Below are 122,234 nucleotides of genomic sequence, written 5' to 3'. Positions count from 1 at the left end.
ACGAAGAATGTCTTTCTGATATCAAATAATTTTCATTTTTTGAAATTCACGATATTATACGTATTTTATGACAAATTATTAAAATTTGATATTTTTCACATTTTTGATTTATAACAGTCCTCGAAGTAAATTTGATAAATCTAATGCTATATTATTCTTAAAGTGTATGTAGCTGGGAGGAAAAGCCGACGATCATATTGAAGATATGGATTTTTTCCCCAAAAGACCTAATTTTTTTTGTTTGGGTTTGGGGGAAAAAATCCATATCTTCAATTGATCGTCGGCTTTTCATCCCACCTACATACACTTTAAGTGTAAATCATCAGATTTATAAAGTTTACTTCGAGTACTGCTAAATATCAAAAATATTAATTTGCCATGTGTATTACATTAAATAAATTACAATAAATACTGTCCAAACGCTCATACCCCATCCCCTAAGGCTAGGCCTATGTTGATAAACAAGATAAATTTTCACCATGAATCACTTGCAAGTATTTTTGGAACTCTAAAAGAGTCTAATCCTTCATAATCTTAAATATAAAAAGGGCCTCATCATATTGTCACAAACCCCTCACAGAAATATCATGCGCCTCCTCAATCCACTTCCGGTCCTGCCGGGACTCGAACCCACGACCCTGTGATTAAGAGGCGAGCGCGCTAGCGTATAGACCAAAAGAGGACTTCCCCGTCAGGTCTACAACACTAACATTAACACTAACACGCTTATACCTCCGTGACATGCTCCCCCTCCTCGTAAGGCACGTCCTCTGTTTAAACTGGTCGTCCTTGATACACTCGGCCAGACTGGTCGTCCTTGATATAATACTCGGCCAGCCATTTTTTTGAACGCCTAACCCTTTCCGATGGATGGATCCCCCTGGTGTTAAGAAACACCAGGGACCACCACTGCCACCATTTATGCACAAACCCCTCACAGAAATATCCTGCGCCTCCTCGAGCCACTTCCGGTCCTGCCGGGACTTGAACCCACGACCCTGGAGTTAAGAGGCGAGCGCGCTAGCGTATAGACCAAAAGAGGACTTCCCCGTCAGGTCTATAACACTAACACACTTATAGTTATACCTCCGTGACAATATTCTTGTTAGATGCTGATCGAAAACTGCTAGCACTGTCAATATCACATGGAAACTGCAGTATTTTTTATTTAGCAAAAAAATAAATAAATGTTGGGACGTGAAACAAATTTTCGATTTATGTGGCCTTGCCAAACACCACACCACACCCTCCCCCCCCCTCATTTCTGATAATCTGTCATCAGGTGACCCTGTTTTCTCTGTAAAAAAAAAGTTTTTTCTTCAAATATTTCCTCCTAAACCTTTCCATGGCTTTTTGAAAAAAAAATCCAAACTTTGTCAACTTTTATATTTTTACCTCATTGTTGCCACTCTCTTTTTGATAAAATGTTTCCCATGACTCTCACACCCCCTCCTATTTGGGCTACATCACGCTAATGACTCCATCTTTGGGTGTCAAGTATCTCATCGAGACCGTCTAGTTTCAAACTGGTGTCTGTGCACATCGCCATATCTTCCAATATCTTCCAAACTCTTTTTATTAAAATAAACAACAACAACAACAACAAAAAACACACACACACAAAAAAAACAAAAAAAAACACGAAACCTGTCAAATCCGTCCATTTGTTCACCCTGTATCATAATGTGTTATTAAAGGCTTATTCATAAAAACTTGTTTCTTAAATTTCCTCTATGATTACATTCTTGCTAAACTCCTCCTCCTACCCCTCATACAGCCTTCCAACCAAACCACCACCCCTGTCAATGCATACATGTATGGGCTTATCCCCAAAGTATTCTTGGGCTCTGTCATCTTCCACAGCATGGGCACCCCTTATCATTTTTACTGTAGTGGGGTACTGGGGTGATTTATAGCTATTTATGTTTGTATGTCTGTGCAAGTGCCTGTTCATATAGCTTCATATGTTGGTGAGGATGATCAAATCCACAGCCTATATTCCCCACATCAAAATGTAGATTTTTGTTTGCATCAGTAGAAAACTCATTAGTATCATTGACCTTATGAATGCTATGTGAAAGTGAAGACCTGAGCGCATGAAGACAGTAAGTCCAAAAATGATAAATCGATCAATATGATTCTTGCCTATACCCATGTATGGCTTTTTTGGTTTCCAAATTAAAAAAAAAAAAAAAGTTTAAATTAAAGATCATATCTCTTATGGCAAATATGGACTTACTGTCTTCTTGCGCTTAGGTCTTCAAGTGTAGACATGAATTAAAGACAAGCCTGTTTGAATTTTCAAGACAATCCTCTGCAAGGTATTTTAGGGGCTCTGCATGATTATGTGTACAGGGAGTGATTCTGTTACAATTTGCTTGCTCCTCCCTTTCATTATGCCAAAAAGTCCTTGCTGCTCTTTTTGACATGCTGAAAGATCTCAGTTGCCACACCCCTTTTGACATGCCAAAACATCTTTGCCCTTTCTTTACACATGGTAGATTTGTGGGAACCCCAATTTAAAACCTGAAATTATCTTTAATCATGTGATGCGAGTGCATCAAACAGAACATTTTGCATATTTGAGCATTTCATAACATGTTTTACATCTTTGTAGGTTTAATGTCGAAATGGTGCCAAGTATATGTACCAAAAATCGCTTGCCTCCCCCTTTAGCCTGCCAAATAATCAAACAATCAATCTTTATTTTCATCAATCTCATACAAACATTGTAGCATTATTATATACAATTATTGTGTATTAACAAGATTTGATGAAGGTAGATACATCACAAAGCCGAGGCCTGATATCCTTTTAACTAACAAATAATTATAATTTAATCAAAACAACGAATATACACATAAACATTAAAAAAATAAAAACATTTGCAAAGAACCCATCTTAATTTACCATAATACAATTTTAAGCAAACACATATTTTAGCAGTAGTATAGTATTAAATAGTATAGCGAATAACACAAGAGTCAGCACAATATGAATTATAAGAACCCATCTTAAATTACCACAATACAATTTTAAGCAATAGGCCTACCCCCCCCCCTTCGGCCTGCCAAACAATCCCCCCCTCCTGTCCTCCTTAGTCACCAGGTGGGGGGAGCGGAGTCACCAAGGTGAAAACCGCACATCTGTGAAGAAATCGTACCATCGTGTCAATCAATTGTCAGGTCAATCAGGAGACATAATTTTTGGTCAAATCAATACTTTGATGTAAGCACATTACAGCAAACATGACAAAAGTAGCCCTAAAACTTTTTTTGTGGAAGACCTAATACCGTATTTCCAGCAAAATGACACGTTTGAACAACACGAATTAATCTGTGAAAATTTGACGAGTGCATGAGAAACTGTATGGTATTTTGAGGGCAATAAATGTGACACACGACCAACACAACACCAGCACACGACTGGGCTATATAAATACTATCAATATTTCCCAATGGGACGTTTACTCTAGGTCAAGATTAAACTGAACTCATTGACTGACTCATTGACTGGAAAGTAATATTGTTAGATTTGAAAATAGCTATGAAGTAAAGAAATGTACACTGTAAACATTGACTATATAGACAACATGCTCCTATTTACATAAATATATATTATTTACATTTATATAAATAGAAAAGCTACAAAAATATTTTACACCGAGTTGAAATTCAAAAAAGACATTTCAATTAAAATTTATGCAATTTTGGATTCACTATACAGCTATATTTGACACCAAGGAATACCAATAAGTTGTCAGAGAGATTGGAGATTAAAATAAGGATATGATGTCACAGAAGTCAAATGTATTTCACAGAAGTCAAAATGACATGCAAACGTTATCTATCTGTATCTGCGGTAGATAGCAAATACTTTCCATGTTGTTTCTGAATGTGCTACCAGGTAGAACCATTTTGTGAGTATAAACTATATAATGGTATTAGATAGGGCCTACCCATCACAGGGTGAGACTTTCATCATGTACCTATGTCAGTCGATCAATCAATGGAGAGTGCTATCTTGGGTAGACAGCAAATTAGCAAGTTCACTTCACTTGTACTATTATATATAGGAGTCTACAAATGTTACCAAAACTTGCAGGTTCACTACATTGCAGTTTATACTGTGCATGCAGGCCTAGTGGTAATGGCGATACAGCCATGTAGCAATATACTAATATTTCACAGTACAAATACAATAAAAACAATTGAACACAATTCAATAAATTGCTATTATAAGTTACCAAACAATGAAACTTAGCTAAACTTGGAACCTAAATAAAAATGCAAGACAATAACCATTTGAGACAATGATGATTGATGATGCTCAATGAGGACAAATTAACTGACTGAGTTAATATTCAATAACCATAACATGAGACAATGGAGCTCAATCAGGACAAATTAATTCTATAATCAATACATATATATGTGAATCATTCCCCTTGATCGTGTCAGATACTGTATGTCAAATAATGCGTCTGGCCCCTTGGATTCCAAAATATATTCTGTTTGTGCGTGCGCAACCTAGATAAGAAGTTAATTATGGAGGCAGAAATGATCTATTTGCTATAGTAATTTTATATTAGCCTGACACCTCTTGCATATTGAGATAGGTAAGATATACTTGTGATCAGATGGGACAAGGATCCTCTCAGCAATAAGTGCTATCCCTGCATGCATTGTAGTGGATCTGAAGAGTAAACGTACAAAACTGAAAATAACTAAGACCACTCAGATTTAAAGCATTGAGCTTCTTTTTGGCCCCCACACATATGTGGGGCTACTTATGTTATCATCCAGATGTTTGTTTGTTTGTTTGTTTGTTTGTTTCTTTGTTTGTTTGGCTGTCCGGGCGGACGCAAATTCCTTTAATCCATTGTGCATGCAGCTCCAACGCTATATCCGATCAATTTCATTATTATGTTTTCAGGGTTATTAGGAGTTAAGAAAACCTAATAATGATAATATTGGATGGCTTATTTCGCATGATACCATAACATATCGGATTCGTCATACAAATATCGAACTCGCCGCGGTTGGCTCGTCCGATATTTTTACGACTCATCCGATATGTTATGGTATCATGCTCAGCCATCAATATTATATCAAACTTGGATATGGTCATGATGGTGGCCTGGTGTGCTGTATAGTTTTGTGGCATATTATTTGCATATTTATGAATATTAATGAGCTTATTTGCATATATTGCATATAACAAATCTTTTATTATTTACATACCTTTGTGGGAGGGCCACCGTACTTACGAACCGCGTAATTCTAGTTTAAACAAAGCAATTAATTTAATTAAACTTAAACAAGTATTTTGTATGTATTTACTGCTGAACAAGCAATTTTGTTGTTTTACGGCAGGGAATGTTGGGATATATCCCATAGCTGTTATCATTTATGACACAACTGTATGAATGGATATAGGTTTTATGTGGTTCACAGGACTTGAACGAAGTTGGTTATGTGAACATACTATAAAGGAGTATTTCGTGATCCTAGCATGTCATTTTTCATTAGATATCCACGAAAAAAACACTATACCCAACATTTCAGTTGATTCCGATTTTGCGTTCGCGAGTTATACATGATTTATGTATTACGCTGCTCCATAGACAATGTGTTGTAATTTCGTTCTGGTGCACCAGAACGAAATTCAAATTTCACGATATCTTTGCTAAACGAATTAATCTGCAAGAAATATTTTGTACATAAACATTTAGCCAGAGGTTTCCAGTGATGTAAAAATCTCAACTTTTTTTGAGAAAAGTGGGGGGATGAGGCTGTGGATCACGAAAAAAAGGCCAACCACAAATTATGATGTGTTATGTGTTCTACTTTTACTGTATAATAATTTCATCATGACCAAAATTTAACTGTTTAAAGGGCATATATTGCTCGGACAACATCATATCATTGGCAAGCTAATATTATGAGGACAATGAAAATAACTCCTTTTTTGAAAAAATACGACGTTTAAAATTGATATTCCGCAAAAACCAACTTAGGCGAGATTTGACACCAAAAAAGGGAGTATTTGATGAAATCCCCCCCCGGGTCATTCTGTGAGACTGCATGGGGAATATTTTACCCCAAAAGAGGGTCTTATTAGACTGGGATCGTCTTTGGTCAAAATATAAAAGTTCACAAAGAAAAATAATGACATTTAGTGAATTTAGACAAAAAACTCATTTTGTGAGTTATCAAAAATGGGGGTGAGGGGTGTTGGTGACAGTAAAACAAAACAGGGATACATCATTACAATAGACTATGCCATAGTCGATTTTTGATAAATAAAATATGTTATTAATCATGATGAACGCATTCAGTTGAACTCAAAATTATACTGATATTTATTACATCAAAATACTAGTATGAAATTACAGAAAAATGTACAAGATTGCAGTTCCTTTTAAAACAAAATAATTGGATAAAGACATCCAAACTCAGAGCATACACATAAACTTATATAGGGCCTATATGAAACTTATGCACACACTATTACCTGTAGTACTGGATAATTTTGATATCAGGTCCAGGCTAGATAATATTTAAAATAGTAATTAATTTCTTTAGACTCAAAGTGCCCATGACATCTTTGATTTATCCTTAATAGTAAAACACCTACTTCCAATACCAGAAAAAAATCCCCCAGAAATATACAGCAAGATTTTTATATGCAAGTTGGAACTGACTATTATATTTTCTTTTCTCCCAATATTTTTTCCAACAACAACTACCTTCATTTATACAATCATGTTTACATTCTGCCAACACAACATAGATTCACATATCTATAATCACAAGTAGGAATTTACATTTCATTTATACCCCAGTATTTCCAAGTGTTACCATGGAAATACTGAAAATACCATTAGCCTCTGACCCCGTGCCAGGTTCAACCACAGGGCTTGGCACAGGCGCCGGGTAATTCAAACTCATACTGTACATATAAATAATATAGCACTATATTTTATAGATGCACACATTTACTGTAGACCGAGATACAAGTTATTACTTATTTATAGTACAAGATATTTTTAAAATCAACTTGGGCAAACAATGGCAGGTAACTACTAAAGTAAAATTTTGTAAAAGTCTATAATACCGGGCCATTTTAAATTTTACACTATAGCATTAGCACAAAATAAAGGTTAAATTTTGCATGTGTTTACCGGGCCCATTTTCCAATTTAAAATAGACGAGGCATAGTCACCTAAAATGGCAGAAAAACTGGACGGCTGCTATATCAGACTTTTCAAAACATGGGAAAAGAAAACCCAGGAAGGCGATATCCTAAAGGCAATTGACATGAGAGTTGAGTCTCCAATAACAGTGATGCAAGTCAGGGGCCATTTATACATTTCGAGGACACCATTTGACATATTTATATTGCATATGTAGGCAGGTACGGGGGGTGTTTTGGGTTGGTTTTAGGGGTTTAAAATCTTCTGGGGTGAGTCAGCAAAACCAGCAGCAACTTGACGTAATTTAATGAGAAGTTTACACAACTTTGGGCAACTTTGCATAACTATGGGCAGCTTTGCGCAACTTTACAAAATGTTTAGGAAACTTAATGCAACTTTCCGCAACTTTGTAAAATGTTTCGGCAACTTAATGCAACTTTGCAAAATGTTTAGGCAACATAATGCAATTTTGGACAACTTTGCAAAATATTTAGGCAACTTAAAGCAACTTTGCGCAAATTTGCAAAATATTTAGGCAACTTAATGCAACTTTGCAAAATATTTAAGCAACTTAAAGCGACTTTGCGCAACTTTGCAAAATATTTAGGCAACTAAATGCAACTTTGTGCAACTTTGGTCATTTTTGACAATTTTGGACGAAGTTGAGCAACTTCCCCTGTGACATGGGGCCTCATATAGCTAGCTGTAGAAAAACGTTTGGCCAATCAATAGAAACACATGTTGAAACTGAATTTTTGATGGTGTTGTCTATCGCATGCATTTTGAATTCAGTGCACGTAGCTTAGTAGGCTTAGGTCTTTACCCAATAACCATGATTAAACACAAATGCTTTAAACATTTAGCCTAAATGTTGGATTATAAACTTTTAAAAGTTGCCGTGTAGTGCGCCCGGGGTAGTGCGTTTCATTATGAAACGTTCTACAAACGTATAACCTTTAATATGCCTATATAGGGCTAGTGGTTAGCCAACATTTAGGCCAAAATATGATTATTAAAACGAATTAACCAATTTAACCAACACTCGTTTAGGCCTTAAGGGTTCATACCACTAAATCCGCATGTGAAGCGGTTTCCGGTAAAAGTTTATCACGACTATAGTCCCAACTTTGCATGAAAAATGTGCAAAATCGGTACAATATTAACAATTTTAGTATTGCAAATCGTGTTTTGCTAGAACTTGTGAATGTGATCTCTACTAATTTGAACAGAAAACGCGAAAATTTGAGTGATGTTTACGATGATGAGCGCATGAACACACGAGGTCAAAACGCGGTTAGCAGTCGGCCGTAAACACGGGAAAATCAGGTCTTTTTATATAGCGCTATTTTTCTCAAAAAGTAGACCTAAAATATGGTGTCATTTTCAGATATGTTATGTAGAATTTTGTTCTGATTAAGATGATATCAAATATATATTTCAAAGTAAGACCTAACTCGACTTATAGCCTAAAACGTGACCCCTATTTTGCACGTAAAGTCTATGGAGAGCTATTTGGTGGCATGTACCCTTAGGAGCAATTCCATGCGTTTTCCGCGCGTCTTTGTCTATTTAAAATGCACGCGAATAAAAGAGGAGGGACATCAACAAGCGCGTTCATGGACGCCGCCTGTTTTTTTCGCTGTATGTGCGTTTGCCGCGAATAGGCCTGCTTTTATTTCCAATTTAATAAAAGTTCCGATTTTGGTAGAAGTTTGAAACCTTTTGATATGAATAAAGAAGAGTTTCAAAATATTGAAAACATTTTTTATTGGTGTTTAAAGTACAAAGAAGTTTATCAATATCATTGTTATTTTTTAACCAATTTTTTTGTCATTTAAACTCAAGTTTTGGCCTTCAATTTTAATAAAATTACATAACATATTAAATTTAAGATATTTAAGTTTCTAGTTTGCTTTATTTATACCACTGTCCAGTATTTTAAATTGTTATAACATTCAAAGTTTAATTTATATTAATATTTAATTTCAAATAGCCATTCATCACATCGCTTTTTGGACAAAACGGGTTAAAAGTGACGCTGGAGGGGGGGGGTAGGCCTACTTGATTGACATTTCTTGTCTTTTTAAATATTCTGCAGGTACTGAGAATGTTTTAATTTTGAAGTTATGCACTTGTAAAAGATGTTCAAAGAACGTTTACTCTTAACATCAATTAATATCTTCATGAAAATAGCAAATCAGCAACCATTGTGCATTCATGTGCATCAAAATGACGAAAAATGGCAATTGTCGGCTATCATGCTTGTGCTTGAAATCGACATCCTGTCTAAAGTATGAAAGAAAATAACCCAACATTTCTTACAATTAATTAAAAATGTAGTGAAAAAGATAACGAAATCATTTTCAAGGCCTAAAAACGATGTTTTAGCCTCTTCAAGGGTTCATACCACTAAATCCGCATGTGAAGCGGTTTCCGGTAAAAGTTTATCACGACTATAGTCCCAACTTTGCATGAAAAATGTGCAAAATCGGTACAATATTAACAATTTTAGTATTGCAAATCGTGTTTTGCTAGAACTTGTGAATGTGATCTCTACTAATTTGAACAGAAAACGCGAAAATTTGAGTGATGTTTACGATGATGAGCGCATGAACACACGAGGTCAAAACGCGGTTAGCAGTCGGCCGTAAACACGGGAAAATCGGGTCTTTTTATATAGCGCTATTTTTCTCAAAAAGTAGACCTAAAATATGGTGTCATTTTCAGATATGTTATGTAGAATTTTGTTCTGATTAAGATGATATCAAATATATATTTCAAAGTAAGACCTAACTCGACTTATAGCCTAAAACGTGACCCCTATTTTGCACGTAAAGTCTATGGAGAGCTATTTTGTGGCATGTACCCTTAATGTTTTGTTTTTTTAAACCTGATTCTGTGTTTGTTGGGTAGGCCTATACTGTGATTGGACCCTACTGTCGTAAGCCTACTTTGGGGAGGACAGGTTCGTTATCAGTGGAAGCCCGCTGGCAAGATTTGGTTTGTACATATTGTATTTAATAAAACAGCAAACATTGTTTTCTTTATTTTGTGGCCCTAGTTATCGCCGGTGCGCAAAAAAAGCATTGACACGCACAACACGCATCGTTCTCTGCGATGTCTGCAACGCAACGCCGAGCACGACGCAGCTTACGCATATGGAAGCATAAGTGTATCATTTTGAGCAAAACCCAAGAATCGGTCGCTATACCCGGGTTTCGCCAGCCCATTCTTAGGTTTTGCTCCCCAAACCAAGGAATAGCCCAGCAAAACTCAAATCGGGTAGCAATTCTAGGGTTTTGCTGTCCATTCCTAAGAATGGGCAGCAATACCATGGTATAGCGTCCGAATCTTGGGTTTAGCCAAGCAAAACTCAAATCCGGGTAGCTATTCTAGGGTTTTGAAGCCCATTCCTGGGAATAGCCCGCAAAACCAGGGTATAGCCCCCGAATCGTAGGTTTAGCACGGTGAAACTCAAATCGGGGAGCAATTCTAGAGTTTTGAAGCCTATTCCTAGGAATAGCTAGCTATACCATGGTATAGCCTCCGAATTCTAGGTTTAGCTCGGTAAAACTCAAATCGGATACGATTCTATGGTTTTGGGCTATTCCTAGGAATAGCGAGCAAAACCAGGGTTTAGCCGCAAAACCCTAGTTTCGCTCCCCATTCCAGGGTTTAGCTATGGAAACCTTGAATCGGGCTTGGAAACCCTGAATCGGGTCTGAAAACATTGAATCAGTTGTGATTCCGCAATTTGATACGGTATTCGTATCCTTAAATATTTATCTTGTTTATACGGTGTTTCGAACAGCACGATATGCCCGGGACATACTGCAGTTACTGTCCGTTTTCCTATACACAATACACAGTGCTCTTTCCCATTGACGCGTGACCTTTACAAATAGCCCTACGTTAACAGTATGGGGATATGACTAGTTAACGTCGCTGTGTGAAAAATAACCGGCCAATATTAAAAGTACTCTTCTAAAGTTCTAGAAAATATAGTTTTTAACATGTCCTAAATTTTTAGCTAATTTAGATGTTTGGAAATATTCGTACTTTGGTGTTTTAGTTAATGTTATAGGTAATAGTACATTGCCTAGTTAACGTCGCTGTGTGAAAAATAACCGGCCAATATTAAAAGTACTCTTCTAAAATTCTAGACAATATAGTTTTGTAACATGTCCTAAATTTTTAGCAAATTTAGATGTTTGGAAATACTCGTACTTTGGTGTTTTAGGAAGGATATGTAAACGACAGATAACACCAAAAATATGAAGAAATTATTTCTAAACCGTGTTAAGTCAAAAATCATTATGTTGCTCATTTTCAAGAATGCTGGTTTACAAAAAGCACGACATTGTCTGATTTCGTGAACAAAGCCACACATAACATTGTTTCCTTTCGTTTCCTTTATAATCGGTTACCCAACTGAAGCTATGAATACCATCTTTATTGCGATATCGCACATGAAAACAGTCACTTGTGCACAACCAGAGAAGATCCGATTTAATCAGTTGAGCTGTTTCAATGAGTGTTATCTTGGTTTAATAGCTTTTAATGGGGTTAAGTCCTGCAAAGGTCGAGATGAATTCTACTGTAGACATGACTGCATCATGATATTCTGCAAGGATACAAGAGGCCATTTGACCTTTCTTATGTTCAAAATATTATGGCATGTTAGGCATGGGGGGGCGCTACATGCACGTTTGTTCCTCTTTGTCGTTAGTGTATTAATTATCATCATCATCACCATCATCCTCATCATCCTCATCATCCAACATCATCATCATCATCATCCTCAGAGAAAATTACTGAACTGAACTGAATTAAATTATTAATTTATATCATATTTAAAATTAGAGTCACGCGGTAGCCGTGACCAGCAAGTTTTTAAAAAAAGACTGATAAAGAAGACTAATAACAGATGCTCACGCGAGACTATATTTACACCTAACATTAAAACACTTGACTTCTATTGTTCGATGTTATTTTTCGCTGGGTACAAAATGTAGTCTAAAACCATGCTAAATGTTATTTACAGTCCCAGGTGTAATATCGTGACAACTCATTAATTCCAAAAGGGCCACCAATCCTACAGTCAATCATTGTTCGTAATAAACAAATATTTTTGCTTCCATTTCACGCGGTATTTCATAGCGAAAATTAGTTGCAAATCATACTGATCCAGAATTTTTGGACACTGCTACAGGTCTACCTGGTTATCACCTTCACACTACTTTTTCAGATTCACTTCCAAATATACCCTAGCAGTTTCCTGGATACCCTACATACAAATTCTGAGCCACATTCGCCAAAAAATCAAGTTTTTCACCATTCTTTTGTTCATATCGGACGACGCATCCATTTATATAATAAATTCTGTATTTCGACACAGTAATTTATAGCAGAGGCCCGTGGTCTAATGGTTAGGGCGCTTAACTCCAGATACGCTATCCCGAGTTCGAAACCCGGTGACCAACTGATTTTTTTCTTCAATGTTTTATTAAACAATTTATTGTCATTAATCAAGGATAACATAATTTTAAACATCCAGTGCTATTGTGATATTTTTTTTTTTATTAAAGCAAGTTGTTTGATTCTCATGGAAATTGTTTATTGTGTTAAGGGCCTATTTAAAAACACAGCATAATGAGATACAACACCATCAAGGATCAAAAGAAATCTGAATAACGAAGAAACTAGATCAGGTATTATAGGGTATGCAATACGACGTTACTCATTGTTATTCTAATTTAAATATATTTTGTCCTACCACGGGCAAATTCGCATGATAATAGGACAATAAAACATGATTGTGATATGTATGAATGGTTGTTGAATCGATTCAGAGACCTGACTCTCTGTCATCTTCAGCTATCGTAGAACATGACAATTGTCATACCGTCCCGGTAGGTTGATTACAAACACTCTGTAGGTGTGGAAAATTGTTCCGCTAGTATGGAAGGCCAGCAGGAAAAAAATATCCAAATAACATTTATCAAGCATATATAGTACGGAAGCGTCTATGTGACACAACTTGACCTGATAATTATCTTGCCATGTCGACTTATTATCAGCATTATGTCAACATGACGATATAAAATATCTCGCCAAGACAACTGAACAAACAAATCAACATGGCAAGATAAATTGTCATGCTAAGTCGACATACCAAAAATGGATATCGTCTTCGCAAAATAAATTATTATGCCAAGTCAATTTAGCAACAAATTAATGTCTACATAGCAGGATATTTTGTCACGTCCAGTTGACTTAACAAACAATATAAGTCAACATAAATTATCATACCAAGGAATAGTAATTTTTGACACCGTAGAATTTAAATTAATGAAAAGCATCCTCTGGATGTAGAGGAGGGGGCGGCCCGAAATTAAAGGGAAAATTAAATCTCAAAAGACCGCCGACAACCGCCGCTCAATAGGGATATCCAACTAGATTATTTGCAGGGCTACAAAGAACCACAAACCGCGAAATTTGGATATCCAGCTAGATTGCCCCGCAGGACTCAGGAACCACAAATCTTGAAATATGGATATCCTACAAATTAAAACCACAAACCGCGAAAAACCGCCAACAACTGCCGCTTAATAGAAATATTCAACTATATTGCCCCGCAGGGCTACAAAGAACCACAAAATTTGGATATCCAACTAGATTGCCCCGCAGGGCTATAAAGAACCATAAACCGCGAAATAGGGATGTCCAACAAGTTTTAACTATAAATTAGCCCTCGATAGAGGGCAAAGCTTGAAGGATTAGGGAAATTATAACCACGAACCGCGGAAGTTGCCTTAACAAACAATATAAGTCAACATAGTAAGATAAATTACCATACCAAGTAATAGTAATTTTTGACACCGCATAATTACAATTTTTGAAAAGCATCCTCGGGATGTAGAGGAGGGGCGGCCCGAAATTAAAGGGAAAATTAAATCTCAAAAGACCGCCGACAACCACCGCTCAATAGGGATATCCAACTAGATTGTCCCGCAGGGCTACAAAGAACCACAAACCGCGAAATTTGGATATCCAGCTAGATTGCCCCGCAGAATCAGGAACCACAAATCTTGAAATATGGATATCCTACCAATTAAAACCACAAACCGCGAAAACCGCCAACAACTGCCGCTCAATAGAAATATCCAACTAGATTGCCCCGCAGGGCTATAAAGAACCCCACACCGCGAAATATGGATGTCCAACAAGTTTTAACTATAAATTAGCCCTCGATAAAGGGCAAGGCTTGAAGGATAAGGAACATTATAACCACGAACCGCGAAAGACCTCCAACAACCACCTCAATAGAGATATTCAACTAGATTGCCTGCAGGGCTACAAAGAACCACAAACGGGGAAATTTGGAAATCCAACTAGATTGCCCCGCAGGGCTACAAAGAACCACACACCGCGAAATATGGATATCCAACAAGCTTAAACAATAAATCAGCCACGATAGAGGACAGGGTTTGAAGAATAAAGGAATACCACGAACCGCGAAAGACCGTCAACAACCGCCGCGCCGCTCAATAGAGATATCTAACTAGATTGCCTGCAGGGCTACAAAGAACCACAAACGGCGACATTTGGATATCCAACTAGATTGCCCCAGGGCTACAAAGAACCACTTACATTTTAGTTATATGTATAGCTACATATACTCGTATTTTTTATTATCATAAATCAAGATAATATTATTCAAACTTCTATTTTTCGCTTTATTCGTCTTATGGAGTACTTCGTAACAGGATGACTTTTCAAGCTTGGAGCTACTCGGCTTCATTCATAAAAAGAAAGCAAATCTACCAAAAAAACGTTGACAACGTAAAAAAGCAGCAAGTTTAAAAAGCCCCCACCTCGGCTCACTTTTTGAAACTTGGTCCCATTTGTAAAAGATACTGATTTAAACTTTGTCATAATTATCAACTTAAAACATTTGCAGAAGTGTTATGTATCTATACACTTCTAGTGCCCGTTTCTATTCATCGTTATGTATTCTTCTCCCGTGCATTATTTTCGCGAACTACCCTTCACAGCCCAAATTATATAAACCTGCACGCTAAACAATGCATTATCTAAAACCTGCACGCTAAACAATAGATTCTAGATAATACGTGCACGCTCAAATACTAAGAAATACTACTTTCACATAACCATAAAGTAGAGTTAGGTGGCGCTTTAGACACAGAGATCACATAACTATATAATTGTCTGTTCGATATATATACCAACAAAAAAGTACAAATATACATTCTGTGGTGTTAAAATGGTATAGTTACAAACGGTGTTCTATAATAGTGTACAATTACCGAATAAGGTGCAACTCGCTAGACTTGAGTCCAGTCCTCGTTTACGGAGTTTAGGATTAGGGTTTAGGGTTGGGATAGGGCAGTCTTGTAATAAGACTAGTAGAGTTGCACCCTTGCAAATATCATTGTCATAAATTATGATTAATGACCTCAAATCAAACATCAAATGAGAATAATCGAGCTTCTATTAATTAAAAAGGGCCAAAAACAGGTGGATCATAATTATACAAGATGACACCATTGCAAAATATTCAGCATTTTACAAATGAAATACATGTAGGCCTATATCTAAAATAACATAGCCGGGCCAGGAAACACACACTAGCGCATAATATCATGATCATGCTTTATAATACCATAGGCCTTCAAACACATGTGTTTGAAGGCCTATGATAATACTGAACAAATTGTTAAATCCCAATGTCGTGTGTTTTAATATAAGTAGTTCAAATTATAGAGCTATAAAGTCCAGTTGATATTCACCGTAGTACTAGTCTGACATCTAAATCGATCGTTTCCAACTGGTTCAGTGCTCTCTGTGTTCGAAACCACAATATTAAATGATCACAACATAAAGTCAAGTCAATTAAACCATGCGTGAATAAGTTACCTAAGTATGACGTATGGCGCAATCGATACCATTGATTACAGGGATTGATTTTCTTTACCAGTTAAATGCTACGTAGCTGGTCAATGTCCTGACGGTGTTTTAAAATGTAAGATATTTTCCCTAATATTAAAACTAATATAATGAATGCAGCAATTAATATTGCCTATTGTTTTAATAGGCCTACACTCAAAGTGTATGACGGATAATGTACTCGTGCAAATGCATTCGTCAAGATAATTGCACTTGCCATGGAGTTATTGCATTTAGCTTTCGAGCCTATCGGCTCTCAAGCTAAATGCAATAACTCCACGGCGCGTGCGATTATCTTGACGAATGCATTGCACTCAGTTCATTATCCTTATCTTAATTTGCCGATGCGATATTAAGTTGTCAGCATTCTGGAACGATCAGAAAGGTTGTTCTTGGCCAATATCCTATATATGTTTTGTTTTATAATAATTATTAAGTTCATGATCAATGATTGAATTAAACGAATAACAAGTAGGCATGTTAATGGCAATGATGCTATTGCTGTTGATATTCAAAATGGGACCAAGTTTCAAAAAGTGAGCCGAGGTGGGGGCTTTTTAAACTTGCTGCTCTTTACGTTGTCAACGTTTTTTGGTAGATCATGTTTTTATACGCACAGCGTATCTAATTACAATTACAAAATACAAGTGCTAAATTGAGCTGAAGTGAAAATAAAATAGTCTATTAGAAAGTATAGGGCCTATTTTGAAAATAAATATTGTTTACACTCGAAAATAGGCAAGGGTGTAATCCTTTATGACACAGATATTAATTGATAAAATAATTCAATTATTTATTTATTTATTTATTTATTTATTTATTTATTTATTTATTTATTTATAATTAAGATAGAAAGAAAGAAAGAAAGAAAGAAAGAAAGAAAGAAAGAAAAAGAAAGAAAGAAAGAAAGAAAGAAAGAAAGAAAGAAAGAAAGAAAGAAAGAAAGAAAGAAAGAAAAAGAAATGCAACAATTCACTTTATGTGTTTTAAAAATATTATTTTTATTTACTAAAGCATGGCTTTTTAATACACTTTTTAATTGGGCATGGCCGTCCACATGGTAACGTCATAACATTCATGTCACTGCAAGGTTAGTTAATTAACCCTCTCCACGCTTATGTTGAGTCGAATTCAGACGACAAGTTTAAAAACAAATTAAAAAATTTTAAAACTGTAAAATTTCATGACCATATTTTGGAATCAGCATGAAAAATGCATTGAAATGAGTACAAGCAATCCTAGTATTGGTTCAGTGGTTCTTGATAGATAAGATAGCTCTTGATATTTTGAGAAAATATCTCAAAAACTTTTTATGCGGAAGGCAAGGCCAGCACGCAGAGCATGAATGACATTTGCGGAATTTTACCGTATCTCGTATTAATATAATTAGAAGTCCTTCGGCTTTACGAGCAAAACTTCTTTTCAGCTGCGAATCCGGGGTTTAGCGGTACAAGTGTATCATTATCGAGCAAAACTGTGGTTTTGCTGCCCATTCTTGGGTTTAGCCACGAAACCCTAGATTCGCCACCAAAACCTGGGTTTAGCAGCACAAGTGTATCATTTAGCGAGCCAAACCGTGGTATTGCTACCCATTCCTTGGTTTGGGGGGCAAAACCCAAGAATTGGTCGCTATACCTGGGTTTCAACAGCCCATTCTTGGGTTTTGCTGGCTATTCCTAGGAATGGGCTTCAAAACTCTGAAATTGCTCCCCGATTTGAGTTAGACCGAGCTAAACCTACACTGAAAACAAAACTCGTATTATGTAAGCTGAACTAAGCTTTTGTTTAGTAGGACCACTAGTTTCCCCTGGTAAACTAGTTTTTAATGTCGGACTAAACGTCCATCTAGTATGCTTGGCTAGTACAGCATGCAGTGAGGGAAATTGTTAGTACGGACATGCCGAACTATGCCAAATTAGGGTACTTTACTAATAAGTGAAAATTAGTTGCACCGCAAAAGTCGGTCCAACTAACTTTTCTGGCTTTACGAATTGGTAGAACGAATCATGGTTGTGGACCGTACTAAGGGTTGTACTAAAGTTGAATTTACCGCCCTTTTGATCACATGACATGACTCTTATGACAAATAAAGCTAGTAGAGCTAGTCTCTACTAACTTCATGGACGACATTTCACACATGCAGCTGTGTATAGCACATTGAGATGGACATTTTAGTCCCGATTCTAGCCCATTAGAAATGGTCGAAGATAAGAAATGGAAAGGTATGTTTTATTGACATTTTTCCCAAGCTTGTTTTTGAATAATTTACAAACCGTTAGAATTTGAAATGAGGTTGTAAATCGGAACACAAATGTCATGATCATGGACCGCGGGTTTGTGCATGCATGGTTGAGGCTGTCATGGCTGCCGAATTCGTGGGAACCTTCATCATGCCGTGTGTAGTAGAAAACAGGGCTAAAAAAACGGGGCCAAATCTGTTTTTCAAATTCTAACCATGCTAAAACGGTTTGTAAGTTATTAAAAAATACAAGGTTGGGAAAAAAGGTCAATAAAACGTATACCTTTCCATATCTTCGACCACTTCTACCGGGCTAGAATTGGGCTAGTTCCACAGACTAGTTCAGTCAGCTGAACTAGTCGAACATTAGTACAGAATGCCCTATTTAAAAAAATAGTCGTACTTGACATCGTTTTTGATAGTAGAGCCCATTAGTAGAACACCCCAATATATTAGTAGAGTCCCTAGTAAGCTCTAGTAGGTCTAGTTGAACTAATTTATTATATTAGTAGGTCAAGGTTGAACTAGTATTTTGATAGTTAAGTCCCTAGTGTATCCTGACCTACTAACATATATTTTAGTCCAGTCCAACCGTATTAATTACAGGTTAGTCGTACTTGACATTGTTTTAACTAACTTTTCCTTAGTTAGTCACCCCAAGTTTCGTTTTCAGTGTAAGATTCGGGTGCCATACCCTGGTTTTGCGGGCCATTCCTAGGAATGGGCTTCAAAACCTTAGAATAGCTACCCGGATTTGAGTTTTGCCTGGCTAAACCCACGATTCAGCGGCTATACCATAGTATTGCTGCCCATTCTTAGGAATGGACAGCAAAACCCTAGAATTGCTACCCGATTTGAGTTTTGCTGGGCTATTCCTTAGTTTGGGGAGCAAAACCTAAGAATGGGCTGGCGAAACCCGGGTATAGCGACCGATTCTTGGGTTTTGCTCAAAATGATACACTTATGCTTCCATATACGCACGCGTTGAAAACAGGCGCAATAGTCAAGTCGAATCGGCTGACGACGGTAAAACCTTAAAGTTGTGAATACAGGCATACATGTAGTATATTAGTACTCGAGAATCCTTGATACAGGTGAAAATTTACCTGGCACCATTATATTCACTGAAGAGTTGCTTTTACAACGTGGCGTGACGCGTGGTCTTCATTGCACTTGCAGTTGCAAATACTTGCATCACTTGCATGCTTGCAGAACTTTCACTGAGACTCGGACTGATGGTGTATAGGGGCCTACATGTGTAGAAAGGATACGGAAAGTTTTATGACTTGTTACTGATCTTGGTATTGCTTAAAATACTTTTACATCTCTATATCTACGTAAATACCGGTACGTTTTAGGCTTAAATCTAAAATCATTGTTGTAGGTCTCGATACTACTTTACTTACGCAGCTCAGTAGGCCTATAGGGTGCTGTCATTTTCTTCGGAAGGGGGAGGGGGTCATATAATTTTGAGACCAAAAATAGGGGAGGCTTATAATTTTTTAACAACCAAAATAGGGACCCCCCTATAGAATTATTAAGGGCTGGTGACTCAAAATTTTAACTTTTTTAAATAGTGTGCGCACAATCTTTTTGCAAGAATTTTACGCGTACGATCACTTACATGTACGATCACAATTTTTAACGCGTTTCGTGCACTCCGCGCCTTACTTCCGACAATGAATAATTTGTCTTGAGTCTTTATGGGCGGAAGGGGGGTTATAAATTTTTTTGACCCGCGATGAGGGGGGGGGTCGTAAAAATTTAGCCTGCAATGGGGGAGGTGTCGTAAAAAAATTAACTCTGGTCACCGACATATTCATGACCCCCCTCCCCCGAAGAAAATGACATCCCCCTAATAAAAAAACGGGCAAAACAGACATTTTATTGGTATGACATTTTCGTATGGGTTCCCTGTAGGCCTACTAATTCTCGATACAAGCTCTCGGCAGTGGTGGCACCAGGAACGTTACAGCGTTCAGACCTGGCAACATCGCGCGAAGTTTCTTTTGTGCACGCTCGCGCTATTTGCGCTATTTTTGAGTTTGCTCACGCGGTACCTGACTTTGCGTCGCGTCGATCCCCATGGGCAACTAGACTGGCCCCCAGTCTCGGTTCGGTTCCATCTCTGGATAATGTAACAATAAATAATTACGTAATGCCCTATGAAAAAATGCCAACTCCCCCCCTTATTTTCTTCAATGCCAAAAACCCATTCCTCTTCATCCACAAATCGACGCCACTAATTACACCCACCACAGTCAACCATGCAGCAATATAGAAATATACTCGTATTATAAGTGAAAAGAGGGCGCACCACCAAATCACTCCACGATTTATGTACCAGTGAAATTCGGTTAAAATAGTCCACCGCTTATTTCAGCTTGTTGCGGCTTTATTTTCTACAGATATTGTCAAAATTCGCACGTTTTCAGCTCATTTGCTTCCGACAAGTGTCTACATGAAGGAATCCAAGAAAAAAGCCCAATATTTTATTTCAGAGGTGAAGTTTTGGCGCGAATTTGAACAACGTCCAGTTTCAAAAATTGAGTGATTTTTTAGGGTTAAATTTGCACCTTTTTTCTTTGCGGCCAAATAGCAAAAAAAAGTAGATGGTCACCAATATATTCTGTTAAAAGAATAATATTCTACATGTGATAAGCTTTAATTTGATACCAAACTTTTTATCTTTAGTACGTTTTTGCAGTGACAAAACGCCATCCAAACGTGCGTATTTTCCTGTGTTATCCAATGGCGCAATCATTGGTGGTGCGCTCTCTTATAAGCGGCTTTTAAAGTGTGTTGCTATGTACGCGCACTTTTACAAAAAAACATAGAATAAGGGCGGAAAATCTTAATAAATCATTTTATTTCATTCGCAAATGCTTGAAATAACATTTGTGATTAGTTTTAGCAATAAATTTTTTTTTATTTATCCAAAAATACAAGTCTCTGACGTTAAGAAAAGCATCAAAAATCTACTTATATGAGCGCTTTTGCTATAGATTTATACCAAATCAGAATAGCGTATAAAACTTGTATTTTTGCTTAAAATGCCAAAATCAGTAGGCCTACTTTGAAGATAGAGAAGGAGAGGGGGGGGGGGGGTAATTTGACTCAATTATGTAAATAGGCCTATATTTAAGGTACTCAAAATATTTGTACACACATAAAGTACTTTTCACAATTAAAAAAATTAAAATTAAAGAGTATCTTTTTGCATAAAACATTCAATTTTATGTCCAACCTCTGCAAACTTCTGCATGTTGATAAACACGTGAAATTTGGGTCTTTTGGTGACTCCGGGCTGAATTTTAGAACATCATTTCTTCCGAACGGAATGTCGCAGAGGGGTGAAATCTTGCAAAATAACTAGAAACTTTCTCTAGTTTACTTTAAAAAGTAAAAAATTGGATTTTGATAACTAGTGACATTTATAAGAGGGCGCACCACCAAATCACTCCACGATTTATGTACCAGTGAAATTCGGTTAAAATAGTCCACCGCTTATTTCAGCTTGTTGCGGCTTTATTTTCTACAGATATTGTCAAAATTCGCACGTTTTCAGCTCATTTGCTTCCGACAAGTGTCTACATGAAGGAATCCGAGACAAAATCCCAATATTTTATTTCAGAGGTGAAGTTTTGGCGCGAATTTGAACAACGTCCGGTTTCAAAAATTGAGTGATTTTTAGGGTTAAATTTGCACCTTTTTTCTTTGCGGCCAAATAGCAAAAAAAGTAGATGGTCACCAATATATTCTGTTAAAAGAATAATATTCTACATGTGATAAGCTTTAATTTGATACCAAACTTTTTATCTTTAGTACGTTTTTGCAGTGACAAAACGCCATCCAAACGTGCGTATTTTCCTGTGTTATCCAATGGCGCAATCATTGGTGGTGCGCTCTCTGAACGCGAAAGTCCATTGAGCGCTGATTCTTATTGGGTTGATTTTTAATGCTGTGTAATCTACATTACCAGTCGTTCTCCACGGACCCGAGGGAGGGTCTAATGGGCAACATGCCAAGTTTCCACGGTATGCTAAAAACTGTATTATGATATGGGCATGAAACTTGGTGGGTACAGTCAACATTTAGAGCCAAATTTTTGGAAGGTCATTTTGGGGTCATCCAAGGTCATCTGAGGTCAAATTACTAAAAACCTGTCGTATGAGCACGAAACTTGGTGTGTACAGTCAACATTTAGAGTAAAATTTTAGGAAGGTCATTTTGGGGTCATCCAAGGTCACCCAGGGGTCATCTAAGGTCAAATTATTAAAAACTGTTGTATGGGCATACAATCTTGGTGGGTACAATCAAGTTGAATCAACAGTTAGAGTCAAATTTTTGGAAGGTCATTTTGGGGTCATCCGAGGTCACCGAGAGGTCATCTGAGGTCAAATTACTAAAAACTCATATGGGCAATGGGCATGAAACTTGGTAGGTACAGTCAACATTTAGAGCCAACATTTTTAGAAGGTCATTTCAGGGTCATCTGAGGTCGCCCAGGGGTCATCTGATGTCAAATTACTGTAAACTGTTGTATGGGCATGAAACTTGGTGGGTACAGTCAACATTTAGAGCCAAATATTTGGACGGTCATTTCAAGGTCATCCAGGGTCATCCGAGGTCAAATTACTAAAAACTGTCGTATGAGCATGAAACTTGGTGGGTAGGGGAAGGTGGGGCATAACGGAACACTTAACTTTGAGGATGCTCTGTGACGTCACCATAAGTAATATGACTGTAAAAATTATATGTTCAGTTGAAGTTTGTATTTACCTTTAATATACCATTAACCAATATAACTTGAATCTTACAATTTTTTATAAAAATGAAGAAATATTTTCAAATAAAAAAAACCGTTTTGCCCCACTATCGGGGCAAAACGGAACCCCCCTATGGGGCAAAACGGCACCCTGGTGCAAACTTATATATCAGTTGTTCCATCGGTAGGCCCTAGGCCTAGTTATATGTAGGCCTATATTCAGTTACAATATTAAGTGGGCCTACCATCTCTGTGAACTTCTTATAGGCCTAGTAGGCCTATAATATGTATGACCAATATTTGATTAGAAAGAAATATTAAGTAGGCCTACCTTCTCTGTGGAGTAAGTGGTTAACTTTTAATCATTAATTCTATCTGTAGGTCTAGTTATATGTCTATGTTCAGCGAAGTGTTTACCATGCTCGAGTAGGCCCCTAGATAACGCCTACATTTCCTTGAGTGAAGACGTATTATGTCCAATTGGGGCAAAACGGAACCCATCTGTGGGACAAAACGCCCGGGGCAAAACGGAACCCTGTTCCGTTATGCCCCACACCTAGGGGTCCGTTTTGCCCCATACCCGATTTTTTAGAAATAGATTGCATGCATAATACATCGTAGCATATAGGCCATGCAGTACATACAGCTCAAAGCTAGTACCTTCGTGTTTACAATATACACAATTATTTGGGAATCCGATATTAATGAAGTAAAATTTCAGCACATTAAACATCTACATATCTTACGCAAGACGGGTAGTAATTTTTAACTCGATCTTGCTCGAATGTCAGTGGATTGTTTCAGATAAAATTTTTGTTGTAAATCCTCGTAACCATACTTGTGTTCCTCAATATAATTTGCATAGACGGCAGTATTGCCAAGGCCTATTTTCCATGTGGTTCCGTTTTGCCCCGAGGGTCCGTTATGCCCCACCTTCCCCTACAGTCAACATTTAGAGCCAAATGTTTGGAAGGTCATTTTGGGGTCATCCAAGGGTCAGATGAGGTCAAATTAGTAAAAACTATCATATGGCATGAAACTATGTGGGTACAGTCAACATTTAGAGCCACATTTGTGGAAGATCATTTCAGGGTCACCATGGGTCATGTGGGTTGTTCCAGGTTCATTTACTTAGAAGTACAGTCAGGGTTCGCAGGTTTTTGCCGCAGGTGGAAAAAAACGCGGTTTTAACCACGGTTTTAACCGCTTGGCAAAAACAATTTTTGCCAGTTTTTGCCGGCAAAAATGGCAAAGACTAAAAAAGTGATATATAATTCAGTTTTTTCATCTCAAAACAAATTATTAAGTTACAAAAATCATTTCCTGAGTGTATCAAGGCCAGATTTTGTATAATTATAAGTAACATATTAAGAAATTAACGGCATGCGTTTTCATTGCTCAAGTGCATAAAACCGAAATGTGGCATATATCAGATTCAAAACTTTTTCATTTAAAGGACTTGATGAGACAAAAATTAAGTTGAATGATTCATTAAAAGTTGTGTGCTGCTGTTTATGAGCTTTCTGTGTTATTTTATAATATTTGAGTGACTATATGTGAGTTTTTGCCAGTTTTTGCCATTTTTGCCGGTTTAAACCAGGCAAAAACTGGCAAAAACATGTTTTTGCCAGTTTTGCCACTGGCAATGGCAAAAACAGGTTTTTGCCGGCAAAAACCGAACCCTGAGTACAGTTGTAATCGCGTAAGCAGGCAGTCGCGAAAGCAGGCGAGACTCGTGGTTCGTGAACCGCCTTGTTTAAATAACCCTTTTTTTCTCGAAATTGGGAACGATCATGCGTACACATAGTCAATGTTAAGTGATAACACCGGGTCTTTGCCCTCTCCCTTACCCCTCCTCCCTTTCTGTTTCTCCCTTGCTCTCTTCCTTTCTCTTGTTCTTTCTCTTTTTTGTAAGGATTGCCAGGGTGACGGCCCTGAATGGTTAAACCATAAAAATTCATCAAATATCTTGTAAACATCCTCATCAACAAACTGAATCAAGGCCCCATGACAGTAATATCCCAAATACACCCCCTATGGAAGACAATGACCTTTCTCTAACACAGGGAGTGTGAATTTCAAATGAAGTTACCTGAATCTGTGATTCCATTTGGAATATGTCTTTCATAGGCAGTGGCGGCACCAGGAATTTTTTTTCCGGGGGGGGGGCAAAGTGAATTTCAGGGTGGCAAAATCAACAAATATATTAAAATTGCTGCAAAAAGCGGAAATTTACGTAGTTTTGGGTTTTTTTGCCTCAAAAGTGGGAGGGGGAAAACCTGAGACAAGAATACCAAGGGAAAACGGGGGGGGAATATTTGGGAGGGGGAAAATGCGCCCTCCCCCTTTCCACCCTTAGCGCCGCCACTGTCCATAGGGGGTATATGGATTTCAACTGAATAGCCCATTATCAAATTATCTATTGCTTTTTGAATTTATTATGTGTATTTTAGGAACAGATCTATACATTGTGAACTAGCATGGCTGAACCTGGACCAAGTGGTGATGATTATAAATATGATTCTGATGAATCCTACTACTCAGAAAATGAGTACTCTGATATTGAAGGGTAAGTCGGTGTCATTGACAGAGTGACAGATCTGCAATAATGAAACTGATTTAACAACTAGGGGGGCACTCATATAAATGGTCTGTACGCATGCATGACCAAAAAAAAAGTAAAAGGGGGTGTTTTTTAGGCATGGCAATTTATGCGTGTGAGTGGCGTGACGCATTTAGAGTATAAAAAACATTGATTTTCATGAAAAAGGGTAGTTTTCTGAAACTGAACAACTTGTTTAGGGTACCTTTTCAAATTTTTGGTAAATTAGAAGTCCAAAAAAGGTACATTTTTTTCATTTTGACCAGCCAAAAATTCATGGGGTAAATTCTATATGTGACCATCCAGTACAACTGAGCCCTGAAGTCACCAATCATCATTTTTGAGATATTCAACCAAAATATTCTGCTTGAAATTAGCTTTAAAATGATGTACCGTATATCATGTTTATAGTACTTGACATTTAAAAGTAGTGAAAAATCAATAAAACAGTCAATAAATCCTTTGTTTCCTATTGTTTATTGTTAAGTTCAGTGGAGCATATCTCAATAGTGGCACTGGCGACATACGGGCTCAGTTGTGGTGGATAGTCACAAATTACTCGGTAAAACTCGTTCAGAGGGTGTTTAAAAAAATTTGGTCATACTTGTGTACACTATCATACTTGAGTGGCTGGCCCGCCCCCCCCCGCACAGTGTCAACGCCCTGATATCTTCATGGCAGAAATCGCCATGGTACGTTGAATCCACAGCCACGCATGGCCATTTTGTTCCGACCTGTTTTAATACCTGCTACTGACAATAGCCTGGTAATTGACCTCTCTGTGTGTGAGTATGTATACCCCATGAGGTTGTCTGCTTTTACACTGCCTCCACGAGTGAGTGCAGCTAGCCTATGCTGCGCTATAGTTCGGCACATATAAAATCAGAATTTTTGTCAGTTTTTGAGTTCAAGACGCACAGTTCTTTCTCAAGACGTAAGCTAACGACTATCATATCCGTTCAACACATATATTCAAGTGCAAGGAACAAAACGTGGCTTCTTTAGAATAAATAAATTACGGGAGTTATTCATCATTTTCTACCTCGGTATCCAAAGATTTATTGTCTGAATATCAAATCGTGCATAGCACATTCACATACCGATCCCGGGTATTGATTTTAGTATCTCTGCTGTACCAAGTAATTATTAGCCAGGGTTAAGTGCACAAAGACCAAAAAAAGTGATTATATCTCATTTTAAAACCAATGATCCTACAGATACGCGACCGCTGACTTTTTTGTTCCTTAAGACTAGAGGAAAAGTTTGACATATTGCACGAATCTCTATGATGATTGGTTAAAAAGAAAGAGGGTAAAGTGCACAAAAGTACAAAAAGTGTCCATATCTCTTTAAACCAATGATATTAGGCCTTGACCACCAATGTCAAAAAGAACTATAGATTGACCCAGTATAACACCCCTAACCAACCATGAAACCCTTGACCCACCACTTACTCTCAATGACACCTCTTGACCAACCATGACACCCCATGACCCACCTCCACACACCTTCACCTTCTGAGCACCTTATCATGGCACTTGAGAACCAAAGATCCAAAATAACTAGAGCGATAACCGCACCATAGCTGAACCATGTGGCTTCGACAGTATATTGTGGTAGGCCTATACCACTGTCAACCGGAGTCTGTAATGGCCCTTAATGACCTTAAATGAATTTTAAAATATTTTCAACATGTTTAGAATGTCATAAGGATCATTGGCCGGTATTCACAAAAGGAGACTAACTTTAGTCCTGGATTATCCCTAGTCCTGGACTAGTTAGTCCTGGTCTAAGGATGGTCCACGGACCAGGACTAATTGGTATTCACAAAAGCTGGACTAACTAGTTCAGGCCTAACTCGCGATCTGAAAGTTAATCCGCGGACTATCTTTTCAGATTGCGAGTTAAGCCTGACTAACGCGAGATCTAACGGTCAATCCATGGACTAATTGAACTGCACATGCATGCGCAACAGCGTCATCAGAGGCCGCACATCATCGATCGCGGGTTTTCTATGGTAGTCCGATGAAAATGTGACAAGAGATCAATCTTGAAACACCCTATACACAAACTTATTTGTCATTTATACATTAATAGGCCCACATATTTATGTTTATTTATGTGTTTTCTTTCTTGATTATAATTTATGTTTAATTTAAAGTAAGAAGAATGACTGCTAAAGAAAGTATAGGCCCTACGTTTATTAACGCCAGTGTTTCGACTAGTCCAGTGTGGCTTTGCTTATTTAGTAGGCTTAGCTTATTATAAAAGTGAGGGACGGAGGGACAGTAACAGGGGAGTTATTGCCAGGAGGAGCGGTTGTTCAGGTTTGACCATTTTTTCCTACTCGTGCTTCGTTCACCCCAATTTTCACGGTAAATATGGAAATTCTGATATGAGCTCGAGTCGAGGAGGTATGATCGATCGGAGTTGTAAAATTTTTCAACATTTTTATCAAAATTGCCTAAGAAATGGTCCATACTCCGTGTATCCGTGGGTGCTCATGATTGTTGGCAAACTTTGAAAACAACCCCTTTTTGAATATCATTTTTCGAAAATTTCAGAGGAAATAGACCCATTTCTAATTTCAATCGATTTCTCGAAACCCTCACATGTTGTTTTGGACAGAAACACGTAGGGCCTACGACTAGTCCCAATACCGATTTACTATGTGCACTGATTTCTGTTTCCCAAAATAAGAATTTCGAGCATTGCGTGCATGATGAATAATTGGATATGCACCTTTTTTACTTGATTCATAGACGAACAGCTCTTTTTTTTTTGCACCCAATTAGCGAATGTTTTGAAAAATGACACTTTCTTGTGCGTTCCATAAATCATCCCATATTTTACAAAATGTCCGATATTTGAGCTAATAACGACGGATACAGGAGTACAGGGACCGTGGGAACTGGATCCGCTCCTGGTTTAAATTGCCAGTAATGTAAAGTCTACTGCAGGAAGAGAAGTGTTTTTTTGTGGTTTAGAGGAATAGGCCTACGAACAGGCCTACTTTGCTGTGGTTTAAAATTCCCAAAATTTTTGAAATTTTGAAGATTATTGCATTAGGCCTAGAGGTCAAGCGGCTCTTGGCCCTGATGCCATCTCCCTCCCCCCGTGGGTTCAGTTTGTATTTAAAGGTAGGACGTATGACCGTTCCAGGATTTGAAAATGACCCCTATTTCACGGGGAATCGAGGACATTTGCAGCAATTTTACCCCTATTTTGCGCGAAATCAAGGAAAATTTGCCCCAAATACCTCCCTATTTGTATCATTTTGAGGACGCATTTTCATTTCACCCCCTTATTACAAGGAATCAAGGACATTTTTCCGAAATAAATACCCCTATTTTTACCATTTCAAGGACGCTTTTGAATTTCCCCCCTATTTCACGGGGAAATGAGGACAATAACGAAAACTGTAGCGGTAAAACACGGACAAAAGTCCTAGAAATACACCCTATTTTCCATTTCAAGGACAATTTTGCTCCAAAACACCCCTAATTTGGACAATCGCAAACAATTTTGTTTGGACGCATTTTCATTTCACCCCCTTATTACAAGGAATCAAGGACATTTTTCCGAAATAAATACCCCTATTTTTACCATTTCAAGGACGCTTTTGAATTTCCCCCCTATTTCACGGGGAAATGAGGACAATATTAACGAAAACTGTAGCGGTAAAACGCGGACAAAAGTCCTAGAAATACACCCTATTTTCCATTTCAAGGACAATTTTGCTCCAAAACACCCCTAATTTGGACAATCGCAAACAATTTTGTCCTCGAAAATTCCGCAGACATTTCTTGAAAAGTACCCCTAATTGGAACCATCATGCGTACACATTGTCAGTGAAGACTGGCGGGCTCCCTCCATCTGCTCATAAATTTTACAATAGACATATACGTGCGGAATGTCTATATTTTAGCTCTGGGGGAGGGTAACATGGGGGAGGGTGCGGGGAATGATTGTTATGTCACAACAGCTGAAGGGGGGTGTGCAAGCAATACTTTTGGCACTCGGACATACGGAGATTTTTGCTACACATTCATGCGGCACCTTTTCAATAAAACGCTGTAAAAAGCTTAGAATTATTGCATGATACATGTCATCTTTGTTGTAATCTGCACAGGCTTCATTAAAACAAAGGATCTCCACTTAAAATCGCACCCTTATGTTTTGTAAATAACCCAAATGTCGCTTTCTATAATTTCAACATCTAGGCCTAATTGTTTTGGTTTGTGTCTCCTCACTTCAAAATATATTTGATGAAGATGCTTTGTCTTAAAGAAACCTTCCTTCATAACCCAAATCCCTAGCATGATATCTTCATACATGTCATCTTACAATCTGCAGCGGCATTAAAACAAAGAATTTCCATCTGAAATCTCACCCTGATGTTTTGTAACCCCACATTTCACTTGGTATCATTGAACTTTTCACATCTAATTGTTTTGGTTTGTACATGTATCTCTTCACGTTTTTATTTACAAAACAGTTCAATGTTTTCTTCTAATTGTGTTCCATGTTTGGACTACAGATCCTAAGGTATTACAATGTATGTTTTATTTCTACCTTCCTTATATTTACAAAACAGTGTGATGTTTCACAACAAAAGCAGCTTTGGCGGAAACATACATGATATCAGATATTCCCTCAACTTTCAGCACACACTTTGAGTGAATTTCCTCCGTTCATATCACAAAACACTGCATACCAATGTATAACATTGCATATAAACATGATAAACAACGGCTTAGAACCAGAACTGCGTATGTCCAAAATAGACGTTTTGTTTTGCAATGATGAGTTCATTAACTTTCTGATAAATAGAATTTCAGCAAAAAAATTGTGTTTTGAAATATAGGGACAGAACACTTCTGTCAATTTTGTCATACGTCAAATAACGACTTCTGGTTAGTCCCCTCGGTAATATTCATAAACGTGAAATATATTAAATTAATATTATGTTACCCAACTTACCAAAATTCAAATGACCATAAACACACACCCACACATAAGTTATTATGGTTTTAATTTTTTTCTCTTAATTTTTTATTATCATTTTTCTCTCTGTTTTTAACATGTTTACCAGGAACATCAATATCTTAAATTTTACAGGAATGTCTCTAAGTATCGATTTTGCTGATGATAATAAGGGAACAACCCAAAAGTTCGACGAAGCCCTATAAACGAAAGTCCTTTCGTTAGGGAGGGAGGGGGTAAAAACGTCAATTTACGTTTGTAAAAAAGTAGTTAAAACATCGGTCAAAGTTGATCTTTTTTTAAGAATTTACAATATAATTTTAAAAGTAGTATTTTTTGAAGTACAATATTGACATTTTACAGTGGTTGCTTCAAAATAATTTCAAATCGATATAGAGTGCAGTACTCGCAACCTGCAATTTGTAAGTTCATTTTTTAAATCAGCTGTACCGCACCTTGATTCTTTTTTATTTGAAAATCCAGCAAGTCATATTTTTTTTCGTGCCCAAAAAGGTATGAAGAAAAATATTTTAAAATAAAATAGAATATTGGTTTCTTCCATATACGTGATCAATATCATTGCACTGTCGCACTCCTCCACATCCCCATCCACCATAGCGACGGCCCTGTATCCTATGAATCCGGGGTTGGAATTTTCGAAAATATTTGAAAACTTACGTTAGAGGGGAGGGGAGGGGTTAGGCTTCTAACGAAAGGACTTTCGTTAGAACTTTGGGTTGTTCCTAATATATCAATATAAGGTCACTGTGGGGCCAAAACTTAAAAATAGCTCCATCATGTTGTTATGTATCTCAAATTGTTCCACTCATCACAGGGAATAAAAAAGTCAATGGTCATATTCTTCTTAGTTCAGGAGTTATAAGGTCAGATAGGTCAAATTACTCCCTCAGGGACCGTTCACAAACACTTGTAAGGGGGGGAACCTGATGCAAAAAGGGGGGCCCTGAAAATTGTTGACCCTCCTAAGGGGGGGCTGAAAAAATGACCACAAATTTTCCTGGAAAAATTGAGTTTGCTTTTCTATGGGGTTGACCCATAATTTTCATGTCAAAAAGGGTGGCCCTGAAATTTTCGAGGTCTGTAAAGGGGGGGCGAAAAATGTTCGCAATAATTTTTTTTTTGCATCAGGCCCCCCCCCTTAGGATTTCTTTAAGAATACCCTACCACTGTAGATTTTCAATGGGGGTCTTTTATGAACGACCCATACACATACACTGTGAATGTAAAAAATGGTAGGGTATTCTGAAAAATAGACCAAATTTTCATAGTCATGTCCCTGTTCAGAGTTTATGCAGTCAAAGTCAAATAGAATGTGCATGCATAACCTTTGACTTATCATGTGATTTCATCTATTCTGAGGTTATACATTTCTCAAACAAATTGTTTTCCTATACTATTTCGTCTGCCCAGAGGAGTATTTTGAGACAAGTTGTGATTAAATCGGTGCACTTTGAAAATTTGGTGACTGTGCATGTGATATTTGACCTTTGACCTATTTTACTCTATAACTCCTGAACTAACCATTAGTTCAGAATGACAGTTGACTTTTTTTATTCCAAGCAATGAGAGGAACAAACAATTTGAGAGATGGATTGCAACATGATATAACAAATTTGAAATTTTGGCCCCATGACCCTTCGACCCCTCATGGGAAGCACAGGGGGCATAAAAAATGGAGAACCAATTCTAGTCTTATCAGTTGAGGCATAAGGATGCAAAAAAACATTGGTTCCACTAATCATGATGTAGCAAAACTACATCCCAAATATTACCCAATAGCGCCCTGTACTACCATGGCGAAAACAGACAAAATGTTCACTGAGTAACTACACTGCATTTTGGGCAGCTAAAGAATAATACACAAATGTCAACAAGAAAAGAGGTTACGGTTATCTGTTATCTGCTTTGGCTTAATAAATAACAAGATCAATAATAACAACTTCAAACTTTAGGGTCGGTTCATAGTGAATATTCGAAGGCGAATATTCGGCTTCGAATACTTTTTGTGACGTCAAAATATATACGGTAACGAATAAAATACGAGTTGGATCGGATTAAATATCGCTCAACTGATAGCGAGATACTATTGATTTATATGAAAGGCTCGAGGTCACCTGAATATCGTTCGAGGAACGATGATTTCAAAATCCCCAATGATTTTGACATGCTCTGCCATTTTTTAATTCACGGACCTATTTTCTCAATAATTATAAAATGCGACTTTTTTTGGTAAAAATGCGACGAATTTATGTATAGGCTTTCCACTTTTATTTAAGCTAAAATTCGCCACTCTTTCTGATTAATAAGTCTAAAGACCAGCCCAAAATACCTCAAATAGTTTCTGTATTTTACCGGAACTCATTAGGGTTACACAAATGGTGCATTGATTTAGTGGTGTGCCCCCTTATAGTGCGGTACAAGCGTACCCATTTTTATATGATATGAAAGTAAGGGACTATTAAGACGTCCAGGAAAAGGGAAATGCCTGGCAGGCAATAGCATTCCAATGCTGTAGTGATGGTATAAAGTAATGTTTTATGCAAAATTATGATATTTAGGCTTACAAACATAACCTAAATGTACAAGTGAATGTTTCCATATTAACGTAACTCTATTTAAATCGACTGATGCAGGAAAAAAAGTCTAACTCCAAATTCAGATTTATGCCTCCACCCCGGTTCAGAGGATGATTTAAGCACTTCCCACCATGCCACTGTGTTGACTTGCGGTTAGCACAGCTGTGTGAGTGAACATGACACCACTGCTCGCACATTGCATTGACGGGCATGGTTAAATTTGAATTTGGACTGATATATTTACAATAAAAACGCATTCAAAATGCTAGCCGATTTCACATTTTATGTTACCTGCAGAAGGTGTGAATTATCCTTTATGCATACATCACTTTTGTTCTGAAATCGACCAAGTAATAATGACACACGCAGAATATTCTTAAACAACATCTTTTGCACAGAATTCAATGGGATTTGAAAAGTAAAGTGGCAGTTGAAACTCTAGTGATAACACGTTTGCAGTGCATGATGGGGCTTCCTTAAATCATCCTCTGACCCCGGTTTTACATAAATAATGCTTGGACCCAGTTCTAGGTCCCCATATGCATCTGCCCCTGGCAGAGGATGTGTGAGGGTCTGGGGGTGGTAAATCATTGGTTATTGATATAAAAATGCGTTTGCTACGGAGGTTCACCCATTTTTGTCATCTTTTCCGCACTAGCGGAATTCTTGACGTTTTTGAGCACCTATAAACGATGTTATTTTGGGCGGACTAAAGATGTTATGCGTTCAGTCAAATTCATAATTATAATTAATAATTAAGAGGGCAAAATAAGTAACATGTAGGAATGGATATATAGCGCTTTGCAATGAATATCTTCATAAACTATGCAGAACAACCAAAACCACGAGCGTTGGTACCCTATCATTGCGTGTTCTTTAAAAAAAAATTCTTGTTTATTTCTATAATTTGTGAATCAGGCATTAAATCAGGCCCTAGCAATGTAGGCCTACACAAGTTCGGAACGAGACTTTTTATCTTTTGACGCGTATTTCGGTCGAATGCCAAAATTGATTGCTCAATGAATCATGAAATGAGAGCAATACTACTTTGATGATACCGATCTCAAGTGGATATCAGCCAATGAAAAAGTATTCACCGGAAATATATTTGTGGGAGTTGAATTTTGTTGAACTCGACAGATATATATTTGGTGGGTCACCGTTGGTGGTCTCATATATAACACTTGTGAGGGCTGTCATATTTGTCGTCGCTTCAATCATATCTTATGATATTTATTTTTATTTTATTTTTATTTATTTATTTATTTATTTATTTATTTATTTATTTATTTATTTATTTATTTATTTATTTATTTATTTATTTATTTATTTATTTATTTATTTATTTATTTATTTATTTATTTATTTATTTATTTATATATTTATTTATTTAATTATTTATGTATTTATTGACTTGTTTATTTATTTTTTTATTTTTTTATTTATCTATTGCCTCATTCATTTCTTGATTTGCTTTGCAGTTGAAACCTGCAAGAAGGGGTCAACCTCCGGGCCGGTTACAGGCAGGTCGTAAATGGCCCGAAAAGCAAATCTTTTTTGACTCTCAGGGGCGTAACCAGACCTGACCTTCCGGGGGCAAGATTGAAAAATTTCCCAATTTCTGATCAAAAGTTTTAGTATTTATGTTCGAGAGAAAGCTCGCTTGTCGCTTAAGCGTTAAACGGGTGGAGTCGGTGGGGTCCAGGGGCAAAGCCCAGGCGGGGTCAGGGGGGCTGAGCGCCATGAAGCTCCTGGTTTTTGGCATATTAGAAAATATCAGTGTTTCAGAGTACAAATTTCACAATGAAAGTAGTAGGCCTATAGATCTTCTTCTCTCTTTCTTTCCTTTCTCTTCTCCCTTGAGTCCCTTCCCTTTTCTCTTCTCCTTCCCCTTTTCTTCCCTCTTTTTCTTTTCTTCTTTCCCTTTCTCTTCCTCTTTCTTTCCTTTTTCTCTTCTCCTTCCCTTTTTCTCTTCTTTCCCTTTCTCTTCCCTCTTTTTTCTTCCCTCTTTTTCTCTCTTTCCCCCTTTCCCCCTTCCCAATTTTTTACTTACTCTTCTTCCAGGTTTTTTGTGTCCCGGCCCCACTGGTTACGCCACTGCTCCTATTTAGACCCATTTATACAGACATTAAATCATGACAATAGTTAAATGGAGTTCACCTATTATGATTTTATTAACTTCGTTAAAGAAATTCTCTAAATTTTGCTTACCTTGGTCAACGGGCAATACTTGTTAACAGTCGGGCAACGCTGTGAATTGTAGAAATATATCTTTCTCCGGTTCATAGTTTTATATTTGAAGCCGCATATATTTTGACGCCCAAAACGTATTCGAAGCCGAATATTCGCCTTCGAATATTCACTTTGAACCAGCCTTTAATCTGCCACCATAGAATGTTGCATTAAATTCAAATTGTATTAATTTATGATTAAATAACAAACATTTTTCACACACTTGAAATGAAGAGGCATGATTATGCTGATTTACTGGAATGGTCCAGAAAAATGTTCACTGCAACTTTGCAATCTATGTCAAATTTAGTGGTTCTTTAACATTTTATGTATCATTTGTACATTGATTTCCTTTAAAAACATTCACAAAAGAGATCTTGCACAAACATCTTTAGTCATCCAACTGGTGGTGTCAAATGTTACTACTCATCATGCTTGAAGATACCTGTAACAAGAAAGAAAGAAATAGAGTGGTTAAAAACTCATAATATTGGGGCTCTTTCTAAACAGGTCAAATTTCAGGCCCAAAATTTCACTGACATTATGATAAATATATGAGTTTTCTTCTGGTACCAAATCTCTATTTTGATAGGATAAAGTGGGAAGGGAAATGATGCTGTCAATCTGGCTATGTACATCCCTTTATAAAGTGAGTCATCACTTGGGATTGTGAGAATAAACCTGAAGTTGGAGTCATTTGGGATTTAAAACTTGAGTCAAGTGACAAATCCCAAAATGATGAGTCGAGTCCGAGTTGAGTCGTTACAAGTCTCAGGGAATTAAAACATGTTACAATGTGATTGTAGGTTTCAATTCATGTAAATTTCCAGTTTTCTCAAAACTTACTATGAAATTGAAAGAATTTACATCTCATTAAAATATCAAAATTTTATGAATTTTATGGTTCTTCTTACAAGTAACATTGATATTAAACATGTTAAAAGAAACTCACCATTTATAGATTTAGGCTAAGGCTGTAATTTCATGCTTTCTGTTCAACCAATGTCTCACAGCACATCTGAAACAACTGAAAACAAAATAGCAACATTTTAGAAATAGGTATCATCTTCAAACATTTTGAACACAAAATTAACATTTTTCCTGTGATGAAAACCAAGTTTCAAACAGTTTGTCATGAAATTTAACTTGGAATTCAGACATGTTATTATAATTATTATTATTATTGTTACCAAGCCCAATTTTAAATATTGGGCTGTTTATTGGGCAAAGTCACACACCACCTGTTGAAGATTTAGAAATATCTTCCACAGGGGAGTATGAATTTCAAATGGAATTAGCACATTAACCAACACTATTTGACACTCACTCTCCTTCTATGGAAGATTCATACTGACTCAAATGGAATTCAAATGGAGCTGCCTAATGTGTTCATTCCATTTGAAAATCTTCCACAGGGGCAGTGTGGATTTAAATGGAATAGCACAATATTACTGTGGGTGGGGTGTACGTGTGTATGCTCACAGGTGATGTTGAAAAGGTGACTATGCTGGTATGCATGGAATGGGGTGGGCATTTGGAGTGGGGTGTGTCTTAGTGTACAGTGGACTGTGCATGAGTCTATGTTGGTTTCAAATCATGCAAATTTCCAGATTTCTCAAAATTTAAAGAATTGACATCCTTTTATCATGTTTCCATTGTTCTTACATTGTATTAAACATGTTAAAAAAGACTCGCCATAAATAGATTTAGGTTAATATGGCTCAGGCCGTAATTTCCAGTTTTCAGTGCAACCAAACCAATGTAGCTTTCAGTACAACCAATGTCTTGCACCTCTGAAACAAACAAAAAAATAAAATAGATACCATCAAATATTTGAATATTTGTCCTATCATGAAAACTTACTTGGTAGCACTAGCAAGTTTTATACTGTTTTTCCATGAAATTGAACTTGTAATTGAGACATTTTGTTACCGGTATTGTAAGTTGAAATAAACCAAATTACCAGTAATATTGGGCTAAGCCATTTAAAGTCCACACTCCCCCTGTAAAAGATTTTGAAAAATTGAAACTTCGTGACACTCCCTCAGATGCTGAATCTTTATCAGAGGGTGTATGGAATTCAATGGAGCTGCCTAATGCACTCATTCTATTTAAAATTCATACTCTCCTTGTCAGTGGCGGCGCTACGGGAGAGGGGTGGGGGAATTAGCCCCCAATATTTTTCTTGCCCCCACTTTTGAGGCAAAACCACCAAAATCACGTAAATTCCCACTTTTTTGCGGCAATTTTTTGCTCCCCTGAAAAAAAATTCCTGGCGCCGATGCTGCGATGTTTGAAAAGCATCGCATCGCGCTGCAAAGTGGAGTCAGGATCGGGCTTTAATGCCTCTGTCATACTTTCCTGCCGCTTGCCGCTGCGGCAAGCGGCATGGCGTATCAGCCAATGACAAGCCTTGATTGTGTTCTTTTGTCTGCAATGCACTTGCGCCACGCCGCTAGTAGTATGAAACCAGCATAAGCGTTGGATTGCGGCGATCAGAATGACATCCCTAAAGTCCGATTCAGACTCCACAACACATTGCAGCATGATGCTATGCAGATGCTTTTAAACCATTGCGGCATCACACAATGAAATAAAATGTTCATTTTAATTTCATCGCATGATGCTGCGATGTTTTCATGTAATGCATGTTGGGTCTGCATCTCCTTTTTATAGTCATTCTGCAGACCTCGATTTAGACAATAATAACTGCGCACCATCTATTTTGAGGTCATTGTGTGAAATCGGAGGTTTTGTTTTGGGCTGAGGTATTTATACCGAGGCCCAAAAACAAAACCCGACAATTTCACACAATGACCACAAAATAGATGGTGCAAAGTTATTATTGTCATTCATTACCATCGTATCTAATATTTTGAACAAATTAAAATGGCATTTTATGTTATTTTATGCCATAAAAACACTGTTAAATATAACCAGTTTTAATCATTGTAGTGACCTACCCTACAAAAAAATCAACCAGGCGAATATAACATTCGCGCCGACAACAAGAGCTACCATTTACAAAAGCGTGACGGCATAGCGTAGGTGTGTGCGTTGCCATAACGCGTAGCTTATACACGCACGCGTGCGCAAGTCACTGTTGCGCGTCCGGAGTCATTGTGAGTTATTAATGACCTGTGCGCGGTCAGGCAATCAATTTCTTTTGATTGGATTACAGGCTTCTTGATACTAATGAGGTTATGAATTTCTAGCAGCCAATCACAAGCATGCATGCATGCAGCATGGCCACGATATCGCAACGCAATGCAAAGAAAGTTCAACTTTCATCCCCGACAAAATTTCCACCACACGATGAGAATTTTTACCGTCCAGCATGCAAGCTTGTAAAAACCTGGCTGCTCAGATTTCATAGAAGTATCGCAGCGCCACCGATGTCATCGCATCAGCAGCGACATGTAGATATACCCTAGTCATGCTAACTTTTGTTTTTTTTTAACTTCCGTGGTCCGGGTATGCGCCGGTGAATAGTGATCGCGTAGGTCGCCTACGCGACCAATGGGTCAGCCGGCTTGTTGTCAAGTGCGTTGATCAGCCAATCAGCGTGATTTGTTATTGCTTTTGCATTTACGCTCGTGTACGCGATACGCACAGGCACGACCACGGAAGTTTAAAAAAAAAAAAACTTTAGTTAACCTAACCATGTTATGATGTCCTTCTGATCGCCGTGATCCAGTGTTTACCTTTACTTGTTTATACATAAGCTAGCATTTCATGATGTATGGCAAATACATCAGGACATATACCTACGTACCTGTATGCGTAAGCTTACGTGGCATGAAAATTTAAGGTTGAAAATAGCTCTGGTTACGGCATACCTGGCTACTAATTCACGTCTATGCTTCATTACTTTGCAGACCACAGTCTCCGTTAAATCTTACACGAACGAAAATATACAAAATGCATTTTTAGATGGAAAAATTGGGCATTTTTACCCGAGTAATGTGGCGGTAGGTATGGCTACATGTCAAAATTCCAATTAATTACGGGCATTAAGGTTATACACAATTTTGCCATTTTCAGAAGCAAAATGGGATGCACGTACGTAGCCCCCTTTAAACTTATCTATTTCTGGAAATAAATATCGGAGAGAGAAAACGCAAACTACGTCTAAAAGCTGAAAGTGTAAGGGTCATTATTATGCTTGAATTTTCCACTTGGCTCAAAATGAAATGTACTTTTCAAACATTTCAATTTTTTTTCAATATCCGGAGCATCAAGATTTTTGGGAACACGGCCATAATTTCTCATTGGAAGTGGCGATTTTGTTGGGAACTTCGACGCACATTACAAACAAGTCAATAAAAGAATGTGCATATTCATTCTTGATATTGGTTGTCTCAATTTTTTTATGTAAGCTTAAAATGTTGGCCGAATTTGAAGTAAAATGGCCTCCACTTGTATGTCGTTTTGTAACCAGTAATAATAATTCCGTGCAAGATTTCATAGACAAAATTCTGACCTACATTATTTCTATAAACCCTCTTCTGCATGCAGGTGCTATTTAAATTTTCATTTCGATAGCAGAAAATTGAGATATTTGCTATTTTTCCGACTCGCTGCTGCCAAATTGTCTAGTTTCGCGATAAAAAGATACAGCGAAATCAATTTTTTTTTCGAACCATTTCACCTCGTTTCGGCTTGTTGTGCTTTGAAGTACAAACTTCAAAATTGATATAGTGATTCTATATATTTCAAGCTGCGTCATACTGTGTTTTTCTTACCTCTGATTGAGACGGGAGGCAAGCGATTTTTAGCGAGTCGCTTGGAAATTTTGGCTTATAATTAGTAGGCTAATACCGGTACTGATTGCACAGCCTTTCGAGAAAGCAATTTTTTGGCAAGCCGGGGCCGGGGGAGGGAATAAAATTAAATTTTGGCAGGTCGAAAGGAAGAATGACTTTACCTAGCACACATTAAAGGTCCGTAACCCGATCGACAGCATCATCCCCCGATTTTTTTCATTGTTGATGAGGTTTTGGTATCACATAATAGATACTATTTTTCTCATTACTATCCTGAAATTTGACGCTCCAAGTCGATGTATTTCCGGAGAAATCATGAATCACAGCGGTTTTTACAGGTTACCAGTTTGTAAACAATAAAAATTTCTTCGGATCATGGGAAGAGAAAAAAGCGAACTACGCTAAGTGTAGTCTCGCGGCCAGACTGTATGTGGCTATCACGAGGATCGACGAGTGTCAGACAGACGCAAACTGGCTGTGTAGGAGACTACGCTAAGTGCTGAGGAGACGGTCCGCCGTATATAATTAAAACAATTCCTTGATTATTTCAGTTGGTGAAATAGCTCAATTGGCTAGCGCGCCGTTCTTTTACCCGAGAGGTAGGCCTACCCGGTTCAAAACCCGGTATCGGAAGGTTTTTTTCCTCTCCATTTTTAACCCAAACTTTTTATATTCATTTGAAATGTACATATTGCAAGGGGAAATATATTTTGTTTCCTTTTTTCTGAAACGGTACGAAAAACAAAAAAAACAAAAAACCAAATATTTTCCGTTCAATACGGGCCGGGCATTGCAGCATGTCAGCATTCGTCATACGAACGGGAATTGTTGTTGTTGCATGCCTACCCAGAATGCAATTCACGTATACAAGGTATTGGATTGCAAATTTGGCTATTTATTCACATTTACGCTGAAAATGCTCTCGTTTTTTCACAAAGCAGCATAAAGGGGGAGATATTTGATATTATTATGTAATTTTAAAGACAATCCATATCCAAAACCAATAGGGTTACCCCCCTTTAAAGGGGCATTTCGTGATCCACAGCCTCATACAACCCCGAAGTTTCTCACAAGTTAAGATTTTTATACCAGTCATCCCGCTCTGGCCACATGTTTAGGCATTTTCACGCAGATCAATTCATTAAGCAATGGAAAATATTGCCAAATTTGAATTTCGTTTTAAAAGCCTACTCCCCATTAAAAAACCCACTAATTTTGGGGGATTAAAAAAAAGTTCTGTAAATGAAACAAAAGGCTGCCTCAATCCTAATTATTCATTTAATAGGCCAGGCCTTCATTTCTGAAAATAGCGGGAGCTCAGTTAGTCTCTCTCCTATGTGTAGGCCTACTGAGGAGCTTGACAAGGAGCTCAATTATATAATATCAATATTAAACCATAGGATTTTCAAGAAGTGAGCAGCTCAATAAATGCCATTAGTAAAATTATTGGGCCTACGATTTTTATATTTTATTTGACTGTGATCCGTTTTTCTATAGGCTATATACATGCCTACACTGTATATAGGCCTACCTTCTAAAATTGGCGGAATTGAACAAGCTCTAAATTTCTCATACGTCCAGCATAACCAAGGGCAACGGGGGGGGGCCCTAGCTATGGCCATACCCGTAGTGGCGGAACCAGAATTGCCCGGGGGGAAGTGAATTTGAGACGGGGGCACTTATTGCACTTGAAATTGCCGCAAAAAGTGGAAAATTACATAATTGTGGGGATTTTGCCTAAAAACTGGATGAGAAAGAAAAAATATTGGGGAAATACTGCCCCCCTCTAGCGGCGCCACTGCATATAAATAAATAAATAAATGTAGATATTTATATAGCGCTTTATGCCGTAAACAGCCTCAAAGCGCTTTACATTTATTCCGCCGTCATTAGAATATGTCGGAACCACGTTTGCAGCCTACAAGTGGCGCAGGGTCCATCAGTACAACGACTGTGACTACCCCTAACAGCTTCCCATTGCACCTGGGTGGGGGTGAGGCAAGCGAGGCAAAGCGCCTTGCCCAAGGGCGCAACACGGTGGTGGGACGGGGAATCGAACCCACGCACGTCGAGCAAGCTCTCAGATTATGAGTCCAAGGCCGTAACCACTGAGCCACCGTGCCCTCGTGCATATCCATCCATGATGCTAGAATGACGGAAGTTCTGGCGCTGAAATTCAATTTCAATATCACGAGTTTTTATCAGGGATTTTACCAAGGGAAGGCGATAGTGTAGGATTTTTGCTGATATACCAGGCAACACGAGAAAGGTGTGGCTAAATAAGGGAGTGTGTATTATAAATATTTTCCATTATCATACTTTTGACGCCGAAAGCATAATTATTTGAAGCGTACATCGTGTCAGTCACGTCACATGGTCACATTATTTTCTGTTGAAAGAGAAACGCACATGTCTCTGATTAGCTCGGGGATTAGCTACTGCGCGCTGCGTGCTGGTCTGTTGTTGTCGAGTGGAAATGGGAAATTTATGAATGAACTTCCGCAACTTTGCAACATCATCACGCAGCGGCGTAGCTGGGATTTTTTGAGCAAGACTGTAGGCCCTGGGGCGGGGCCCAAATCCACCAAATTTCCCACTGGGGGCGGGGGCCCAAATAGACAATTTTTGCCAGGCTTATCATAATCGTATATGGTAGGCCTATTGAGCTGTATTGCATATCGTTTGGATTCCCCATCTCTCTGCCCCTCCTCTCACCCTCTCCTCTCTTTTTTCCTCTTTCTCCCCCCCTTTCCCTCTTTTTTTCCTTGCACTAGGGGGCGGGGGCCCAAATAGGCAATTTTTGCAATTGCCCCCCCCCCCCGGCAGCTATGCTACTGTCATCACGGTAGACATACGCGGTAGGCCTACAAGCAGGGCTGTCAACTCTCACGCATTGGGTCACTTTCTCACGGTCTCACGCCAAGGTAGTATAATCTCACGCCTAGGTAATAAATCTCACGCAAAAAGCTGGAAAATGAGTAAAATCTCACGCATCGTCCTGAATAATTTGTTGCTCCTACCCACACCCCCCCACCCCCACCCCCACCCCCCGCTTTTTACATTCCCGAGCGCCGTGGCTCAAATATTAATGGTTCAAAATGAACATTGGAGTCGGCAAATCCTGGTACGCCTAGCTCTTTATACAGACAAATATAGTAGGCCTATCAAAATGTTGTATTTTTATATTTTCTGGTGGACTCGCGGAGAATATCATGTCATGTAGGTCCCGGCGCTGGGTTGGGGGGGGTCGCAAGGCATTTTGGTAGGCCTACCCATGCTTGATTCCGGGAGGTTTTTTAGCAGGCCCGACCATTTTTTTAAATAAACACACCTCGGGCGAGTCTCTTCAAAACATTTGTACCGCGCCGCGGGGATCAAAGTCATCCAAATTTGGCCTAATTTGACGCTTTTTGGGCTTTTTTAAGGGCACTTTTGCCAAAATGCGCCCAAAAGTTGGTCTTCGCTGTAAACCCACCCATCATAGTCGTTGAAAAGGTAGGCCTACCCCAAAACTGTGGCACATCCACGAACCCGAGGGAGAGACCTCCGCGGGTAAAAACACACCTCTAGCGGGACCAGATTTATAATTTAAAATAGGCCTACATTTTGGAAACCAGTCATCACGACAAAACGGGCCATGGCAGTGTTAATGGTATTAACACTTTGATTTTAGGCTTAAATAACGAGTGTAGGCCTATAAATTACAAATTTGCACACACCCGGGGGAACCTTCTCAAGCTGGTTTGGGTAAGGATGTGAGGCTGTGACTCAGAAAAACTACGGTACGATTTTAAACCAAATTTGAAAAAACAGACCCAAAATTGTATCAACTTTTGGACTGAAAGTTTTCGCAAATTTTTACTTTTTCGAGAAAATTATTGAAAATACCCTTCTTGAACCTAATTTTCATGACACTGAGGGTCAATAAAATCATGGCTAAAAATACAACAGAGTCTAAACTAAATGGCTGAAAATGCACCCCAAATCTGCCGCACATCCCCACGACACATTTCACCTTATAGATTTTGAAAATTGTCGCAATAAAATAGGCCCGAACTTATCCCAAATTATCCCCCGAAAAAATATTTTTATTCTCAGAGAGGATATGGGTTGATATTTTTAGCAGGGTACAATTTGTCTTGTTTTTTGACGTTGAAGTTCCAGATTCTTTTTTTTATATGTTATTATTCATTTATTTATTTATACCCCGGGATTTATACCCTGTATGGGGAAAAGTACACACGGCAGCTACAGAGAAACCACGAAAAACTCCTGTGAAGTGCATGAAAATGCCCCGAAAATGTGCCAACCGAAACACCCGAACAGGAAGATAAAATAAAAAAACTAAACTAAAAACCCAGGAAATTTCCCGAAATAAGTTCCAAATTCTTTGTCCCCCACTAAAATATATGAACACTCCCTTATGAAGTCTGCCCTCTTCCGGCTATTCTGGTAGTAGGCGTTGACAATTACCTTCATATTTTTAAGCATGTTTGAACCCGATTTGTTCTCTATTCACATTTTTAACGTTGCAAGTAACATTTCAAGACCTCTATTTGTGACAGGTATTTATTATCTTGCTAGAGATGTGCCTAAAGTTGAAATTCAATATTTCGGATCGCAAAGATCGAGATATAAAGTTGTTGAATATCAGTTTAACACCATGGATCATATGGGCGTCTTATATGAACGATTACGATAACTAGGCAAAAATGGCTGGGATACAGGTTGTGTAAATACTACATGAATATTCATGAACTATACAGATTCCATTCTTCTCTAATAATAAAGATGTCAATCACTCTCCCAGACGACAGTTGCTTGGCGCTTGTAAACAAATCGAATAATAGTGCTTGATAACAGCTAAAAAAATAGGCTAAAAACACATTTTCACACAATTTTTTCCGGATTTTTCTGCCTCCGCCAGGAGGTAGTATGATTTGAAATTTACACCTAAAATGCCGCACATTGCGCGGCATATAGGCCGATTGTACAAATTTATATTCTGACAAGTACTCTAATTTCCGCCCAATATCGAAAGCCCAATATATATCCCCCACCACTTTGCGCCATACATAAATTCGCCTATCGCCATTTCCGAATGTTCAAAAAGGTAATCACGCTTCCTCAGCATGTGGGCAATTCCAAGCGTTGCGGAATGATGCAAACTGCCTTTGTACGAATTTCTTTTTGATGCAGCAGCCAAATATGTATTAACAGCATAAGGTGAATAGCATAATGTTAAAGTATTCTTGATAAGTAATGATTAAGGAAGGAGAAACTTTTCCAAACCACCCTAATTTCCTAATTTGCATATGCAAAGTTCGCGTTGCGGAATGCTGCGCACGGGACCAGCATTTTTTGCACTAAACCCTTTTTGACAAACTCTGTGAGTTTAGTAATCTGAGATATTAAATTTGCCACTTAATGTAAAGCTTAGGATGTAAACTGACAATTGTCAGTATCGATTAAAAAAAAAATTGGGCATCGTCTCTTTATGCCAAATTTGCCGACACTAGGTCACGTTGCGGAATGATGCAAGGAGCGTTGCGGAATGATGCTGTGTGTAAAATCCCATAGAAAATGAAAAGCAGTCCATGCTTGAAAATAAAAATAAATATATCAATAAATTTGAGTAAATTGTGTTTTATATACTTAGCTACTTATGTCAGCTGACAAATATCAATATTTATCCAAAAATATTTATCACCGATTTTTTTTTAATCCGATAACTTGTGTTGCATGGTCACATTTTGAAACTAAAATTATGTCAACATTCTGCTAGTCTAAAATTCTTGGAAGTGAAATTTAGCACTATATGTTAGCCATAGAATGTAACATAACAACTATCACCATCTATCAAGAAATAATCATCACTGTTTTTATTTTATCGTAAATTTAAAGAAAAAATCCTTGCAATCCATGAATCCTTATGGCGTTGCGGAATGATGCAGGGGGTTTTGTGGAGAAATGTCACTGACAATGGTTCAGGCAATGCTGAAACATCAATTACTGTAAAGATAGTTCTGTGCAATGCATTTCAGAAAGTTTTAACCCAAAATTGTGAATATTTTTTTCAAACGGGTACATTATGAATAATGCATCATTCCGCAACGTTGCGGAATTATGCAACTTTAATTGGTCGTTACGCCGCAAATTAGACTTTTTGAAAATTATTTTTGTTTCATTGGATAGGGATGAATAAATTTGCTTTGCATTCTAGTTTCAATGAAAATCAACCTTATTTTAAAATTGCAGTGGTAATAAATGATACTTTTATGCTATGGAATGATGCTTTTAATCGTAAAATTGGTACTCAAACAATGCTGACGGCTACACGTTATAAAATTTGAAAATTTCTGGTGTTTATATTTTGAGCTAGTTATAAACTTTATATTCACATGCATAATTTGTTTCCAAAATTTTACAGTACAGAGCAGTTGCTGTGTTTTTAGTTTTACTGCTTTTACCAGTCAAGAATATGCAAATTTATGCGAATTAGGATGTTTTTCTAACAATGGACACCATTTCCTCCTAAAAAAGTATGTTTTCAGAAAATATCGCTTTTTAGCTACAATATGAGACCAAAATCACATAATTGACTTGATTTTTAAATTTTGACAATTTGGGCGAGGTTGCTTGGAATTGACCATGTGCAATAAATTAGCATTAAAATTAATCTTATTCTATAGGGATTCTAGAAACACCTAGCACGTGGCGCCAATGGTGCGAGTCTATCAAGCTCATGAATTATGCATTAGAATTTTTTCAAACTCATATGTTGTATAATTGAAGACCGAATTAAAAAGACTAGCTTGCGTATGCCGTCCTGTCAACCAGACCAAAATGCCATACTGCGCAGGTCAGCAACCAATCACGGCGCGCCTTTGTCATGACGTCAGACGCAAACTAGTATTTTTAATTCGGTATTTAATTATGGGTTGTAGCCTCATCATGGAATAAAGATAGAGCACATCAGCAATATCGTAGAAATAAAGTCGGACAACCGTTATGCTGTGTGTGGCAATGGGAAAACACATTAAACAAGGTTTAATTTCATGATTACATGAAACCTGATTATCAATGCAAAAACTTTGGCTGGAGAAGTTGAAGCTGACGTTCATGGCGACACTTTGGATGTGATAATTTGACATCATGGATTGTTTTGTGCAAAATTTGAGGTATTTTTGTGTCATTTAATACGCGGTGAGTCAGCAGGCCGACTGGCATGCATGCTAGGCTCGACTAGGCCGCAATCATCGTGCATGCGTGTCTACATCATAATAATAGGTTGAAATGATGGGATTGAAAAGACCGGCTAGCTATTTGATTTCTCTGCATACGAGATGTATGTGCTGTGCCGTGTTCAACTATGATGCGCCTAGCCGCGCCTATAGAGGCCGTCAGCCTTTCGCCATCTTGTGGGTACAAATGATACGCGTGTGTATGCGTCGGACACTACGCGCAGGGCGCAGCTTGCCACGCAGCTGTTATCGCGCATCGACACGGCGATTTTGCTGTTCACGCATGGAGATCGAACGACCATCACAGCGTGTACCCACAAGATGGCGGCATATGACGTCACGCTGACGGCCTCTATAGCCGCGCCTATGGCCGGCTTCATTGCTGTTCAAATCATGTACTAAAGTATTGCAATTTTATTGCGTTGATATAATTCGGAATAATTCGTTTTAAAGTATTTGCTTCCCATGCGTGGTTGGTCATGTTGGTGGTATGTATGTCAGTTTTTTACATTCTACTGAGTACTGTTGCAATATTTTTGTATGCATAGGCCTACCCATGACCGTTTCAAGACTATGACTGAGAAATTTGCTTTTTGTTTGTTATTTGATAAAAATAAAAATAAAATGCAAGAATCATCTTTCCCCACACAATACTTCTTACAAACAAGGTGTTGATATTGGCCCTTTCGATGCAAAACAAAGCACAAATGAAGGAAAGAAAACAAAACAATAATGTTTTTGATTTTTTATTCAATTACACATACAAAAAAGTAATGGCCTATGAAAAGACCCCCTAAATATAATAATATTAATATTATTTTAGTCCTGAATACAAAATGTAATAAACAAGCATAAAAGAATCTGATACGAAAATCTGTTACTCTGAAACGTTACAATTGTAATTATCAGTCAAAAAATCCACAAGAAATGACTCTAGATACAACTTAGGCCTATATTTTAAAAAACAGAAACGGCTGCCTGCATCTGGAACTCTTCATATCTGAAAGTTTGAAGGTCTTATTTCATACATCAGAATTATCTGCAAGATGGCTTTAGGTGACCGTGGCCCTATTGGCTAATGCACAAATTTAGATTTTCTTTCTATTTAAATAATACTATAGTATGTTAAAGCTTATGCCCTGTAGATTACATTCGGTTCTTGAGATATGGCCTGTCAAAATGGCGCGTGAAACCAAAACAAAAATTGGCAACAACTTTCTTTTTATTTTCTATATTTTGCAGTTTCCAGTTGCCAGATGATTTTCTAATTACATGCATGAATTATGCAAAGTAAAGATTTCAGATAATCAGATACAATTAAAAGAGCTATGGCACTGAGGCATGGTAGGCCTACATGGGTAGAACACACACTATACTACAAAATTACGGTTTGCGTTTTGGCAAATTTCAATTTGCATAATTAATCAGGGCCACTTATTAGAAAAGTTGATTAGGGCCCAAATTAATTATGCAAATGGAAATTTGCCAAAGGCATCCATGGGTTTTATATCTTATTTTGTAGCCGATCTGAACATTTTACTTTGTATAACTCTTGCATATATAATTAGAAAATAAGGCCTACCTGACAACATTGCATAACAAAAATAAAAGAAAGCCATTTTGACAGGCCATATTTTGGTAACCGAATATCCGATTAAAATAAAATTTTCAGTCTTGTAATCAGGAGAGAATGGGCTCACATATTTCAATCAGACAAAAATCTATATCCAATAGCGTTACCTTAAAGCTAGCATTATAAGTGTCTCCTTAACTAATAACAAAAGTTGCCCATTTGTATCTTGGAGGCATTGTCTTTTTTAAAGACATTTCTTGTTTTATTTCACATGATAAGTAGACATATTTTCTTACGTATAAGGTAATAATATATTTTTTCTGGAGGTAAAGCCCTTCAACACTTTGTTTAACCTTAATAAAGCACTTCCGGGAACTGTTGATGGGCGGGGCATTACTAATTTACATGTTAATGATGTTTCGTCACAGATGATGTCCTTTAATGTTTTAATTCGTTTTTTAAATAAAAAAATGAACAAACAATCACAATACTCACCGGAAATTTCAGCCTTTCTTGTAGTTTTGCGGCCCGATTCCCGGTTTGGTGAACTAAACTCGACCTATAAATTTATTTTCGTAGGTTCCAAGGCGACCTTTCATAACATTTACAAAGCTGCAGTAAGTTTGAAAGTTCTGATCACTTTGTTTGCCCCTGACAGTATTTTTATTCAACAAAATGCTTACAAAAGTGCCCAAAACTGCTATTTCACAGCCACCGGTCACCGCTTAGTCCACAAGTTAAACCTGCCCTCTCAGTGGACTAAATTTGGTGCCGTTTTTGCATCATTTTAGTCCAGGACTAAGCCTAGTCCACTTTTGTGAATACCAAATAACTTTAGTCCTAGACTAAACCTCCGATTTAGTCCAGGACTAAAGTTACTCTCCTTTTGTGAATACCGGCCATTGCGTTTAAATTTCAGCTCAATCGGAGCATTTGGAAAACTTGACCTTAAATGAATATTAAAATGAAAGTAAATTAAATTAAACTTCAACACTACTTGTTTATTTTCGCTTACCGGGAGCGCTTTCGAGGAACTTCCTCGTCGTCAGCCGATGTTGATGGCTCTGATGTATTTCTTGGAAACGGCTAGAGACCAACCTGATCATGTGACATCACACTGGATGACGTCACAGAAGTCGGAAAAGTCCTGCCCTGGTGCCGCTGGGTTTGATCAGGTTGTCCCACACACACCGTCGACGTCCTATACGATAAATATAAATTTAATACTCCGTTGGTGAGCGACGGGCGAGTGGTAGTGAGCGACAGGCGAGTGGTATTTCACTGAACGCAAGAAAAGGAGTTCTATCTGATTGGCTAGCAATCGATCGCTTAGGTCGCTCAGTAGTCAACTACAAACTCATGCATTCAATTCGATTGAAATCGATCATTCTATTATTGACGAAGATAAAGAGCGTGATAGTGTGTCAATAATGCACATTGTATTGCAGCTGGATTTTACATGCATTCTTTTATATACATTTTTCTCAAAGAGTTGAATATGATTACAATTTTTACTCAGGATTTCAAATTTTTACCCGCAAATTGCAGTTAAACATATCCACAGCAAAATACCGGTCCTCACTAATTAGTACATTTAATTTCCAGTTAGTACATTTAAACGAAACCTGTGATTTACGTGACAACAAATAAAATTTTCTTACAATAGAAATATCATATGGGATACTGATATGGTAGGCCGCAACCGCCACAACGTGGAGTTGCTACGCGTAGCTGACTTTTTGTTCCGTGGAGCCAAATTGACCAATCATGTTAGAGTTTTTCATTACTCGGAGGTAAAACTGACCAATCAAGTACGACTTACTCATTACGTGAAGCGAATTTAGTCATTAAGAATTTGCCAGACGAGCTTCACGTAGTTGCAAGATATCCTCGGTCACGATAGTTATGATTCAAAAAGTAATTTATGAAAAGTACGAACCGACTTATTATTAAGATGGACATGCACTCACAAGAAACTCATACAGTATTGTACACAACTATATAGCTAGGCAGAGTGGTGGTAAACCATGCACACAATTCTGCGATCTGCAGTGTATCGCCGGGAGCTGATTTGTACATCTTGCGCGGCGTGGCCTGCGGAATTCGACCTTCAGCAAACCAGTTCGGATTTACTTTATATACTAGTAGTAGGCCATACATACTGTACTGCCCGTTTTCCTATACACAATACTCAGTGCGCTCACCATTGACGCGTGACCTAGTGTATGTTAGAAGTATTATGCCATTGCCTATATGACGTCACTGTGTAAAAAATAACCAGTCAATATTTAAAGTATTCTCTGAAACTCTAGAAAATATAGTTTTGTAACATTTCCTAAATTTTTAGCTAATTTAGGTGTTTGGAAATATTGGTACTTTTGTGTTTTAGGAAGGATATGTAAACGACAGATAACACCAAAAAATATGAACAAATTATTTCTAAACCGTGTTAATGTTAAGTCTGCAAACCATTATGTTTCTCATTTTCAAGAACGCTGGTTAACAATAAGCAGACTATTGTCTCATTTCGTAAACAAAAGCCCAGACAGTATTGTTACCTTGCGTTCGCTTTATAATCATTCACCCAACTGAAACTATAATACCAGCTCATTGTTCATTGCACAGGTAAAACAGACACAAGTGCAGTGTGTATTTAACCAGAGAAGATCTGATGTAACATAGTTGAGCTGTTTTCATTGAGTGTTATCTTGGTTTAATAGCTTTTAATGGGGTTTAAGTCCTTCAAAGGTCGTGGTGAATTCTACTGTAGACATGACTGCATCATGATTATTTTAAAGTCAACAACATTCAACAATATGATCACCGTGATAGTATGGCAGTATCAGTACCGTGGGTGTCAGTGATCCTGGCCTGACACAGTAGACAAACAAACAAACACGCCACACACATGGCACATGCATGCAAGGTAACATTGACTATACACTAATCAAACACTGGTATTGATCCTGTACAACTGTTGGTGGTTTATTTACATTCGATTCATTTAAAATCCACATAGTAAACATTAATTTTGGCAAGAGTTTTCTCGCACTGGAACGATGATGCATCAACTGGCTCCGCGTAATGAAAAGATCTAACATGATTGGTCAATTTAGCTCCGCGAAGCGAAAAGTAAGCTACGCGTAGCAGCTCCACGTTGTGGCGGTTACGGCCAGCCATATACTGATCATGCGAAAATCGTAAAACATAGAATAGAAACAGTGTGGCCGGCTCTCAAAATCTCAAATTGTATGCATAGCCTGAGTCGCACGGCCTATCTCGAACAAAATCACCATGCGTATATGTTGAAAAACGTGAGGATTTATCGTACTACCACGGCAATTTTTAACACGAAGATATAGGAATGTTGACGGTGTGCCACACAGGATCCAATTCTAATCCTGTGTCTCGGTTAAGGCAGCTGTGTACTCTCAGATACGCGTGTAGTAAAAGTGCCATAACTTTGTAATTATTCACGCAAGTCATATAAAAGTATACATTTTTATAAAGGCAAGACATCAATGATTCTCAATATAAGTACAGTTTTGGTGTAAAAACAACAATTATGAAGAAAATCGCAAAAAAGGGAATTTTTGGCAATTTTTGTTCGGTACATAACAAAAAAACACTCTTTCCAAAAATTTTGTTTTGCTTTTTTCTTAATCTTGAGGCACCATCATTCCAAAAACGGTTTTTTTAGTTTTTTGATATTGGCCTTATTTTTTTCAGATATTGACCATATAAGGCATCAAAATGAACTTTTTAAAATTCACAAACGCCTATTTGCACAAAATGATGCCTAAAATCGTAAATAGATAAAAATATAAAAAAATGAGAAAACCGTTTCTTAAGGCGATCATGCTTTTTATGATGAGCATAATTGCTTATCAATAGATGCTGTATTTTATTGAGTTATCGTGTACCTACATCGTCATTTTACCGAGAAAATGAACATTGAAATAAAGGCCGTTGAAGTTTAAAGTGGTCACATTTTGCACTTTGATCGAAGATTACTGGAGAATGCAGCAGTTCTTGTTTTTCTACCTTATATTACGTGAACATCGGGTAAATCCACAGCCCCTTGAGAAGTTTGGGCGAAATCTATTCATATCGTGGGCGAAATCTATTCATATCTTGATGTTTAAATCGGGGAAAGAACTTGAAAAAAATTCACATTTTATCAGCTAAAACGGAGCCATTTGACCGCTAGGTTTTTGTGAAATCAGCGCTTCTGTGGTGTTTCCATAAGATGCGCCGCGCATGCAGATAAGCGTCGCGTATGCATAGCGTATTTGTGCGTTACCAAATTGCGCGATACGCAACGCGATGCGTTGTTGCGCGCGTGTTCCTTGCTGGTACAACAAAGATTTTCTTTCCTTTTAAATTTCAAACACGAGTGGAATAGTGAAATAAAATCCTTAAAATATTGAAGTTGAGTTTACAAATCTGTATTTTCATTCCTTGTATTTATAAAAAACATAACAAAGTAGGGGAGATTGGGGTTAGTTGAAACATTTTTCACAAAATCGTCTTTTTAACGCAAACCGATTACTTTCAAGAAACACTAACCATATCAGTATAAACATATACATACATGCTACAAATACAGCCTTAAACTTTATTGGACCTGCTTATGATTATTCATATAATCCAATTTGAAAATTTGAAAAAAAGTGTTTCAACTAACCCCACCCCTGGGGTAAGTTGAAACATAGGGTGGGGTTAGTTGAAACACGGCTTGTAAAAATTTCAAAATAATTATTATTGTGTTGTTAGGGTTATACTTCCCTTGAAGGCATCCTTTAACATACAATCAGTGTGAAAAAATGAATAAATAAATATGTGGGAGGGCGGGTCAATACTTTGGACACAAGGTGACGAGTGTCACCATGGACCAAAATATGAGAAGCCTAAAATATTATAAAATATACTTTCTGTGTGCACTTTTTGCTTGTATTATTGCTTTTTTTAAACCATATTAAAGCAATATTGAAGAAATGGTAAACATGTTACAAATTTTTAAAAAGTCAAATTTTTAACCATATTTTTCTATGCGATTTTCACGTGTCAACTAACCCCACCTCAAAAGTTTCAACTAACCCTGATGCCTATTTTTACATTTCAAAGTTCATTACACAAAAGGAGAAATACAATAAAACTTTTATTTAACATTATTCTGGGACTTACTACTAGTGCTTATGATACTCAAAAAATAATCCCCTGAATCTTCAAACAACATGGAGATAACACATCTTTTCTGAGGGGTATAAAAATTAGTCAGAAAACAGATATTCCTTTCCCAAGCCAACACTGGTGGGGCATCAGTGCTGTTGCTAATTTGGTGGATGACCCTTACTAATACCTATTACTAGGTGCCAGTATTTTACCAAATTAATTTTTTGTGTCAGAAAAAAATACAATGTTTCAACTTACCCCGCGTTCCAACTAACCCCAATCTCCCCTACAAACATATCAAAAAAACTAAATTTCGCGAAAGAAACAATGTCTAGAGTACACAGCCGTGTTAAGTGAAGGTCCTTGTTTCGTGATTTGGATGGCTTCCAGGACCCTCCTGGGAAAGTCTTTTGTTTCTTTCTCCAGTACTTTCACGTTGTCCCAGTCTATTTGGTGCGTGTTTTTACTTGCTTTTACATGTTCTTGTACAGCTGATTTGGAGCCAGCTGCTTTTGACTTGTGTTCCGCAAGCCGTTTTTCAAGCTTCCTACTGGTCTCCCTGATGTATGTGGCGTGACAATCAGAACATGAAATTTTATAGACTGCTCCTGACTGTTTCAACTTATCGACCTTATCCTTCGGTGCAACTAAGGTCTGTCGTAGTGTCTGATGAGGTTTAAATGCAGTTGGAACACCTGCTGTATTAAACGCTCTACGTAGTCGTTCCGAAGTACCTTCAATGTAAGGCTTTTCCGACTTCTGTGACGTCATCCAGTGTGATGTCACATGATCAGGTTGGTCTCTAGCCGTTTCCAAGAAATACATCAGAGCCATCAACATCGGCTGACGACGAGGAAGTTCCTCGAAAGCGCTCCCGGTAAGCGAAAATAAACAAGTAGTGTTGAAGTTTAATTTAATTTACTTTCATTTTATTACCACTAGCCTACGTATGAATCTGCAATTCTATAGAATATTAAAATGTTTTTAAAATGTTTAGAATGTCATAAGGATCATTGCATATAAATTTCAGCTCAATTAGAGCATTTTGAAAAACTTGACATTTGACCCTTTATGACCCCTTAATGACCTTAAATGAATTTTTAAATATTTTTAAATGTTTAGAATGTCATAAGGATCATTGCATTTAAATTTAAGCTCAATTGGAGCATTTTCGGTTAAAATGACCTTTTTTGACCCCTGTGATTCCTGGATGACCTCTGACGTTTGGAAATATTTTTATTATATTCTTTATGTTTTCCTCTTTCATATGACACCCCTCATGGGGTCATACCTTCGTGGCATTTAGAGATTATGTCCATTTCAGACCAAATGGTTAGTCAGTTAGCTACTAGTAAGCTGGTAACATACACTCATATAGGCTGAGACCATTTCATGGTTCAGCAAAAATGACAGACACGTCCCTTTATAAAGGAATTTGATCAATAATTGATATTTTCAAATTGACGTATAAGTGACATATATTTATTGCTTTTAAGTTTTCCCTCCGGTCTCTCCTTTTAAAGGGAATTTTACGAACGAATTTCTCAACACGCATGCTCAATTCAATTAATAAATCAACCTCTATGCAGAAACAAATTATCGTTTTGTTTAAAAGCGCTATTTTCTCTGAAAATAGTGAAATGTTATGTTTTTTGCTGAACCATGAAATGGTCAGCCTATAGAAGTCTATGTTACTTCCTTACTCAGCAACCTTTTGGTCTGAAATGGACATATCTCTAAATGCCACGAAGGTATGACCCCATGAGTGGTGTCATATGAAAGAGGAAAACATAAAGAATATAATAAAAATATTTCCAAACGTCAGAGGTCATCCAGGGGTCACAGGGGTCAAAAAAGGTCATTTCAACCGAAAATGCTCAGATTGAGCTTAAATTTAAATGCAATGATCCTTATGACATTCTAAACATGTTTAAAACATTTTAAAATTTATTTAAGGTCATTAAGGGGTCATAAAGGGGTCAAAGGTCAAGTTTTTCAAAATGCTCCAATTGAGTTGAAATTTAAATGCAATGATCCTTATGACATTCTAAACATTTAAAAAATATTTTCAAATTTATTTAAGGTCATAAAGGGGTCAAAGGTCAAGTTTTTAAAAATGCTCCAATTGAGCTGCAATTTATATGCAATGATCCTTATGATATTCTAAACATTTTAAAAACATTTTAAGATTCATTTAAGGTCATTAAGGGGTCATAAAGGGGTCAAAGGTCAAGTTTTCCAAAATGCTCCGATTGAGCCGAAATTTAAACGCAATGATCCTTATGACATTCTAAACATGTTGAAAATATTTTTAAATTCATTTAAGGTCATTAAGGGGGCAATAAAGGGGTCAAAGGTCAAGTTTTCAAAATGCTTCAATTGAGCTGAAATTTAAATGTAATGATCCTTATGACATTCTTAACATGTTTTAAATATTTTAAAATTCATTTAAGGTCATTAAGGGGTCATACAGAGGTCAAAATTCAAGTTTTCAAAATGCCAGCTTTCCACGACCAAGGTATATTAAAACGGCAATGAATCGGCCAGTCATACCTTTCTAGCATTTCGAGATTATGTCCATTACAGACTCTGGGTGACAGTGGTATAGGCCTACCACAATATACTGCCGATGGTGCGGTTATCGCTCTAGTTATATTACACACTATCATCGCTTGAATATTTGTTTTAATAAAAGTATCATAAATATTTAAATGAAGGTAATTATAATTTACTATATTCAGGCTTTCCCCATGTCCCCACGTTCGATTCAGAAGTAAACACTACTTATGCTAACAGACATTCATCTTTAGAAACAAACAAGTGTATTAAATCCATCAGTTTATGAATCCATTGATCTTGTGTAAAACTGCTTAGGTGTCACTCTCACTCTGATCCCGACTTTCTAGCTGAATGCTTTGCTTAGTAGAATAAAACGTACAGTAGATTGTACAACCTGTATTTCTTCATGAACCCAACCATAACACCAATAAATATATAAGTAAATGGATAAAAGATTCATAACTTTGCAACCAAGTATTCAAGAGACCTAATTAGGATTCAACTTACTGAGCAAGTTTAGTATTAATGGTAGTAACTCAATTTTCAAAATTTCTGACTAATAACCAGTGGATCATATATTGGGTCATTTAATAATGATCTGGCAGTGCAGGTCATTTCATTTAAAAAAGTGATCAAAGTGCTGTAATTACACACCAATGTGTCTAAAATGTTATAGCGGTACTATTCACATCAAGATTGTAACTGATACTGCCTTTTATCATGTTTATTAAACACAACATTTGGTAGGTGGGGATATATATCATAAAACAATCTCTTTATTATTCCACCCAGAAATTTGATGCATTATATTGATTCACACAAATATTGCTGATATGACTATGAGGGGTCACACCCCTCGGGTGATAGTGTTCACCCTCCTGGCTCTTGGCTAGCCTACCGCGACAATCTTTTATAATTTTTATTTTATGACATGCTTTGTTTGTGTATTTTTGATGCATTTTAGCCAGTTATGTAAATAAAAAGAAAACGTTTGGTATCGGGAAAAGATGTGAAATTGTCAGAGCAGCCAACGTTGTTTTTATTTTAAATTCATAACGTTACCGATAGAGGGCAGTATTTATTTGTGGCTAGCAGGTGGTAAATAAGTAAATGGCAGCAATCCTAAATATGTGCAATATGCAAATTATCAAAGATTCTGGCAAAATTCTTGGACTGGATTGTGGCTCAGTCACATTATTTCTAGGCCTGAATTTATCATACATGTTTTATTTTCTGTTTATTTTCAATTCCAAATATTTATATTGTGATTGATTCTTTGAATTCATCAGGGAAGAAGCCAACAACAACAACAATGGCAAAGCAGAGACCGGGCCAGTTTTACCTCTTGATGATCTACCAGATGAGGTTCTGCTGATTATATTCAGCTTCCTACCATTCAAGGACAAATGCCGTCTTGCACGGTAAGTCGGAGGTGCAGATACATAAAACAACTTGATGTGACACGATATGGTCCATGCAGGCAAAGATGGCAAATTTGAAATTGAGACAGAAATATGAAGGAAAAAAACACAATAAAAATACAATGTACACATCACAAAACTTGACTTTGGACCTTTGGTGTTTTCAATATATGATAGCCCAATGTTTGTAGGTAATAATTATAATAACTCCATTTTCAAAAATGCTTCCTAATACCATCCTTTGGCTTCCATGGACCAGATCGTGTTGCATATATGGATTCCTTGGTAACAATGACACCAAATGGTGGTACTACTTACTTTCACCATTTACTCCATTCTTTTCCCTGGACCAAAACAAGCATATTTAAAGCACTGTACTTTAAATATGCTTTCTAAACAACATTCCAATGTGCGACATTTGGAACGACGATAAAGTACCTTTAAAGTACAAATAAAGCACAATGACCAGAAAAGTACATTTAAAGCATACTGAAAAAGCACATTTAAAGTACTGTACTTTAATTGTACTTTATACCAAACAAACATATTTAAAGCACTGTACTTTAAATATGCTTTCTAAACAACATTCCAATGTGCGACATTTGGAACGACGATAAAGTACCTTTAAAGTACAAACGAAACGACGATAAAGTACCTTTAAAGTACAAATAAAGCACAATGACCAGAAAAGTACATTTAAAGCATACTGAAAAAAAGCACATTTAAAGTACTGTACTTTAATTGTACTTGATACCAAACAAGCATATTTAAAGCACTGTACTTTAAATATGCTTTCTAAACAACATTCCAATGTGCGACATTTGGAAACGATAAAGTACCTTTAAAGTACAAATAAAGCACAATGACCAGAAAAGTACATTTAAAGCATACTGAAATAAGCACATTTAAAGTACTGTACTTTAATTGTACTTTATACCAAACAAGCATATTTAAAGCACTGTGCTTTAAATATGCTTTCTAAACAACATTCAATGTGCGACATTTGGAACGCACGATAAAGTACCTATAAAGTACAAATAAAGCACAATGACTAGAAAAGTACATTTAAAGCATACTGAAGCATACAGTAAGCTTATAATTATAAGCTTACTTATAATTATAAGCTTACCACATTTATGGAGCTTATCAAAGTATTGGTAACACAATTATGTTCACATGCAAGCATACATTACCAGTAACTATCTCCTGTAATCAAACCTGTATTTGTAAGTCCATTAAGTCCCTCATTTTATATAAATATGAACAGTTTTATACATCCATTGCATTATACAACCTTAGCACAAGATATGGCCGTTGGTATTTTTCAAATCTAGAAGAATGTAGTCATGTGACTTGTACATGTAAACATCATATATCCATGATGTCCACAATAAAGTACATATTTAAAGTACACTGAAAAGCACATTTTAAGTACTCTTACATTGCTGACAATACCACCAGGGAAAACCAATCCAGGTAAAGTATACATAAAGTACTGATGTTCAAAATTTGGTTAAGTCCAAAATAAGCACAATTAAAGTATACTCACTGACACTGGGAAAAAACTAAGTCCAAATAAAGTATAGTTAAAGCACAAAAAATTTCCCATATTTATCAAAATATTCATAAAGTATAATTAAAGTCACATAAAGCACATTTAAAGTACTTTTAAAGTACACAGTTTTTCCAGGATATGAAAAATAAGCACATTTAAAGTACAGATGTACTAATTACCCAGAAAGTACAGTTAAAGTACCCATAAAGTACAGATAAAGTACATTTATAGTGTCTGACCGATCAGGTCCCTATCTGAATCGGCCGATTGGCCGATCAATTCCCTCTTTGATCTGCCGATTCGATAACCGATCACCGATTACCAATTCCCCAATTGAAACAATGGCTGCCATCGCCATGAGTAAATTTCACCTGTATGTTGAAAGGGTACTTGTACGCAAAGTATTACCATAATTATGTATGCTCTGAGCACAAAACTACACTCCCGTGCTCATTTACAATACTTAATTTGACCATGATTATTCTAAGTTCAATACCTTTTCCCCCTGATATCCGAGTCCGTCGAATCATTCGATCGCCCCATTTTAATATTGTGTTTACGTTCAAGTCAGTATTGAGTTTTGCACACGGCCCGTAGCTGACACGCACGTGTGTAACCCGGAAGTGTTGAGTTTTGCACGCGGCCCGTAGCTGACACGCACGTGTGTAACCCGGAAGTGTTGAGTTTTGCACGCGGCCCGTAGCTCTCTCCAATCTGACACTGGCGCACGTGTGTAACCCGGAAGTATGCATGCGGGAAATTACCTGATTATCTCAGCTGCGTGCCTGAATCACGGTATGATTTTATATATGTTTATCGCCTACAAAGCTTGTTCTTTTGCTAAATTTCGCTTGATTTAAAGAAAGAAATATACCAATAAATGAATACTTGTTAAAGGTGAACCTCATTGAAAATAAAGTTATATATCAATGGAAAGCTTATGATATCAGGATATTAAAAATAATTTTTTCCGATTTTTTTGATGGCCAATAAAGCTGAAAAATTAAAAAATGAATGAATTTTTGGTCTTTTTAAGGCGCCCAAAAAGCACCCAAATCAATCGTCTTTGACCTTGAGAATGCTCGTGACGTAAGCTCAGGGTTCGCAGTCACGTGATCCTACTCGGAAACATGTAAACAAGACTTGCTTCCTGTACTTTGCAAGCTGCCCGGCAAGTCTGATTTTCACAATAAAGCTTGAAATGAGAAGAATCTTCAAGTTGCTGATTCCTTCTATAATTAGAAATAATAGAATTATTGTCAACACGAAAATGTTCCGTAAATTTTTGACAAAATCAGTCATAACTGGCTGGGTATAACTGGGTAATTGAGTTTGAATTTCGCGCTGGGATCAATTCCATGCGCAAATGATTGCTGCTACCGTATACCGTTCATGTCATGGACTGAATAAACATGATCGAATAACAAATTAAATAACTTGTTTGTGACATTCCCTATTCTTGATTCATTTAAAAATATCTGATTTTTAAAAATATCGTCTTGTAGTAATCAAAAAATTAATTAAAATAACCGCCGATTTCATCAAATCCAGCCCATAAAGGTTTTCATATTATAGCGCATTGCGGTAATACATTCTCCCGGTACATTCTTTCCACACAATCACGATTGAAAGAAACAGATACTTTATTATAAAATAAATACAATTTAGGCTTAGTAGACCGTTATTTGATGGAATTCTGAAATCTGAATAAAATTAAAATATTGTCACTTGTGTCACGATTCTTTTAATGATACTACCATCAGTGTACTGAAAAAGTGAAACATTCATGTTTTATGGATTACCGAACACGATGCGTAAATTGCTGCTTTTATGCTGAAGAAATTACAGGCAGCCGCGCCGATCAAGGTGGGCAAACACAGCGACTCGCTTCGTCTCTCCGGTAGCACAAGTTCAAGTTGCGCCGTGTTTCAGCAGATTTGATCAATCGTTCCCTTATATTTGGAACATCTACAGGAATAAATTTTGCTGATGAAGTAGCAATAAGTTGGTAATATCAGAATGTGAATATCAAATCGGTCATTTTGTCTGCAAGTACAGTACGTACAGTCGCGGATACGGAACACTCGGCGACTGAGTGAGTTCACCCGAGTTCGCCTATCATACATGACCGGTTGTAAAGTTAAGAAATAATTAAAAAATCCCGTACATGTACTGTATTCTATTCCTTCATTTTCTCATTGTGATAAGTTCATCTCAACTTGGTGTGACGATCTGAACTGGTAGCACTAGCAGTTATTTTTTGCAATCTGTTTTCATTCCGGTTCTTCGGCGAATCTTCGCTCTTCGTGCTTTACTGTAATATTCCCTGCATATCGTGGATGGCTTGGCCTATCCCAAATCACCCGGCCAGCACTTTTCCCATTTTTTAATCCACACACTTTATTCAGGAACTTCATTCTTGATTTGATCATGATGTTTCCTTCATGTTATTCTTATTTTATTGAAGATATTTTTCATGTAAAGTAAGTTGGCAATGACTGAGTTCGTGCATTGGCCCGATGCATGCCACAGTAATGCATGGACATTGTGTTTACAATCAAACCCGGAAGTAACTGTGTGTCCCCGTGTTGACGTCATCATCGAAAGCGCCCAATTTGAACGATTTCGTTTTGTAATTTAGGGGGTGCCAATATCCAATCTTTGAATGGAGATTATGTCTATCCTGGTGCGTTACACAAATAAAAAATATTCTTTTCTGCTTCCTGGCATCATAAGCTTTCCATTGATATATAACTTTATTTTCAATGAGGTTCACCTTTAAGCTTCAACAATTACTTTCATGATATTGGGTGATCGGTGCATTACATCGGCGGATGAAGGAAAAATCGGCCGATGCAGATCACTACCGATAAGCTAATAATCGGCCCGATTAGGAAGCTCCCGATCTGATCGGTCAGTCTCTAATTTCTAATGTGCTTTATTTGGTCCAGGGTTCCTAAAATTAGGAACAGACCACTAAATACTTATCCAATAAACCAGAGCTCAGCATATTGAAGAAGGTAATATAATTCTCTTTATTGGGAAAATAATCACACTGATTTGCACCTTCACTCCATGGCTGAATTGTAATTTCTGGCTCCATGCCTCTGTGTAAGGCTCTTCCCTTTAATTTGTATGATTATTATTAGGCTGGCGGGTAAGCATCATTGATCTCGTACACTATTAAGTAATGTGTTGTCTGTACTGTTTACACTGCTCATATCCATATGTACCAGACTTTAAAAAGTCCTGTTTATTAGGGACAGTCTGTGTAGCTCAGTGGTAGAGCCGGTGGGGGGGTCACTCCCATTGTGGCCTGTACACCATCCGTTATAATCAACTTTTGAAAAGCACCCTAAACCCTTGGCTAAAACGATACCCTAAACAGGTAACACGCACCTGTTTTCACACCCTAAACAGGGATTTTATTCCTTGCATCAAATTGCATACCATAAATTTCATTTCCGCGTATTAGCAATTGCAACATTGGCTTTCATAGTCATGCCGCTGTCACTCGCCAGCAAGCTTCCAGAAAAGTGCAAGCGGCATGATGAAAAGTCGCACCGCTCATCCGCAAGTGGCAGAAAGTATGAAACCAGCGTAATTATAAAGGTTACATGTATAAAGCGGTGCTAAAATTGGGTTGATAACAGATGACTTCTATTTTCTATTGGATGAAATTCGCACAGCCAGATAATAGAAAGATGCACAATGTAGGCTATATTATTTAAGTGGTCATAAGGGAGGTTGAACTGTAACACCCTGTATTATGCACAATGCCTTAACTTATAGATCTACCCTTACCAAACATTCTGGTTAATTTAGCCTGAATCTAAACAGAAATTATTCTAAGACCAATAAATTAACCAGAATATCAATTTCTGGTTAACAAATTAACCAGAATATCAATTCTGGTTATTTAATAAACAGAAATCATAACCTGAATCCAATTTCAGGCTAAAATCTGAAAAGTTTTCTGGCTAAGATATTTAGCCAGATTTTGTATTCTGGTTAAAACATTAACCAGAATCAAAAATATGGCTATATATTAGCCAGATTTGGTATTCTGGTTAATTATTTTTCAGGCTAATTATGGTCACATGATATTAGGTCAGAGGTCACCAACTGTAAGGAAGCACACTACTGATAAGGCTCAGAAACTGCCACAACTTTTTGAAAAATTAACAGTTTAAAGGGTATTTTAGGGTCTTTTAACATTGTGTAGTTGATGGGGAACATACCAGCTATGTCTGTGGAAGGAAGATCAGCTGTTCGTAAGTTTCAAAGCCTGAATTTTGTCATTCTTTTTCCCCAGGAAACATTGCCTAGAAAGGTTGTTGAATTCAGCAGACATGCATGCATTATGCATGTATCATTTATTTATAATAATTATGTGGGTATACTGCAGGTTGATGATGGCTGATCCAGGTGAAATGTGTTACTGATGTTGTTGGGGTGTTAATTATGCTGATGTCTTGGGGAGGTTGTACTTTGAAGCGGGGAGGGTTATTTAGGGAGTTCAAATATGGCGAGTTGTCATTGGGAGAGTTCAAATAAGGTTATACACCACAGTATAACCTGAATGTGGTGTCATATACATGTACATCGTTTAGTTGTTTTAGTGTGATTTAACTCCCTCATCAAAAACTACCTTATCTTAATTATTCTAATGTAATTAGAACTTATGTTTGTTATTGTAAATTATTACAACTAGTCCAATAAAATTCCAACATGCAGACATTTCGAAAACTACTAGTTTTCTTTATCGATGCTAAATTGTTGCAATGATGATCTGTGTACAGCTGATGTTTTCTGCTGCTTGGTTACCAGTTGATTTTCCTCCTGACTTAAGTTGTATTGGCCCTCGTCTGTGTTCATGGTATTGCCCGCTTCCTAATGGTTATATTGCTTCCTTGATCCATCTCTTGTATCTGTTTTATTTTTAATTAAAATTACTCTTTTTGCCAAAGATCCTGGCCTCCTCCCAGTCGATGACATGGTTGTTTTTACCACATGATCACCAATTTAGTGTGCAATGCCATGAATAGAGACAAGGGCAATACAGCTTAGTCGCATAATTTTTGACAATCTGGCTAAGATTGTTAAAGTGTGATTACATTTGTAAGAATGTTAAATATGGATACAGCCATAATTGTTGAATATTCAAAAATTTACAATTTAGGCAGGGTTGAGTTGGCCTTCTAATGAAAATAGATATTGTGTTTATAGGTCATACTCATCACTAATCATTTGGTTTGTTCCCTTAGATCTAACATTGAGAGAATTACTGCTCCACTAGTGTACTGTTTAAAATTGCGTTTTAAACACCAAAAGGATATATATCTTTGAACAAGTTCATTTGGAATGTTAGATTCAGCTGTTGACATGGTCTTTTTAACAATTCCAGTAAAAAAAGTTGATTACTCACATTTTTTCAGTGACGTTTCACCACTACTCATCACCAGTGGTTTCATCAGACTGGCAACTCATCACATCTGACTATTTCCTTTTATAGGCAACAGGATCCACCATTGAGGGTGTGATGAGTTGGTCAAAGATGTTGTTGAGTGAATAGGTCACCCCGGTCATCCGGGTACTTATTTTACATGACGCTACAGTCGGCTACACTTACGCTTTTCAACCCACAACAGCTGCGTGGCAAGCTGCGCCCTGCACGTAGTGTCCGACGCATGAACACGCAGATCATTTGTACCCACAAGATGGCGAAAGGCTGACGGCCTCTATCAATTAGGGGTCACTGGGCCTGGAATAGAGACACTGATAATTATAGGTTAATAAATGCGTATCACTTGTTGGGAGTGAAATAATTGTACAAAATAATGCATTGGTACTGAGATGTTGATGAGGCTCATTAGACGCATCAACATCTCAGTACACGTGCATTATTTTGTACAATTTCTGGAGCATACACTGGAATACCTTTTTCCTACACGAGAAAAAAATCCTGTGATTTTCGCTATTTTTATAACAAAATTGTCACTAAAAATGTTGGAAAATGCAAGCAAATATAAAAGTATCCACCATAAGAAAAATGAACGCATCCGAAAGCACTGTACTAAACTGAGTGCACGTCTGTGCAATTATACAATATTTATGCACGGCTAGTAATTTACTAACAGGTGCTCTGATTGGTTCTCACTATCTAGGAGTGTATGAATAGTGGTTATTTTATGTTTAATTTTTGAACACCCCCTGTATATGCCAAAAGTAATAAAGGAGATTGTGCAAAGGAAGTCTCCGGCAATCACAATAGAAAACAATTATCAAGCATGAATCACCGATTTCATTTTAAAGCAAACTCATATTGGCCATAAAAATGAATAAAAGCAGCTGTCTGTCAACACGCGATATTCCAAATTCCCGGGCACTGAAATTGCTGGCGACATTTGAGCACAAATAACCATTACATCATTGCAATAGACAATTTCGGTACGTTTTAATGGTCAATATGAGCAGGGGCGGCGCCAGGGTATTTTGATAGGGGGGGCAAAACAATTTTTGAAATTTGTTATGCTTGGGCGACATTAGCGCCGCCCGTCGCGCTTCTTGCTGACGCAGAAGTGTCTGAGGGTGATGTGCCCCCCCTCAGAATTTGGAAAATTTTAAAAATGAAAGCACAAATGAAGCCATTTGATGCACCTTTTTCGGGTTATTTATTTATTTTCCAACCGCATAATTTATGGATTTCATTCACGGGCCCGACTTTCAGCCCGCTGGTTTTAGGCATGGACCTACTCAATTAGTAAATCCAGCACCTTTTGGCAACAAAATAAGTTCATTGTACAAATATGCACGAAGTGAAATATGGTGGAAATGTTAAAAAAAGTCGTGCGAAGCGCAAAAAATTGGCACTTTTTAGGCTAAAATGGCCAAATATGAGGTTACTTTGGTCAGAAACCCACATACAGGCATCAACATTAGGGAATGATTGTATGGACCATCTACCCTATCAAAATATTGGGGATTTATGCCCCACACCGGTCGGATCTCTACGCTCTGGTCGCTTACGCAGTGTATATTAAGTCAGTTGCATTGTATATGATATGCGAGAGTTTTTTGTTATTATAAATTGGCACGATAAAATTATATGAAGGGGGGGGTCTTAAGGTTGGAAATATTTCAAACTGAAAGCCGTAATCAGGAGCGTAGGCGGGAGGTAGTCACCCCCTATGATCACTAAAAGCCCAAAACTCTACTTCGCGAGCGTAGCGAGCGAAAAAAAAAACCCTGTTTTTTATGCTTTTCAGTTAGAAAAGGACAAAATTTGCCCATTCGCGAGTGTAGCGAGAGAAAAAACTAGGTTCTTTATGAGTTGGGAGAAAAGGCAAGAGAAGCCATGTGACTTTTATGGGGAAAATTTGCCGAAAATGGGCCCAAAATATAAAAACCAACAACTTTAAAACCGTGTAGGTCAGCATTTCACAAGGGGCAAGATGTCCGAAGGGGGAGTTTCCTCCTTCTAACCATGGCCAGGGAGGGGAAAGGCTCCTTTTCTTCTTCTCCTCCTCTCTTTCTTTCCCCTCTCTTTTCTCTCTCCTTCTTCTCTTTCTCTTTTTCCTTCCTTTTACCTCTTTTTTGAAAATCATAGGGGGGGCAATTTCCCCCCTTGCCCCCCCTGTGGTGCCGCCCCTGAATATGAGTTGTTTTAAATAAAACCATGTGATTCGTGCTTGATAATTATTTTTCTAACATATAAGGCATAATGTTATGATTGCCAGAGACTTCCTTTAACATTCTGAAATAGGTGGCATGATGGCAGGAGAAGGCATGGCTGCTGTGTGTGTGTGAAATAGGTGGCATGATGGCAGGAGAAGGCATGGCTGCTGTGTGTGTGTGAAATAGGTGGCATGATGGCAGGAGAAGGCGTGGCTGCTGTGTGTGTGTGAAATAGGTGGCATGATGGCAGGAGAAGGCTTGGCTGCTGTGTGTGTGTGAAATAGGTGGCATGATGGCAGGAGAAGGCTTGGCTGCTGTGTGTGTGTGTGAAATAGGTGGCATGATGGCAGGAGAAGGCATGGCTGCTGTGTGTGTGTGAAATAGGTGGCATGATGGCAGGAGAAGGCATGGCTGCTGTGTGTGTGTGTGAAATAGGTGGCATGATGGCAGGAGAAGGCATGGCTGCTGTGTGTGTGTGAAATAGGTGGCATGATGGTGGGGAGAAGGCATGGCTGCTGTGTGTGTGTGAAATAGGTGGCATGATGGCAGGAGAAGGCTTGGCTGCTGTGTGTGTGTGAAATAGGTGGCATGATGGCAGGAGAAGGCATGGCTGCTGTGTGTGTGTGAAATAGGTGGCATGATGGCAGGAGAAGGCTTGGCTGCTATGTGTGTGTGAAATAGGTGGCATGATGGCAGGGGAAGGCATGGCTGCTGTGTGTGTGTGTGAAATAGGTGGCATGATGGCAGCAGAAGGCTTGGCTGCTGTGTGTGTGTGTGAAATAGGTGGCATGATGGCAGGAGAAGGCTTAACTGCTGTGTGTGTGTGAAATAGGTGGCATGATGGCAGGAGAAGGCATGGCTGCTGTGTGTGTGTGTGAAATGGGTGGCGATGGCAGCAGAAGGCATGGCTGCTGTGTGTGTGTGAAATAGGTGGCATGATGGCAGGAGAAGGCTTGGCTGCTGTGTGTGTGTGAAATGGGTGGCATGATGGCAGGAGAAGGCTTGGCTGCTGTGTGTGTGTGAAATAGGTGGCATGATGGCAGGAGAAGGCATGGCTGCTGTGTGTGTGTGAAATAGGTGGCATGATGGCAGAAGGCTTGGCTGCTGTGTGTGTGTGTGAAATAGGTGGCATGATGGCAGGAGAAGGCATGGCTGCTGTGTGTGTGTGTGAAATAGGTGGCATGATGGCAGGAGAAGGCATGGCTGCTGTGTGTGTGTGTGTGAAATAGGTGGCATGATGGCAGCAGAAGGCATGGCTGCTGTGTGTGTGTGTGTGTGAAATAGGTGGCATGATGGCAGGAGAAGGCATGGCTGCTGTGTGTGTGTGTGAAATAGGTGGCATGATGGCAGCAGAAGGCATGGCTGGGGTGTGTGTGTGAAATAGGTGGCATGATGGCAGGAGAAGGCTTGGCTGCTGTGTGTGTGTGTGAAATAGGTGGCATGATGGCAGGAGAAGGCTTGGCTGCTGTGTGTGTGTGTGAAATAGGTGGCATGATGGCAGGAGAAGGCATGGCTGCTGTGTGTGTGTGAAATAGGTGGCATGATGGCAGGAGAAGGCATGGCTGCTGTGTGTGTGTGAAATAGGTGGCATGATGGCAGGAGAAGGCATGGCTGCTGTGTGTGTGTGAAATAGGTGGCATGATGGCAGGAGAAGGCTTGGCTGCTGTGTGTGTGTGTGAAATAGGTGGCATGATGGCAGGAGAAGGCATGGCTGCTGTGTGTGTGAAATGGGTGGCATGATGGCAGGAGGAGGCTTGGCTGCTGTGTGTGTGTGAAATGGGTGGCATGATGGCAGGAGAAGGCTTGGCTGCTGTGTGTGTGTGAAATAGGTGGCATGATGGCAGGAGAAGGCATGGCTGCTGTGTGTGTGTGAAATAGGTGGCATGATGGCAGGAGAAGGCATGGCTGCTGTGTGTGTGTGAAATAGGTGGCATGATGGCAGGGGAAGGCTTGGCTGCTGTGTGTGTGTGAAATAGGTGGCATGATGGCAGGAGAAGGCTTGGCTGCTGTGTGTGTGTGAAATAGGTGGCATGATGGCAGGGAGAAGGCATGGCTGCTGTGTGTGTGTGAAATAGGTGGCATGATGGCAGGAAAAGGCATGGCTGCTGTGTGTGTGTGAAATAGGTGGCATGATGGCAGGAGAAGGCTTGGCTGCTGTGTGTGTGAAATAGGTGGCATGATGGCAGGAGAAGGCATGGCTGCTGTGTGTGTGTGTGAAATAGGTGGCATGATGGCAGGAAAAGGCATGGCTGCTGTGTGTGTGTGAAATAGGTGGCATGATGGCAGGAGAAGGCATGGCTGCTGTGTGTGTGTGAAATAGGTGGCATGATGGCAGGGAGAAGGCATGGCTGCTGTGTGTGTGTGAAATAGGTGGCATGATGGCAGGGAGAAGGCATGGCTGCTGTGTGTGTGTGAAATAGGTGGCATGATGGCAGGAGAAGGCTTGGCTGCTGTGTGTGTGTGAAATAGGTGGCATGATGGCAGGAGAAGGCTTGGCTGCTGTGTGTGTGTGAAATAGGGGGCATGATGGCAGGAGAAGGCTTGGCTGCTGTGTGTGTGTGAAATAGGTGGCATGATGGCAGGAGAAGGCATGGCTGCTGTGTGTGTGTGAAATAGGTGGCATGATGGCAGGAGAAGGCATGGCTGCTGTGTGTGTGTGAAATAGGTGGCATGATGGCAGGAGAAGGCTTGGCTGCTGTGTGTGTGTGTGTGTGAAATAGGTGGCATGATGGCAGGAGAAGGCTTGGCTGCTGTGTGTGTGTGAAATAGGTGGCATGATGGCAGGAGAAGGCATGGCTGCTGTGTGTGTGTGAAATAGGTGGCATGATGGCAGGAAAAGGCATGGCTGCTGTGTGTGTGTGAAATAGGTGGCATGATGGCAGGAGAAGGCTTGGCTGCTGTGTGTGTGAAATAGGTGGCATGATGGCAGGAGAAGGCATGGCTGCTGTGTGTGTGTGAAATAGGTGGCATGATGGCAGGAAAAGGCATGGCTGCTGTGTGTGTGTGAAATAGGTGGCATGATGGCAGGAGAAGGCATGGCTGCTGTGTGTGTGTGAAATAGGTGGCATGATGGCAGGAGAAGGCTTGGCTGCTGTGTGTGTGAAATAGGTGGCATGATGGCAGGAGAAGGCTTGGCTGCTGTGTGTGTGTGAAATAGGTGGCATGATGGCAGGAGAAGGCATGGCTGCTGTGTGTGTGTGAAATAGGTGGCATGATGGCAGGAGAAGGCATGGCTGCTGTGTGTGTGTGAAATAGGTGGCATGATGGCAGCAGAAGGCTTGGCTGCTGTGTGTGTGTGAAATAGGTGGCATGATGGCAGCAGAAGGCATGGCTGCTGTGTGTGTGTGAAATAGGTGGCATGATGGCAGGAGAAGGCATGGCTGCTGTGTGTGTGTGAAATAGGTGGCATGATGGCAGGAGAAGGCATGGCTGCTGTGTGTGTGTGAAATAGGTGGCATGATGGCAGGGAGAAGGTATGGCTGCTGTGTGTGTGTGAAATAGGTGGCATGATGGCAGAAGGCATGGCTGCTGTGTGTGTGTGAAATAGGTGGCATGATGGCAGGAGAGCGCGTGGAAGGTGTGTGTGTGTGAAATAGGTGGCATGATGGCAGGAGAAGGCATGGCTGCTGTGTGTGTGAAATAGGTGGCATGATGGCAGGAGAAGGCATGGCTGCTGTGTGTGTGTGAAATAGGTGGCATGATGGCAGGAGAAGGCTTGGCTGCTGTGTGTGTGTGAAATAGGTGGCATGATGGCAGGAGAAGGCATGGCTGCTGTGTGTGTGTGAAATAGGTGGCATGATGGCAGGAGAAGGCTTGGCTGCTGTGTGTGTGTGAAATAGGTGGCATGATGGCAGGAGAAGGCATGGCTGCTGTGTGTGTGTGAAATAGGTGGCATGATGGCAGGAGAAGGCTTGGCTGCTGTGTGTGTGTGAAATAGGTGGCATGATGGCAGGAGAAGGCATGGCTGCTGTGTGTGCGTGTGAAATAGGTGGCATGATGGCAGAAGGCATGGCTGCTGTGTGTGTGTGAAATAGGTGGCATGATGGCAGGAGAAGGCTTGGCTGCTGTGTGTGTGTGAAATAGGTGGCATGATGGCAGGAGAAGGCTTGGCTGCTGTGTGTGTGTGTGAAATAGGTGGCATGATGGCAGGAGAAGGCATGGCTGCTGTGTGTGTGTGTGAAATAGGTGGCATGATGGCAGGAGAAGGCTTGGCTGCTGTGTGTGTGTGAAATAGGTGGCATGATGGCAGGAGAAGGCATGGCTGCTGTGTGTGTGTGTGAAATAGGTGGCATGATGGCAGCAGAATGCATGGCTGCTGTGTGTGTGTGAAATAGGTGGCATGATGGCAGAAGGCTTGGCTGCTATGTGTGTGTGAAATAGGTGGCATGATGGCAGGAGAAGGCTTGGCTGCTGTGTGTGTGTGAAATGGGTGGCATGATGGCAGCAGAAGGCTTGGCTGCTGTGTGTGTGTGAAATAGGTGGCATGATGGCAGGAGAAGGCATGGCTGCTGTGTGTGTGTGAAATAGGTGGCATGATGGCAGCAGAAGGCTTGGCTGCTGTGTGTGTGTGAAATAGGTGGCATGATGGCAGGAGAAGGCATGGCTGCTGTGTGTGTGTGAAATAGGTGGCATGATGGCAGCAGAAGGCTTGGCTGCTGTGTGTGTGAAATAGGTGGCATGATGGCAGCAGAAGGCATGGCTGCTGTGTGTGTGTGAAATAGGTGGCATGATGGCAGAAGGCTTGGCTGCTGTGTGTGTGTGTGCAATATGTTTGGCAAATCCAAAAAATGTTGCACAATACTCAATGGTATAGGCCTATAGTTTGATACATTGTGCACCCCAGGAGATCTGTCAATAAGTTATAATTATCAGATAGATATTAAAGTAAGTTGGTTTAATGTCCAAAATATAAATGATGATGTACCAATCGGGGTGGTCATTTTCTTTGGATGTCGGTGACCCGGGTCCATTTTTTCTGACCCTCTATCGTGGACTGGACTTTTTTCTGACCCCATATCTCGAGTTTTTATTATTTTATGACCCCCTTCTGCACACAACCAATTATTCCACAAAAAATGTTCACCTTCTCGGAAAAAATGTGCGTGTAGCATGTGAAAACTTGGATTCATTGTGACTGCAAAGATTATGTGCATAGTCTATAATTTTATGACCCTCCTTATATTTGGTGTACAAAATTATGACCCCCCTATTTTGGTATAAAAAACTATGACCCCCAGTTTATTCATGACCCCCTTCCAATGTAAATGAGTCCCCCTAAGGTATGTTACATCTAAACTTTGATATGTATTTCCTCTCATTTTATCATTATAGGGTGAGCAAGAGATGGAATGGCATCCTGAAGCACTCAAGCCTGTGGAAACAAGCAAAGATCAAATGCACCAAGAAACAGGCCAAACCACTTCAAGCAATGGCTTGGTGAAATTCATGAAATTACACTTGTCCACCTCTCTAGTTCACTTGGAGGTATGCTTGATGAATGTAGCAGGGTTGCGGTATTTGGATAAAAACTGCCCAAATCTGACATCTCTGGTCATCACTTTGGAGAATGGTAGAATTAATGTAGCAGACATCCCACATAGATGTCAGTTGAAGTCTCTTGAGATTAGAACCCGTGATGGAGGCGGCACTCCTAAACAATGGTGGACCAACTTGACTCGAGTAAACTTCCCCAAGCTAGAGAGCCTTGGTTTTGACGAGAACGCCTTCCTTTGAAGTACATGAACAATCTCTGTGCAGACTTTGTCAAGTTGATGCGACTTTTAAGGAATAGTGTTTCTGGGTTTACTGGACTACGTCATTTGAAGCTCTCGCTTGATTGGGGCATGTATAGTGGTAAACATGACCGCAGTTTAGTACATTTGGATGATGTTGTACCATCTTTGGAAAGCCTTCACTTAGATTACAACAAGTATATGTACGACTCATATAGGTGTTCCCTTCCAAATGACTTGTACCAGTACATCGTAAACTCCCAACTTGATAATCTGAAGACATTACACCTACCCCTTAAGAAGTTCAAACTAGAAGAGAACACCAAGTTCCTTCTGTCAGATGTGAGCATGTCATCTCTGAAAGCTGCTCTTCCGAAATTCACCAAGCTGAAAAATCTGCATCTCATGAATGTGGACAACAAATTTGTGACAGAGAAGCACAGATTGAGTAAGGATGAACAGGCAGATCTGTGGCAGAGTATCGTTGATGAAGTCACCACATTTTGTCCAGATATAGAGCTACATCTGATCAACTGTCCCTTCCGGACTGTCAGATGGCACCGGGGTTGTCAATTTCGGAGGTGGAAGCAACACTGTGACTGGCACTTCGAACCCCGTGGTAAAGACTTCAACAAGATGTAGATAGCGCCTGCCAAGTGTCAATATATCCCACCAATGGCTGGTCCACGTCATGTGCGGATAAACGAGGTTGGACTAGTACTACCTTTCAGATTTTCTGGAATTATGTTGATGTATATACACAAATGACAAGTTCACAGACGCCTGGGCATTGCCTGTAACTTTAATTGAAAATTGATCTGTGATCACTCAGGTGAGACACAAATAACAAAAATCAGCAGAATATAGTATTTGGGTAACATTACATGATGGCGTTTATTATTCATTTTCATGGTCACATTTCATTAGATATAATGGAGCCCATTACACATTTGCTATAATAATTTCCAATTTTCCCCCTATTAATGACCTGATCAAGCAAAATGTTGTGCAATCATGTTATCAAAAGAAAGCCAAGGTATGGGCTGCATGCTAGCCATACTTTCTGCCATGCTAGCTTCAACTTAAGTTTAAGATATTTTCTCAAAATATTAAGAGAACCACTGAACTTATACTTGTTTTGTACTCATTTTAATGCATTTGTCATGCTGATTCCAAATATAGTCATGAAAATGTACCATTCTGAAATTTTTGAAAAAAATGAAACTTGTCGTCTGTAGTCGACACCTGCGTGGAAGAATAAAAGAATAGCATGTAAAGAACTTTGGTCACACTGTTCTCATTTTGCTTGACTGGACCACCTTTTCCCCCCACCAACTACGCTATAATATGAGACATCTGGGTAAGAGGTTAGGGTCTATATGTTGATTAAATTGGGTTTGGATCTCAACTAATCTAGTTATGTAGCTATAGGTATTTGTTAAAGCAAGTGGCAACTCACTAACACAACTTGTCTGGGCCTCGCGGTTTAGTTTGTGTTAACAGGAATTTGTGTTAGCAGGTTACATTATAACATAGCTTGGCACTTTACAAACACGTCATGTTATCAGAAATTTCTTGTTAAGAGAGTTTGTGTTAACGAGTCGCCACTGTATTTGATGTTTTTGTGTATAAAATAAAAATTATACTTAGCAGAGCTGCCACCTTTCAAAGACATTCCCAAGACTCAAATCAGTATTTTTCTTACAAAATCAGTATTTTCACTTTCATAATAGAATAGAGTTAACATTCTTGAGCTGTAGCATTTTCTGTATTTGCAGGCTTTTTGTTTTGAGGAGAGCAGCAGCCGTCACTTAATTGCTTTTGGTGTGACCTATAAATCACTCCCCTTAATTATAATTAGGAAGCTTTTTTTATGACAAATAGTTTCTCGGAAGGGGGTGTCCTTAATCAGGCATTAATGTAGAACAACTCTCCTCGCTCGCCCACCACTCTTAACAGCTCGTTCATCGTCCTTAAAATTTTCTGGGGAGCATTTTGAGCAGCTCTCCTTAATTATACCCTCGCTACAAAATACTTAAAATTGGTACTACTACTAGTTGGCAGCTCTTGACTTATGCTTGTTTCATACTTTTTGCCACTGAGCGGCGTGACACTTCATCATGCCGCTTGCACTTATCTGCAAGCGGAGCGGCACACCGCTGAGCGGCAGCACGACTCTGAAAACCACTCTTGCCGCTCAACACCACTCCAAGATCGTATTTTGTTCTCGTACGTCAGAGCGGCACCGCTCCGAGTTGATTTGAATTCAACTCCCAGCGGTGCTGCCGCCGCGGACAAAGCTGTGGAGTGATCGATATATCGGCTTGCCGCTGGTCACTGCTAGTGTTTCTGGTGCGACTGTGCAGTGAAGTAAAATCATCTTCAGAGCGGCAGGAAAGTATGAAAACAGCATTAGTTATGACCAAAGTATAAAGTTTTAGAGGTTTGGGTTTTTTTTTGCTATACACCAATAGTTATATTTTGCTTCTTCTAGTTCAGTAGGATGTAGGAATGATTAAATATGGTACAAAACTGTAACATACTTAGTTACTACAGGGTTGTCAACAATTGTCAGCTCAATTTGCAGATGCAGCACTTGAGAATCGCACCATAGACCTAAAAGAAATCCAAGTCCCGCAAAGCAACTCAATTCCAACCCACATTTATTGTTTAAAAGTTGGTATTGGTGGTTTTATAGAACAAATTCATTGAAATGGGCTAAATTTCACATTTTTTCAGCCCAAGCTTCAAAGTTGCCCATGAAATCCCATAATTAAAGAGTTTTGACAACCCTGGCTTGTTGCAACTACGGTAACGCAACACTGCTACATACTAAATGCTTAGAGACACTTAGAATTATAACAAAATAATTCTGATTTGTATATAGATTCCTCTTGTAACATAAAGCCAATCAGTCTTTTCTATTTGTTTACTTTTTACGACATTTTCTACAATTGATGGTATTTTTATATTTTTCCTAAAATGTGTTAACTGAATTTTGTATTCTGTACATTATGTACAACATGTTTCAAACAGGAAGTCTTTTTCCACTTATATTTATGGCATTTTTTTGCTAAAATGTTAACTGAATTTTGTACATTGCGTACAAAAATATACATGTTTCATGTTTGATAGACGTTTCATGAGCGGTATTTCAATACAACTGAGCTGTAGCATGAAATAAAGATCACTGCTAATAATAACTATGAACATACCATACATAATTATAACCTATTATGAACAGGATCACAAGATGATACACTATTATCTATTTACTTGATACATCCACCAGTTCTACTTAAAAGGATGCCCTGCCAGAGCAGTTCTTCTTGAGTGAACCAAAACTGCCTGGTTATCAAATTAATCAATGACAATGGTCTGTTGTTACAATTGTGTGATGATGGAATCGGCCAATCAGAACCCCAGTACTCGCACAGTGGACAAGAGAGTGCCGTTCTTCTCTGGAAATTAGTATAGATGCCGTCTTTAGACAACAAGGGTACAAGGGATACATAATTGCTGTTCGGGTACATTATATTTTGCAATGTACATTTTAATCAAACTTTCTAAAGACCCTGGTTAATAATTGCAACAGTTAAGATTGTAATATCCCTTTCCATCAAGCACTATTGTAGAGGTGACTTCACCAAGAAGCAATATTGATAATAAGCAATATTCAGAACACAGTGCATTGTACTCGGGTGTTTCATTGATGGTAAACTTGGCAATTTGAAAAAAATACTGTGACCTCGTACCTTGCACATGGTTTGGGCTTCACATCACTGTAATGAGTGAGCCCAATGCCCCTTCCCTGAATAGTGAATGTTGCATACCCGCCCCAGAAACATCAAGATTGCAGTCTCAACTAGTCTTTATATAAAAGTTTGATTAGGTGTGCATTGACTTTACCAATAATAAAACCAGTTACCACTTAACAATACAACAAATGTAACAAAGGAACAGGACTCAAAATACTCCATTACAAGGGCTTTGTTGAACCCAATCTCACAAAAACTAGTCCATGAAGCGGGTAAGTGCAATAGCTGCCATGTGATAAGTACATAGCCAAGGACAACATACTGTGTGTAAATTGTCAAATGTTCACAGGGCAGCTATTGCATTTACCCACTTTTGGCATTGAGCAGTCGATGTGTGCGCTTTTTGCCACTGACGGATATATTTCACTCTGAATATTTTGTGAAATTTGGGGTAAAATCACCCTTTGGCTCCGTGTATTTTGAATCCTGCAAAGGAATGGTGATTAACTAATTGATACAAATAAATTGGTTATATATATTATATTGATATGGTTATGTATTTACTGTTGAGGTTTACCCCGTCATGTTACAAAGCTACCGAGTACTTCAAAACAAAATGGAGTTCTGCATGTATGTTGTGTTATATTTGACAAATTACCAGTTTGTATTAGCAATAAAGTACTAATAAAACTTATGCATTAAATGATATTGCTGAACTAGCTGACTGTGTTTGTAATTTGAAGAAGTTGGTGAATTCTTAAGGTATTATAATATGCAACTTGTAATTGCATTATTTGGCGAGGACCCTTATTTTGCAACAACCATAAAATGTGTGCCGACTACAATAGTTTCGTACTATTCACTGGCAAACCACTTTGTAATAGTATTTATTACATCGGCACTCAGCTCATAACCAGCTCTGCAATTATTTGTCTCGACAGCAAATCTGTAACTCAACCTCAAACGTTATACTGGCACTTTGCAAACATTGAATTGCACTTCTTTTAAAATTTGCGATTCTAAGCTGCCTTACACTGTCAATACCCAAGTAGCTACTTGGAGCGCAAAAACAAATGGACATCATCTTTTGAGATCAATCTAGCCAGATAATGAGCTATTCCATTTAAAATCCACACTACCCCTGTGTAAGATTTTACAAATATCTGCCACACAGGGAGTATAAATTTCAAATGGAATGAGCACATTAGAGAGCTCCATTTGAATTTCATACACCATCTGAGAAAGATTTTATTCCGAATCTTCCATGAGGGAGTTGCTAATGTGCTCATCCCATTTGAAATTTGTACTCCCTCTGTGGCAGATATTTACGAAACCTGGAATTCAAGATGGAATAGTTTTGTAGATCTTGTAACGTAAATGTTGCAAATAGCAAAGTTCCAAACTCGGCCATTACTGGCCACAACAGTAAGTACATAACCAATCCTTTATTTCAATAGCGCCCTCTCTTGTTTTGCGTTGGTCAACATCTAGTCTCATAGAGGCCGCTTCTACTGATGTATCTCACCCACTTGATAACATCGTGGTCACTGTAGTTCAGTTTTGGCTCAAAGACTTTAAGATAGCGCACCTTCAGGCCGGACGCGGCAAATGGAACCTGAAATAGAATAAGAATGAAATATGATGTTATTGAAGGCATACAAGGGTGCACTTATAATGCTTGGTAGGCAACTTGAGCAGAGCACTGCAAGGAATCCTATCGTAAGTGTTGCTCCAAAATCAAATACACCTGATAACTAATAACCATTGACATACATGTATATACAATCATGGCATAATATTAAGAAAGTTATTTTGCTTTCTGGGAATTGATGAGCCAATTTGAGCAATTTTCAGGTATTTTCTGTGAGTTTAACATCACAAGGGGGTGATTTAAGCTTTCCTGAAGGTGAAAAATTTTGCTGCAATTTTGGTGACAATTTATTGCATTTTATAATCTATTTAACACATGACTTGAGACTCGGGCGTAGAGACATTGTTGTTGGAGTGAAACAATTATGACCCGAGACCCAAAGAAGAAGAAAATCAAGAACCTCAGAACCATGTCAAGAATAACTGTAAACACGGTAAACCTATTCATTGCTTCTATATCACCTCACCTCCACAATACAAGCATGTTAAGGAATGATTTACAAAAACAATCAAAACAAAAACAAGTGGAGGCGATATAGAGAGATAGGTTGGCACAAACTACTCAGAAAAAATTAAAGGATCAGGTTCATTTATGTGTCCAAGTGTACACATACCCTAGACCCCAACAGAGATGGTAGTGGTAGAGGATGTATAAATGATGATTTGCAAATTAAAAGGACGATTATGACCCGAGACCCAAAGAAGACCCAAAGAAGACCCCAGACCCAAAGAAGACCGAGACCCACCTGTCAGACAGATTCTTACCACTGGTTTTGGAGCATTGTGGTTATCAGCATGTAACATGACCTAAGCATCAAAAGCTCGATCTAATTAATTCAGTAAATATCAGGCAGCAGAACACTTGCAATACTGAAGTCCCATGACACTAATAAAAAAACCCTTTGGTTAGCACCATGAGAATAGGGAAAAATGCAAATCAGGATTGCCAGTGACTGATCCTTTAATTTTGTTGAGGAGTGTATATTCCCCTTGTGTCAAGGATTCCACCCAACAAGTTATTTTATTTTGATAGACAAATCCAGAGAATAAAACTCACTTTTCTTAGCTTTCGATAGCAAGGTATGCCATCTTGATCACAGGTGCTTTCCAGGCTCACTGCATCTCCAGCAGGGAACTGGTAGTCTCGTTCCTACGATGTGATGGATGCTTAATCAGTAGGAACGAGACTACCAGTTCCCGCGGGAGATGCAGTGAGCCTGGAAAGCACCTGTGATCAAGATGGCATACCCTGCTATCGAAAGCTAAGAAACGTGAGTTTTATTCTCTAGATTTGTCTATCAAAAATAAAATAATTATTACGAACAATCCTACAGATGAAACTTTTCAAGTTTGAGCCCGATTGGATTAAGTTTTTAAGATCTTTGACCACCCGGTCAACATGGAACACCCGGTACCCAGCGCTTTGTAACTGTTTTGAAAAGGCGCTTTATAAATGTAGTATGTATGTATGTAGTATGTACCGATCTATATCCGAAATATTGCATCGATGTTGCAAAGCGCGGCAAAACGCGTAGCCTAACGGACAGACAGACACACACACACACTTCGCTCATTATCTTATTAGTATAGATTGTAGAGTTCTTTCTCACTCACCTCAAAATTGAGTGATATTGGTGGGCGTGCCCATTTCTTCTTCTCCGCTCCTGGCAATAATTCCACTTCAGCACTAATCTGGGCTTCTTTCATTCCACTCATACGCTTGATCCTGCCAAAAACAAAATGCATGCAGTGTTACACAATGCATTATCAATATTTTATTCACACCAGCAAATATTTTATGATGTGTAACTGTTCACCCACTGCACTTTATAGTTTTATACAACTGACTTCTTTCTCATTTAAGGCAAAAGTTCTTCCAATTTTTCAATAATATGAAATTATAATCCTTGTACATGAGAAAGTCTTAATTCATTTGAACCTCTTCCACAGCAGACCTTACACTAACAAACAAAATATAGAGAGTGAGTCTTCAAGCCATGCCCACAGGCATTCAAACAACCCACACAACTACCCCACAATCAGTAAACCTTTTAAAATACACTTCCACATACACAAGTGGGTTGAAAATAACTCGATATTTGTGATGCACAACTTCTATTATTATATACTGTATTGTCTGTAAAAAACGCTCCCCCTCTAATAATGCCCCATCCTCCAATAAATTGACAAAAATGCAAATATTTCCATCGTGTGAGTAAGCTTAAAACTTGCATCAGTCATGTCAGTGACAATAGCTAAATTGCATGGACAAAACCTATGACTCAAACTTCCATCCATTTCATTGACTAATCATGGTAGAATTTCACTAATTCCATGCACTTATGGGTGCAATTTTGTTGTACTTTACCAAGAAAATGTTATTTTCCATGCACGCCGTCACTAGTAGTAGTATCAGTACAGTCGTAAATCCCTCCTTTCGACAGGACCATCGGGAAATTACAACTGATTTTTAAGTTTTTTCACTGACAATTCACTTAGAATAAACGCCCCCTTTTGGAAAAAATGCAACTCCCCCGGGACATTTATTACAGACAATGCGGTACTGGTAGAGTGGTACTGTTTTGCCATTTTTTCAGTATTTTTGAAGGGATTTGATTTTCAGGCTTTCGCCAATCCACAACACTTCTGTGTGGGCACAAATGTTTTTGTGGATTTTAATTACATGTTGTTTCAATAAAAACTTTTTGACCGCTGCACGGCCAGCCTCTTGTTCACCCAATGCAACATGACATATTCGTCCCATTTGTGTTCAAGTATGCCTGAATATCAGTAGACCATCAAGACATACAATTTCAATATTTTTGCTGTCCTATTTTGCCTTTTAAACCTTCCAGCCCATTACATGCTTTTACTGTAAACAGAGATGTAAGTGAGGTAATGATCCCTCCCTGAAAATCATCCGAGCCGAAGGTGAGGCATGCAACAGGTTCCACGGGGCAGAGCCGCTGGTGGGGGTTCACCCCCTCACCCCCTCCTAAAATTTGTTTGCTCTTTTTATGACAAATTATCATCATCCAATTCCGGAAATGTAAAAAAAAAAAGAAAATGTTTTTTTTTTTACATTTCCGGAATTTTTTTTTGCACCATTTCCGGAATTCTGGAAATTTCTGGAAGTCTAACATCTCTGTATAAAAATGCACCGACATCAAGACTCATGATTCAATCATACACATCAAATTGACACACTTACTTCCAGACGATAGCATTTTCACTGGCTTTGTACTTGGCCTTGCCCTTCATACACAGTACTTGCACGCCACTTGTGTTCAACGGTGTCGGGATTCGAACCTGCATAACAAAAAGTTATTGTTAATACTCAGCAAAATTCCTGAATGACAACATGCATGGATTTTTTACCAGGGTGTTTGAAAGCTGGGATTGAATCTCCCAATCTGGAATTTCCTAGTTTCCAGTTCATTTCTTGTCCAATGTGTTTCATTATTTGGCTGTTAGGCCTAAAAAAATTTAGCTGATTGGCATAACCCGACCGACCCTAAAGTTAGGTCCGATTTTGTTTCGTTTTTTTTGCACAAAAATAAATAAAGGCCTTTATCAAATGCAATTTACAGCTTTAAAAGTGGGGGGGGGGGGAAGATCCCGACCTACACGTACCTAACCTAATTTTTTTAGGCCTTACTGTTAACTAAAAGTGGACATTTTCATGCTCTCAACATAGCTACCAGTGTGAACATGTAATTTTATGCATAGGTCTATGTATTGCAAACCACAAAAATATTACGTGAACAAAAATGACCACTTTGACGGTACATGTTGATGATTTTTCAAATAATCCACATAGCATATTTAAATGGGTCAATCCTGATTGAGTCATCATATTCACTACAAGTAGTTATGTACCAGGATTGGGATGGGTCCATAGGGATGGGTCCACATTATATTGCCCTGCACTAGATGTTATGCTGTTCCTCTGCATTGCACCATATATTATCAAAGAACAGGGATTGACCTGGATTATAATCCCATAGAAATTCCACATAATCAATTCTTTGAAAAGAGTGGAAAGACTCTTTCAGAAAGAGCGATATCGTATTCAATCTATGATTGCACACATAGATTGTATTCAACCAATGATTGCACACAGCTGATGAGTGCAGCCTGCTAATAGTGCAGGGCAATACATACAAAAATAGCGTAGACCCATAGCTATGGTAATTAATCTTTTAGGGCAAATAGCATCATCTTATTTTTAGCAGTCACATCACCAGCTAGATCCTTACCTTGACACCCTCCTGCACTGGGGAATTTAACCCAGGTACAATGACAGACCCGTCCAACCACCAAAATATCCAATAATAATAAACGTTTAAATGGAGCCAAATAGGTTTCATCTTTTAAACGACCACCAATTCTTGGTTAATCCTTAAAATTTATGAAATATCAATTGAATGTTGCTGACTGATAACATTTAAAATGGCATACGACAATCGACAATCATTATGAGATCTAAAATACTGAAAAAATTGATAGATAGCTTAAATTCATGCCGATATGAGCTACGATCGCAGACTTCTGGTGTAAACATACTTCCTGGTTCGTTCTACTTCCGGGTTCGGGTTAACTTTCGGGAGGTAATTTTTGACTTTCCAGTGAAAACATGATCATACTGTAAGCTTATTTGGACAAAATAGCATGGACATTTTTGTTTCTTTTTGATATGTGTCGTTAAGTGTCGAAAAGGGACAGTTTATTTTGACATGTCAGATTTAGGGTAATGTTGACAATAATACGACAATAGATAACACTTTACAACTCACCTCAATCTTTTGGCCAAGTATTGATGGCTTGAAGTTTGATTTCACCACCACCTTTACTTCCATCTTGGTACGTCCAACCTCTCGAACCAGCGGAATGATACGGAATGGTAGGCTGATGTCCTTGGTGGTACGGTACTTCATCAATTCAAACTCGCCGTCAGGAGGAATGAAACTGATGCTGCGCTCTGACTCAAATTTGCTCAGCTTGACGCACTGATGGAACGTGCAATCGTCTATGGCTATAGATGTCTTACTGTGAGAAGAAATCACATTGATGGGTTTATTTCTCTGTAAGCAATGACTTCAAATGATCCTCATTATCAGCATGTAATAGCTATTCCATTTAAAATCCACACAACCCCTGTGGAAGTTTTTTAGAAATATCTTCCACAGGGGGAGTATGAATTTTAAACAGAATGAACATATTAGGCAGCCCCATTTGAATTTCATACACCCTCTGAGAAATATTAAACCTGAATCTTCCAGAGGGGGGGAGGGGGGTGAGTTTCAAACAGAGTTGATTAGTGTGCTAATTCCATTCCATTTGAAATTCCTACTCCCCCCCCTGGAAGTTATTTTCAAAATCTTCCACAGAGGGAGTGTGGATTTCAAAAGGAAAAGCCTATTGTCATCTTAATCTGACAAGATAGAACTGGTTTCTGAAATAGGGATGACATTTGGTTCTGTCAAAGATATTGATCAATTCAAAATGTTTTGCTGATTTTTCTCAAGGGTATGACCATATTTGTTTTTGTAGAAAGCTTAATTTCCCATTTATTTTAAATACATCACAGTGCTCACAATTACAATATTCAGAATAGCAAAAGTTTATACAGTGACCAGTCGCATACGTAAAATTTGTATATAAGCATGATGCCCTTTTAACGAGTTGCTTGGACAAGGACAAATTTTTAGGGTAGTTTGTTAAACTTGATTTTTTTTCTTTTCGTTTACAAATTTTTCATTTCCAAATTTAACAACTTGTTAATATGCACATATGCTTATACAAATATTGACGGTACTATACATAGTATGTTATAAATTGAGTTGAATGCTACAATCAATTATTGGATTATTGAATAACAGCAAATTACTGTTGTTTTGATGCAGATGAATTGAATTATCACACATAGCATTGAAAGCAAGAATTGTCATATGTATTGAGTGATGACACCAGCATTGAGTAACAATGATTAGTCAAGCCAAGCAGGCAGATTTCCTTTGTAATTACTGACCAGTAATAATCAGAACTACATTGTATCATTCTAAAACACATTCTGAAAATGGCAACTGTTTTCATGCACTTCTTGAAAGATGATGCATTAAATGATTGCCTTATATCATATTGTCTGTAATAAATGCCCCGGGGGCTTTGCATTTTTCCAAATGGGGGCGTTTATTAGAAATGAATTTTCAGTGAAAATTTGTTTTTAATCCGATTCAATTTAATTCAATGGTGCTCTTGTAGAAAGGAGGGATTTACAACTATACTTATAATACTATTGATGGCGGTGCCCACAGAATGTCACATGTGTGGAAAACGACATTTTGTGGTAAATTACAACAAAATTACACCTGTAAGTGCATCATCAAGCACGGATCTGATGAAATAAGTGATTTTCTACCATAATTAGGCAATGAAATGGATAAAAGTTTGAGTCATAATAGGTTTTTTCCATGCAATTTAGCAATTGTCACTGACATGACCGATGCAAGTTTTAAGCTTACTCACACAACACGGCATGGAATTGATTGCATTTTTGTAAATTTTTCATTGCAAAATTGGGGGACGTTTATTAGAGAGGGATCGTTTATTACAGACAATACGTAATAAATGCAGTTTCATCTGTTCATTAGATTTGATTAATTGAAACAACAGTATAGTTCAAACTGATTGTCTTCAAAACTTGTGAAAGGAGTTAATCATTTAGATACACATGGATAAGACGAGAACAATTTTTGAGAATTATAAAATCCAAATCTATTATACAAATTCCCCAAATTTGTCGAAAAACAGTTTAAAGAAAAACAATCTGATCACTGATACCAAGCAATATGGAGGCTGGGGAACATCTCAATTTTAGTATGGGCTATTCCAGTTGAAATCCATACAATCTCTATTTACGGCATGACTTCAATCTCCCACACAAGGAGTATGAATTTCAAATGGGGTTAACTGAATGGGCAACCCCATATGAAATTCACACTACCTGTGTGGAAGATAAAGGTCATACACCCCCTCAGACACAACCTTAATCTCCCATACATGGAGTATGAATTTCAAATGGGGTTACCTGAATAAACCATTTGAAATTTCCCCTGTGTGGGAGATTAATGTAATGTGTCTTCCATAGCCTATGTTAGGGGTGTATGGATTTCAACTGGCATAGCTCATAAAATTATACAGCAAGTGCAAAGATATCATTCATGTATGTGGGACCCCAATTGTTATGTTTTCATTTACACAGCCCTTCATACTTCAGCCAACCAGAGTTCACCACATGATTCCCATGGAATATATCCCACAATGCATGTTAATATCAATCTCTTTGCATACCAACTCATAATGCACTATTCTGAAGGCTATTTGCAAATCACAAAACCTGTAAAGGCCCATATCTGACACAGTGCATCATGGGGTTATGCAACCAAAAAGGAGCCATGGATGTATATTTCAACGATGCAGATGTGACTATCTGCACACATAGGCTTGTGTGTGACATTAGTAGCACTGCAACCAATGTTGCTTAATTCACCCTAGAAGGAACATAATTAATCAGATTAACCACCATAGCAATAGATGAATACAATTTTGAATAGATCGCCCTGCACTACAAAGTTCCTATGCATTGAACCATAGATGTTGAAGAACTGGGATAAAGACCTGGATCGTAATTCTATAGAAAATGCATATCATGCTGATCACTTGCACCACCTGTAAGATTAGTATCTTTGAAAAGAGTGGTATTGTATTCATCTATGATTGCAGACTGACACAGGTGATGAATGTAACATTCATCTATTGCTATGGTAGTTAATCCGATTATTGCGTCACTTCTACAGTGAATACACACATATACCAGATAATATAAAAAGAAGTATCGCTTCCAATTTATAAGACATTGAGCATGTTGAAGTTCTTATCAAATGCAACTTGAAACATTTTAGTGCAAGCAAGTATGGAGAATAATTATCACAAAGCAAACATAAGAATCAGTTAACATTACTATAGCAACTCTACCTTGATCTGTTACTTCGAGAATAAACATACTGTTTTTAGCCGTTGTTGTCCAACTATCGTCTCATATAACATAGGGTACATCATTATTTAAAGGTTTGCCTCGTTGTTTTAAGCCAAAAATAACAATGTCGCCCGTGTTATATGAGACGATAGAAGCACAACAGCGGGTAAAAACAATACCTTTAAATACTTCAATTCAAATAAAAATATTAATCAAATTAATTCCAACATTTTAACAAGGAATTACCTAGGGCTTAGAATCGATCGGTCCCGTTGTTGATATGCCCCCCGATTGGTTCAAATACCGTGTGCGAGTATCGCGTTGACGCGCACGCACTGAACTGTGTTATATCCTGTCATGTCACAGTTGACACCTGTGTGGAGAGTGTTAACTAGGGGTGTGTCATTCTGTGTATATATGTGACATGGAGGTAGTCATATAGTCATGCACCCTGTACAGGACATGTTCTCCTTTATGACCAATACATACCATCCACAATAGATACTATATTCCCTGGTATTCACACATGTTAGCATCATCAAAGATGATTCAAATAAAAAAAATCAATAAATTAGTTGTTTTCTACTTGCTTTTTGCATGTATAACTTTTTTTTGGCCAAGGAAACTCCTTTTGAAATGTTGTGATTTAATACTTTTGCAAATAGTCTGTGTTCATATGTAATGAAACGGCTTCACATGACACATATGTGACAGATATCGTCAGCCTACTACGATAACTGCCCAAGTCAGTCCTTGTAATTTTGAGAACACAAAGTACAAAATATGGTTCAAGCTAGCATTTCTAAAAACATATTTATTCACCAATCTTTGCACAAGAACAAATAATAATGATACAATGAAGGGGAATAATCCGAAATAATTAGGGTGATTATGTAACTGACGCATGCTTGAATCGGACCAATTTTGCACTTTGTTCTCAAAATTACAACAAACAACTTGGGCAATTATCGTAGTATGCCGATAATACGTCGTATGCAGCGTTCGAAATTTTGGTTGTCCGGTTGCCCGGAACAACTAAAAAAGTCGCCGGACAACCAAAAATACTGATTCAGAAATTGTAATCTGGTTGTCCGTGGGACAACCATTTATTTTTCCTAAATTCGAACACTGGTCGTATGTTATGTTATGATATTACAGACATACCCCCTAGTATTAACATAAGCTAATATTATACAATGAATTATGTTTTTAGTCCCATGGACCTGCCTGCTGCTTACCCAGCATACCACAAACAGTTATCAATCAAAAAAGACAAACAAAGAGTATTCATAATTCGTGAAGGGAAAAAAAGGTGCTGGAATTAAGGAGTACAAATAGTGAGACCAAGATAACATTTGTTTGTGTGGGGTGGGTGGTAGGTGGTGTATTGTGTATAATGTGTTAGACGTGAAGTTGTAGGTTACAGTCTTGTACGTGCAAGTGCCTTCATATCTGTGTGCCGGGCAGGCTTGTAAAAAAGACAAATGGGGACATTTTCTTTTTAAAACCCACCAAACAGACATCTGACGACCGGGGACGTGCCCTATTCCTGTTATATAAAGACTTCTCCCCCTGCACCCCCAAAGGCTAAAAGTGCCAAAGATGTACCCAGTTGTTAGGGGGTGTAGGACATGTACCCGATTGTAGGTTTCAGATAAGTGTCCCCAACTGACACACAAATGTCCCCAATTGGTGGGTTTTAGGTTAGAAATATGTGTCCCCTTTTTGGCGGTTTTAGGCAAGTATCCCCTTGACACACAATACAAGAGGAGATGGGGTGTGTGTGTCATGTGTGTTTGCCTGTGTGATATTAGTGATCTTTGGGTAGATTCAACAGAACATATAAAAAAAGTTTAACATAATTGCTCTGCTAACATTCCCACCAAACACAAAGAATGAACACATACAATCCACCTCATTCAGAAACATGTGGGGAAAACAAAACCAACAAACAAACAAACACAAAATTGTCAATCAGTCAGTTCTGTCTGCACATTTCTTATTGTTAAAGCTCAGCATGATGGAAGCCTCCTTGCTGCTAAATGTAAATATGATGCTGCTTGCAATTCCAATCAGTCACAATCTAGAATCAGGGTTAGAAAAGCTCATGTCAAAGAGAATAAAGTTTCCCCAAGTTAGTGTTTGATAGAAAGACAGAGAGAGAGAGAGAGGGGGGAGGGAAAGGCAAATACCATGCTGTTTTTACTTAGTCAAGCAAATGACCAAATTATATGAAATATTTTGGTTTTATTTTGTAATCAATTGCCCGTTCCACCTTCCCAGTGCTGACACTCGCATGTTTTCCCACATTTGTCACTGCTGTAGCTTTTGACTGTTCTACTGTATCTATAATTATGTATTCATAACCTCATTAATATACGCGAAGCCTGTACTCCAATCAAAAGAAATTGATTGCCAGACCGCGCACTAATTGCGAGGTCATTAATAACTCACAATGACTCGGACGCCGCAACAATGACTTCTGCGTGCGGCGTATAAGCTACGCGTTATGGCAACGCACTGCGCCTACTGTGATGCCGTCGAGCTTCTGTGATTGGTAGCTCTTGTTGTCGGGCGAATGTTATATTCGCCTGGTTGATTTTAGGGTAGGTTACAACAATGATTAAAACTGGTTATATTTAACAGCGTTTTATGGCATAAAATAACATAAAATGAAATTTTGATTTGTTCAAAATATTAGATACAACGGTAATGAATGACAATAATAACTTTGTACCATCTATTTTGAGGTCATTGTGTGAAATTGTCGGGTTCTGTTTTGGGCCTCGGTGTTTTTCCTCGGGAGGCTCCCTCGGAAAAATACCTCAGCCCAAAACAAAACCCTCCAATTTCACACAATGACCTCAAAATAGATGGTTATTATTGTCTAATTATATTATTCTTAGTCAGTTGATGTGGTTTAGCTTGTAAGCACTGAATTTAATAGGTCCCTGCATGTTGTCTATCACAAGGTAGACTACAGTGAAGGCGTCGTAGCAAAATAAAGTTGCTGCGAGGCGCACCAGCTGCATATGTATACGCTTGTAAAATTCAATTATTGTTTATCTCCTATATTTTTATATTTATATTTGTTCCTATTAGGCTGCTTCAATTATGGGCATGCTAACCATATAGGCTACTGAACCAATACTAGGCTTGTTTGTATTCACTTTAATGCATTTTTCATGCTGATTCCAAATATGGTCATGAATATCTACATTTCTGAAATTTTTGAATTTTCAAAAACACAATTTGAAACTTGTCGTCTGCAGTCGACACCCGTGTAGAGTACATCCACCAGGTTTTTGACTAAGGTGGGGTGGAAATATTGTCTGTTAATCAAGAAGTACGCCTGTGCTCTTATTTCACCTTTCAAATTCAAAGCGATGTCAAACAGTGCTTGAAATATGAATTTGAAAAAATGGCCACACCAAGGCAATAGTTTAAGGGTACCACGGCAGATATGGCTAGAAAGCAGACAAAAGGCAGTGTACCACAACAAATCATAGGAAGGAGGGCAGATACACGGATTCAAAGACGGAAAAGAACAGTGCTAGACTACCACATAGTAACCACTATTGAAGAGAAATAAATTGAAACATTTTGAAAGTTTGGTGCCGAGTAAATTAGAGATATCAAGCAATATCTGTTGTGGTGCCAGAGTGCGTCACAACGGTGATAAATATTTTTATGTGACCAACGTACATACATAGCATGTCGATCAAGATCACTGCCAACTTGAACAAGACTGCTGTGTTGGCCACTGCTGTCTGGCTTTTAACACCACTTGGCAACTTGCCGCTGTAAATGTTACATATGGAAATGCTCTTGCAACACAAAGTTATGTTTGGCAAAGAGTCTTAACTACAATAATTTTGCTTTATAGATAGACTCCATTGGCTGATATAATCATACCTTATGCTTATATTTTGTGTAAAGCACTCAATGACACAAGACTCACACCGGATGAATATTGGGTCATGAAAAGCGTGGACTAAGTATGTGACACTGCATTTATTGTTCAATGGGTGATGATTGAATGACTAAACATGATTGGTTCGCCATCGCAAATAATAAAGGAGACAAGTAGAAAAAGTGATCCCGCCTGGGAATCAAACCCAGGACCTCAGGTTTACGAGACCTGTGCCTTAACCACTCGGCCAAGGGAGCTTCATGATTAGGCTGGTTGAAATTCAAACCTATAAGCGGTCACTTAAACTTATCTCCTCCCCGCAAATAGCCCATAGTAGATAGGGCCGTAAATTGAAAATATCTATGTAAGCCCAAGTAAATCTTTTCCTACTGCAATTATATGGTGGTATTTTTCTATGTAACATAAGTTTGCTGGTTTATGGTAGATGACCCCTAACCTCTACCTAAGTGACCTTTGACCGCTATCAATCAGCTATGTGACAAATGTGCGATAACATGGTAAGTGTTGTACATACTAGGATGGGTGTAAATTGATGTGCAATTAACCTCATCAAAATGGCATAGTTCCACAAGTAACCCATCGATGACCAATTATGATGACTAACAGGTGAAGAATGAGTTTGTATTGATGATCTGATATTTCAAAAATGTAATCGATGAAGTTATATCTACTAGTTCTGATTATTAGGATTTCATTATGGATAATTAAATGACCACTTTCACAATGATACACATCATTGGTTACAATTCGACATGTGAAAATTGTTGCACAGATTTGAATGAAGTAGAAATTTTGGAGAAATTATGAATTACAGGTAATTAATATGATTGAGAAAGGGCTTTCCGAGATCTGTATGTTGAGGACCACAAAAATTGTAAATATGGTTCATAAATCGAGTAAAGATCATTAAAACATTTTCTTTTTAGAAATATAGACAAAACTGAAATGTTTTCACCTGTGGGATCACAACCCTATTGGTGTTGCACAGAATTCATTATTCTCAGGCATAAAGAATTGAGACTGGTCTCTCTTGACAAGAAAACACAGTTTTTCATTACAGGGACAGTCTTTTAGAATTTGCAGGAGAGCATTAAATACTTCTTGTGGAGCCTTCAAGGAGAGCTGTTTAAGGCATTTACAATAGAATGTAAGGATAGACTGGTCAACTAAGGAGAGCTACAAATCGCTCTCCTATATCAGATTTAAGGAGAGCAGTAGCGAGCGCTTGCTCTCGCTGTCCTCAAAAGGCAATCCCTGCATTATAAGGTTTACTTACTACATAAGTTAATGTTCAAAAAAGTGCAAAAATTGACATGTGAAGAACAATGCATTATGGGATTAACAGATCTCAGAATGTACCTAGACTGAGGGATTAGTGATGTAGAGGACTGGATCAGGATTAGACTCAGGAAGGATTAAGGATTAGGCTGAGGATACAAGTGTGAGTCAAGGAAAGTATTAGTGTTGGAAAAAGTGGGAAATTGGGACCTTTTGGAGGGACCCTCTCCCAAATTAAGAAATTGTTGAAAAACTTTGTGGGAATTTCGCTTATCTTGAGAGAACAGGTCCAAAAAAAGTACATTTATTAATACTGACTGTATAAATTACCATCAGATCATAAAATTGAGGCTTTTATATAGATTTATGGAATGAATCTTCTTAACAGGTGTCTGGTTTAGACCTTATAATGCATATTTTCTAGAAGTACAATAGTACCATTTTTCACAACAAATTGAGCAACAAAATATTCTCTGAACTGCTGCATTTAATCATAATAAAACAATGATGTTGTTTAGAATGTTTCTACCAAAATTGCTTATTGAATTCAAAGGGATTCCTTTGTAGAACTATGCCCCAGGTGAGTGAAGCAGCAGTGAAATTCACACCGAGAAAGAATTAGCTGAGTACAGCGTTTGATGTGATAGAATGAAAGATGATGGTAAGCATATATAGAAGCAAGAGTAAGACCATGAGTAAGAGTCCAGTGAGTCATGATATGGATTGGATGACAAGACACTAACGTTTTGGCCGTCTCACTCTCCTTTCCCTGTTTATCCACGGTCAACTTGTCGTTCATGCCAAATTTACACTCCGGCATGCCGCTGAGGTACGATTTCATCACCACGCGCCCTGCTACATGAGCGCTCAGTACCTGACCTGTTCCACGAACAAACAAACAAAAATCCAAATCAACACAAAACACTGAATAGTTACAACAAATTTGAATAAATAATAAGAATACTAACGTCTTAGTTGGGTCCGATGACTCGCCCTTGCCCTGGCGGTCCAGCATTAGTTTGTCGTTCATGCCAAACTTGCACTCTGGCATGCCGCTAAGATAGCTCTTTATAACGACTCGGCCAGCGACGTGGGCGCTTAGAACTTGACCTGTGTAGGGGGAGGAGGGCATAGGCAACATAAAAGTTAATTTTTTTGCATGTAAATTATTACCATGTATGGGGTTGCATGTATAAACGCACAATATACTATTGTGAGTTTTCTTCGAAATGTGATCCAGTTTTGCGTCTGAAATTTCTTCAACTTCCAATATTTCCGTGCAAATTCTGGGGTGTGTCATCAAAATTTTCACATGGAATTGAATGCAGACATGTTACATTTTGGATGACACAGCCAAAAAGAAGTTGACCAAATTTCAAGCCCCAAACCAGTTACTATTGTGATGAATTCTGCACAGGAATTATGGTGAAATACATGCAACCCTCCAACTGAGCATGCAATCATCTACATCTAATGCCTTCTTCTCATACAGCAAAATTATTACTGATGCTTACCATTATGTCTTTAATGCTCTGCGTGCTAGTGCTAGGCTTCAACATAAGTAGTTTTGAGATATTTTCTCAAAATAGCCAGAGCTATCTCAAGAACCACTGAACCAATACTAGGCTTGTTAGTACTCATTTCAATGCTGATTCCAAATATGGTCATAAAAATGTACAATTCTGAAATTTTTGAATTTTTAAAGATATTTTGAAACTTGTCGTCTGCAGTGGAGAGGGTTAACATTGATCCACTTTCAGGTTCAAATTGTCTTTATCCAACTTGTACTTTCAGTATTGAGTTGCATCCTATTATATCAGGCAAATTGATGACTTACCTAGACTCACATTTATTTATTATTATTATTATTATTATTAAAGCACATTTCTATAGCGCTCTACAAATAACACAGCGCTTTTGCTCCAAACAAAAACATAAGAAAAACAATATAAAAACAACAACAATAATTACACATTTGGAAAAAAGTACGTCTTCAGAAGCCGCTTAAAAGCAGCCGCAGATTCCGCTTCTCTGACATAAACAGGGAGCTTGTTCCAGTGCTGGGGCCCGACAGGGAGCTTGTTCCAGTGCTGGGGCCCTGATTTTTCAAAAGTACAGAATAATTAATTTTTATTTTAATTGAGTACCTGATGATTTGTAAACATTATAATTATGTGAGATGATCTGGTCCGTTGGGGCCAAAGATGGCAAATTTGAAATGGAGATAAAGGCAAAAATATTGAGTAAAAAAACAGTAAAATACAATAAGAAAATACACATCGCAATATAATACTTCATTGAAATACTATCACTCTATTGGATCCATACCAAACAATTTCTGCTAAAAATAACAAAACTAGCAGGCAGCAATGTTACCTTGTGGAGACATGAGTAAGTTGACATTTTCCAGCACATCCAGGAAGAGTTCATTGCGTCTGTATTTGATGCCTTCCCTACGCCAGCCTATCTGTCCTGTCACCTGGTTGGTGATCTGAGACTGCTCCTCTTTGGTCTGCAAATACAAAATTAGCAAAACAAAATAAGAACACTTAATTGAAATTCATATCAGGTGCTCATGCAGGAGCTACTATCACTAAATTATAGTACAGGACATTTAAAAGGGTTCATTCTTTCAATGCAATAAAGCCCAACCTCCTGACACCAAAATAGTTTGATTCAGTTTTGTGGCGTGTGCGTTTTACGCATTACCACATCATGTCTGTGATTGGTTGCTATGTGATTTGGTGTTGCTGGCTCATTGACAGCTCAACATTGCTTCGCCAATATATTAGCAAGGGCAATTGCAGTCCTCAGAGAAAAAAATCATAGTTCAGACATTGGCCATACCTTGTGGGGCATCAGTCTGAAAATCATTTGGGATACAATAGTCCGGCCGAAAAGAGAGGGCTAAACCCTACTAGAGGGCCTTATCACAAGCTAGAAATATGTCAGAGTACTTAGCAATGTGTCTGATTAGTGATTTGTCAGACTGATGGGTGGACCCTTTACAAAAATACCTACAATCAAAATAATTCTCTATCACAGAGTACCTACATACTGCATACATGTCACAGGCACTTTTTGTGGAATAACACGATCGCGACATACCACTGACCTAGCCTAGGAACGGCCATATTTGAACACTGTGATTCGTCAGTTAATTCAAATGGTCAAGCTTACTCCACAGTGCATGATCTTTGCATTGTACGCTCTACAAAAATATCTGTGCGTACCAAGTGGGCTCAGATTTCGAGAATTAGATATTTTGATTAAATTTGGTTGTGGCAGAAATGCACTTAAAATAGCTCCTTCACTACATGTAGTATCACTTGCTGACTCAAGAATATATGCCGACATATCGAGGGTTTGATGCAAGAAAAGGTCTATTTTGCCTACTTGAAGACTCACTTTTCATGATCAAGATCTTTTCATTATGGACACTCTACTGAGCAACACATTCTGTCCACAGCTCTGCCAGCATTGTTGAGAGACAATATAGCAGACATGCATACAGCATGCACCAATGCACTGCATGCTTACATGGGGAATAGCATGCACCCTTTTCTGCTCTTCTGTGGGACTCGCATATTATTAGGCTGGGTTGAAAATGATTTCAATTATACATTAATAATGAACCACTATGCACATATGACACCGGCAAATACACAATTTGAAGGATTTAGACCTCTGTAAGCAGCCAATTTGTGGCAGGCAGGCAGGCAAGCCAGCACTTCTTAAACATGTCATTCACCAATGCTTAGCAAGCTAAGGGAGAAAATATGTTGTCTGCATCTAAGCATGGAAGAAAGAGATAAGAAGGAACCACAACGAACGCATTCACTTTGTCCACTCCCTTTACCGACATTTAGTTGACATTGTTATTCATGAGGATTTACTTTGATCAATACCCGCGTTAAATAGGTGATTGGTATTGTATTCCATGTATTTGCATGTCTTCTGGAGCGTGTGTGAAGGATGATTTGAACTAATGACCTTCCGTGCAAGCACCCTATAGGATTTTCTCTGGTGACGTGATCATCGGTCATTGATGGCCTACATAGCTTTTTTCTTCCATTTTGCCCAATTTTTCCGAACTTTGATGATTTTTTTCTCAGAGTTGGCAGTCTTTGGCACTGAAACGAGTTAGCTAGTTACGATTATACACATATAAACTATTAAATTAAACAGGTTTTATGTACCGGACTCAACCGGAACATTGTGCATTATTTAAAAACATTTTACATCTATTTTTCATCGAAAAGGTCACCAAAATCTTACGTTATTTGCTAAAGATGAAACTCAGCAAAAAAACGGCCGATTTTAATTACCTTTTCGATGTTTTATAGGCCATTTTCTACACAACACGATCAAGAAAACAGTTTGACTGTAGATCCCAAAACAAAGCTACTATACATGTTCAGAGCATCAGTGAAATTCCATAATCTTACTTCTGGGTAGCGTTTGTTTGTTCGTGGATGGGTTTGTTATAAATTTTTTCCAGTAATGATTTCGCCAAGCATCGATCGCGGTAAATGGATTATACATGAAAGGAAGTATCATTGATAGCTTTTCTTTTCATGCGTCAATAGATAAGCGGATTAAAACTTGGCCGATCGAAGTCGTTGTGGTTCCTTCTCATCTCTTTCTTCCATGATCTAAGTCACCTTACTCTTACCATATCTCGCCATTTTGACATCTTTTGAAGGAGTCATATACAAGAACCATATGGAAACTACTGGCCGAATTATCCACCTCTAATAACTAATTTGATTGGTTAGGGCTATATCATGTATTGAGCCAACCAGAGAGGTGTTAAGAATAGTCAATTACGCTTAAAATATCTCAGGGATTTAAAAGCTATTTTGATTGGTTACTTGGGTGATTATATCATGTAGTAGTGCCCACAGGTAAATTTGTAGTAGGGCATTTTGCGAAGTCCCTAAGTTGGGCACTTCATATAATGTTAAGTAAAATTTGTCATACATGTGCTATAATTACTTACATTCTAAAAAATGGCATTACAATGTAAAAGAAATTAATTTGCATTTCCTGAAACAAATACTTCACTGCTAATTACTGATCAAACTTCATCTGATCGTTATTTATTTAGTGTAACATCCTGAATTCTTGATACATACTATTTATATCTTCTTACACAATGATCACTTAACATGTCGTTTATGCTGGTTTAGTACTTTGATGCTGCTTGCCGCACTGGCGATGATTTTGCTTCACTGCGCAGTTGCACTAGAAACGCTAGCAGTGACCAACAGCAAGCCGATATATTATTAACTCCACCGCTTTATGCAAAGTGGCAAATCACTTGGAGTTGACTTCAATTCAACTCAAGAGTGGTGCCATTCAGACGTATGAGAACAGAATACAATTTTTGGCCAATGAGCACAGAGCGGAGCAGCAATATTGGCTTTTAGAGTCATGCTGCTGCTCCGCACAATAGTGCAAGCGGCATGATGACGTGTCATACTGTTCAGCGGCATGCAGTATGAAATCAGCATTATTACAGTCCCTAAATTGGCCAGCTCCACTGCAAACCTCAATTATCTTGATTAAAGTTGTTTTCCGTAAAGTGTCCTCGGATGTGTCAGACAAAAGTCTTTAAACATGGCAAATGATCATAGTCAGCAAAAACTACTTTGTGTGCCTACGTAGCAACCTTGTCTTCTCAATTATCTTGCATCTCTAACCATAAAGTAATGTAGCATATTCAATTGGAAATATTACCTTCTTTACTTTACCAAAATAAGGCTAAATAAAACATTTCCTGTGGGCTATTCTGAATAATTCACATTTTATTTATTATTGGGAGCAGTTTTACCACTTGCATTTTTCTTTCAGAAATGCATCAAAATGATGGATACCCATCAGTTTTCAGTCATTATGGACACAACTGTCACATCAAGATACAACAACGTACCTTGTTTGTAGACAAATGTCATTAAGAGGCATAAACTATAAATTTCTGGTCATTTCAAGATGATCTCAAGTTGCATTTGAAAGCATCAGGCTTTTTTGATAAACATCAAAACTGATGGTTGCCCATCTATAATACAGCCTGTACACAATAATGCATGGTATATCAACAATGTATGCTTATTATAGGACTTTGATCTGGAATATTCCGAATTGGGAGCAATTACTCAGATACGTCCCCATTACGGTGAAACATACAATGTATGTACATAGAGTATAGTTCTACATCAATTTTCCAGATTTAGAGTGTGGTCTTTGTAAAAAATCCTGTTTAGGGGGTCCAAGTATTTAACATGTTCAGTGGTGTAGCATGGTCAGTTGTTTGAGGGGGCAAAGAAAAACATTTCCAAGGGGCATCTTTTTGGCTTTGTGACATTTTCTTTCATTTTAAGAAGGTTGATTTTTAGAGGGGGGTTTGAATTTTCTTTGCCATTGAATTAGCAAACCAAATCATTTGGGTGGGGACCAACCCCCAGTAAAGACCACACTGCTAAAATATTTACCCTACAACTGGAATTACTAATCATTAAGTATATTACAATCAAACTGTAAAGCAGTATTTAGACTTTTTATTGTACGTAAAATATTGTATGCAACATATCTACGTTGTTTAATCTATTACCATTCTATTTCCAGTAATGTTTAAGTTCTAACGAATGTTTGATGACGTAAAATCGATAATATATTTCTACTAGATATTACATGTAACATATTATCGATTTTTCATCATCAAACATTCGTTAGAACTTAAACATTACTGGAAATAGAATGGCAATAGATTAAATAACGTAGATATGTTGCATACAATATTACTAATCATTCTAATACTCGGAGTCTGTAAGCGCTTAATTCTTATTAAAAGTACTAGAAGTAATCATATAGTCCTACAAAGATACTAATCCTCTTGGGTTCTCAAAGGTCAACAAAGGATTTTAAGGACCAGTATATAGTCTGACTTTTCATATGCATTTTTCCATTCCAACAAACGCTACATTTTCAATTCTCTGCAGCAATGATGTCACATGAATATTCATGTCTGGTTGACCAGATTTAAATTAAATCTTAATTCATAATCAATGACACCACCAACATGAAAATTCATAATCAGTGATGTCACCCATGAATGTACATAATCAATGTCACCTCATGAATATTCATAATCAATGATGTTGTACCACTCGGACAATGCTTGCTTTGGTCAGGTATTTGTTCATTGTTCCTCTTCTCTATGTGTTTTTATTGCTGCAGAAGAAACGCTACAGTAAAAATGCAACCTGCTGCGTTCGTCTTGATGAAAAATTAGGCACAAAATATCAAACTATGTACTGGCCTTAAGGATGGGAGGGTGGACTTCTAACAAGAGGGAATTAATGATCTGTTCCATTGGAATACAACACCCCTACTGTGGAAGATTTTTGGAATTCCACCCACATTCAACAGTATAATTTATTTCAAGTCCAACCATTTTCATCCATAAAAAGAGTAAGAGTTTGAAGATTTTAGAATTCCAAACAAATGTCAGATTTTGGCTGAATTATGCAAATTTCAACTGGATTTTAAAAATTGAGATGGCAGTGAAATCTTCCACAGGGGGTGTATGGATTTTGAATGGAACAGCGAAATGGATTCTAATGAATACTTGAGCTGCTAATCTTTATGCCACTGGTAAGATGTAAATATTTCAAACCTGATAATACATTGATTGACCTGTCAACAAGTTAACTTGATGAAAGGGGTTTTGTAAGGGTCAAAATTTTGCGAGATTGTAGTATAAATGTACCGAAAATTGTCCATTGCACTTTGAACATAAAATTGGTCAAAAATTGTGCAATATATGTCTCTCTTTTGGGCAAATTGTTATTTAAAGAACTAAATTATATTTTTGCATCTATACTCAACTCGTCAAAAAACAAATGAAAAACATGCGAGCCAAAGGCAAGCACCTTGCCAAATTTCCGGAAGTGCAAGAGGGCTTGTCCGGGGAATAGGCTGCAGGGTATCACCCCACAAAAAAAAAAAAAAAAATTGCTCTTTTTAGGATGAATTATCATCATCCAATCCCGGAAATGTAAAAAAAAAAAATTTAAATTTAAACAAAAAAAAATTTTTTTTTTACATTTCCAGATTTTTTTTTGGCCACATTTCCGGAAGACTTAAAGATCTGCAATTTTGTCTCATATTTGCCAATAAATCATGACTATACCATGTGACATCAACACATTGAGGCAGCTGTTTCGCGTACGCATCTATGCAACGTCTTAAAATGTGTGCATGTGTATGCCAGCGCTTTGAGTGAACACTAGCGATATGAACCTGTGCGCAATCAAATCACTGGCACATCAGTGTGTGTATAATGACATACATGCTGTGGTGGGCACAGCCATTTGAAATTTCAACACAAAAAATGGAAGTAACTACCTTTCATAAATGAACTTGAGGTAAGATGAACATCACATTTTTGGCCACATTTTTTTTGAATCCCCAAACTGGTGATTGTCAAAGAGGACAAATAAATAATTTTTAGTAATCAGCTATTTTTGCAGTTCCGCCATTATGCACTATATAATTAGGGAGAGCCTCGAACTGGCAGCATACATGAAAGGAAGAATTATGTAACCTTACACAGAACGTTATGACTAGTTCAATTCCCATTCATGTATGCTGCCAGTTCGAGGCTCTCCCCGCACATAGTGCATAATGGCGGAACCGTGCAAGTAGCGAATAATGTTTCAAACATTTCTCTTTCTATCAGTGGATATGGCAGATGCAAAGTCATTTTCCACTTAAATGATCAGTAATTGCGGATCAGAAAATGACATCGTAAACTAGGGGTGTGATTTTCTGGTAATTTTGTGCCCGGGTACCCGGCGCATTTTTCGGGCGGGTAACCGGGTACAAAATATCAATTTTCTTATTAAAAACACAAAACAATGTGCAAAATTTTATTTTTTTTAGGTCAACCATGAATGATTCTAGCATTTAGGTCTAGGTCCAGGGACACTACAAAACCGAAAAAATAAATACCCGGAATAAAACCCGGAAGTGTACTGGAAGTCTTCGATCCTAATTTCGGCATGCTTTTTAAGCTTACATAAATTTTTTCGGGAATTATCATTGTAAAAAAGACCTTTAATAAACGCCCTCTCTTTAGGAATTGTCATGCCTGGGGGAGGGCATATTTAATGGCGTAAATACATGTACGGTAAATATTTACATCTTATTATGACACAGAAAATCTCACAGCTCTTTCATCTCGCACTTAATTCAAAAAGGCTTACAACTCAAAGTATGCAACATAATTTGAAAACTAAGGACAATAGAATGAATAAATGCAAACAAATAATACTGGTAGTTAACTTTTAGTTCAAATACACAGGCTGATCAGCAGGCATGCACATCCAAACTCTCACAAGTCCTCCACTCACATAATATGCAGGTGGGTTTTTCTGAGACGGATGGTATTCGCAGAGTGTCCAAACACCTGAGCTACATGTTTAATTATTATGTTTTCTTTCATATTGGCAGATAATCAAAGTGCCAAGGCATCCAGTATCTTCAAACACAATTTACATTGTTCCTCTGATCATGCATTTTCAGAATCAAACATTGGTCTGGGAATACCACAAAACTTCAAAATTTAAAATAAGATTTGAGAGGTTTTCTAAATTAATAAATAGGCAAGTTTATACCTTTGACAAAACAGATTTGATCCCAATTCCGATGGACTATTCCTGATGAATCCCATACATCCCCTATGGAAAGCATGACCTTAATTCCACACAGGGGGTGTAGATTTCATAAAGAGTCACCCATTCAGGTAACTCCATTTGAAATCTGTGTGGAAGATCAAGGTCATGTCTTCCATAGAGGACACATTCATTTCAACCGGAGTGGCCCAATGTTGTGAGGAAAATGCAGAATTACAACAAATTCAAATTAAGAGAAACATTTTGTTTTGTCAAACATTAATAGAACACAATACATGATATCAGCCCTTTTTGTATTGGACACACTGTAGAAATACAACGAAGTGACAACATGGGTACTCTACACATATCAATTCAAATTGCTGAAGGACAATAGCACATAACACTCAACTGGTTTGTTGGCTAGTAAAGATCAGGGCGGGTACCACCTTAAGACCTACCTTGGGAAGAGGTTGATCACCAAATTGTTGCTTTATCTTGGAAAGACATACGTAAACAAATTGTGTCAAAATATATATATTTTATGCTTGTAAACTGAAATTACTGTACACACACACACACATGCTGGTTGAAATCAAAGTACTGAAAATGTGTGAACAACACAAAGCCTACTATTTTCCACTGCAAAAACTAAGTCGTTTAGCAAAATGATATCAAAGAAGTCCAAACAAAATTTAACTGACCATAATTTTGCCAAATGGTCCTGTACAACATGATACCAACTCTTATCTTGAATTTTCAAAATTTTCTAAAACACATTTCCTTATTTTACCCCCATGAATGACCTTTGACCCTGTCCCCTTGTTGCTCCTTGTTAGGCTTGATTGTTACGCCTCATTTTTTCTACATTCTGTTTACCTCCCCACCTATCCAAGGTCATTTGTGTAAGTAATTTACATATTAAGTATTAAAACAAAACAATTGGAAGTGTATCTTAATTAAGTGCTTTATAAAGATTGGGTTTAGTCACAAAATCATCACAAGTTACATGACAGTGAAATCAGTGAAAATGGAATCAATCTCTGATTGTGCAGTGCAATTCAATAGAGTTCTGGATTTCTAGAGAACCTTTGAAAGAGTTAGCCCCGCCAGAGCAGTTCTGGGGTAAACCAAACCTGCCTGGTTATCAAATCAATCAGTGAATTTGCCAGGTCCTAATTGATATCATAAGATTAAAACATCATTTAGCACCTGTCAAATTCAGAGATAACCTTGTCACTGAATTTGATAACCAGGCAGGTTTGGTTCACCCCAGAAGAACTGCTTTGGCAGGGCTTCCTCTTTGAATCCACTTTAAATCCAGCTACAAAAGCTTCATTATTTCATTAGCTTGTAAATTCTGTAATCATGCCAGGACATTCACACAAACCTGAATTGCACAAAATAAGGCATATTGTACCTCCCAAATACCATGCAAATAAGATTTAGATATCAATGTATGACAAGTAACAGCTCTGATCTAATTTGATACGAGATAATGACCAGATTAAATACGCTTCATAGATGGACTTTGTTGAACTCAAAGGTTCTTAAATTGATACAAAAAAAAGTTTCAGTGCAACCAGGTTACCTGTGATTTGATGCCCTGTTGTGTGATGAAAGTCTTTAGTATGCCTGTGTCTGTATTTTGTGGATATCCATAGTCCAAAATTTCTGAAAGAAATACCAAGTGATACATACAATTTAGAAATTCACATATGGGTATATCAAGATACACTTGTCAGCTGCTTTGTGTCTCTTTTTTAGAGAAGTTATTCATTGGTAGAACACCAGCACTGTCACCATCGGAGCCTTATTTCACCCTTTTTATGATGAGCACTACATTGTAGTTTCCTCTTGTGAAGGTGGCTTCAGATAGTTCCTTGAACTGTGTTTCTTCTCTTTGCTTACAAGCCTATGAATAGCTAAGAATAAATACAAGACTCATCTCAAGCGGAGGTCACTTCAATTCATCCCCAAGTCAAATGGTTTAGGAATACGTTTTAACAAACCAGCATATTCCATTGATAGCTGTATCTGTATCCATTCATGTGATCATAACACTGAACAAGCAGCAAGCACCCACAGATATTTAAAAAAGGCCTCCAAGTACATTGTATGAGACTTGAGAGACGCACTTGATGCAACCTGCACGGAGTACTAAGACGTTTCAGATGAGACGCAGAATTGTTTTCGCTTGTCTCAACGCACCGTCGGCAAGGACCCGAATACCCCCAATTTTATCACCGTCACTTTGGGGACTATAACACAATTGATCTCAGTATCATGTGACCAGCAGGGGTCGCATTCTTGTGCGTCTGTGCGTCCAGGACCCTTACCGTTTTGTTTAGGACCCCTTAATATAAACTACAAGTTGAAACTGACCAACAGGTCCGAAAAAAAACTTCATGGACCCCTTAAATTTTACGATGCATGGAAGGTTTTATCATGCAATGCATTGCAGAGTTGCTCATAATTTTTTTTTGTCATTATCGATACCAAAAAGAACAAATTATGACACAGAAAACCTCATGAAAATAATTGGTAAATACAATGACAACGCAATAACATCAACCTTGACAAATTACCATGTATTCCTGGTTGCCCATGCACAGGTCATAGGTGAACAGGTCATTAAAGTCTACCATCTCTGCACATGAGGTCGCTTTACGTCAAAACGTAAGAAGCAGGAACTTAGGACCGGACCCCTTAGATTCTCACCAGACCCCTTAAAACTGGACCCGTAACATTTTTGAGCTCGCGCTACCCCTGGTGAGCAGTCCAGTTCCAGTTACTGATCATGGTAGTGTCATGCTGAGGCACTTACTCACCGTCTAATAATTCATAGATTAGTACAAAGTTATTCTTCACATTATCTTCTGTGATCTTGCCAAAATACGATGACATAACATCAGACACTTTCATCAGGAATTCAAAAACCATGGCCGCGTTCACATTCTGTTTGGTCACGGCAGCAAACCAAATGTTGCCGCGCTTGATGTGGAAGAAACTTGTGCGCGCCATGTTGGTTACAGGGAACGAACCTGCTGCGGGCGTGGATGACATTGACGCGAAAGCGTCCACCGCATTGCGTCTGTAATAACAAGATGATGACAGAAAGTAAATATGTTAGTAATGCATGAATTTGTTAGATTAGGCCTACTATCACTGGATCATTTGAATGCAATTTAAATATTTCCTGAGTTGACTTTGGACATTTTATTTATACTTCTGTTATTTTTCAAAATCACTTTGTGGTTGTACATAAACATCCCACCAATCATCTTGGATGGGTGGATGGAGACTTACCCGATATCATCTCTGAACACCCTGGAGATGAGGACTTCCCCCTTGTGGTTGTACATAAACATCCCACCAATCACCTTAGATGGGTGGATGGAGACTTACCCAATGTCATCTCTGAACACCCTGGAGATGAGGACTTCCCCCTTGTGGTTGTACATAAACATCCCACCAATCACCTTAGATGGGTGGATGGAGACTTACCCGATATCATCTCTGAACACCCTGGAGATGAGGACTTCCCCCTTGTGGTTGTACATAAACATCCCACCAATCACCTTAGATGGGTGGATGGAGACTTACCCAATGTCATCTCTGAACACCCTGGAGATGAGGACTTCCCCCTTGTGGTTGTACATAAACATCCCACCAATCACCTTAGATGGGTGGATGGAGACTTCCCCATTGTCATCTCTGTACACTCTGGAGATGAGGACTTCCCCCTTGTGGTTGTACATAAACATCCCACCAATCATCTTGGATGGGTGAATGGAGACTTACCCAATGTCATCTCTGAACACCCTGGAGATGAGGACTTCCCCCTTGTGGTTGTACATAAACATCCCACCAATCACCTTAGATGGGTGGATGGAGACTTACCGATATCATCTCTGAACACCCTGGAGATGAGGACTTCCCCCTTGTGGTTGTACATAAACATCCCACCAATCACCTTAGATGGGTGGATGGAGACTTACCGATATCATCTCTGAACACCCTGGAGATGAGGACTTCCCCCTTGTGGTTGTACATAAACATCCCACCAATCATCTTGGATGGGTGGATGGACACTTACCCAATGTCATCTCTGAACACCCTGGAGATGAGGACTTCCCCCTTGTGGTTGTACATAAACATCCCACCAATCACCTTAGATGGGTGAATGGAGACTTACCCGATATCATCTCTGAACACCCTGGAGATGAGGACTTCCCCCTTGTGGTTGTACATAAACATCCCACCAATCACCTTAGATGGGTGGATGGAGACTTACCGATATCATCTCTGAACACCCTGGAGATGAGGACTTCCCCTTGTGGTTGTACATAAACATCCCACCAATCACCTTAGATGGGTGGATGGAGACTTACCGATATCATCTCTGAACACCCTGGAGATGAGGACTTCCCCCTTGTGGTTGTACATAAACATCCCACCAATCATCTTGGATGGGTGGATGGACACTTACCCAATGTCATCTCTGAACACCCTGGAGATGAGGACTTCCCCCTTGTGGTTGTACATAAACATCCCACCAATCACCTTAGATGGGTGAATGGAGACTTACCCGATATCATCTCTGAACACCCTGGAGATGAGGACTTCCCCCTTGTGGTTGTACATAAACATCCCACCAATCATCTTGGATGGGTGGATGGAGACTTACCCAATGTCATCTCTGAACACCCTGGAGATGAGGACTTCCCCCTTGTGGTTGTACATAAACATCCCACCAATCACCTTAGATGGGTGGATGGAGACTTACCGATATCATCTCTGAACACCCTGGAGATGAGGACTTCCCCTTGTGGTTGTACATAAACATCCCACCAATCACCTTAGGTGGGTGGATGGACACTACCCAATGTCATCTCTGAACACCCTGGAGATGAGGACTTCCCCCTTGTGGTTGTACATAAACATCCCACCAATCACCTTAGATGGGTGGATGGAGACTTACCGATATCATCTCTGAACACCCTGGAGATGAGGACTTCCCCCTTGTGGTTGTACATAAACATCCCACCAATCATCTTGGATGGGTGGATGGAGACTTACCCGATATCATCTCTGAACACCCTGGAGATGAGGACTTCCCCCTTGTGGTTGTACATAAACATCCCACCAATCATCTTGGATGGGTGGATGGACACTTACCCAATGTCATCTCTGAACACCCTGGAGATGAGGACTTCCCCCTTGTGGTTGTACATAAACATCCCACCAATCACCTTAGATGGGTGGATGGAGACTTACCCAATGTCATCTCTGAACACCCTGGAGATGAGGACTTCCCCCTTGTGGTTGTACATAAACATCCCACCAATCACCTTAGATGGGTGGATGGACACTTACCCAATGTCATCTCTGAACACCCTGGAGATGAGGACTTCCCCCTTGTGGTTGTACATAAACATCCCACCAATCACCTTAGATGGGTGGATGGAGACTTACCGATATCATCTCTGAACACCCTGGAGATGAGGACTTCCCCTTGTGGTTGTACATAAACATCCCACCAATCACCTTAGGTGGGTGGATGGAGACTTACCCGATGTCATCTCTGAACACCCTGGAGATGAGGACTTCCCCCTTGTGGTTGTACATAAACATCCCACCAATCATCTTGGATGGGTGGATGGAGACTTACCCGATATCATCTCTGAACACCCTGGAGATGAGGACTTCCCCCTTGTGGTTGTACATAAACATCCCACCAATCATCTTGGATGGGTGGATGGAGACTTACCCAATGTCATCTCTGAACACCCTGGAGATGAGGACTTCCCCCTTGTGGTTGTACATAAACATCCCACCAATCACCTTAGATGGGTGGATGGACACTTACCCAATGTCATCTCTGAACACCCTGGAGATGAGGACTTCCCCCTTGTGGTTGTACATAAACATCCCACCAATCACCTTAGATGGGTGGATGGAGCCTTACCCGATATCATCTCTGAACACCCTGGAGATGAGGACTTCCCCCTTGTGGTTGTACATAAACATCCCACCAATCACCTTAGGTGGGTGGATGGAGACTTACCCAATGTCATCTCTGAACACCCTGGAGATGAGGACTTCCCCCTTGTGGTTGTACATAAACATCCCACCAATCACCTTAGGTGGGTGGATGGAGACTTACCCAATGTCATCTCTGAACACCCTGGAGATGAGGACTTCCCCCTTGTGGTTGTACATAAACATCCCACCAATCACCTTAGGTGGGTGGATGGAGACTTACCCAATATCATCTCTGAACACCCTGGAGATGAGGACTTCCCCCCTTGTGGTTGTACATAAACATCCCACCAATCACCTTAGGTGGGTGGATGGAGACTTACCCGATATCATCTCTGAACACCCTGGAGATGAGGACTTCCCCCTTGTGGTTGTACATAAACATCCCACCAATCATCTTGGATGGGTGGATGGAGTCTGCTTCAGTTGCCTTCAATCAATTCAGTTATAGCTATCTACAAGTAAACAAAACATCAAAGTTGAGACAGACAACAAAAGGATGAAAAACAGGTGTACAGTACTTATGGTAGGCTTGTATTATCCAGTGCATTATCCCTTACGTGACACGCATCATACTACACGTTACACAAAAGTGTACACGTATTATCATGATCATCACATGTGAGTCAGTATTTCATTTTTAGCCGGGAATTTTTATGAACGCAAAGCTCCATCTGGCTGCGCCCTGTTTGTAAACACATACCTAGGGCTGCTAAGAATACGCAATTGCGTTATTTGCGCCGCAATTTGCGTATTTTGGCATTTTTGAATTTTTTTTTTTTTTTTTTGCGATTTTTAATTTTTTTTCACGGATTTGGAGAGTCCCTGGACCTAACATCAAGTGCTACCATCTAAAAAAAAATTAAATAATTGGAAAAAAGATACAAAAAAATTACAAGTTTGTATCCAAATGGGACCAATTTGTAACTTGTGTTCACTTCAAAATCTATCTAAGATATAGACTTGTGTACAAAACTAATGCATTTTTATATCTTCAATAGACTATGCAGTGAACACAAGTTACAAATCGGTCCCATTTGGATACAAACTTGTAATTTTTTTGTACTTTTTTCCAATTTTTTTAAAATCAACCACAAATGATTGCAGTACTTCACTCTAGGTCAAGGGACTCTCTAAATCCGCAAAATATTTTTGAAAAACACAATTTTTTAATTTTTAATTTTCTTAATTTATTTTTTTTTTTTAATGATTTTAGCACTTGATGTTAGGCCCAGGGACTCTCCAAATCCGCGAAAAAAATAAATAATCGCAAAAAAAAATAAATTTATTTATTTATTTTTTTCAAAATCCAGCTGACCGTCACTTAGCGATTGAATGTATTATGTAAATTCAGCGTGAGACTGACAGGCGATAGACAAAACATTAACATAATAAACACTAGTACGGAAATCCCCTGTTACTTGCTCTGTTGATCAACCGTGGTAATGCAATAGCATTGAGGCCATCTAGCATTTACAAAAAGCATTCTCCGACCACGTTAATGCCATTATTATTATCCACAGTGGTGCATCTATCAAAAACAGGATCTATTACAATGGCGCTCCCCACTGACATTTTTCTTTAACTATCGGACATTTGACAGTTGACACTAAATTTAGTGCATGGTTAGTTGATTTTGTTTGACTTTTATATTCGGTTTGATGTGAATAAATAATGTTTAATTCATATTCTAGGCCAATTTAATTCTCCAAGTTCGTTTTTTTGTTGTAAAAGAAGAGCTTCAAGTTAAGCTTAATAAACGTTCGTGTACACTTATACCGCATGTTCCTTACGTTACACGACCTTTTCGTTCGTGTAACGGTCATACCGTTACACGTTTACAAGCCTAACTTATAGTAATTTACAAATTCCTTTTTCTTGTCTACTTTTTACCTACATTTAAAGCCATACATTATTGAAACATTACAATATTTTTGCAAATGTTACAATATTATTGTAACGGAACCCCCAGCAGGCACCTCAGTAGGCCTACTAATATTGAAAACCATTATTTAAACTTCGGCAGCGCTAATCATATTTTTATCATATTTTCTAATCTTTTCATTTCAATCTTTATTTCATTTGCTTGTTTGTGCATGCTTACTTTGCAGGCGCAGCGCGTATGCAAATTGCGCGACCCAAATTGCTTGCGCGATATAGGAATAAAATGCCGTTTGTGATTTTTGGAATAACAATGTTGCGGTCCAGACTTCGAGTCGGCCGGTCACGTTTTGTGGCTACTCCCGCAACACTATATGATGGATTCGCTGGTTCATTTGGGATCAGCTACGTGAGTTTTGTAATGATTCGTGATGATTCGTATTTAATTTCTGACTGGAAATGTGTTGATTAATTTATGTATGATTTGTGTATATTTTCGGATCACAGACACTCGGAAATGTGACTGTGAGTGTGCATGAATCTGACCGAGCACTCGTTTTATGGTGTGATCCGGTTTTCACAAAAATTACACAGTACATAATTATAGACACATTTAAAAAACACTATAAACTACATTAGAAATACAATATTATACTAAAATTGAGTTGCCAAATTACTTCAGAATTCAAAAAAGCACTAGTGAAATTGCACAAAGTAGGTATACTGACAAGTTAATTTGAGATGTAGTGGTTAGTGGTGTACCTGTCTTATTGATTGTAGATGTAGATTTGGTATAATAGAATTGTTTCATGTTTGCTGGTTTGTAGTTTATAGTTGAAGGTATTTTATAGGGATGCGTTGTGTAGAGTTGGTTGCTGGAATGTTAGAACTTTTGTTGTGTGAGTGCGTATTTTTGAAAAGAAAAAAGAAAGAGGAAAAGAACATGCAAAGAAAGAACCAATATAAATATTTATAACATTTCAATAAATAGACATTCCACAGTTCACAGAAGAAATTGATAGTTGGGTTGGAAATGGGTGAGGTCATTAAATAATGTCTAAATATTAGATGTAATTTTGCTATGTAATGTTTTATACACTAGGTATGTGGGAAGTGAACCTGTGTACTTTGTTTGCTTCTAAATATGGGTGGTCTTATTCAAACAAGTATAACTTGGGTTTGCTGTGAGCAGTTACATCAATTCTTTTTTTTATTGAAACATGTAGAATTTGCTCTTTTTAATGCTATTTTCATTTACAGCCTAAAATATAGATCTGTAGTTACAGCCCTTTAAACATGAGTTTACTTTTTTTAAATCAGATTGTATGATCATCTACTGTTTGGAATTAAGGCCAAAAAAAAATAATTGTTTGTTTGTCCTCCACAGCTTTGAAAAAGAGGCGATGGGGGTGGATTTGTTTTTCTTGGATTTGGCGTATTCCTGGACCTTGCTAGAGCTAAATGCTACAATCATTCATGGTGACTTATAAAAAAACCCACTGAACATTTTGTTTCTTTAATATGCAGTTAAAGTTAGAATTTGTGTTCATGTCATAGTCTTTTAATGATTTCAAATAGACTATGACATGAAGTTATAACTTTGCATATTGAAGACACAAAATGTTTTTGGAGGGGCTTTTTTTATATTTTCAACTATGAAAGATCTTAGCATTTAGCTATAGCTAGGTCCAGAGACCAGAGATACTCCAAATCGAAATAAAAATTGAATTTTACTTATTTAAAAAAAAATTTTTTTTTTAAATATTGGTCAGGCCTTAATCGGAAGAGCGGGCGGTGGAGGACAAACAAACAACTTTTTTTTTTTTAAGGGTATTTGCTCCACACATAATTCCATTATCTGTGTTTGCACCATTGAGTTATTAGTTAGCCTTAGTGCAATATCTATGGACTTGCAAAATGTATGGCAAGCAACACTGAAAAGCAAACATTGAAGCCGCACGGAAGCAACAAAATTCAACATCTCTTTTACAAAATCGCCAGATCAAGGAGTTTGAACAGTGTTTGTAATATGATCAGCACCACAAACAGTCTGCAAAGGAGACTATTCTATGAAATTTGGTAAAAATTTTCGTAACAAAATGCTCCAAAAATCACACTTTCCGTCCAAATTTTCCTTGCTAAATAAGTAACAATCATGAGCGATCATGCAAAGATCGCTCCCTCAAATTACCAGATCCATTGCTCAAACGATGTAGCAAGAGAAAGTAAAAAACATACAGAAATCCGGACTATGCCTATAGTTCATTGCTTACGCAATGAGCTAAAAATTACTTCGCATTTCTGGGCAGGGAATTAATTGCGAATCATAAGTCTCCTCAACAGCTACTTTGGTTTCGCGTCATACACATTCTGTGAAAAAAGCGAACTACGCTAAGTGCTGAGGAGACTCAGACGGTGCGCCGTATATAATTAAATCAATTCCTTGAATTTCTCAGTGGGTAAAATAGCTCAATTGGTTAGCGCGCCATTCTGTTACCCGAGAGGTACCAGGTTCAAAACCCGGTATCAGAAGGGTTTTTTTCCTCTCCATTTTTAACCCAAACTTTTTTATATTCATTCGAAATGTACATATTGCAAGGGGAAATATATTTTGTTTCCTTTTTTTTTTTTTTTTGTACGAAAAAAAATTTAAAAAAATTTTCCGTTCAATACGGGCCGGGCATTGTACAGCATGTCAGCATTCGTCATACGATTGTTGTTGTTGCTTGCCTGCCCAGAATGCAATTCACACGATACCAAGGTATTGGATTGCAAATTTGGCTATTTATTCACATTTACGCTGAAAATGCTCTAGTTTTTTCACAAAGCAGCATAAAGGGGGAGATATTTGATCATATTATTATGTAATTGTAAAGACAATCCATATCCAAAACCAATAGGGTTACCCCCCTTTAAGTGACCAGTCCTACACCAAAACCTGATCTTGTATGATAATTTGATTGATATATATAATGATAAGGTCATGTGCAGACTGCAGAATCTTGTTAGTAATTGGACATGTCATGAATTGGTATCAAATTTAAAATAGATACAAATATTTGTATTTTTTATGTTCAGACATCAATTTAAGTTAGCAATTATACTCGAGAACTCTAGCTTTGAATTTGCACACAATTGTTACGCATTCGATGCTAGAGTGCAATTTTTGTAACAGATATTATTTATTCTGTTATGTTGAAATTTGGATGAAAGTTATTTTGATGAGTCAAGAGTATCTTTTGAGCAAGATTTCCCTATTTTGGACAGTCTAAAATTTTGCTGAGGTGAATTTTAGCAACATTTTTGAACTTCCATTGCTTTACACAGTGTCATGCTTCAACGAATGCGACTAGATTTTGAATGCAATATTAAGCCTAGAATGTGAAGCTATCGGTGACTGTGAGCAAATACTTGGCTAGACTTCTCGAGCAACACTTAACCTACAATGTATTGCATGAAGTAATTATGTATCATTTTATTGTTAAATTTACCGTCATGACCATCTTCTTTTTTAAAAATAAACAAAAAACCCAGTTCATTTTCACCTTTGGTTTGGATACCATCAATCAATATTATAATAAGCCCAATCGCCATTGTAACTTCCGGTTTTTGAGAGCAGTTTTGGGACACTTTGACCTCTGACAAATCGGGAAAATTGCTGCAATTATTATCAATTAATTTAATTATTTTAAATAATTTCATTTTTAAATAATGATGTTTTTTTTTTATTTTGGGTTTGTTTTCGTCGGAATTTTGGCGTGAATCAGAGAATCGATTCTCGCAAAGATTCTCGTAAACAAATTTGCGTGAATCAAATTTGATTCCCGCAAACTTTTGTAGTTTACACAGAAGTTGATTTGCGAGAATCAAATGATTCCGCAAAGATTCTCGCACTGTCTGACACTGTGAATCGAAATTCTGCATTAAAACATTTTAATTTAGATAATTTTGTATGCAAACAATTTTTTTTAATGAATTTTTCCAATAGGTTTAGGGCAAAGTGTCCCAAAACGGCAAAAACTGTCCCACAATCAATGCATTGCAAACTTCCAATGCCAATTTGGCGTATGCGCGCCGCGCCATGGCCATGCGCACAATTATTCAACGTCAAAAAATCGAGCGTGACATGTCACTGTGTCTGTGACTGTCAGTAGGACCTTGTGGAAAATAATATGCGCTGGACGGTTAGCAGCATGCTCTATAAAAAGGAAATCTTTAAAATATTATACTATACTAAAATGCAGCAAACCTTTGACGAGCGCGACTACCGTGATGTTGCAAATCCGGCGCTAACAACGCGTACGGCGCACAGTTCATTCATAAATTTCCACTCGGCAACAAAAGATCGCCTCAGCAGCCAATCAGAGACAAGTGCGTGCAACGCAGTAAATACGCGATGTATCCTTGTCAAAGGTTTACTGCATTTTAGTATACACAGCCCATCTATAAAAAAGTAAAATGGGCTGTACAAGACAAATCTACAGTCGAGTCCTAATCCGGAAATGGGCATTGCCATTGCCTGCGATGTCCAGTTACCGGGTACGGTTATTGCATTTAAATTTTAACCATATAACCTACAACGTCAACCATGACCTTCCTTAAAAATGGAGCTACATGTCTCGCTGTCGTATCGAAATTATTTTCGCCACTAGAGTTAAAAATCATAAAAAATGTCAGTATACATCACCTTTCCTCAACCCTCATCGTGCAAAAATTAATTACTAAATGGGCGGATCGGTCTTTCTAAAATTAACCTTTCAAATTCGCATAGCTAAACAGTAATGTCTCAAAAAATTTATATTTTCAATATACTTACTACATGTAACTATTTACATCTGATATTGTTATCAAAACATCTCGTACATTTGTGTTATTTTTAATTTTGTTTGCTATTTTAGAGCATTTTTTACAAAAGGTAAAAACGCTACCGGAACTCGCCAGCGCGTAGAGATGGCGCTGTTGATGAAAAAAATACACAGACTCCCTGGATTACACACCTGATCTGAAGCTACAAAGTATCTGACATCGACAGCTTATAGGGTTAGGGAGTGTTCAGAAATACTTTGGTGGGGGGGCTGGTAAAAGGGGGGGGGGCCAAAAAGTTTTGGACCTTAAAAGAGGGGGACCAAAAAGTTTTAGGTGGTAGAAAAGGGGGTCAAAAAGTTTTCCTCTTCAAAACCCAAAATTTCCGCGAGCTTCAAAAAAGTTTTGTCTGTCAAAAGAGGGGGATCAAAAAAGTTTAGGGGTCCATCGAGGGGGAGGGGGTCAAAAAAGTTTTCGAGCGAAAAATTTGAGGAAGACCAGCCCCCCTACCAAAGTATTAATGAACACTCCCTTAGGGCCCGGGTACCGGGTTAGGGGAGTTAGGGTTAACCCTAATCTTTTAGCTTTGTTGCAAAGGGGAAAAAGCTTTTATCCACTTTTAACTTTTTGACATTTTGAGAAAAACAGCTTTTTAAAAGTTGTGCACTAATTATTACTTATTAGATTTGATTTCTTTTGGTAGGCCTACTCCTACTAGGCCCTATGTCACATCAATAACGCAAAATAACGAAACATTTTAATAAAACCTAAGAAATTTGATTTCTTTTGGTAGGCCTACTCCTACTAGGCCCTATGTCACATCAATAACGCAAAATAACGAAACATTTTAATAAAACCTAAGAAATTTGATTTCTTTTGGTAGGCCTACTCCTACTAGGCCCTATGTCACATCAATAACGCAAAATAACGAAACATTTTAATAAAACCTAAGAAAACACAAGAATATTGTAAAAAACACAAACATTCACAACATTCTCTAAAATAACAGAAAATATCAGTAGATATTCTAAGGTAACACTGAATTTCAGGAGATATTCTAAAATATTTTTGTGTCAGTTCCTGCAGAACTGACACCTTTAGTACAGGTTTGACGATCACGTGACAATTCGGATCATCATATCGAAATATCACGTGGGTAAAAATATCAATATCGATATCAATACTATTCGTCAATTCAGCCCCAAACCAATTCGCCCACATGCTAATTCGAACCCTGTATATTGATGTACAAAAAAGTTGGCCAAATTTAACTATTTCGTGATTTTCTCCATAACCGTTGTTTTTACACCAAATCTGTATATTTAGATGCCTTGATGTCTTGCATTAGGTCACAAACCAATTCGTTGTACTTTGTGCACTTAACCCTCTATCTTTTAAACCAAATATCCTAAAGAGTCGTGTGATATGTCGAACTTTTCCTCAGGTCATAAAGAACAAAAAAAGTCAGCGTTCGCGTATCTGTACGTAGGGGTACGTAGCCGCAGTTATTGTGGCCCTCACAACACGGGCTTCCGGTGAGCTGCCGGTCCTAGGAAATGGAATATTACTGATAAATATATAAAGGTGGCAAAATCAGTAAACCAGTTTAAGTTACAAATAAAGAAAAGTCTAATAAAAAATTACATCTAATATTTAGGCATTATTTAATGACCTCACCCATCCCCACCCATCTCCACCCCAACTATCAATTTCTTCTGTGAACTGTGGAATGTCTATATGAAATGTTATAAATATTTATATTGCTTCTTTCTTTGCATGTTCTTCTCCTCTTTCTTTTAGGCCAAGTAAAAAATAAAACATGTTTCACGTCCGGGTTTTCTTCTCCTCTTTCTTTTAGGCCAAGTAAAAAATAAAACATGTTTCACGTCCGGGTTTTCGAAAAAAAGGAGGAGGAGGGGGCTTTTTATTTTCTATTTTTATCGCAAAATTGGTGTAAATATCCATACTTAGAGCTGTTTTAGCGTATACAATAATGCCTGGAAAAAGGAGGAGGCCCTTTTTATTTGTTGTTCTGAGAGTTACACCCCCTCTAATGATCACAAAACCTTCTTAAAGTGTTTCTTGTATCTTAACAAGGCTATAGAAAGCATTCCAACTTCCTAGACATATTTTTTGAAAAGTTATAACTGAATTTCAAAAAATGAAAATATATTTGAGGAAACCTCAAAAAAGGAAGCGGGAGGGGACGTGAAACATGTTTATTTTTTTTATTTTGCCTTATTTGTTAGCTTTGTGTAATTGTATGTTGTAACTTAAGGCAGTGTAAGGGGGTGCTCGCTTCAGGCCTCCTCATTCAAATGTTGTGTCTTTTATATATATATTGTATGTCGATTTGTATGAAAATAAAATGATGATGTATGATGATGATGATGTACATCATTTCCTACAGAGTCGTGAGATATGTCAAACTTTTCCCTTAGTCATAAGGAACAAAAAAAAGTCAGTGGTCGCATATCTGTAGGATCATTGGTTAATAAGATATAGTCACTTTTTAAATTTTTAACCAAATATCTTAGAGAGTCGTGCCATATGTCAAAAAGGAACAGAAAAGTCAGTGGTCGCATATCTGTAAGATCATCGGTTAATGAGATATAGTCACTTTTTTGTACGTTGTGCACTTAACTCCCTTGTTTTTTACTTCTGGATATCGTTTGGAGTCAAATGATTTTTCATTTTAAAGCTTATGATATATTTTCTAAACACGAAATAATACAGAATTGACCGCCAGCCGACTTTACAGCTGTTTCGTGATGGACGGTCACATATATTCATTAACATATTAAATCGTTTATCCCTTTTGGTCAATATCGAATTGGTTTGTGGCTGACTTAGCTTGGGGCCAATGCATGAATTGGCATATGGCCAAGTCAACTGTGGACGAATTGGTTTGGGCCGAATCGACCTGGTTCCATGCTGATACCAGGAAATGCCGAAAATTACGTACTTTTACAAGGCAAAAAGCAACTTTTCTAGGCATTGTTGACATGGTGCCCCCGCTAAAGAAAGTTTCCTACTATAAAGACCTAACTTTTGAGATGGTTTGTACGGTTTGAAGGTGCAAAATTAACAATAAGCTTAAAACTAAGGCGCCGTTACCGCCGGGTCATCATCAACGCCCCGACTTTGACAGATATGACGTCATCAGACGCAATCTCTGTCTTGATAATATCGACATGGACTAATATATAGAGCACGTAGTGTGATGGACTGGAAACTTCACGCATCGATCTGAGGACAGCTTTCAAACATAAGTCTTGATAATAATACGCTGTTTTAATTAGCCTATATCTGGTGCCAGCAGCATTTTTCTACAGTCACGTGATAATGGCACCGGCGGATAATACACGGGGGAAGCCGACGGTGTCCACATCTTTTTCTTTTTCGAACCAAAGATCAAGGCTCCAAATTTAACCCTAAAAAATCACTCATTTTTGAAACCGGACGTTGTTCAAATTTGCGCCAAAACTTCACCTCTGAAATAAAATATTGGGATTTTTCTCAGATTCCTTCATGTAGACACTTGCCAGAAGCAAATGAGCTGAAAACGGGCGAATTTTGACAATTATCTTTAGAAAATAAAGCCGCAACAAGCTCAAATAAGCGGTGGACTATTTTAACCGAATTTCACTGGTACATAAATCGTGGAGTGATTTGGTGGTGCGCCCTCTGAAAAGATTTGACGAATGGAAGGCTGACGTTGCGCCAAAACATGTGGGCCTATTTAATGATATATGAACTACCACTCATGTTCTTGTCAGCGCTAATGTACAGTGCAAAACTTCTCTTTAACATTACATTCAAATAATAATTACATTGTAAATTGGAACTGACACCAATTTTTTTCAGGAATACTTGTTTTAAAGGATACTTTGCGTTATCGATCAAGTGACACAGGGCCTGCTACTGGATAAAAGTGTTGGATGAATAGAAACTAAACTTTTATTTCGCGCCTTTTGTGGATCAAGCCTTTTGCAGCAAAATAAATTTACTTTATTTACTCGAAACTACGAAGTTATTCCGATTTTGGAGGTTCTGCGCCCGCCGCAAATTTAGGAAACACGTAGGCCTATACATACCGTATTATACTTTCCTTAAGCGTGTTGAAGGAAGTAGTTATTTCTGGTGCATTATGAGTCTATTATGATTCCTTAGCAATTTGCAAAATTGCTAAGGTCTGTTTCTGTCAAGTTCTTTCTTTCTTTCTTTAAGTTAGGCGTGCAGCCTAACTTATTTTTTTCTTGCCATTTCTTTCTTCTTCTTCTTTCTTCTCACAATTTGCTACTATTTCCACATCCTTGATCGGATTTCGACCAAACTCAGTCACAAGCAGTATTGGGTGGCTGGCTACAAATGTTATGGGTTGTTTAACGTCAGAGGTCATCGAAGGGGTCACAGGGGTCAAAAAAGGTCATTTTAACCGAAAATGCTCCGATTGAGCTGAAATTTAAATGCAATGATCCTTAGGACATTCTAAACATGTTTATGATATTTTAAAATTCATTTAAGGTCATTAAGGGGTCATAAAGGGGTCATTAAGGTCAAGTTTTTTCAAAATGCTCCAATTGAGCTGAAATTTAAATGCAATGATCCTTATGACATCCTAAACATGTTAAAAATATTTTAAAATTCATTTGAGGTCATTAAGGGGCAATAAAGGTGTCAAAGGTCAAGTTTTTCAAAATGCTCCAATTGAGCTGAAATGTAAAAGCAATGATCCTTATGACATTCTTAACATGTTAAAAATATTTAAAAATTCATTTAAGGTCATTAAGGGGCAACAAAGGGGTCAAAGGTCAAATGTTCAAAATGCTTCAATTGAGCTGAAATTTAAATGCAATGATCCTTATGACATTCTTTACATGTTTTAAATATTTCAAAATTCATTTCAGGTCATTAGGGGTTAAACAGAGGTCAAAGGTCAAGTTTTCAAAATTCCAGCTTTCCACGATCAAGGTATATTAAAACGGCAATTTATGAAACAGTCTTATTAAAATTAATACTATCCAGCACCCAGCAGTATTGCTTGATCAGATCGTCACAATCATCCGCCTAACTTACCTCGTGCCCTTGCAAAGGGCACAGTTGCTCTAGTTACCTAGCCGGGACACCGGCTAGGTCTTGTAATGCTATCGGATCTTTCTTCTGCTTCTTTCTGCTTCTTTCTTCTGGCAACAAATTTCAAAATGCTTCTTCTCTTACATGATATATCCTACAATGACGTCACTTGCACATATGCATCGGCTATATCCAGTGTCTATAGGATATTCACAAATTTGGGGTCAAAGGTCATTAAGGGGTTATTTCCGGTATAAAACCAAATATCTTCAAAATGCTTCTTCTCCTACATGTTACATCATATAATGACGTCACTTGCACATATGCATCGGCTATATCCAGTGCCTATAAATTATTCACAGAATTTGGGTCAAAGGTCATTAAGGGGGTCATTTCCGGTCTGAAAGTTAAAAATATTCAAAAACTCACTGTCTTTACAAATTACATAGCAGAGTGTTGTCATTAGCACACATGCATTGCTACTAACTAGGGTCTTTGGGGTGTCTACAGTTTTGGGGTCAAAGGTCATTAAGGGGTCGCTTCCGGTCAAAAACCAAAAATCATCAAATATGTTCATTTTTTTATATCTCAAAACGTAACCAGACCAGAGTGACATAAATTTCATATATGTATTAGTGATACCCGATGTATGCACGGTATTTTCATTTTTTGGTCAAAGGTCATTTAGACGTCATTTCCGGTTTTAAGCTAAATAACTTCAAGAATTTTTATCTCCATAACTAAGCATAGTAGATTTTTTTAATTTAAACTGTAACAATGCATTTTCTCGGTGTATATAAGGTTTTTTTTATTTTGGGGTCAAAGGTCATTAAGGAGGTCAAAACGTCAAATTTGCAAAAAAATGTTTACTAGAGCAACTGTGCCCTTTGCAAGGGCACGAGGTAAGTTAGGCGTATGACTGTGATGACATCATCACGCAGCAATACTGTGCAACGTTAAATTTGACCCGACCTTTGTCTTCGGTTGACCTTTTCGGTTTCATATTCTGAGCAACGTTAAATTTGACCTCGGATGACCTTTTCGGTTTTACACTCCCCAAGTGTTAGGGATCATTTGCCGCAAGTTGCAGCCTGATCGGAGCAAATTTAAATTTGACCTGACCTTTGAACTTGGATGACCTTTCCAGTTTCATACTTCTCAAGTGTCAGGGATCATTTCCCCCGACTTACAGCCCAATTAGAGCAACTTTAAATTTGACCTGACCTTTGACCTCACATGACCTTTGTGGTTTTATACTCCTCAAGTGTCAAGGATCATTTTCCCCGACTTACAGCCTAATTGGAGCAACTTCCAATTTGACCTGACCTTTGACCTCACTTGACCTTTGTGGTTTTATACTCCCCAAGTGTCAGGGATCATTTTCCCCGAGTTACAGCCCAATCGGAGCAACTTGTAATTTGACCTGACCTTTGACCTCACATGAACTTTGTGGTTTTATACTCCCAAAGTGTCAGGGATCATTTTCCCCGACTTACAGCCTAATTGGAGCAACTTCAAATTTGACCTGACCTTTGACCTCACTTGACCTTTGTGGTTTTATACTCCCAAAGTGTCAGGGATCATTTTCCCCGACTTACAGCCTAATTGGAGCAACTTCAAAATTGACCTGACCTTTGACCTCACTTGACCTTTGTGGTTTTATACTCCCAAGTGTCAGGGATCATTTTTTCCCCGACTTACAGCCTCATTGGAGCAACTTCAAATTTGACCTGACCTTTGACCTCACATGACCTTTGTGGTTTTATACTCCCAAAGTGTCAGGGATCATTTTCCCCGACTTACAGCCTCATTGAAGCAACTTCAAATTTGACCTGACCTTTGACCTCGCATGACCTTTGTGGTTTTATACTCCCAAAGTGTCAGGGATCATTTTCCCCGACTTACAGCCTAATTGGAGCAACTTCAAATTTGACCTGACCTTTGATTTTACATGACCTTTGTGGTTTTATACTCCCCACGTGTCAGGGATCATTTCCCCCGACTGACAGCCCAATTGGAGCAACTTTAAATTTGACCTGACCTTTGACCTCACATGACCTTTGTAGTTTTATACTCCCAAAGTGCCAGGGATCATTTTACCCGACTTACAGCCTCATTGGAGCAACTTCAAATTTGACCTGACCTTTGACCTCGCATGACCTTTGTGGTTTTATACTCCCTAAGTGTCAGGGATCATTTTCCCCGAGTTACAGCCCAATCGGAGCAACTTGTAATTTGACCTGACCTTTGACCTCACATGACCTTTGCGGTTTCATACTCCCCAAGTGTCAGGGATCATTTTCCCCGAGTTACAGCCCAATCGGAGCAACTTTAAATTTGACCTGACCTTTGACCTCACATGACCTTTGTGGTTTAATGCGGTCATATTTCAACATTTTACTTACCCTCACCCCTTATTCACCATTATTGCGTCATCTGTAGAAACTATATAGTGGGATTATTGATTTTCATAAATGCATCATGGGAAGGCGTGATGCAGTTATAACCAAGATATCACCCCCCCACCCCCACACACACACACCCACACCCTATAGCCATCAGTGGAAATGATGTAGCTGTTTATATGTAGCATACAGGCATCACATCACAAGTTACACTCAAGATATGTAACAAAATTGGCATCTGAACATACCTCAGTTTATTTCGTGTGAATCGCCCACTTGGGGTTTCATACACCCCAACTGGGCTGTTCAGTTGAAATTCATACAACCTCTCCGGAAGACATTATCTTAATCTCCCACACAGGGCGTGTGAATTTCGAATGGGCCTACCTCAATGG

At 38.2% G+C, this 122,234-nt stretch overlaps 2 protein-coding genes and 1 long non-coding RNA gene across 9 annotated transcripts; 1 reads left to right on the top strand and 2 right to left on the bottom strand.

The window, feature by feature from the left end:
* The first annotated feature begins 25,679 nt into the window (after positions 1-25,679).
* On the top strand, positions 25,680-73,621 carry LOC140157375 (uncharacterized). Its single transcript, XM_072180551.1, has 3 exons — positions 25,680-25,744; positions 58,199-58,330; positions 72,894-73,621. The coding sequence occupies exons 2-3, from the start codon at positions 58,316-58,318 to the stop codon at positions 73,293-73,295; spliced, it is 417 nt and encodes a 138-aa protein (XP_072036652.1). The 5' UTR covers positions 25,680-25,744; positions 58,199-58,315; the 3' UTR covers positions 73,296-73,621.
* Positions 35,748-39,623, bottom strand: LOC140156406 (uncharacterized). 2 transcript variants are annotated; one of them, XR_011859553.1, is made up of 4 exons: positions 39,368-39,623; positions 37,288-37,385; positions 36,545-36,619; positions 35,748-36,037 (listed from the first exon to the last, which is right to left on the bottom strand). It is a non-coding gene; the product is annotated as an uncharacterized lncRNA (long non-coding RNA). The 2 variants fall into 2 exon arrangements; XR_011859554.1 differs by having other exon boundaries at positions 39,432-39,622.
* A 542-nt stretch (positions 73,622-74,163) lies between the features above and the next one.
* LOC140157374 (AP-2 complex subunit mu) lies at positions 74,164-107,303 on the bottom strand. 6 transcript variants are annotated; one of them, XM_072180544.1, is made up of 10 exons: positions 107,205-107,303; positions 104,461-104,723; positions 103,221-103,303; positions 102,091-102,126; positions 94,329-94,464; positions 92,921-93,062; positions 83,499-83,751; positions 81,914-82,011; positions 80,317-80,428; positions 74,164-78,667 (listed from the first exon to the last, which is right to left on the bottom strand). In XM_072180544.1, the coding sequence occupies exons 1-10, from the start codon at positions 107,276-107,278 to the stop codon at positions 78,533-78,535; spliced, it is 1,332 nt and encodes a 443-aa protein (XP_072036645.1). In that variant the 5' UTR covers positions 107,279-107,303; the 3' UTR covers positions 74,164-78,532. The 6 variants fall into 6 exon arrangements, with proteins under 6 accessions (XP_072036645.1, XP_072036647.1, XP_072036648.1 ...); XM_072180546.1 differs by lacking the exon at positions 92,921-93,062 and adding an exon at positions 92,696-92,831; XM_072180547.1 differs by lacking the exon at positions 107,205-107,303 and adding an exon at positions 105,038-105,136.
* Positions 107,304-122,234: the final 14,931 nt, after the last annotated feature.

The sequence above is a fragment of the Amphiura filiformis genome, chromosome 7, assembly GCF_039555335.1.
Source record: "Amphiura filiformis chromosome 7, Afil_fr2py, whole genome shotgun sequence".
Taxonomy (NCBI): Eukaryota; Metazoa; Echinodermata; class Ophiuroidea; order Amphilepidida; family Amphiuridae; genus Amphiura; species Amphiura filiformis.
This window is presented reverse-complemented; position numbering and strand designations above follow the sequence as displayed.

Bases quoted from the DNA above. Each gene is read 5' to 3' on its own strand.
- LOC140157374 (XM_072180544.1), bottom strand. From the start codon at position 107,278: ATGATTGGTGGGATGTTTATGTACAACCACAAGGGGGAAGTCCTCATC. The intron at 94,465-102,090 runs GTAGGTCTTAAG...TTGTATTTGCAG, and splicing joins GTGATCAACCTCTTCCCAAG to ACCAAAGAGGAGCAGTCTCA. The intron at 82,012-83,498 runs GTGAGTTGTAAA...TTTGTTATGCAG, and splicing joins TACTTGGCCAAAAGATTGAG to GTTCGAATCCCGACACCGTT.